This window comes from Tetrao urogallus, assembly GCF_951394365.1.
Source record: "Tetrao urogallus genome assembly, chromosome: 3".
Taxonomy (NCBI): domain Eukaryota; kingdom Metazoa; phylum Chordata; class Aves; order Galliformes; family Phasianidae; genus Tetrao; species Tetrao urogallus.
Window position 1 is genome coordinate 32,020,204 of NC_136815.1, and position 144,179 is coordinate 32,164,382.

Sequence of the window (144,179 nt, forward strand, 5' to 3'; positions counted from 1 at the left end):
AGTGACTGATAATAGAAATGTTACTTTCTGCTTCTCTTGGGCTAGGGTTTTGCTTTTTTCTTTTGGACAGCATTTCATCTTCTGGGTGTAGCTAACACAAAACCCTTTCTAAAGTCACTTCTGCTCCTACATACAAATTCAGAACATAACCCTGCATGTGTCAGTGGCATTTCTGCTTAGTGCTGAGCAGTGACTTAGTAGTGACTTTCTGGACACTATATATAAAGGCCAGGGCTGAAATGCCTCCTGCAGCTTTGTTTGCCCTCTCCAGTGGTTTTATACAGCTCCATTGAATTCACACTTTTTCTTTCAGCCTTCTTTTCAGCTCTTTCCCTTTATTTATATGAAGTTTGACTGTTGTCTCTATGTAAATGTATGTGCCTAAGAGCATGCTGGTGTGCACATCGGTAATAATAGTTTTTACCACACTTCTCTTTTGCTTTGTTGAGTAACCCTTGTACTTCCAGTAAAAATTTTAATACTTAAAGAAGTTTGCTGCCACTGCCCTTGAAGATTTGCTTGCTTTGCCTTGCCCTTGTGCTGGGAGCAGCTCTTCCTTTAGATGACAGATAGGAAGCCCGTTTTTTGACATTTCACATCCAGCAGTGTCATGGCATGAACAGCAAAACAATAGCTTCAGGGACAATAGGGACAGGCTAAAGAAGTCTGAGTAAAAATCTGCATTATGAGCACTGTTCTAGGCAGGATTTTCATTTAAAAACGATTAGAGCTTGCTTTAATACAACCTTTATTTATTTATTTATTTATTTATTAAGCAAACTCATTTAATTGTATTCATTGCAGGTCAAAAATGTATGTTAAAAGTTGATGCATAGCAACATTTCTTGTACAAACACATCCTCTGTCCCTGTTGACCAGAGTGGTTTCTGAGTAGTAACAAAGGCAATCAGAAATTCAAGGTTTGCATCTGCTCACAAGGAGAGCAGCAGTCCCAGCAATGCCATACCTTACTGTAAGAGCCATGAGGTCATACTGCAGTGTGCCCTTTAGCATTGTGCAGCAGGAAAACTGTGACATAGTCACCATCACTGAAACATGGTACAACCACTCTCATGACTGCAGGGCTGCAGTCAGGGGCTCAGGGCCAGTCAGCATGTGTTTGTGAAAGGCAGGTCCTTCCTGACTAACCTGATCTCCTTCTGTAACCAGGTGACCCACCTGAGGGAAAGGCTGTGGATGTAGTCTGCCTAGACTTTAAATGAAGCCTTTGACTCTGTCTCCAACAGTATTCTGCTGGAGAACCTGGCAGCCCACAGCTTTGGCAGCTGGCTAGATGGCCAGGCCCAGAGAGAGGGAGTGAATGGAGTTAAATCCATCTAATAACCAGTCATATTTGGTGTTCCCATGGGTCAGTTCTGGGGACCATCCTGTTTAATATCTTTGTTGATGATCTGGATGAGGGGAATGAATGCAAGTGCACCCTCAGTAAGTTTGCAGATGACACCAAGTTGGGAGAAAGTGTTGATCTGCTTGAGGAAGGCTCCAAGGAGAGATCTGGATAGGCTTCTCAATGGGCTGAGGCCAATTGTATGAGCTTTAATAAGACCAAGTGTCTAGTCCTGTATTTTGGTTACAAAGATGAACATATATCACTATAGGCTTGGAGCAGAATAGCTGGAAAGCTGTGTGGAGGGAAAGGATCTAGGGCTATTAGTTGACAGAGAGCTAACATGAGTCAGCATTGTGCCCAGATGGCCAAGAGGTTTACTGGAATCTTGGCTTGTATCAGAAATAGCATAGTAAGCAGGAGCAGGTAAGTAATTTTCCCTCTGTACTCAGCACTGGTTAGGCTGCATCTCAAAGTGCTCTGTTCAGTTTTGGGCCTCTCACTACAAGAGAGATCAGAGAATGTCCAGAGAAGAGCAATGAAGCTGTGAGAGATCTGGAGCACAGGCCTCATGGGGAATGGTTGAGTCAACCGGGATTGTTTAGTCTGGAGAAGAGGAGGCTCAGGGAAGATGTAATTGCTCTCCACAATTACCTGAAAGGAGGGCGTGGTGAGGTGGGGGCTGATCTCTCATCTACCAGGTAACAGTGATAGGACAAGAGGTAATGGCCTCAAGTTCCACCAGTTGGATATTAGGAAAAAATTATTCTCAGAAAGAGTGCTGAGACATTGCAACAGGCTGCCCAGGAAGGTGGTGAAGTCATTGTCCCTGGAGGTGTTCAAGCAACATGTTCAAGATGTGGCACTGAGGGACATGGTGAGTGTGCATGGTGATGATGTGTTTGTGGTTGGACTAGATGATCTTAATGGTCTTTTCCAGCCTTAATAATTCTATGATTCTATGATTACACAGCACCTTGGTCTTAATGATCCCTACTGACATCTAGGATTAAGTCAACAATTAATACAAATAAATTTTTATTTTATTTTATTTTATTTTATTTTATTTTATTTTATTTTATTTTATTTTATTTTATTTTATTTTATTTTATTTTATTTTTTAAGAGAAGAAAAGATTACCATCTGGGTAAAGGAGGGATTTCAGCTGAGGTGAATTATGTCTTGGGCCATCCTTGAGTCAATAGCCTTCACATTGAGACCCTCAGCTTTTTGCAGATGGCATTACTGGTCAGAACAGCATTATTAATGACATTATTGCAGATATAACAGATCGAATTTACTCAGTAACCGAGCCAGGATCCAATTGTCAGCTGGTGTGAGTGAAGGATGGGAGCAGCTGGAACTTCCTTCCACAACAGTATGGAAACTGTGTTTGCAAAAGACTGACTTGTGGTCCCTCAGCCCCTCTTGCAGTTCCCCTTCTGACAATGTCTGGTCTAGTCAATATTTCTGCTGAGCATATCCCATCTTCCTTACAAGATTTAACCTGTTGACTAATGCTAATGTGAGAACAGACCTTCTCCAGAATGTCATGACAGTATGTTTCTGATAGGTATCTGTGACCTTCGGCAGAAGAGCTGTACAGGGATTCTCCTGCTTATCTGATACAGAATGTTATCACTCAAGGAAGCACTGGCACAGTCACATTCCTCTTCTTGACAGCAAGATCGCTGGATCACACTGGAGGCAGCAGGAAAGCCTGAAGTAGGAGATGAGGGCAGAAGAAAAAAATGGGTCTGTATTTTTTCCTCTGGGAAGGTGTCCTCTCAGTCTGACATCTCTCCATCTGGCTTTCTTGACACCAGCCCTGCTAAGGCAGGACCCATCAGCTCAGCACCTCTGCTCTGCTGTCTCTCACTTCAGCTCCAGTGCTACAGTTTCCCCAGTTCCTACCCAATCCTTACTGCCAGATTAAAGTTAGTGTTCAATACAAATGAAGCTGTGTGAAACTGAAAATGAACCTGAACTGTGTTGCTCTTACCTTTGCCAGTGCATTGCAGCATAATTGGCCACAAATGACTTGTCTTTTGCTTTTGTCCTTCTGGCTTGGTGTGAGGACAAGGTGATTCTGGCCCTTCTCTCACCCTAGGGGAGAACAGATATCTCTATCTACATAGTATCTCCTTATCTCAGGGACCTTGGGGCTCTGGTGCATTCCCTTTAAGTGCTAATAGAAAGCAGCATCTCATGCAATCAAGGTTTTTTTAAGGCAGAAGAGCTGTGCAACTCACAGTGCTAGTGCATAGTCTGTATTTTACCCCTTTAGAGAGCTATTGCACATCACCAAATACTTTACATCCTCCTGCACAGATGAGTGCCCCACCCTGTGTGTGGTTTCATCTCCTGTAGTAGAGTGGTCTTCAAGAGAGTCTGGGAGGCTGCAGTAGTTTGAATTTCCCATTGGATTTCATGTTAAGACCCCATGACTGCCTTGCCTGAATGCCTTCTTGGGTCACCAGCTGCAAGAGGCTACTGCTTTCTGAAATAAGCATCCAGAGTGCCCACATGAAAAACATGTTTTCAAGGATTAGAAGGTGAATAATGTTTCAGCATATGGTTCCTCTTAGAGCATTTCCTTTGTCTCTTTTTTCAGCCTTATAATAATAAATACATAACTTTGGGATAATTTTGCATGCATTCTTCTAAGAGGCCTGTGAGTTTTATTTGCATAGAGACCCTTAGGCTGTAAAATATGCCCTGCTGGGCAAAACATCCTTTCTATAAAAACAACAAAAACCTGCTCTTATATCTGGCCCAAATCTGTTTTGAACATTGGTACATATTCACCAGATGCTGTCCTGGCTTCTTTTTCTATCTCAGCTTTCTACACTGTCTCACTGCAGACTCTGTATTTGCCAATAGCCCACTGCATTCTTTTCTGGTTTTCATATTCTGGGTAGAAGTGCGGAAGCTGTACAGTAGTCCCAGGGCTTTAAATGGGCTTTGCAATTCCAGATGTTGGGAGTAGAATCCTTATGGATTTTCTTGGGAGGAAATGTTTCACACAGAGGTGGTGACGCACTGGAACAGGTTGTCCAAGGAGGTTGTGGATGCTCCATCCCTGGAGGCATTCAAGGCCAGGCTGGATGTGGCTCTGGGCAGCCTGGGCTGATGGTTGGTGACCCTGCCCATGGCAAGGGGTTGAAGTTAGATGATCATTGTGGTCCTTTTCAACCCAGGCCATTCTATGATTCTATGATTATCTCAGATTATGGTTTTCCTTGTTTCAGTAGTTTTCTCTCTTTTCAGATTTGCTAAAAGAGAAGGAAGCTAACTTCTAACTTCTGTACTCGTAATTGAAGGACACTTTTAATGTTCTTAGATTTAACAAATCACTGATGTGAAATCCCAGTTTAGAGAGAAATGTGTTTCATGTGAGTGTATTCTCATCACTCCTTCTCCTAGCAAATCCTGCATTACCCTTATTTTTGCTACCTTTTACTATACCCAGCTGCTTTCAATTCCTTTATTGCTACTCAGAAATCAAACTAGTCTATGATTTTTAAAGGCACTGCTTTGCACAAATGTTCTTTCCCTTTGTGTCAAGGCACAAGCACTGATTCCAGGCAGCAAATTCAGAGACCTGCATGGTCCATAAAAATGAACCTGATGTGCCTGTGGACACACTGTGGATTAATTTAGATATTGGCAATGGAATCGATTTCTTTCTTTCTCTCTGTTTAATGGTGCATTATAGATTTAGGTTTAAGGCCCCCAAGTTTCTCACAGGATGAGTTCTGCGGTTGGTGATGCTGGTGTTTAGGGAGTGCTGTGGTCACACCAGACTGAGAAGGATCCTGCTGTGGATCCTTTCAAGGGGAAGGGGAGGTGATCCAGGAGCTCCCAGACTTGTTTATGTTCCTGCACACTGACTTGGGGAGAGGATATTTTTACTTAGTGGCATTCTTCCATGTTTCTTCTATTGTCATGCTGATATTCTGTGATTTTGCCAGTGCAATTCCCCCGAGAGAAGCTAATGATCATGCAGGGGACAAAAACAATGAGCAAATGTTCTATTTTAATATGGAATTATGAATTTGGATATGGACAAAGAATTCAAGCAGATTCAAACTTTAATTTTGTCTTTGTCACCATCTAAAACCAGCACGCATAAAGGCATGTAAGTGTGGAAAGGAAAATAATGTTTAAGGATAGCTAAGGTCATAACACATACATTAACTGAATATAAATACATCAGGTTATACGTGAACACAGAATTATTGCCAAGAGGCTGTGGAAAGGTGACATTGAAATAAAGCAGCAGACACCGAAAAGCAAGATCCTGGTGAATGAGAGTAAGGAGGAAACCTGCTTCAGTCTTTGCTCGTGGCTTTGATCCTGGGCTCAAAGAGCACTTGCCATAATTTCAAATGAATGTTTGCACCACTTTAAAAGCAGGATGTAGTAAAGGAGCTTTCAGAGAGAAAATGTGAACACCAGGAGTGAAATAGAGTAGAAAGGCTGCATATAACTCCCTTTGCCTCTCCCATTTATATTGTCTATCCCATGCCTGATACTACTGTTGCAGTAGGACAAAAAGGCTTAAGACTAGGGTTTCTAGGAAATAACAGTAAGCACTAAATGTGCCTTTACATTCAAGGCACGTATCACTGCACATCTTATTTGTGCTAGGGTACCACAGCAGTGTATATTTTTTAATCAGAGTATCCTAGTGTTTAATAACAAAGGTCAGAGGGAAGGCCCTCTCCCCTCCCTAGTCTCAGACCACTGAGGCTCTTCCCTTACTCTGTAACTCCCTGCATCCCCCCCTGGCTTCTGCCCACTGCACACCTCCTGGTACAGTCAGACATTGCAGCACTGGGAATTACAGCCCTTCACTCCTCGTTTGTCACTTATCATTCATCAGGATGCTCTCCAGAGGTTCACAGCATGTAGAAAAATAAAATGCGCATAGTTTCTTTCTTCTGCACTTTCCCTTCTTGCTTTTTTTTTTTTTAATTATAATTGTTTCACTTTATTATTTAAGCTCCTTATGTTTAACGAACACCTGAGACTTTCTACATTCAAATTTGTTTTTCTTCTTTGTGTACACATATAGAACATGGACACAAAGATTTGATGCTTTTGGTCCCATTTTCACAATGATTAAGAAAGCCCAAGACAGTGAACTTCCAGAGAGAGTCCAGCAGAGAGCCACAGAGATATTAGTGTCTTGGAGCATCTCCCATATGAGGGAAGGATGAGAGAACTGGGACTGCTCAGCCTGGAGAAGTCAAGTTTGAGGAGGAGTCTTATCAGTGCTATAAATATAAAACCTGCAGGAGTCAAATGGATGGGGCCAGGCTCTTTTCAGTACTGTGTAGCAACAGAAGAAGGCTCAGTGGGCACAAACTGGAACACAGGAAGCTCCATACAAACGTGAGGAATAACTTGTTACCTTGAGGATGACAGAGCACTGGAACAAGCTGCAGAGAGAGTTTTTGCTGGAGCTATTCAAAACCCATCTGGACACTTTCCTGTGCAATCTGAGTGTGGCTAAGCTCATTTCTCATACTAAACAAGCTCTTTAGTTTAGATCTGCTGCCCGAAGTCTCAAACAAAATTGGAGCTGCTCTCAGAGCTGCCCTCAGGGGCTTGTTAGGACATAGTCTTGCTGAGGTTCCCTGAGGAGCTCTCACTTGTCCTCTCACTTTACACTCCCAGTGCTTGCGTTCCAGGAGGACCCACAACCCATTAGCCTCCTAATGCACATCCTGTTTTGCTTATTGCTTTATTAATATTGGGCTGGGAATGAAGAGCAGATGTTGCCCAAAAATGGCAGCAGTGTTAGCGAAACAGGGAAAGAAGAAAAGCTGATTTATTTGCATTTGTGGTATAGTGGCTGCGTACATGAAATTCTGAAGGAGAAGCAGACCCATTGGCCCCCAGAACCTTCAGCAGGGCTCTTTACTCCCCTCATGGCCTGGGACAGACCAGGGTCCAACACTTCACCAGGCATCAACAGCTCCCTGTGCCAGCAGAAGCATGTGATTCCCAAATCCATCACAGCCATAGCATGTGGCCTTTGGTCAGCCCACATCATTAACCTCACAAATGGAAACTATGTAGGTCACTCCAAAAGTAAGTTCTCCTATTTATTTCCATGATAACAACAATAGATACAAAGAGCAAAATAACACTATACGATAGAGCAAATTCTCAGCTACAAAACTATTTCTCATAGTCACCACCACTAGCTGTACATTTTTCCCAGTGATGAATAAGAGCCTGCATGCTGAGCTCATAAAAAAGCGCACCAGTGGAAGTGGCCCACTGTCACTGTGGTCACTACTGAAATGCAGCACCCACCGCCTCACTGTGCTTACATCCACTGTTTGATCTCCAGAAATGAATCTCAATTAAATCAGTGGGTGTGATTTTTTTCCACGTGGAATATAATTCAGTGACTCACCTTTGCTTCACAAGCACTTTCATGTCAGATGCCATTCTGTTGGACTGCCTCTCTGCAGCCATCTGTCACACAGCAACAAAATGTAATGGCATAGTGGCAGGAAGGTTCAATCTCTACTGCCATACCACCAACATCCACCACTGGTATTGCGGGCAACATAATAAAATAGGAGGCATTACTCTCGGAGCAGACTCTGTATATGCATGTGTCAATGATGGGTCAGGGACCTTGTGTAGAATGAAGCACTGAGATGCAATGGATCCTTGAAAAAACCAGCATAAAAGGCCCAACAACCACTGGACTCGGGGTACCCTATAAACAGTAGAAGCGGGGTGAGAGCCTGGAAGGGAAAAGCATGGCTTGGGCTGTGCTGCATTTGAGGTGGCTAAGTGCTATGTGGGCAGAAACATCTACTGAGAACCAATCTAAAATAGACAATAGAATCTTATGGTCCTATTGACCGGGATTATGTGTAAGTAAATCAATCTGATGACTTAAACACTGCTTTTGTTCAGAGGAGAAACAAACCAAACTGAGATCCTGCAGCACATCCGAAAAGCACCAGGTGTTATCTCTTCAGAAATGCATAGGATATGATTTTCGCGCATTCTTTAGGATTATTTTATGGTAACGCTTAGGTCACAAAGAGGAATGTCTCAGTCAGTGCGTCCTCTGTCAGAGCACAACGCACGCCACAGCGTGCAGGAGCTTTTAAACCAGAGGAACTGGAGAGGAAACGAAAGCGTGACTGAGGACACGGCACATACCGGCAGGAGGGCACGAAGGGGAAGCTCCCTGACGAGCGCACCCTGAACTGCGTTCCCCAGATGTGCGTGTATCCCACTTTCGGGCTCACGCTGCAGACAGGACCCTGCACAGCGCGGGCCGTCGGGTGCTTCTTTATTTCCCCTACGGAATCCCTTTGTTCTTTCCTCTCACTTCGCAACACACGCAGTAGTTAGTGTATCGCCCTCCGCAGATTTCACCTCCCTTACAAAGCACAGCGGAGCGCCCTCGGTGCCGCCCGGCGCTGCCAGAGGTGCCTTTTTGGCGGCGGGCCCGTCTCGCTCTCGGAACGGGACGCGAAGCGGCAGCGGGGCGGAGGTAGCCGGGCACCAGCCGGCGTCGCGGCTCCGAGCCGGGCTGCGCTCGCGCCTGCGCTGCCCGGAGGCGGAGGCGGCCGGGGGGCACCGGGCTTCAGGCGCCGGCGGCGAGGGGCCGCGTTCCTCCCCGCCCGCCCCGAGTCGGAGACAAAGCGGACAAAGGAGCTCCCGCGCCCCACGCTCGGGTAGGCAGCGCCGGGCGGGCTCCGGGGGGGCACGGCTCCCGCCTGGCTTTGTTCCCCTTACCCCCGCCCGTGCCGCTCTCCCCCCCTCGCCGGGTGTTTATTTCTGCGCGGTTATTTTTAGGCTCGAAAATAAAAAGCGTGGCACGGCGACCTTTGGCGTAGGGTCGCGCTCCGCGGACACGCCTGTGCCTTATGTAAACCCGTGGAGGCGGTGGGCGCTCCCGGTGCGCGGAGGGGGGGGAGGGTGCAAAGCGCCGGGAGGTGCGCTGCTGACCGCCGCGTTGCTTTCCGTCCCGCAGCTCGGCGGTCCCCAGAGCTCCGTCAGCGGCGGCGCGGAGAGAGAGAGAGAGAGATCTCGAGAGCCAGAGCGAGCGAGGAGGATGCGGGCGGCGGAGCGGCGGGCGGATGCCGAGCGCGGCCGCGCGGCGGAGGGAGTCGGGAGCCGCCGGCAGCGGGGCCGTCCCGGAGGGCGGGTGGCCCCTTGAGCGCGACAGAGGGAGGATGGAGCCAGAAGTGGCTCGGGCTGACACGTGCGGCCGCGGCTAGGGCCACCCCTGTCCCCTCCCTCCCTCCTCCCCTCCCCGCGATGCTGCACTCCCGCCGGCTCTTTCAGCGCGTTCGACGCGCGGCGGCGATGGAGCCGAGCGGGCGGCTGTGAGGCGCAGCGCGCAGCATGGCCTCGGCGGACGGCGCGGCGCAGCAGCGTTGCCCCGGGGCGGAGCGGGCGGCGGCGGCGCGGTGCCGCAGCCTGCCGGCAATCGGCGGGGCGGCGCCCCTGGGCCGCGGGGCCGCGCTCGGCTCCCCCCTGGCGGCCGGGGGCGGCGGCGATGCCTCGCCGAGCGCCGGCGTCCCGGCGGCTCCCGAGAACGGGTCGGGCGCCGCCGGGACTGCCGGCACCCCGCCTGTCGCCGCCGCCGCCGCCGCCATCGGGAGCTTCCCCCGGAGGACGGAGCCGGCGGCGGCCGGGAGAGGGGTGTCCCCCGGAGCCCCCCCGCCGCCTCCGCCGCCGCTGCTGCTGGCGGGGCCGCCGGGCAGAGCGTGCCTCCGGGCAGTGTTGGCGGACTCGCGCTTCTTCCTGGTGTGCATGTGCTTCCTGACCTTCATCCAGTCCCTCATGGTCTCCGGCTACCTGAGCAGCGTCATCACCACCATCGAGCGGAGATACAGCCTGAAGAGCTCGGAGTCGGGGCTGCTGGTCAGCTGCTTCGACATCGGGAGCCTGGTGGTGGTGGTGTTCATCAGCTACTTCGGGGGGCGCGGGCGCAGGCCGCTCTGGCTGGCCGTCGGGGGCTTCTTCATCGCCCTGGGGGCCGCTCTCTTCTCCCTACCTCACTTCATCTCCCCGCCGTACCAGATCCAGGAGCTGAACTCCTCCGTCAGCAACGAGGGCTTGTGCGTGACCGGCAACGGCACCGCCAAGGAGCAGTGGGACTCGCCGGCCTGCATCAAGGATTCCGGTGGGAACGATCACTCCCTCTATGTAGCTTTATTCATTTGTGCCCAAATTCTCATCGGCATGGGCTCCACACCCATCTATACCTTGGGACCAACCTACCTGGATGACAATGTCAAGAAAGAGAACGCCTCGCTTTACCTAGGTAAGGCATCTCTGGCTGAGCTCTGTGCCTTCTGAACAGCATCAGGTTGCCTTCCAAAGGAAACTTTCCAAATAAATTTGCTGTGCTTTCCTGTGATAAAATGCCCTCCCCCTCCGTCCCTTTTCTTGTGGGATGGTGACCAGCAGTGACAGGTGAAGCTCAGGCAGTGTGTAACAGTGTGGAGCAGGACATCAGAGAAGGTCGCCTTCCCCATCATAAGCAGGTGACTTCTGCAATTAGTGCTACAGTTAGCTCAGCCCCTTCAACAGTGTTCTTTTTGCTAATGCAGAAAAAATGCATTTCTAAATTTTGGCCAGCGTGCCATTCATCTGGAGTATTTATAATTCTGATGTTTTATCAATACTTTGACAGATTTTTACATGTTTTGTTTGTTTTACTTTCCCAGAAGTTATTTAGCAATGAATTTTGGCAGGCATCAATAAGTCATGTGGGAACTCAGTTGGAAAGAACTTGGATATAACAGTAAGTGACACCTTCAGGGTTAGAGCTCAGTTATGGGAGCTCGAGGAACACCCCAAAGTTACAGCCCTCTGCACTGGAGTTTGGCAGGTACAGGAGGTGTTCCTATCATGCGAGAAAGGATTTTCTTGGTTAACTATGTACTGAACTTATTTGGGGATTGGAGATGATAGGGAACACTGTACATTGTTGATAGTGTGCGTAGTATGAAGGAGGATTAGTTGTTCCCTGTGCTCTGCTGGTATCTTATGTGATTCTGTGAGAAATGAATCTCGGCGCTTCAAATCATTCTCAGATTAAGGGAGGCACTGATGGTGCTGGGAGAGCTGCTTAAGTGGTTGCTCAGCATTCCCATTGCCAGTTAATTTGCTGCATCTTTGCAATAACCTTGGAGGTAATCATTCCCTGTAAAATAGACATTTATGACAGGAACGCACATGGTGTGTGTGTAATTACTTTGTTAAGAGAAAGTTAATGATCCATATCTGTGTTTCTTATTCCCTGTGACCTATTCATCAGCAACACGACTGCTCTGTGAACCATTTTAAAGTCAGTTCTATGTGTAGTGTCTTGAGAAAGCCCCTAATGTTTTTGGGCTTCACAAGGAAGTGTAGGTATTAGCTGTGTTTTCTCTGCTGTTCTCGCAGCACTGCTGATCAGCCTGGTGAAATATTTTACACAGCATTTTCCTGCGCTCCCCAGCCTCTGAGAAAAGTGTGCTGGGATGGAAATCTAGCTTAGCCTGGAAGAACAAAGTGTCTCGTTGCTGAGGTCCATAACTGTAGTTTGGAGCAGTAGAGAGTGGGCTGAAGATTTTGGCAACAGGTAATTTCATACCACTCTTAAAAACAAGGGAAAAAGAGAGGGAATTGGCTGCAGGTGAGACATGAAGGGCAAAGGAGAGGAGTGGAGTGAGAGGGAGAGAGCCCTAGTGAGGGGGAGGTAAGGTTATTGGAAATCCTCAGTGCAGGAGAAGCTGTGCTGCTGTGAGTTTCTGCTGCCACAGGAAGTCATGGCAAAATGACTCAGGCAGCTTTTAATTGCTGCAGAGATCAGCCTCAAAGCCTTAGCAAAGGTAAAAGACACCAGCAACTGCTGGAAGGCTGTGGGTGAGCCGGGAGCCAGGTGATGAGTGCTGCTTTGATCTATACTGGGAATGTCCACATAGATGGGATGCTTGTGTGTAGTGAATGAGAAAAGTGAAGGTGAGATACTCAGCTGAAGTGTGAATGTGGGTTTTGTGCCAGCCATCTGATCTATCCGCTGGGAAATGAGAGTTAACATGAACACAAAGCACATTTAAAAGATTCACTAGTTGCTTCCTGTCAGTTTTTAAGCTATATAGTGTTTAAGTGCAGGAGTAGAATCTGAGTTCTGTGGAAAGAAAAAAAATAGTTGGTCATGTTGGCGTGAGCAACCTGTGCTTGGTGCTTCTCTGTGGTTTGGAATGTTTCAGTTCTTGAAGAGAGACCTTCATAGGCAGTGGGCAGCCTGGCCAGGCACACTGTGGGACCATAGAGGCAAGTGTGCTGATTGCCAGGGCTCCATCTAACACAGCTTTGAATGCTGTGGATGTATGTAGCCAAAAGCTAACCAAAAATCTTGGGCTGGAATGTTTAGAGGTTTTGAAAAGAAGAGAAAGCCTGGTGAAAGCATTCCTTTCACACAAGGATGCTTCTCAGTGAAGATGGCTAATTTCAAACTAGAGGTATCCTCCAGTGCAGAGTGTAAAGTCACCAATGTGTTTGTTGGAAATCAGGCTGGTACTGCGTGCTGTGCTTTTTAATTAAAACAGATTTAAATACGTGTTCAACTGAAAAACATTTGTTAGGAAGCATGCACAAGAGAAAAGTTCTATGGATCTGCACAACTTCGGAGCACTTCAGCCCTTCCAGTTTGCCTGCTGACTGATGGATGGTGAAGCCCCCTCAGCATCACTAATCCTGATGCTGCAAAAGCTCACCTTATGTGGATGTGGAGGCTATTTTATTTATTTTTCAAGTTAATCCAGCTCAGGGCTCGAGTGGCAATAGCATATCCTCTTAAGTGTAGGCATGCAAGCTCAATGCGGACAGCTGTTTTAACATTCCTGGCTGGAAGTCCTCCTCTCAAAAACATATTTGGTGCTTATACGTAGTCTCTTGGCTGCCTGCACTCCAGTCCATCTGTTGGGGTGGCCAGGTGCCAGTTCGCAAGGTGGTGTGTTGCTTTTAGTAGGACAAAGGTGCCAAGGGGACGAGTGTCCGGGCGCTTGCACGGCAGTGTGTGAGCTCACTCCTATGGGATGTTTCTCCCTTGTGAAGCTCGGGGTGCTCAGCCCCTTGGCCTGGCGGGGCTTTGATGCTACAGGGCTGACCTGGAGAAAATGCGTGGCATCAGGCTTGGAAGCAAGCCAGGATTATAGCAGGTGCCTGGGAAATGCAAGGACTGACTCCCTTAAACATAGATAATCCGAAATGGAAGGTACACATCTTCTGTAGAAACTGCTGAATCACTAAGTTGTAGAATCACAGAATATCCCAAATTGGAAGGGGCTCATGAGGGTCATCGAGTCCAACTCCTCCTGGCTCCACACAGGACAGCCCAAAAATCAGACCACAAAGTTGTCATTGTCTGCGCCTCAAATCTTGTCCTCTGGTGCTTGGCTGTAGGGTAGAGTACCCCAGGCATGCAGCTTGTTCTTGGAGGTACATCAGGGTGAAAACTCTTCCAGTTCACATTCAGAGTCAGATTGGACTTCTAAAGGCTTTTTGTACCTTGCTGTCAAATTCTGAAACTTAAACACAGTGGAGTTGTTTCTTTTTTTTTTTTTTTTTTTTTAGGGATCTGATAGTTTGTCTTGACTGTGAGGTCATTCTGCACTTGCATTATGAACTATAGGAGCTGTTCCTGGAATTAGCTGTGGTACTTGGAAGGTTTTGTAGTTGCATTATGGTGCCTGAATAATTTTAAAATGTTTTACTTCTTTTGCAAGTGCCTATTTTAATAACAAAAGAATTTACTTAGAAAATTCATACATAAGAGGACAGTATGGGAATTTACAGAAGTATTGCACTGATGAGAATATTTCAGCATTCAGAAATATCTGGCTTTCACTAGTAACCTCCAGAAAGGACTTGTAGATGGATTAGTTGTTATGCTAAGGATGCTTTATCGTCTTATTCAAGAATGCTGTTAGCTGGTGATGATGGGTTATTAGCAAATGGCCTATGCAGATTTAGCAGAAGGTAGGCTTTCAGTAGTTTAGAGAAGAAACAATAGTTATGAAATGCAAGGATAAAGCTTTTATGAGAAAACAGCAGAAAAAACGTATAGATGTATGTAACTGAGGTTGGTGCAGATAATGGCATGAGAACTAGGGAAGTAAAATCCTTTCCTGCCCTGGAAGAAGAATAAATATTTAGACGTGTTTCTAAAATACTTGGACTCCGTCTTTGTTTTCAGGAGGACCATTTGTGGATTGCTATTTCTAACATTAGCAGAAGAGTATCAAAGCTGAAATTGGCAAAAATGCTCACCAGCGTTTTTTATTGCTCACTGGATTTCCTGTTTAAAAGAGCAGTGAGCTCAGGTTGTTCTCAGCTGTGGGATCGGTTTATCTGAGTGAAAACTACACCTTAGTTCATCCGTGGGCTGATGCTCAGAGCTGCCCATGAGCAGCTGTTTGCTTTCTGGGAGCAGGGCAGGCTGCAGCTGGGCACTGTGCTCTCAGACCATTACAGCCTCCCAGGGTGCAGCTGAGGGGGCTGCGCGTACACATGGATCGGATTGAGCTCTGTTCCCACGCAGATGATTTATTACTCGGAACATTGAGTATTGTGCTCCTCTGGCATTTCTGTAACCTCCTTTATGTTAAAATGCTGATCAGGCAGCAGACACAGTTTGTAATAATTACTTGAAGTTCAGCTATGCAGTTTTATTGCCTTATTCTGCAGCTGAGGTGGGGCCCGAAGCTCCTGGAAGTACCAGCCTCATTGGCTGCATTTGCTTAGACCTTCTGGGCCTGGGAGTGCCCCTTCTTCTTGCTGGTGCTCAGGAATGCTGCTTGCTTAGAGCACGGCTCCTCTCCTCCCAGGAGAGCTCTGCCGCCGACCTGATTCTGGCAGACAAGTGTCTGGGCTTGCAGAGCTCCCCAGAGAAGCCTGGAAACTTAGACATGAAAGCAGCCTTTGAGCACTGGCTTGTCTGTACCTTCTCCCAGGGACTGAATGGTTGGGATCCAGTGTCTAGTTACCTTGTGGCTGGAAACTTCAGCCCCGTACACTGATTGTTTTGTAAAGAGTCCCTGTAATTGCTGCTGCTGCTGCAGGTGGGTTCGATTCCAAGTTGCCAGGGATACTAAATGTGTTTCCTTTAACTCTTATGCAGTAGCCCCTGCACCTTGCCAACCTTTGTTTGTGGGTGTGTAAGCTGTATGAGTTCTTATGCAGTCAAAGGAGAGGAGAATCTCATATAGGTGGGCAGACAGAGTTGCTCCGTCCCATCACACAGAGCTAAATAGCTTTCTGATTTGGCTGCATAAGGAGTGCAGGTGGGGTTGTAAACCAGGCTTAAGCTGCCAGCATCTCCAATTTTTAAATCATTTAAATCATCCATTTTTAAAGCAGTTGAATGGATTTCATCTACAGATTTTAAAGGAGCAGGAAAGTGACTCTGTCATGTGAGAATCTTTCTTTGGTTTCATACTTTGCTTTTAAACCTGTTCTAAATCTTTCATCCTGATAACATTTTTAAAACTTTTATTAAACATAGAAGGCATGAACTCAGTTTTGATCTTCGCTTTTAAATTATTTTTACATTCCTTTTGAAAGTACTCAAGAAGTAACCATGCGGAACCAGCTCCTGCTCCAGTCAGTTCCTCTGGCACTGCTGCCTTTACTGACTGGGGGTGCTCAAGGCCAGGTTGGATGGGGCCCTGGACAGCCTGATCTGGCAGGTGGTATTCCTGCCCACGGCAGGGAGTTGGGACTGTGTCATCTTTAAGGTCCCTTCCAACCCATCTCATTCTGTGAGTCTATGAATCTGCAGTGGTTGGGATGAGCTCAGCCTGTGGCTGCTGAGGGAACAAGCCACAAGCAATTGATGCTGTGTGTGCTGAGGGCAGGGCAGGCTGGTGGCCTTTCTCCCAGTGAATCTCCCCTGGAGTTTGTCAGTTTCAGCTCCCAGCCCAAGGGTGCCTCTGCAAACCACATCCACAGAGGGGCCAGGACTGGGCTCTGTAGCCTCGATGCAGCATGGAGATTATCAGCCAGCCAGACCCATGCCCCAGCCCCTCCTGAGTGCCCAGGAATAAAAAGGACATTTCCCATGATGGGAAAGAATATGTCAGCGTGCTGCAGCACAGAGAGGTATGTGCTATGTCTTGCTTTGTTGCTGAGTTTGTGCATCTGTTGTACTGTCACAGGGCCAGAAATCCATGCACGCTGCACAGTGCTAGTGAGAGAGCTTGTGGATATGGGTTTTTCTTCCTCCCTTCAGCCTCTCCACAAGCTGAGAGGTGTGAGCACAAAACTCTGGTGCTGCTATGTGCTGCTCCTGCACTTGGCAGTCTGATCCCAAGCACCAGCTCTCACCTCCTGATTGGCACCAAGACGCATAACATGGTGGAAAACATTGTGCTCCAGTGGGAATTCCATTGTGACTTGTCTGCTGGGGAATCTGGAGGAGATGCCATTAGGGAAAAAAAAACACAACCATGGGTACTTATACTGTGATTTGAACAAGCTGATATGAAAATTACTGAAGGAAGATAAACGCTCCTATGCTGTTCCACTACGCTTCTCCTCTCCATTTTCCTGTACACCTTGCTTTGCTGGGACATTTTTTGATCTCTTCCATTTTCCCTCTGCCTGTATTTATTGATTTTAAGGCTTGCTTCACCTTGCAGCATGCACAGGACCTCAGCTACAGATAGTTCTGCTCCTGGGGTCTGCACCCATCAGTACTTGCAAGTCTGGAGTGACACCTTTGGGAGTCTCAGCATTTTCTTAACATCCAGTGCTGCTCTGGAACCAGCTCCCAGCTCTCCACTTGTTTGAATTTAGTCAGCTCTTTGTTAGGCTGGTGACTACTTTCTATATCTATGTGTCTGTTTTCAGTGAATTTATTCTAATAGATAAAGGTATATCCCATAGGGATTCTCCTTGTTGCATCCTATCCTTTTTGGATTTGTTAAACTGTATTCTCTGGAGTCAGAATATTTCATATAATCCATATAATAGCTGAGCATATCCTCTGGTGGATATTGGGGCAGGTCTTGGTGTTTGCTGCTATAGTTTATCACTATGTTTTTCCCAGATCTACTTGGTGTTTTCCCTTGGGTTTCATGCAGGCACTTGGAGGTGCCAGAGTGCTCCTGAAGCCAAGGGCTCTGAATAATACCTAGCTTCCCACTTCTCCTTTTTCTGTTTTTCAGTCCCAGGTTGAAGTTTGAATGCTGGACCTCCTCAGCAGTCCTTTAAAGAAATGTGCGTGTGTGTAGATAAAGCACAGTAGATAGTGAAAGAGTTGTGAGCACTCTGTGGAGGTTGCTTGACCTGTGATTACTCGCACAGAATGTGCTAAGCAAGCCTTGTTTGTGTCCAAAGCATATCTCTGGAGGAAATACTCTGTAAGATATTATCTGAGGTTGCTGTATAGCAAACTTTCCTTGTCCTTAAAGAGAAATTGCTCTGTTCAGCTGAGCTGTTGTCTGGGTAGGTTTTGCTATATATCGGGCAGCTCAAAACAGTGCCTCTTCCATCAGAAGTCCCAAAGGAATGAGCTCAGAGCCTCACAGGTCAAATACAAGAGAAATTCGTGAGGATGCTCTTTAGACTGCAGAGAAACCAGGAAATGTTAAGGAGAAGGGAGGGTTTCATGTTTGTGGCACAGCACTCTGCTCAGAAAATGCCCCCAGCGATTCAGGTGGAGACGGTCAGAGAGCTTCTCCTCCATCTGGACTGTCACAAGTCCATGGGACTGGATGGGCTGCACCCTCGGGTGCTGAGGGAGCTGGCAGAGGTGATTGCTGAGCCGCTCTTGGCCATCTATCAGCGCTCCTGGTTAACTGGTGAGGTCCCAGAGGATTGGAGGCTTGCTGATGTGACTCCTATCTTCAAGAGGGGCTGTAAGGAGGATCCGGGGAACTATAGGCCTGTCAGCCTGACCTCAGTACCAGGGAAAGTTATGGAGCAAATCATCTTGGATGAGACTGCACGGCATGTGCGTGGTGTCCAGGGGATCAGGCCCAGCCAGCACGGGTTCGTGAAAGGCAGGTCGTGTTTAACCAACCTCATCTCCTCCTATGCTGGGTGACCAGTCTGATAGATGAGGGAAGGGCTGTTGATGTAGTCTGCCTAGACTTCAGCAAAGCCTTTGACATGGTCCCTCACAGGCTTCTTCTGGGGAAACTGGCTGCCCGTGGTCTGAACAGATATACACTTCTTTGGGTAAGGAGCTGGCTACAGGGCCGTGCCCAGCGGGTCGTGGTGAATGGAGTGAAGTCCAGCTGGCGACCCGTTTCAAGTGGTGTCCCCCAGGGGTCAGTACTGGAGCCCATCTTGTTTAATATCTTTATTGATGACCTAGATGAGGGGATTGAGTGCACCCTCAGTAAGTTTGCAGATGACACCAAGCTGGGAGGTGGTGTCGATCTGCCTGAGGGTAGGGCGGCCCTTCGGAGGGATTTAGACAGGTTGGATCACTGGGCTGAGGTGAATGGGGTGAGGTTCAACAAGGCCAAGTGTCGGGTCCTGCACTTTGGGCACAACAACCAATATGCAGCGCTATAGGCTTGGGGATGAGCAGCTGGATGATTGTGAAGAAGAGAAGGACCTGGGGGTGTTGGTTGATGCTTGGCTGAACATGAGCCGACAGTGTGCCCAGGTGGCCAAGAGGGCCAACGGCATCCTGGCCTGCATCAGAAATAGTGTGGCCAGCAGGAGCAGGGAGGTGATCATCCCCCTCTACTCAGCACTGGTGAGGCCGCACCTCGAGTACTGTGTTCAGTTTTGGGCTCCTCACTGCAGGAAAGATGTTGAGGTCCTGGAGCGTGTTCAGAGAAGGGCAACAAAACTGGTGAGGGGTTTGGAGCACAAGTCTTATGAGGAGCGGCTGAGGGAGCTGGGATTGTTTAGTCTGGAGAAGAGGAGGCTCAGGGGAGACCTCATTGCACTCTACAACTTCCTGAAGGGAGGTTGTGGTGAAGAGGGATTTGGCCTCTTCTCCCAGGCAATGAGCAGGACAAGGGGCAATGGCCAGAAGTTGTATCAGAGGAGGTTTAGGTTGAACATAAGGAAGAACTTTTTTTCTCTGAGAGTGTTCAGGCACTGGAATGGCTGCCCAGGGAGGTGGTGGAGTCGCTGTCCCTGGCAGTGCTCAAGAGGTGTCTGGATGATGTGCTGCATGATATGGTTTAGTACTAGTGGTAGCAATGGGGATGAGGAGACGGCTGGACTGGATGATCTTACAGGTTGTTTCCAACCTTGTGATTCTATGGTTCTATGACTCACCATGCTACGGTGGGAAGAGCTGGAGGTGATGCTGCCAGTGAGTCCCAGAACGTGGCTTATCCTCCCCTGGTACCTCAATATCAAAAGAATAATCAGGAAAGTTTGCCATTTTCTGATTTTAATCTATCTTTATGTTTCTGCTCCTTACTTTATTCGAGCGAGGGAAAAAGAAGTTTAGTAGTGATGCTGAAGTCAGTTGCAAGAAGACCACCAATTCCCATTTTAAGAGGTAAAAAAAAAAATCGCCTACTGTAGAAGATGGCAACATAATTTTGCAGATTCTAAATTTTGTAAAACTGATGGGCAATTTGCATCAACTTGATTTAATGCAGCTGCTGAGTGGTAAAAATAGTGAGGGTATCCCTAGAGAAATTGTATAGTCATAGGGGAATAGAGATAGCACATGAGGTTTTGAGTCTGCAGTATGATAGTGCTGATGCACACAGGCTGAGATATTTATCTATGAGATTGTGTAATTGGCCTAAAAATAGGAATTTCAGAAAATTAAGTTTCTTATCTTAATGCATTACTGAGCACAGAATGTGAGCTTTTGGGGTTGTCCACACACCAATGGGTGTTGCTTTGTTACCCATCTGAAACCGAAACCCTCTCTCCTTGAGAGGAATATTAGTTCTGTTCTGCACCTACTGAGCCCATGCAGAATTTCAAATAAAGACTTTTCTTCATTAGCATTGGCTTCTTTCTGTACCTGATATGTATTAGCAATTGATCTGTGGCACTGAGGTATGTGGTTTAGTAGACATGGTAGTGATGGTTAGGCTAGACGATCTTGGTGGTCTTTTCCAAACCTCAGTGATTCTATGATTTTTGCTTAGATTTGGATGTTTTTTGTTTTTATTGAGTTTATGGGTAAGAGTTTCAGGTTTGGGCATTCAGAAGCAAGTAGGACACAGCAAGCAGGGAGTCATTCCACCTTGAGTGGGGGAAAAAAAACAAGACCAAAAAAAGACTGGATAAAGGAACTGCACCCATGCACTTGAGCTCAGCCTTTTGTGAGAAATGAGGTGAAAGTAATTGTCTGGTATTTGCCCACCCACCTAACATGAAAGGAGTTGAAAAAAGCCTTCACACTTGTGCGAGAGGGATTCTGTATATTTGTGCCTTTTCAGCCTGTGGTAAGGTAGGAGATTCAGTGTACAAGAAAAAAACAGAAGAATATATGAAGTAATGTATTTGAAAGAGTTTCTGCCCTGATTTAGTTAGAGCAGCTATTACTCCTTTAGTTAAATAGCACTATTTTCACTGGAAAATGGACTATTTGGATAGGGTGAAAATGAACTGTTTGTGATCTGTATTTAACTTCCCTTTATCTTTATTCCTCTTTTCATCCTTCCCTGCACCTCCGTTTTCTGAACTTAAAACCTGCAGAAGAAGAGCATTCTGTGGACTGAAGCAGTGCAATGCTTTCAAGAAAACCCCATATTTTGTCTCTCAGAGTTATACGCTATTTGTATACATCTCTGGAGGAAAAAATCAGGAAGAAATGTTTCGGGTTGACATTCTCTCAGTATGTGAGAAATAACATTTCACTGTTTGCCCAGGTCAGCATACTGAAATGTTTTGCTATCTGTGGGGTCAGAGCTGACAAGTTCCTCATAGGAGGAGAAGACATAACTGGCACAGCCAGTGGGAGGACTGATGGATGGTCATGGTAGAGAAGTTTGATAGCCGTGAGGTTTACATTAGCAGATAGACATCCTACACTGTGAGCCAGCTGCCCTTTGTTTGAATTGTGTCTGAGAGGAGAAAAAAAAAAAAAAAAAGGTGTAGTAATTAGGAATGTAGTGAATTTCCTATGTTTACTCTAATAAGATGCTCAGATGGGCTTCTTTGTGGTCTGATTATAAAGATTTCTCTGAAGTATGACTTTGGGGCTAAGCAACTCTTCTGGAGCTGGATTAATGCCTGCCGCGTAGCCTGTCCAGGGATATTTGAAGAATTAGTAGCGTGGCATTAGAAGAGATGGTAGCAACACGGCTCTTGTGACTGTCAGAGTCCCTGGCTGCTTTTCAGATTGCTTTCTGCTGCTTTGGTACTGAATAGAAGGTGGACCACGAGGGGCAGAGTGGTTATTTTTGTATGCAGAGGACTGCAAAATAATACAGTTCTGCCCTTAATTTTGGCTATATTGCATTCCCACTGAATTAAACCCCAAAGGCTTGTTGACTTCTTTGCTTCCCCTTCCCCCATTTCTTTGGATCTTGGGGAGTGGACAGCTGGTTGCTTTGTGCTGTGGGAGCTGTGCCTTAGAGACTGTGTGTGTGGGAGTGATGTTACGAGGCACTCTCTTAGCACAGCCCCTTGGTTATGTGCTATATATTCTTGTCATACACAGTGCTAAAATAGACAGTAATCCTCTTACGTGGGATTGTGAAGCAAGTAATAATAGAGCACAAGTCAGTGTCATCAGTTCAGGGCTCGTTTTTTGGCAAACACATTTGTCATTTGTATCTCCCAGATTCCTTGTTACTTCTTAATCTTTATATTAACTAAAGTCCTCTCTCCAGCTGAAAATATTAATGTTTCACAGTAGTAATGTCAGTTGCAATAAAGACCTCTCTATTCATGTTTCTAATTGATGTGCTTGCTTTAAAAAGGCCACAGAGATTTTCATTTTTGTAATTCAGCTTATTTCCTAATGTAAGAAATTCAGCTGGAGAAAAACTAGATCATTTAGGTTGCACAAAACACTTCAGCTGCCTTCGGAGGCACCCTGAAAAGCCCTGAACACTCTGGATTCCTGTCTCTGAGCTGCTCGTCTGATTTAGAACACATGAGGCTGGCTGCTCTGCAGCAGGGCCCAGGAGAAGTGTATACTGGGGGGAGAAGCAATTAGCTGTGCACCAAGGGGATTCAGAGCAGAAAGGAAGGGCTGGAGGCATTTAGTTAATATTAATGCTTTCGTGCTTCTGAAGGCCAGAGCCATGGTGAGTTCCTGCTGTCTTGGCCCCGTGGTTCTGAAGATTGGCATCCAATGAACATTAGATTTAGAGAAGCTTTTGAGAAGAGTTAATAAATCACTGCTAACTGTAGACACGTGCATCTTCCCTCTGAAGATAATGAGGCACACCTGAGGCTGAGTGAGAGCAGGAGCAGACCTGTAAAGCTTTTTCATTCTTAAGCAGATAGTGTATCGTCTTTGGAATTTTTGTACAAAATTTAATAAATCTAAAATAATGAAAATGCACATGGTCTATTAAAAATTTCTCAACTCACCAAGTCAGCTAGGAGAAAATAAAACAGGTGTCTTTTTCTGTTGTGAAAACAATTTGGGAATTCATGACAATTTTCTTTATCTGAATTTGATGGCAGAAGAACTTTAGATGGAAAAATGTTGAGCTTTCATTTTGAAATGTATTTTTACTGCTCAATTCTTGTTACTCATTTCAGATTTCTTTTGCTCTTGATGTAAAATAGTCATGTCCCTATCTGTCCCTGAGGAACACTGCTTTCCTCCTGTTTTCATCTAGTACCTTGTTAATGATATTTAGACATTTGGATTAGGCTAGAGAGAAAGAAATTTTCCATTTGCTCTCAGTGGGAATGGCCTGTGACTTCAGGCTTCCCTATTTTGGCATTTTGTAATTATTTCCCTGATGGGTTTCAGAAGTGTGTGCTAATAAAAGACGATCTGTGTTGAGTTGCTGTCTGTGCAGTAGCACTGACACAATCCATTCTGTGTTGAATTCAGAATCACAGAGAATTTGTATAACTGTATGGAGTTATCCACAGCCTTCTCAGGGCTTTTCTGAGAGATTGCCCATGTTTAGGTAACTCTGTGTCACCTCTTCTACTGATAAGCACTTATCTGTACAAACAGCTTTCTTGTTCAGTTTTGGGAGCAAGCTTTTACATAAAATTGCTGTATTGTGCTAATTGTCTGTTGCTGAATATATTCTGGTTCTGCATGTATTGTGATTAAAGTGCTCCTACTGCACTTTACTGAACGGTCAAAGATTAACATGTCAAAACAGTTCATCTATACTTTCACCGGGGAATAAATCAAAGTTCTGGATTAGAGTCACAATGTTTAATGATAACGTCGCAAGAAAAAAAAGCTGAACAAAAACATTTGGATTTTCCTATTATGAATGGATTTTTAAGTGCATAGCACTTCATTTCCTTTGTCCTTGGGGACTCTCCATCTAATGTTGTTAATACCGTGGTAATGGCTTACAGGTCTGGCCAATGAACATCAATGGTTGAATTCTGAATTATGGGCCCATCAGCCTTGTGCTAAATATTCCAAAGATAGGAGCCTGATGTGGTATCTCTGAATTGTTTCTCCTGTGGAGAAGGAAAGGCAAGCTGTTGGAATTTTCTGCACAGTTGAATGTGTGTGAAACTAAGAAGTAATATTTTTGTTTGGCTATTCAGCTGTATTTGCTGAAAACAAATGTCTGGTTCGGCTGTCATCTCTCTGCTATTTTTTCACTGCAGTGTTTTGATCTTTCAGTTGCTAAGCTTTTCCCAGCACTTTTAGTGTTTTAAAACCATGGTACTGTGTTACTCTCAGTTTTCTGTTTTGAAAGAAACAGTTGCCTGAGTGGTTTGTTACATGAGTTAGCAGATGGTGATTTAACTACATTTGATCCAAAAAGAGTTTTGGTTCTGTACGTCTGTCTCAGGCTCAGCAAAATCTCAGCAGAGCGCTTGCAAAGTGAGCAAAATAGTGCTAGCTGTAGTTGTGCTGCTCAGGGAGCATGAAAATAGCAGCTGTGATGTGTTTGACAACAAATTCTGCAGATTAGGAGGTTAGAATTGAACCCTAGGTTGTGTGTTCCTTCGGTGTGCCATACGTCAGTGCTGCCACATCAGTGTGTCTGGTGTCACGAGTTACTCCAGTGATGGGAAGGGGCCACTTTGTGGTGGAGAAGAGGAAACCCCTACAGGAGGCATCTCTAAATTCAGGTGTATTCCTTGAACTTACTGCGCCATTTGTGACTCTGCCTTGGTGTGAGTGTTGCTGAGATGTGCTATATGAAATAGCTGAGGAGCTTCACCTGTGTCAGAGGCAGCAGTAGGCTGAAGGTCTACGTGTCTCAGAAGTTTTTTTGACTTGTGTTGTTAGGCCTGATCTGTTAGTGCTCTTTCAGTGCACTGGCAGCAGTGATGGCAAAAGTAGACTTGTGATCTTTGAGTAATTTTAAAAATTTATTATAAATATACAAATTAGCTGATAGAAAGGAATGTGTTAAATAGAATCATAGTATCATGAAGGTTGGAAAAAACCAATAATATCATCAGTCCTGCCACTGGCCCATCCCCACCATGCCCACTAAACCACACTGGTAATTGGTGATGTTTTGTTATTGGATTATTTTACTTTTACATTATACATTTTACATTATACAGTATACCTTTACTTTACATTATGCCTATAGAAGCAAAATAAATACATCTTAATAAATATTGGGAGTGCTGCGTTGAGTTGATACTGAATTTATACTGTTATAAAAAGATCTGATTACAATATAGTTTATTAAAATTGGACAGGGGATTACAGTTACGGTTAGATATTACATAAGCATAGAAATGTATTACATCTTTTGTATTTGCTCTTTGAAGGAGTACTAGATGCTGATTTTTTTGGTCATTATTTTTACTCTTTTCCCCCTACCTGTAAATGCAATGAATTTCATGGGATTTAGGGCTCACATTTAATCTTCCGTGCAAACTTAAGCCTAACTTGTCTGTGCTAAGCTGATTAAAGGTTGTGATAGTTGCAGATTGCACGTGTGAGGGTAATCATCTTCCAGTAGGATCTTCCTGATGTAAATAACTCATGCAGCCTGGAGAGCTACAGCTGGTCTCGAGCCCACCCATTGTGAGGCTTCTTCTAAAAGCTGAACTGATGGGCAGGGGTACTATGTAATGAGCATGGGGCCAGCTCTGCTCCTTCTCTTACCTGGAGAAGGGCTTTGGAGATTTCTGGGGGTGGTTTGGTGAGAATGGTAAAGAAGTTTATTGGCTCTTGGAATCGTTCTGTCCTAAAGATGATGAGTGTGTCTGTAAAGTCCACTGTGATAGAGCTGAAAGGAGAGTATGTGGGGTAATTTCATGCTTTATTGGGCCAGAAAGGACTATCACATTCAGTTGCTCTGACATCTGTTGAATTAGATTTCATTACAGTGCTAACCCTATGCAAAGCTCTGTACCCATAAAACCATTTAACTTAAAATGAACCTCTCACAGTTACAGACAGCCTGCCTCCTCCATAGGAATATTGCTCTAACAGTTAATTATCCTCTTAAAAAAGTTACTGCTACAGAAAAGTGCCTAAAGTTGGCTGAAAGTCATTTGTCCGTAGCCTCTAGCCACTATGATTTTCACGTCTGTTTGCTAAGTGTGAGAGCATCTTTTACTAATGAAAAATAACGTGCTTAATAATCTACTGATCTAAGTAACTGAGAAACAAAACTGCCATTCTTTATTCTACTCACAAAAAGAAGAAATAAACAGAATAATCAGATTTTATTAAAAAATTACAGCTAAAATAAAAGCATATTGGCCAATTTTCCTCAAAACGTGTCAGCTGAGTAGTATCTAAACAGTGAAAATAATTACTGCTAATTATGAATTTTTCATTTTTCCATCTATGGGCTTTTGAAACATCTTGGAAGGATTCATGTGCTATATGTCATTTTTTCTTGGAAATGCTAACTCTGCAAGTTAGTAACACTTCTGTCTTTTATTAACGTATTAACATATCTTACTGTGACAGAGAATGAGCTCCAAATGGAGTCCTAAATCACAGTTATAGTTTATATCTTAAAAAGGAAGGCAGATGTAATTATAATAGTATCATTAAGGAGAACCTCTGTAACAGCAATTACTTTTTCAGTGCTGTACTCAGTGTTTAAACGATGACATTTGGTTGAACCAATTAAAGTATTCTGATGCCTTTTTTTTTTTTTCTGGCAAATTGTTACTCATTTAAATCTGATTTTTGGAATATATTGATTCAGTCATTTTTTTTTCATCTAGATACAATGATTTATGTTTGAAAAGGGTGAAATGTTTAACTTATGCTGTATTAACTTTTGATCCTTATGTGGGAATATAAGCTAGCATTAAAAAAAAAAAAAAAAAAATTGACACACAAATTCAAACCACCCCAAAATATGTAGAACATGTTACCTAGTAATAAAAAACCCAAATATTTTTATTTTTTAAAATTTGATTGTTGACTTTACATGTCGATATCTACTTTTCCCCATGAGATGAATATTCATTTCTTTCAGGATCCCAACTGAGCTGTGAGCAGTCTCATTTATTTATAGAATCAGTTAGAAACAAATTATGTTTCTGGTGGCCTTCTATCTAGAGTAAAAAATATAAATTAATTTTCTTCCTTTCAGTTTCTTGCAAGATCATATTCCTCCTTTCCCTCTATGATTCTGTAGAGACTCCCATCTCTTTTTCCCTTCATTTCTTTCAGATCTCTGGCTATTTACGTTCTTTGATCTATCCAAGTTGACCATAGCCTTGTCAAAGGCAACAACTTCTTGTTTCAGTGTCCAGTGTTATGGGACTGTCTCAAGCATGTGAGGGCACTTTGGGAACAGTTCATTTCTATGTGGGGCATCCATTAACTCACTGTGGGGCAGTTTTTGTAGGCATCTCTCCATAGGCTGGGATGTCTGCACAAGGATGAAGATAATCCGTTTGTCAACTAAGGATTATTTCCTGAGGCTTTTCAGCAAGGAGAGGAATGACTTTTTCACTCTGGCCGAGACTAAGGTTAAGGCTCCTGTGCAGGTTTTTAAAGTAAATCTTCAATATCACCCATTGAGTGGGACGTAACAGCACGTGTTTGTGTCACAAATATTGTTAAAGTGATTCTTCATTAATTAAGGGTATTAGATCATGATCTGGAGCAACTCTTTTCACTGAATCAGTGTCAGGGCCTGAGAAACTCACAGCAGTTCCAGTAGTTGATGTTGCTGTGTGGGTATATGGAATTTTCTTCTGTTTTGCTGTGATAAGGCCATGTGGTCCACACTCAGGCTTGGTACAGACTGGGTTCCTGCAAAACCTGTTATTTAGATCGTATTAGACCTGCAAGACCTGTTAGTTGGCTCTGTGTTCTAGGCTCTGAATATCTGCCTTTGGCTATTGTGGTGGTTGAAGATCTGGCTAAGCACCACCTCTTTGTAGGTGGTTTTAATTCTCTTACCTGAATTCTATTAGAAATTGTGGTTAGAGCCATAAGAAGATTCTACTGTTGTGTGAAAGCCAACAGCTTTTTGTTGTGGTAGAGCTTTTTTAGTGGTAGAGAAGACAACCTGAGATCTTCGTCATCCATGTGCTGTTGATGTGGAGACTGCTTGAATGGGGAAGAAATTGGTTTTGCTTCTTGCTCTTCTTAGTGCTGCTGTGAAAAACTCAGCTGTCCAAGCAGAATAGAGATGTGAAAGAAGTCTCACTTCTGTCTTGAGATCCCTCTGTGGAATCATGGGGATGGAGAGGGGCACGTATCCAGAAACCAAAACTCAGGTTTTGTTCCAGAAACAAATACTTCAGTGTAATTGAGGTTTTGTGATAATAATTAAACAATGCTGCTTAGGAGAATAAAGGGTAATTTTTGATACTTGGTAGATTTTCATGAAACGGTGATGTTGTCCTTTAGCCAAAATAAATAGCTTCCAGTATTTATAACACACATACGGATGACAACCTTTTTTTTTTTCAGAGTCTTCATCCTGTTATAATATTCCCAGCATGGTTTAAATATGAGTATAGGGCTGTGCATTGCACTTTCCCAATTGTTATTTAATACTATTTTATTCAGGCTATTGCAGATTTAGTCCTTTTGTGAATGCAGAAAAATAACTTCTTTAGCAACACAATGAACATTAATAAAGCTAACAAGGTCATCTGCAAATTACTGGAATAATATGCTTTTGCTTACAGGCAGATTTTCAGTCAGATATGAGTAATGAACTGTAATTCCTGTTGTTTCGGTTGAAAGATGAAAATGTAAGTACAATTTGCAAGGAAAACAAGAAGAAATGTTATTTGACTTGCCCTTCTTTGCTATCTATTAGGTAGAAGTAGCAGAGGGAAAAGCAATCACGAGGATTTTCAGTAATTAACCTGTGCCTCCTAGGCGTAAACCAATTTTTGAAAGGAAATTAATTGTGAGAGAAAATGATTGAAATAATTTCCTTCTTTGTTCCAATGTCTTGCTGGTAGGACCAAGACAAAATAAATGTATATAGAAATTCTGTGACTATCAACAGATAGTCAAATATTCTTTTCAGGGACTATTTAGTCCTTGTCACTTTCTTTCTTTTTCAGTTTATTTCCTAGGCACAAGGGATCTGGTTTTTGCGCAGTTTACAGAATGTGTGTCCTATGCAAATCTCAAACTTGTGTGTCCTTATCTGATTTGTACACAAAAACCAGTAAAACCCTTATCTCTTGACATTAAGTACTTAAGGTGCATAGATTTTGCTAAGAAATTGGCAAGTATTCCTTGTGCTTCCTGGATGCATGATGTCATCTTCTCAAATCTGGTCCCATGCCTGAAAAAATCTAACCAGCCTTTTCTCCTCTGTTCCCACTGGGAATGTGTGTACCCTACCTGTCCAAAACAGGAAGACTTGAATGATATATTTGTGTCTGCTCACTCTGCCTGAACGTGAAGTAGAACTGTGACAAGTGCAAGTATTCTGAAATACTCCTCTGAGGTTCTAGTGATGTGGTGGCTGTGCGCCCAAGTTTTCTCGCTGCAATTTGAAGATCACGTAATTTGGAAATACTTCAATCTCTTACATTTACTTATTGGTGATGTACATGGTAAAAGTCTGCTTGCAGAGGTCAAATTTCAGCCCTCACAGTTTGTTCTTTTACAGTTACGATAATCCAAAGAAGAGGAGGTGAGATGCAAATGAACAAACCAGCCTCTCTCCACTTCAGTTAGAAGTGTTGTTAAAGAAGGAAACTTTGAAGAGAGTGGGATCAGCAGAGTCCATAAGCATGTACTTAAAGTTACTCTTGGGAATAGTCCTCAATGAAAATTAAGTGTATGTGCATGCATACTCAGCTGCCAAACAATTAAAGAAACAAAGCCAAGCAATTAAAAGGCAGAGATGAGATATTCCCACTTGATGTGGCTTAACGGAAACTATAACTATTAGTCAAGGAGCAGCGCCAGTATCTCTTAAAGGCAGCTGACAGCTTCAGCGTCATTCCTGTTATTAGGAATGTAGCTGAGTAATACGGCAGAAGCTCCTGCCTGCCTCATGAGAGTAGCCCACTAATTTACAGAATCCTGCTTGAGTGAATAATGCTTTTACTAGCTTTCAGTATTTGAATGAATGAGAAATAAGGCAAATTATTTAAGAAGTTATTACTTGGATTTTGGAGATCAGAGTTTTAAAATGATTTACAGCAGTAGGTTGGTTAGAATTTAGGCTAGTAACTAAATATATGGTAGATCATTTTCTGTATGGAAATGTATGTTACTTTTATGACATTTCTTTGAAGGTAATTTTGGGATGCTGAGAGGTCCAGAATTTGGAAGGGACTTAAGGGCACTCAGTAGGTATATGCAGAGCGGTTGATATCTTTGCCTAGTTTCACTGGTTAAAAATATTCAAAGAAGAAAACATCTCAAGTAATGTGCTTTTTTGAAATGTTGGAGTCTGGGAGCTCAAAGGTGGTGGTCATCTTGGGAGTCATTATCTTATGTTTATGACTCAGCATACTGACAGAGACTTGAAAAATTTGAAGGTGAGATGTGGAGGTTTCTGGTAACTGATTTCCATGAGAAAAACAGCTAAGAGCAAAGTTTTACATTTTGGTTCATCTTGTGAAATTCTGGTTGCATCCAGCACAAGTAGTCTGTGTATTTGTCTGAGAGCTAAATTTCAATAAAAGTGCATTTCCACGTCAATATTTCCTACACATGGAAAGATACCTCAGAAGTTTAAGGAAGACCGTTTTGATTTTTTTCTTATTTATGCATTCAAGTAGTTGTTGACACTTCTGTTTTTTAAAAACATTTCTTTAGGGAACATAAAGCGCCTAATACCTCTTAATCTGTGGAAAGAATGTCAGAGCATCTTTGTTTTCAATCTTGGTTCTGATCATGCAAGTAGAGACAAGCTCATCTTTGGTCACGCAAACCGTGTACATCTGTGGGGCTTTCCATATGCTTAGAATCAGAGATAGCAGTGTGTGCTTTTGTAGTGCTGTCAACTGAAAAATTCTTCCCTTAAAATTTGTTTAAAATCTGATAATGCTTGCTATGGTTAATTATCTGATCCAAGATTTTTCTTGTGCATGATGTCTAAATTTGGTTAACCACATTGATTTTGAAACTGCACATGAAATTTCAGCTGTTTCCACTAAGCTCTTGCAGCAGATTTATCTTTTCAGTGTTTACTTAATAACACAAGTTGTGCTTGGTAATGTACCAGCAAATGTTTGCTTATAGGTGAATATAAAGACAGAAAAGTCGGATTTTGCAGAAAAAAAGAAAAGGTGTAGTATTTGTGTTTCTAAATGAAACAGAGTTATCTCAAAGAACGGGAGTCTGCGGGTGACTCTTGAAGTTCTACTTAATAGAATTTCGAAGTCATTAGAAATAAGGAATTAAAGAACACATTTTAAGCACTGGAGTAGTTTTTGTTGGGGCAATCTTTTCTCAAGCCAGGCTTCTTTACTGCTGAAATAGCATGGCACAAATACAAGCCTTTATTCTTTGGTATTTTCAGTTTTTTAAAATTTTGCATTGGATGCACATAACCAGTAGTGTAATCTAGTGAGTGATGTGCTCTGTAGCACAGTGTGTGACATGGAGCAGTGCTGCAGGGGTGGCATGTGTGAGAGGTACGCACAGGGAGAGGCAGCTGATATTTGTGTGTTTAGATTGGGCTTACCTCGCTGTTTTTTTGTGACACTGGATTTGGACCCCGTGAAAATGACTGTACTCTTAGAATACAAAGCATAAACAGTATAGAAGTAAGAGCTTTATATGCTTCGTAATGATGCTGTGTTGATACAAGTGATATGTTAGTAACAAATACATGAGAGACAAGTAGAAGTTTAAAGCTTTTCATCTGACATTGGCAAGTCATTGGGCGTATTAGTATTTCATTTAACTTTCAGATTTTTTTAATGAAGTTGTAAGCTGGTCCATTCTTTTAATTTTCTGTGGTAGGTAAAATAGTGCCCTGGCTATGCTGCTCTAAAAAGAGGTTTCTTCGATCTGTTGCATCTGCTTGCAAAAATGTTAGCAAACATTTTCTATATAAAGATCAAGTCAAGCTAGTGGAACAGCTTTCTTGCTCTGTTTATTATTTTGTGGAACCCTGGATCTGATAGACTTAAAGTTGTGGTAACGCTAATACGTTTTGAAAGGAAATGATTTAAAGATTTGAACTTTACTTTGTTAGCTGATACACAACAATGCTTTGAGCATTGTTTTTTTCCTGAGCAGACAACCACATAAAAGAAAAAAATCCTAAAGCATGTGTAGGTAGGATTGGCTGTGTTTTCATGAAGAAAAGAAGGAAGTGAACTGTGTGATTTCCTGACTTCAAGGCTTTTGTGAAGCATTCTTGGGTTCTGCTCGTATGTACTCTCTGTTTTCTTTCTTCAGGCTCAAAAGAGTGGTTAAAAATTACGTTTTTTGGGTAACTTGTCTGTTCTACACTCACCCACAGTGGAAATAAATGTGCATTTTGACTGTGAGCGGTGTTTCTTTGGAAGCTTTCCACTTGTTCCATGCTTCTTCATTGCTGCTACTGGGACAAAAGAGGTGGAGTAGTGCTGGGCTGAGGTTTGGATGTGTTCTCCATCCTGGCCTCTGTCTGCCAGCATTGTGCTGGGGCTGAATTAGGACCTGCTCCCTACTGTGAAGGAATATCCTGCTGTTTATTTCTTCAGTGACAGCACAGCTCTTGTAGGAAACACGCTGGCAGTAGGAATGGAGAGGATGCTATTGTACCATGACACTGCTTCTTTTGCTTATACAATCATAGAATCCTTAAGGTTGGGAAAGACCACTAAGATAATCTAGTCTAACTGTCAGCCCTTTCCCACTGTGCCCACTAACCATGTTCCTCAGTACCACATCTACACATTTCTTGGACACCTCAGGGGCAGTGACTTCACTTCCCTGGGCAGCCTGTTCCAGTGCCTCACCACTTGTTCTGAGGAATTTTTCCTAATATCCCATCTGAACGTTGCCTGGCACAACTTAAGGCCATTACCAAAATCCCAGACTGGAACAGATATCCCCTTGTAGTTCCAAGATATGGAACTACATACATGTAAATATTTAGCCCTCTAAATCTCCCAACATATAGATAATTCAGTCATATAAAGTTATCTTGTCATTTCTATTAAAGCTCATTCCTTTGCCTGTAAACAGGTAACCTATAAACACGGGCCTTTACTTAAGAGTGGAATTTGTGAGTGTTTTCTTTTTGAGTCATTTTTATTCTTCCCTTGCTGTTCTTTCAGGATGAATGCTGTTCAGCACGCAGAACACAGTTATTGCTTTGGGGAAGTAAATTGTACTCCTGGCCTTTCCCCTCTGCTACATAACTGTAGGTGATTCATTTTATCCTTTGTATCTCTGTTTTCCAGCTTCGTTTTATGGTGGCAATCTATCGGAGTAAAAATTTGAAATCTACAGATAAAAAAAAGATTATATCTGTATCTCACTAAAAAAGTATCCTGCAAAATTGCATTACTGTCCTGACAGGAAAAAAAAAAACCACATATGAAAAAAAATAAAAGCAAGCCAAAAACATCCCTCCAGAATGAGCACTGTATATTTTGCAGGATTTTGCGAATTCTAAACTTTAATTGAAAGTAGAATAAAGATCAAATTCTGCTTGCCTTACACATGTATGAAGTGGAAAGTTGTACTGTGGTGATGTGCTGCCAAGGCTGGAACAGTGGGGTCTTTCAGAAATGTTCCTCTCCATCCAGTGCTAAACTTTGTGTGGTGATGTGTGTGCACAGTGCACACAGTGCAGGGGACTGAGCAATATATTACTTTGTTTTTACTTCTTAAACCAAAGTAACTTGTCTAGAACCCAGGAGCCAGATGGCCTGGTGTAGACCACTAATGTGGACTTTCTGTTCATTTAGGCAGAATATGGTGCTTGCTGCTTTTATTGGCGCTAACAATTACTAACATGGAAAGGCAAAGTTGAAGGGGAATGCATTTTATGGTGCCGCAGGGATACGTATCCTCATACTCAGAATGCATATAGGCTGGTTGTCATTTGATGCCATTTTAGGAGGAGAAGGAGGGGACTTTCCAAGTACTTTTATGACCTTTGCTTACATATGTTTTGATTGTGTGAGTAGATTGAAAAAGTACCTTTAGTAACTATGTTGTTTTATGCATGTATTGTAAGAACAGGGATTTTTAGGCCCATAGAGGATTGAATCCATCTTACTGTAATCACAGTGACTTTGCTACAATAGAGTCTCTGTAGATTCTTCTTCTCTGGAAGAAGAAAGTCCTATGATCAGAAGCAGTAAATATTTTTGTTTCGTCAGAATGGAAATATTAATTGGAACAAGTCCTAGGATAAACTTTTCAATGGATAAAAATGATATTTCTTAATTCTCTTTTATTTCGTAGGTAAATTCCGTGTGTAATTCAAAACTGTTGCTTTGACTCCCTTCTTCTCTCATCCAGAGTCTTAGCTGTGATGGATGTTTGGCTAAGCTAGCAATAGCCAGCTGTAAGTGGAAACTGTACACCTAGACTGAGTGGTACGGTGTTGTACAAAAACAAAAAGAAAAAAAGTCAAAGGAATTGAAGTATCCGTGGCTGGGTATTATAGTAGCAAATAAGCATTTAATTAAGTGAATTTGAACTAGGAGTTAGAACTATGTTCTGAAATACCAGGCTTGAGAGGGCTGGGAAAATCTTTCCCTGATCAGACTGAAGAGGAGCTTTACCCAAAGAATGAGGTATGATTGCTGATGTGATCTCCTCCCCAGGACGTTGAGTCTTTGAGAGAAAAAAGAGACTTAAAAAAACATGCAAGATCTTTGCCTTTGAAATGATCTTTCTAAATACAATGTTATTTCAGCAGACTAACCAGTGCTTTGGTTTGAGGACAAAAGATCCTACATGACTGCAGCAGCAAGCAAGCTTTGACAAACTTCTGGAAAAAAAAAACCTTCTTCAAGGTCCAGGTGTAGGTGATTGCATTGAATGTCACGTGTATTTCTCAAGTGGCCGTATTTCAGCTAAGGATGGGTGACCTGCCGGTGCATTGTCACCCACCTTCCCTGAGAAGCATGCTTAGAGACTTGCTAACATTGAGTGTGGAGATGGCTAATACAGTAACTCTGAAAGGTACAATTCTTCACTTTAGAGAAAATCAACCACTAGAGAACTAGATGGCCCTTGTAGCCCAAACGTCTGTATTAACAATAATGTTCCTATTTTATTTTCTTAAGATTACTTGCTCTTTGGAATGGAACTATAGCATGTAACATACACATGATTTCTGTTTTATCATGTGGAAATATTACTGCTACTTTATAGTATAGTTCTTTTCTGACTAAGAAGATTTGAAGATAGTTTGCAAATATAAGAACCTGTGAAGGTTGTAACTCAGGCACATCCAAGGCTTCCTTACATGCAATTAATGTCGTGCAGACTGGCTCAGCACCACGTGTTCCCTTATAAAAATTTTCTTTTTACTTCTGTTAAAATTAAAGAGCTGGGCAGGGTGCTGAGAAGGTGTTCCTACATCACTGCAGTGTTTTAGATCCTTTCCATCCAAAACCTCGAGATGAAAATGGAAAAAAATATGGAACAGTTGTCTGCAGAACTTTTTGTGTTTGTGAACAGAGTTCAGTTTTGATGATGCCCTGGCTGAATCTATTTCCAGTTTAGTTTCCTTTCTGTATCATCTGGTAATATTGGTGGCCTGTTTGGTAATCAATATTCTCAGGCTTTAGGGTGCATTTTCATGCAGTCTGTGACCAGAATTTCAGGGCCCCAGAGCAGTCTGCTAGGCTGACTCCTGGAAACATAGAGCCATTAAGGTTGGTAAAGACAACTAAGATCATATAGTCAAACCATCAACCCATGCCCACCATGCCACCAAACCACATTCCTCAGTGCCATGTCTACCTATTTCTTGTACACCTCCTGGAATGGTTACTCCACAGCCTCCCTGGGCAGCCAGTTCCAATGTTTCCCCACTCTTTCTGAGAAGAAATTTTTCCTAATATACAACCTGAACCTCCCCTGGCTCAACTTAATGCCATACCTTGGAGATAGCTTCATTTTCACAGCAAGGTTTAGCAGTTTCATGCAGATTTTGTCAAGTACCTCATTTTGAAATATCAAAATACTTTTCTTGCCACACTCCATCTTTAGTTCTATTTAGAAATCAGGATCAATTTACTACACCTGGTATCTGGTCTTTGATTGTGACCATTACTGAATAATGAAGAAGTTGTTGCAGTGTGCTAAACTAGTTCCACAGTAATGGAACTCGTGAGCTTACAGTTTCCTTTATGCCCGGAACCAGATGTGGGGTATCCCTGTTTTCTGAAATATTCAGAATTTTGCATGTTATCTGTAAGCTGTATTTAAAAACAAACAAAAAAAAACCCAAGCAACCCAAAACCTGAGCAGCAAACAGCAATTAGAAAAAAACTTATGAAATAGTCGGCAGCATCACCTCCTCTAATGGAACGCAGTGTTCATTTATTTTTATCTTTAGTGCACAGAATTTCTGCTTATAAGGACAGCCTCTGAGGTTACCAGGTGTAACATAGCACAAGTGCTGAGTGGTGCTGCTGAGCCCAAGCAGCTGCTGCATTTTCCGTGTTTCAGTGGTGGACTTGAAGTTGAATAGATGCAGTGTAAGTATTTTTTCTGAATACTGAAATGAATGGATTAGGTCACTCTTTTACTCCCTTTGTGTTTTCTCTCTGTAAACTTCTTAGAGACCTGAGTTTACTGCACTTCTTTGAATCTATTTTCTAAGAAAGTATTCATTGAACATAATTTATTACGATAGGTGTTTTTTTTTTCCCCTCTCCTTATGATGTGAATTATACAAGTGACAGTTACTGTGCAGTTTAACCACTTACTAGTGGTAAGTAGTGGTGTTATAATGTGTGGTGGAGCATTTTACACATGCAAAGAATTGTTTGCAATCAAGGCAGAAGGGAACATGGCTGGAATAAATTTAAGTAGTGAACACAGTTCTGGAAACCATTAGGTAAAAGGGACCTTAGAGAAATCTAATTATTTCAAATTACAGCTTCGTAAAAATTGAAAATGTGATTTAGAAGGAGCAACTTAAAAGTAATAAATAAATTTATAGTTTGAAAAATACTTTTTATGGAGGCAGTTTACCTTTTGTGGTAGCTTTTGCAACTTTTTTTCTGCAGAATAGGTCCTTGATAAACAGCCCCTTTTTACTCTTGAGATTATTCTCATCTTTCTCTTCTTTTAAAACACAACATGAAAATGTATGAGGTATTTTGGTCTAATCAGGTAGATTTCATGATTTCATTTATTTTGTCTTTGAGATATAATTTGCTGTAAGTGCTGTCACAGAAAGGTGGCTTTCTACAGCTCTATTAAGCTCCCTCAGTGGCTGCAGCCCCAGGACTGTGCTTGTCTGATCGAAGGTGGGACCAAACAGGATGGGGTCTACCAGGGAGGCTGACTGCTCCACTGAAACCATGCGGAGGTGGAGATTCCAGAGCCAGGATGATCTTTTTAGATGATTAGATTACCAGGTCTCTTCTGATGTGCCGTGTAGTGAGTCTGCAGCACTTGTGTTGCTGTGCTGCTGGAGCTTGGGGTTTTTGTGGTACCAGACAGGCAAAGATTGTTCCTTATAATCTATTGAGTCTTTCATGCTTTCATGCATGGGATAGAAACATTCTAAAAGGGATGGGTGCTGCAGCATGCATTAAGGAGATAAATAGATCATAGAATCACAGAATTTTCCAAAGGGATCCATAGGGAGCATCAAGTCCAACTCCTGACTCCACACAGGACCACTCTGTGACGACAGATGGAGAATAGGAGAAAGATCTTTGAAAAATACCTAAGGTCATGGTTAGGGTTGTGGTAACTGACCTTGGCTTAGTTCAAAAGTTGACTCGGGTTTTGCAGAAGCAGGAAAGGAAGGAAGCAAAATTGATGGACTTTAAGGGCAAGGCAATTAACGGACTTCAAATTATCCTCCATTAAAAAAATGGAAAAGGGGTTCTAAATTTCAGTGCTTGGTTCTTGTCAGCAAATAACAGATACTCTGTTGTCTCACGGTTCTGTCTGCACTGAGAGATGCAGAAGGGTTTCCTGGTTCCCAGGCCCAGTTGGGTTTCAGCCCAACACCAAGATGAAGCACGTTTGTAGTCTATTCCTGCCTCAGTCTCATTCTTGTTCCTGACTGCACAGGCATGCAGGCAAACAGAAGCTGTGATGCTTTCTCAGAAATGCCCTGTTGTGGGTTTTTGAAGGATGAGGACTGGAGGCTCTCTGCAAAGGGTATCTTATAGAAGGCATAGCAGATAGGAGCCCACTCTGTTATTTCAAGTGATAAAGATTTTGCGTTCATCCAGCACTGAGATGGTGAAGGTGTTGTAAAATAAGCATCTGCATTGTTGCATGTGAGAATTTCTTTTTCATTTAACCAGGTTTTTAAATTAGGAAGTTTCTTTAATAATAACGTTAGAATTTCAAATCTTCTGAACAAGGAAGGAGTCCTGTGGAAATATGGCATATGTGGTCTGTTGCTGTCACTGTGTACAACAGGGCCAAGTTGGTGGCTGCATGAATAAAAATGTCATTCTGCCACTCTCCAAAAATTGGAATATTTGATGTCTAAACTTTGGTTCTTTTAAATCCAGTATTAGTCTGATAGTAACTGTATTGGAATTTTGTACTTTGTGCTTTGCTGTCTTGTATAAGTTTTACCCATTGCTTTTTTGTTTGCTTACTGTTGATTATATTTTATGTTTCAAATTCTGTTTTTAATCAAAGAAAATGTTACAAATGTTAAAAGATATTGTCAAAATCATAGTTGCTTCCCATCTAAAATACCAAAATAGTGTACTTTTCCATCTGTAATTTGAAAATGTGCAGAAAACAGTAATTTCCTTATTAATACTTTGCTTTATGCAAAGCCTTTGAAGATTTTTCTGTTTGTTTTTGTTGTTGTTTCTTTCAAGGAAATTCTGGTTACAAAATTTTCTGCTTGATGAGACATCTTTTACTTTTGGATCCCTAATTTACATGCAAATGAGTAACAAAGTGTTCTTTTTACCGATTTACAACTTGGATCTTTTATTTCCTCAGCCATCATGTATGTCATGGGAGCACTCGGTCCTGCAGCTGGCTACTTACTGGGAGGACTTCTCATTGGTTTCTATGTTGATCCTAGGACAACTGTTTATATTGACCAGAATGATCCCCGATTCATTGGAAACTGGTAAGGGTCAAGCATTTTTCAGGGCTACTCTTGCCAACAGGGAATTGAGGTAGGGTGGGCAACTGTATCCCTTGAGGGCTTATTTAGGTCTACGGAAGGAGGTCAAGGAAGAAGAGATTTGTATTGGTTACTGCATGGTAGGTCTTGACAGAGAGGAAATGCTTGCCACAAAAACATCTGTGCAACATTTAATGGAAAAAATCTCCTGTTTTGGCTGTGTCAGGAGCTGCTCTGACTGACATGGTGGGTACTGACTGACAGCACTCAGCACAGAAATAGCAGGACAGGATACTGCTATGTTTGGGAGACCTTTGAGATCACTGCTGCCTAGGGTTGAGTAGAGGCTGGATACATCCCCTCTGGCTTTCCAGCACATCTTTGATAGGGTTTTTCTGATTCTTGACCCTGGTATGGTATAGAGTACAGTTTCATATCTGGTGCACTGGATAAGTACTTGTCACGATGACATTTCACTCAGACCATATCTGATTCTGTTTAACCTACAGTGATCAATCTTCACAGTTTGATGTGAAAAAATCATTCTTTGGAGTGTTCCTAGACCTTTGAAGATTTATCACTGCTTTATTTGCCATGCTTAGCATAAGAGCATTGATGCACGGGATTGTTTGGATGAATTTTCAGTGAGAGACAGAGAAACCTGAGTGCTTGGTTAACCTGACCCTGGGGTTAGTGGCTCTGTGCTCTCATTTCTATCTCATAGAAAAGATCTGTGATGTGAATGTACTGCAGTGTTAAAGAAGCACTCTGGCTAATTTTGAATAAAAGATTTTAAACCAGAGCAAAAAATTATACATTTTTATTAAAATTCTTATGCTTCACATGTGTTTAAGGATATCAGGTAGCTACTTTCAAGCCATTTACACCAATCTCTTCTGCTTCAGATGGACTGCCACTGTTGTTGGTTTACAGCTGGGTTTGGCTACATTTATAAGAGAGATTAGCCAGAAAAATGCCTGTCCTTCCTCATGGATTACAAGTTCAGCTCCCCTGTCTCAGAAGAGTGACTACCAGAGATGGGTCCCAGATATCCTACAAGAGTGGTTGTAGCCACTGAGCAGGAGTGGTGAGGGGTCATCTCATACAACCTGGCCTGTGCTTAGGCTTTGAGAACATCTACTGTGCCGGATCTTGCAAGTGAGACAGAGTCCTGTTTGCACATTTGGAAGATGTTATGTTAAACCACTAAATGGATTTCATGTATCTCCAAGGCTTAATATCACTTGGTCAAGTATCTTGGTAATTTCAGTTTAGCAGAGGAGTGCCTGTAGAAGTGATACAAATAGGACTGAAGGAAAGGCAGAAAATCAGCTGCCATAGTTGTTGTGTTCTGTCCAGCTCAGAAAAGTCACTCGAAGTTTCCTTTTTCCCTCATGCTTGTTAAATCTGTGGATTGAAGAGTGTTCCAGTATTATTCTTTTGGTTTTGGCTCTCTATATTTTTTCTCTTAACTTTCTTAAGATTGTTGCCTGCTGTCACATCTCTCATAATAAAGTTTCATGATCTGTGGTGGCTTCTAGTGATAGTTCAGTGATTTCAGAGCATCTGTGCTGCTTTTTTTTTTTTTTTTTTTTTTTTTTTTTTTTTTTTTTTTTTTGAAAGCTTTTTCTATTAAAACTGTGACTCTAATGGTGTGCCTGCTGGTCCTTTGTCCCTTGCTACTCAGTGATTGCCTGGTTGCAGAGCGCTCTGGAAGTGTTGATTTTCATTCCATTGAAATTTATTTTCTGGGACTGTGACATTTTCTCCTTGCAGGGAAATGCTGCGTAGCCAAGTTTATTTTTATGTATGCAATCTAAAAGTTTGAAATGTAAGAGTAGTCTAGTGCTGACTTCAGAGAGCTGAAGTGCTTTTCAAAAGTAGGGTGCAGTTGAGATAAGTTAATGGCCAGTCATAATTGAGATTTCTCAGCCATGTCTTCTTTGAAGTGAATTAATGTCTTTGATTTTCATCTTTTCTTTATTACAGCTGCAAGGTTTCTCACTCTACTTATCACAGGGACCAGTGGAAAAATTCCACTATTAAAGCAGGTTATCATTACAGACAAGATAGTTAGTAAAGCAGCTGTGATATATGGCAATAAGAATTGCTCTGAGATCTATTTTTTTTTTTTTACTTAAGCTGTTCCTTTCTAAGAAGTATTTTGCATGTATTCTGGATGGGCAACTTTATCTCATGTCAGACCTGATTAAGTAACTGCTGCTTTTGGGGTTATTTCTGATCTGTTTCTTCCTTGTTTTGCACAGTTTGGGTTTACACACCTGGGTTTTTGTAGGTGCTCTGGACTAAATTATAGGCCAGCTGTCTTTGTCATCATATCAAATATTGAAAACTGCTTTTTATTCAAGTGTGGTAACTGTGGACATCTGTTAGAAATCATTTGTCATGTTGTTGTCTTTAAAAATTGCTAATGTGCTATATAGGGATCTCGTTAGTTGTGGAGTAGCCCTTGGCGGTCTGTCAAGTGCTTTGAATCAACTTTTCTTTTGCTGACACTTTTCTGTTTGCCTAGTTCTGAATCTGTTTAATACTTGGAACTTCTCGTATTGTCTTTCATCATCATTCCACGCAAGAAGTTTAAAGGAATTCCTTCAGCACTGTCTGGTCCTCCCCGAGTTTTAATTGCTTTTATCTGAGGTCTTTGGATTTCTGCAGATGCCTTTGAGGTATTCCACTGCATATTTTCTTTGACTTTAGAACACAGGAAATCAAGGGCTTTTTAATTAATCTGTAGATCCTCCTCTGACCTCTCATTTTCTATCGTAGGTGTCTATTATTTTTTATATATTCTTTTGTCTGTTTTCCAGTTCTTTGATACTTCTCCAGGAAGATGTGAAATGTAGACAGTGCACATAATTACATACAGTGCTGCATTTGTGACATCTCCAGCACTTGGTATGCTTCCATGCAGATCCCTTTGGATTTCAATTTTATCTCACGATACATCACAAGGCCTTGTCTCCTTTGCTGTTTCCCACTGAGTGGCTTCACATTTCTGCATATTATTGCCACAGATTGTTTCTTTGATCAGTGCAGCTTCTGCCTTTGAGATCCTGAAAGAGGTGTTACTGCATTTTTATACAGTCTACCAATTTATTACCCACCTGATAGTGCTGATTGATCCTCCTGAAAGTGTGGTTTCTAGCCTATGTATTCTGTTAGCTAAAATGAGTCAATAGAGGATTTTCTGTTTATGTAATATCAAAACAAGTGAAAACTTTCAGTAACTTAGATTTGCCTCAGAATAGCTCCTTGCATAATCTTTCTAACAAAAATGGTGTTACATGTGAAAGTTTGTTTGGTGTTTAACTTTGCATAACCATTATATATGCATATGAATTGACCTTTATTTAATGGTACAGTTTGTAATATCTTTGCATTACGAAAGTGTTGCCAAACATTTCTGTTTATTGTGCAAGTAATCCTGTCTATCTTGGACTTCTAAATGTTTAAAATTTGCACAAATATTTAATTATTAGCTTCCTGGAGCAGCTTCCTTTTTTAAGTGTAAAAGATGTGCAAAAACATAAGATTTCACCTATGCACTGTGATATGAAATCAGAGAGCTTCAGACTTTTGTTGTTGAGTTTGGATATTAGAGTAAGGTGGCTGAATTCAATGAATGTTCTAGGTACTAGTGCAGAGTAGAATAGTGTCTAATGAAAATCGCACTTTCAGTACATTGGAAGAACTCCAGGGTGACTTCTGAGGAGCTTTTCATTGGAAAGAGAGAGAGCTGAACAGTCAGTGCAGTGAAAAGTAGGCACTGGAAAGCAGAACAGATTTAGCTTTGATATGTCAGTTTGGACATTATATCATGGTTAATGCCAAAGATAAATTTTTGTGTTCTCCAGAGGAATGCTGTATTGCTTTACTGCAAATTATCTAAGAAAGGCAAAGTAAAAGTGAACATCTCCTTCTCTGGATTTAGTACTGAATAATTATCAGAAGTAGAAATATACAGGAATTCGAAGCTGACCCTATTTCATAAACCACTTGGTGGTTGCTAGATAAATACCTTTATCAGTAGAAAAGCCAACAGAAAAGTCTTCTAATTAAGTGTTTTAACACAGTGAAGGATCCTCCCCATTCCATTAATTTACTCTAATTTCAGTGTTGTGTATTTTGCAAAGATGTCCTTCTAGCTAGTACAATCTGTAATAATCACTTTGGTATATTTATTTCATGTAATGTATTGCCTTTCATTTCTGTTCCTATCTTCTGGCATTAGGTGGAGTGGATTTCTTCTTTGTGCCATTGCAATGCTCCTTGTGATATTTCCAATGTTTACCTTTCCAAAAAAGCTTCCTCCTCGACATAAAAAAAAGAAAAAGAAAAAGAAAATGAACTCTGATGATGTTTCAAGTGATGATGAAGTCATGAAAGAGAAAACAAATAGCAAAATACAAGCAGACAGTGCAGTTCCTGCTTCTATGGGATTTGGAAAGAATGTTAAAGGTGAGGTTGTTTTTAAGTTTTAAATGCTTTACATTTTGTGTACAGGTTCATCTTCTAGGGTTGTATGAAGTGTATTTGGAGGCAGAGTTTTTACCTGTTGTATTTAATACTATGTTTTGCTACTGATGGTCTTTTAAAGTTATGAAGTGCAGTTGTGAGGGAAGAAATACATTACTGAAGTGTTTACGTGCACTTGTGACAAATAGGTGCTCTGTTTGCTATAGTTATATGATTTTCCTGTTTGTCATATAAATGTATGGCCTTCATTACCAGGCACTTTTGTATACCTTGCTGTATGCTACTGTCATACTTGCGTAAGCTATTCTTCATACAAGAAAGGCTCTTCTGAAAAAGAAGCAAAACAAGTAAAAAGAACTCTAGTAAGTGAGTTAAATTACCTTCATGTATTTAAGCAAGTTAACTGGAACAGATTATTTTATTTCTCATGCATTTCCCGGCTGTTGTGTGTTGCAGGCTATTTATTTTTTGATGGCTAGGATGAATTAAATCTGTGCTAATTCTGAAATGACACGAGTTGAAAGGGTTGACAAGTAACGTAATTTTTACTTTATTCAAAGTGTAAAACCTTAATGTGAAATTTGACAGCCAGTAATAATGATTGATAAAATGCCATAGGAAGAAATGCACTGTATTAAAAATGAATCGGTACAAAGCAAATAAATTAGAAATTTAGAGTGTCATCTTGAATACTATAGGACAAGAATAAATGAACCTTAATGCCACTGTATTAACAATGTTGTTTTGCCCACCTTCGCTTCCATTATATGAATGCTGCCTGTGCCATCTTTATGACATTCTAATGCAAATGGAACTAAGAGAAATCACAAAATTAATGTATCATTTGACATACGAAATCATTTGTATTCATTTTTATGCATATGTATCATTGTTGCACTGGGGTAGGACAGTGAGATATGTGGAGAAGGACTGGGGGGTTCTGGTAGACAAAAAGCTTGATGTGAGCCAGCAATATGCACTTGCGGCCTGTAAGGACAACAGTATCCTGGGCTGCTTCAAAATAGAAGCAGCCAGCAGGGTGAGGAAAGTGATTGTCCCCCTCTATTCTGCCCTTGTGAGGCTCCATCTGGACTTGTATTGCATCTAAGCCTGGGATCCTGAGCTAATGGAACAGGTCCATAGGAGGTACAGGTCAGAGGGCTGGAGCATCTTTCCTATGAAGAAAAGTTGAGGGAGGTGGGCTTGTTCCTTCTGGAGAAGGTGCTGAGGGGACCTCATTGTGGCCTTCCAGCACTTGAGGAAAACTTATAAACAGTGATAGGACAAGGGGGAATAGTTTTAAACCAGAAGAGGAAAGATTTAGGTTAGGTGTTATGAGAAAATTCTTAGGGAGTGGTAAGGCACTGGAATAGACTACCCAGACAAGTTGTGAATGCCCCATCCCTGAACGTGTTCAAGGCCGGGTTGGATGGGGCCCATCTAGTGGCTGGCAACTCTGCCCACAGCAGTGGAGTTGGAACTAGATGATCTTTAAGGTCCCTTCTAACCCAAACCCTTTTGTGTTTCTATGACTGATAGATATTTCAATGGTGGGTTAATGATCACTCCTTATATTGAATGAACAAATCCTAGCAACACTCAAACTACTGTAATTCTATTGTTTGCCCACACGCATATTGGTTTCCTTTATGTTGCATTTATATATATACTCCCAGGGTAATTGAAGTTACTATTAGCTCCTATAGAAGTAAAAAAGAAACAAGCGTTGAGACTATAATTTACTTATATTATTGTATTAACTTACAAAACAAAATCTTTTTAAGGCACAGAGTGTTTGTCTCTTAGTGTAAGATACTGGTTCCTGGTCCAATAATCTGCATAGAATGGCTCTAAAAGTGATAGAAATGTGAGAAAAGCATGTTATGTACTTCCTTCTTTAAAAATGGTATTCCCACATTATATGTTAGTCCTTGTGTGTAATGTTTTCTCCTAAATCCATGAAGCTAGTTGTGTTTTTATTTTTTTCATTTTTTTTTTCTTTCTTTTTTTCCCTATTCAATCTTAGAGGCTTTTGTATGCAGTTCTGGCTTTTGATGTTCAAGATTTTCTCACTAACCTAGGGAAGTGGGAAATATATCAGTCCCTGATGGGCTTGTTCCTTAACAATTTCAGGTCACACAGCAGAGGGTCTGCTTTAGCCCATAGATGTGCATGGAAGAGATACAGGCTGTCAGTCAAACCCTGCATCTGGATGAGTTTGCTGATGTGGGTTCTCTATCTCTGAACGTAATTTCAACTTGCAGGTCATGTTGTATGTTCCTAAAGTGTGTATCAGCCTAACTGCATACCATACCTTCTACTAACAGTATCCTTGGTTACAATATTAATTATGTTACCAAATTAGAGCTCCTTTATGTACAAAACATTCCATTTTCTCAGAAGAAGAAACTTCAGAGTGTGGAACATTGAAAAACAGCATTGTATTCCACATGTCAGAAGGAGCCAAGTGAGTCAAGATAACACAGAGGAAAGTATTTTCCTATAAGCTGATAATAGCTTTTCCATTAGGTGTCATTTACCTTAGCAAAAAGAGTCTGTGGCAGGAGCGCGCTATCATTTAATTATTTTTCAAGTTTAAGTGGGCTTTATGGAATGACATCATGCCTCAAGCTTCCCAGTTGATGTAATTTCATTTATAATGGGAAGGAGATATAATCACGTGTCGAAGTCATTTAGCATTGCTCCTTCTGAGATGCAGTGTTCAATTTATACTTCCCACTGAATTTCAGGGCTTTCTCTTTTTATAGAATGTTAGGCAAAAACTCCACTTAGGCAGTAGCCGGAAGACTGGTGATTTAGTAGGTCACATCTTCCATTCTGTACTAATAAATATCAGTGATGTCCTAGTCTGTCATGACAGAGGTCAGTGCCATTAACCTGTAAAATCTGTGCATCTTTGCTAGGACATCTCTCATGGAAGAAACTGTAATTTGATATTCTGATCGGACATTGTCTTAACTGGGAAGCTTTGTCCTGCTGTAATTTGTCCTAATTTCATGTAAATTAATTTGTTATGTGAATGAAAAGGAATTAATAAGTTGTGATAGGAGAGGTCTAGGGTTATTTTTCCTGAAGTGGACACCAGGATAGACTGAAGATGTAGGACAGAATTGGTTCCTGTTGCAAGTGTCCTCCAGCTTCAGTGACCTTGGCTTTATTTTGGTCCATAGACCTGGGATCAGATAAAAATCCACCTTTGATTTTCCCATGTCTCAAGACACAAGGAGCAGGAATTCAATCTTTTCTATTTATGTTACAAGTAAGCAATATGAAGGAGAGTGCTTCTGAGGCAAGTATCAAAAGCATTAAATAGGTTGTAAGAGGGGGTTTTGCTTACTGGGAGAAATTGAGGTAGTATGAATAATATGAGACAGAGAAGAGATATGATAAAGAAGCCATAATTCAATCCCATACATGCAGATTAATCATGAACTTAAGTAAACAGAAGCACTGTTTTCACTTATTGAGTGGATACCCTTAGGGTTTTGTACCATGGAAACTCTCTGCAGTCCCTTTTACTTACCACTATAATGAAGCTTACTGTGCAATTGGGTAAAGGAGCAGTTTAAATAAAGCAAATGCGTATATTACTCATCTGAAATATTCTGTTCCAAACTAAGAGGCGTTACTTCCATACATTTTCTACTTTTTAAATTTTATTTTTAATTTTTCCTCCTAATAAGTAAACCCATGTTATCTGCAAGCCCAGCCCACGTGCAATTTCCCTGTCTGTCTTTTGTGTCTCCTAGCTGTTGTATGCCATTCGCAGTCAGTCCCTACCAGGGCTTGAGACAGGATAATAATGCTTGTCAGGATATCACCAAAGGTAAAAGAAATTCCTGGGGATGTAAAGTACTCAAGTGCTCCCCTGAGGAAACCAGCTGAAGTTTCCCCAGTGCACCAAGAGCAGTCAGAGAGAATCAGCACAAGAGGAGGGAATGCTGGGCTGTGTGCCCAAGTGAGCCCTGTAAATGTCAGAGTTCAGGAGACCAAGGGCTGGGTTACCTGCCATGCCACTCACCTTAAGCACGTCACTCCCCCTGCTGCTGGCTTGTGTCATCCTGGAGAACTCAAAAATAGAAAATGTCACAGCCCTGCAGTGATGAACAGCATTAGCCGGAGTTTGAGAAGCTGCTGGAAAGCAAGCAAAGAGTCGCATGTGATTGAAAGTCTTAATTTCCATTCTGTTAAACAAAAAACCATGGATGTTTGTAGCACCAAGAGGATGGTGCTACACAGCTGGATGTTTTATTCCCCTGATTGTATTCACTCTATTATCTCATATATTCACTCTATATCTTTGGCTGGTAAAGGAACCAGGCTAAAATAAAATAAAATAAATTACAAAGGAGCTAAGTCGGAATTAATGCTTTTCTTTAATTAGAATCCATTTCCATTCTTTTAGAGTTTTGTTTAGAGCAACATTTACAAATAATTCTATTGCTTGCAGATTTTTCATAGGCTTATCCATCAATCAAGTAGTGGTCCACCATACCAGTGAAAGAAAATGGATAATGACTGGAGATAACATATTTTCAGAGAGCAGGAGGGGAAGAAAGGTGCTACTAGACTCTCAAATGAGTCCAGCAAGGCAGGTTTCCAATTTATGTTTAGTTACATACTATGTTATTAAAAAAAAAAGAAAAAAAGAAAAAAAGAAAAATGTTAAGATTTGAATTATTGCACAGTAGAGTAAACGTATTTGCAGACATACTAAATGATTGTTTCAGTTTCAGGAATGTAATTGGCAGAGACTTATTTGTTCAAATGACAGAATAAGGTTTGTTTTTACTACACACTTGGAAAAATGATAGATGGTTTTCGAAGGCCTTCTAAAAATCAGAACTTGACAGGTTTAATAATGACCTTGAGATGAAAGAGTAGGCCTACAGCTAGTCACACAAAAATAATGTGACATTGAAATGGTTTAAATGCATGATTGATTATATAGTACAAAGAGTCTTTAAAGATTTTATCTTTCTTGCTTCTTATTGGAATTAATGTGGTTGGAAGATGTGAGATTATTGTGCCTTTTTATCACAAGCTTTTAGATTCAGGAGTTCTGTTGCATAGGATTTTACTGTAATCGTAGGAGGAAAACAGAGAAAACTGAATTCCGTGAAAGTATTTTTATTTGCCAGATTCTTCATGTGTAATAACTTTTCCTTATACGTTCAGGAATCGCAAAGAGCTCCAAGCCTGAGTTGCTGCAGGTGGTCTGTGTTAGTGCTGCATATTCTGTTTTATTTCCTGCCAGAAATTAAAATAATCAGAACTGTTCCCTGGAGAATCTTTCACGTGAGTTTAAGAGAACTTGTGCTTGTTCCAAGGCACTCTAATTTTTATCTATTTAGCAGTACAAATCCATCTTAAATGTACTAATTAGTTTTCAAATTAGAAATGACCTTTAGGCTAGGTGCTTAGTACCCTGAAAAATATAAGTAGGAGTTAACAGAAAGCACAGCTCTACATCAGAATGGCAGAGCAAAATGTTCATTAGCTCTGCAGTTGTTTACCTAATTATTTCTTTAGTATCTTTAGACTGAAAATTCTAAATCATACATTCTTGCAAAGTTCAATTTTTTCAGAAAGAGCTAAACTTTAGCAAGTATTATGATCCTTTGAAATTATGGATTTAGAAAAAATCTTGGACTTTAAGTTCTGGGCTAAAGACTTTCCGTTTCTGCAAAGACCACTAAGTTCATCATCATAATTAAATGACATTTCTCTCTGTAGTGTCCAATCTTCTGAAAGTTGCTATTGTCTTTCTTCTGCATTTATCCAGCACAAGTGAACAGCTCTCTGCTATACAAAGCCTTTTATCAGACTTACTCAAAGTCACTCTTCCACCAACTGCTAAGCTAGGTCGTTATTATGAGGTTGAAACATGAAAGGCTATTTTCTTCCTGAATATTTTTGGGTTGTTTATAACAATTTTATGTTTATACATATATATCATACACCATCCTAATAGTCACAAAGTCCAGACATTGCAGTAGATGCCAGCATGGCTGAAACTAATGCCATTCGCTGTTAGTAAACAGGCACCTTCACTTTTGTAAAAAGTTTTCAGTAGTGTATCTTTTTTAAAATTTTATTTGCTACAACTTTGGCAGAGAAGGTAGAGCTGAAGAAACATTTGCTCTCTGTAACTACCTAATTGCTGGGATCGGCCTCTTCTCTTGCGTAACTGGTGATAGCACTAGAGGGAATGGTTTCAAGCTGCACCAGGGGAGATTTAGGCTGGGCGTTAGGAAATACTACTTTTCTGAAAGAATGGTCAGGCACTGGAATGGGCTGCCCAGGGAGGTGCTGGAGTCACTGACCCTGGAGGTGTTCAAGGAACGTTTGCATTTTGTGATGAGGAACATGGTTTAGTGAGAACTATTGGTGATGGGTGGATGGTTGGACTGGATGATCTTGTAGGTCTTTTCCAACCTTGGTGATTCTGTGATTCTGTGAACAGGGATGTCTCATCTATTTTCTGCATCTGAAAATGGAAAATTTTATTCTTGCTCAGCCAGTGTTGACACACAAAGAAGCTGGTAGGGGCCAACATGGAGTCTTAGAAGATGTTTATTTGGTTTTCCTAAGCAAAGTTTTTACTCTTTTTGTTCTTCATTCCTCTTCATATGAGAGAAAAGACCTCGTAGATGAAGATGTGTTTGTTTACGGCTGGTATCCTGCATTTGTTAGCTCTGGCTCTGCTGTAGTGAACTGCCTCACTTAGCTTGTGGTCTCACTGCCACCATTTCTGTCATCTCACAGTGAGAGCTGAGTGCTGCTGCCCATGTTTCAAAATACTCAGTAGCTCAGTTTTCAGCAAAATCAATCCTGGCACTCTCTTTTGTGATTCCTTTCATCCAGTGGCAACAACACAATTGTAACTACTTGCTGCCGTTTCTTGGGAATGGCAATAAGTCCCATGCCACGTCCCTAGGGAAATGTTGCAGCAGCTGTCCTGTGTCAGCCATTTTCTTAAACTGCATCATCTTGCCCCATGAGAGGCTTTGCAAAAGCATCTTGGCTCTTGTTTCTTTGGTTTCTTTTTGCATCTGTGCCCTCACTGGATAATCCAACGCAATCCAACCCCAAAATAAAAGCAAAATCTGGTGAGATTTGATGACTAATGCTTTTTTACACCTTTGATGTTTTTTCTCTTTCATTTCCTCTTGAATAATGAGATTCATTTTGATCATTTGTATTTTGAATGTGTTATATCTGATAATAAATACTGATAAAGTTTCATTTTGTTCTTGCTACTCTCATGCAGTTTCAGCTGATGTACAGCTGTATCACAAGCTTCCATATATTCACAGTGATATTGTATTGCCACATACTTGTGTTTTCCCTTTTTTTTCTCTTTTATACTATTGTAAACAGTGCTATAATAATTAAAAAAAAACAAAACAGTAAGTGATCAAAAATGTTAAGATTCAAATATATGAGTGCTTCTTAATAAGACTTATTCATTACTTATTTCCACCAAATTTAGTATTTTTCTTCATAGAGGCAGCAAGAGAGCATTTGACTACATTAAAATGATAAACTCTGTTTGCACAATGAAATCAGTATAATTTTTGACAACCGGCATAAGCTAAGTCTGGATGCAATCAGACAACCGCAGTGCTAATTTGCAGTCTAACAAGTTTTGACATGACAGGAGTCTAAACTCTGTTTGCTTTTATATGCATAACCTGCTGAAGTCCATGGAGTAAGTGACACAGATTTGACTTGATGACTTTTAACATCAGTAACATTCTCACACAGCAGTTTTGCTGTTCTGCACTTATTCAGCTGTTTATTTCTAATGAATGGTCATGTCATTGACTTCAGTGGGCTCTGGTTCAGGCAGTGTTCAGTTCTCGTGAAAAGTTAATGAAAAAGCTCAGATCTTATTGGGCTGAATATACATGTCATGGTTGGACACAACATCTGATCTTGGTATTAGCCCCAGGAGAAGAAAACCCAACCATTATTTAAAAATTATGCCATGTAATCTGAAAAAATTAACTCTTAAATAGAGTTATCATCATTTTGTGATGGTAACTTGATATCACTATAGGACTGGATTAAAAGTATTCAAGTGCTTCTTATAATGACAGTTCTGAATTTCATGGGGTTTTGATATTTGATTTGAGGGTAATTACAATAGCTGTGAATGGTTTTTAAATTTAAGCTAACAATATGTGCTCATTTTTAATTGATTATTTTATCTCTTCTGGGAACATCAGAGTTGTGTGAGTTGTAGAGTTGTACATATGTAATGTACATTGAGATTCATTTATATTGACATCATTTTCTCAGTATGCTTTGTCTGCATGCACTGCAACTATTTTTTAATCATGTATAAAAATTTGTAGTCTAAAATCTTTTGTTTTCCTTTTCAAATTGTAGTAATATTATCCCACTTTTCCAATGGTGGTCCTTCAAGCAGAGAGCTGCAGAGGTGTATGGGATTGTTTTTCCTCATGTGGAGTGCAAAATTCAGTATTGTTTCAGTAGCAGGTTGTGTGTTATCTCCTAGAGAACTTCAAAAGAAGACATCAGAATAATTCCTGATTTTCTTCTTACTGTTTTTCTCTTCTCTTTACTGTTACTGCGTAGGTCCTGTTTCTTCAGACAGTGTTGTTAAAACAGACCTCTGTTCTGTTTGTGAAAAATGGGACTGCAGCCCCAGGCAATGCAGTGAGATAGTGTAAGAACAAACAGCAAAGAGTGCAATGCAAAATATGCACTCTCCCTTCCGCTCAGCAAATGGAGCCAGATGCTAGCAAGCCATTATTTACAGTCCATCTCAAAGGAAATCAATTTGTTTTGTTCCAATTTGCTTTTGTTTTTCACTCATTATTTATAACATTCATTTGTCATTTTTGTCATTTTATAGAGCTTCCACGGGCAGCTGTCAGGATCTTAAGCAACATGACATTCCTTTTTGTGAGTTTGTCATACACAGCTGAGAGTGCCATTGTTACAGCTTTTATTACCTTCATTCCCAAGTTCATCGAGTCACAGTTTGGCATCCCAGCATCCAATGCCAGCATCTACACTGGTAAGGCATTGCCAATGAGTGTAACATTGCAAGGGTTGTCGTTCTTTGGCTGATGAAATAAATCAGTATAGGAATTAACTGAAAACATGGCTTTTAGGAAAGGTGATTTGATCCATCTTTGTGTGCTGGTTTGGGTATTCAGGCTGTTTGTTGATGTTTGCTATATTTTTTTTTAGTAATGTGAACCAATTTAAATTGTTTGAAGGCGCTTCAGTGTTTGTGTGTGCAGACACTGACCTTTTATAATACATTAATAGCCTGTAGGGGAAAAAAAAAGCAAGAAAAGCAAACTAGAAAACCCAGGAGCGTTACTGTGATGTGTGTGGCTTAAAAGTCTCTTCCGTGTTGTTATTTGATGTGAATTTTGCTTCCTTTTTGATCTTGAAAATGTGCTAGCCTTTTTTTCTCCCTGGGGACCATCTGTTTATCCACCCTCCCCTTCCCTTCCTCATCTTCCCCCCAGGTGCCTGTGCCCTTCTCCCCATGTCTCTGCCACCACCGAGCACCCAGCAACATGGCCTAATCGGGATGGCTCCCCGGGCCCTGATATTGCTGGGGCCCTGCTCTTGCAGCTGTGCCACTTCCTCTGCTGCTGCAGTGTGCGGCTAAATCCAATGCCTCCTTCAGCTTGGGAGTGTCAGTTCTGTAGCAAAGAGGGATGGCCTTCAGCTGCAGCTTCCCTAGAGCAAGGGGCCAAATTCTTGTTCAGAGTCATATCTATGGCATGCAGATCATCACCCTTCTCTCCTAGCTACATCAGAGGCACTCGTCTCCATCTTTTCTTTTTCTAAGCATCTTTTTGCCTTCTCCTTACTCATAGAATAGCTGTTTATTGCTAATTCTCTGCTCCTCCATTCTTTCAGATAATACGCCTGACAAGGTGCAGTGGGGTGGAGAGTGAGTTGTGGGAGTGAAGGTGAGGTGCAAGGAGAAGAAAAAAGGCAGCAAGAGAAAGGGGGACAAGTCACTAAGACACATGGGAATCATTTGTCACCTACAGTTTGTGGAAAAAATCCAGAGTCTCTCTAGAGTGTGGAGGAGAAGCATTAGAGAAGTACCATAAGTTGACTTCTGTTTGCAAGCTTGCTGGAGTGAGGGCATGAAATCCCTGTGTTCTGTACATCAGGAGAAAATTTGATTGATGGAACCATGGTTCTACTTGAAGTTTAGGCTATCTACAGGCCCATAGGAGTTTGCTGTTTTCTAGGAAAACCTGGAAAAGGAAACTTGGAGATTCTGCATTAAATTATATTAATTAATTTAATAAATAACATAACTAGTTTACAAAATTTTCTGGTTAGCAGAAGGAGGACTTGCAAATTATTCATATATCTGCATCTGTACTTCATATATATATATATATATATATATATATAATCATGCTGAATCCCCTTATATGTGAACAGTAAGAGTTTTGTATTAGTTATTTTGCATGCCACTGCATAAGCAGCAGTTTCTTAACTAAGTTTCAATTTATTTCTATTTTTAAACAAACGCAGCACTGATCAGCAGCAAAAATTCTGTGTGCCAAATTTTACAACTTGAACTTCTGCAGCTTGTGCTAAAATCTTGTATTGTTTGTAGTTGGGTTTAATTTTGACTTGAAGTTGCAGATAGATATTAGATAAATACACAAATACAAAAAATGTTATGTGCTTTGATAGAAGATTTACTTGTGAAAGAGTTACAATTCAAATAACTTGTAATTGGAAGATCTGCTGTATTGCAAAGCCCTGTTCTGGTAACTTCTGCTAAAATGAATACAAATAGGTTGGATCTACCATTAGTTTTAGGAAAGATGTATGGTGTATCTCAAACAGAATCGCTTTGAAAATCTCTAGCTATTCCCTTTGGAAGTACAGCTCTGTTAGCAGATATTGCAGTTTTCTGTTACCAGACTATTAGTAACTGTTAAGATCATCTTTTGCCACTGTGGAAAGCCTCAAGTGCTGCAGCATCCTGACAACAGCAAAAAGGACAAAGCCTGAAAATTGCTGACTGAAAGCTGATACTGCCTTGGAGCACTGTACCCAGGAGATTTTTTGGCACATGCACAATTCCTGGAAGCCAAACTGTCATTATGAAATGAAGGAAAGTGCAGTGCAACGGCTTATATCAGATCTTAAGCTTTATTCTTCTAAATGGCTTTGAAAATGAAGAATGCCTGTCCTGATTAGATGTACATGCTTGGCTTTGCCCTGCAAGCTCTTCTGGAAGTGCACTATAGTAGCAGCGTGCCTTTGACAGTATATCACTTCTGATTTCACATCCCCTGCAGAGGAGGAGAGGAACGCAGGGATGAAGAATTTGAGCTTGGGGCAAAAGAACTTCTCAGGCTTCCTGATACACAGAGAGGAGTGAGTGCTTCTGTCTGCTGCTAAATCTGCTCCTGCCCTTCAAGTTTCTCCCACAGAAAGGTTTTTCCATCCCCTGTGCCAGTTTGCATGGAGGAATATTTCTTTCTATGTCATTTCTGTAGGTTTGGCTTTACTTTTTTGCCTTCCTGAATGAGAGGCAGCCTTGGTGGGCAGTTTGTTCATGCTCATCTCCTCTTATTTATGTTCTGTTCTTCATGGTGTGGCAAAAGATGGCTGCAAACAGAAGCGCAGAATGACTCATAATGGAAGACCCACTAACTTAATTCCTCACAAAATACGTACATGTTTAGTTTCGACAAGGTGCTAGATGCACATGATGTTGGTTCTAATGAAAGGCTTTTCCAGTACATTCAAGAGAATAAGACAGAAAATATAAATTCTGGTCCAAAAGATGTTAAAAACTCAAAGCTATGTAAGGTGGAAGGAAAAATAAAAAAGATTACATTCAGTAAGCCTATACCTGCCTGGCCTTAGTTCATGTAACTGGTATAGCCAAAGTTTGGTCAATGGAATTTGATTCATCTGACACAGATGTTTTAGAAGACATCACAAGCAATCTCAGTCTATGTTTGGTGGGCACATGGGCTTCTTGTAGCATGGCAGGCTTACATGTCTGAGTTCCCACTTTCATCTAAAGAGAAGATTTTCAGAGGCAGCAAAAGGATTGGCATTTCTTTCCCTTGTTCATATTCAGTCATTGAAACTTGGGAGAGGTTACAGCTTTGAACTCTGTGAAAATAATTTAATTCTCCTCAAAGGACTTAGAAATTTAAGTTCTGTTCTTTTGAGAAAGACTTTTTGATTCTGTGAAGGGTTGTTATTAAGAATCTTCCTCATGAAATGACGCTTTATAATGCCATTGGTGATGAAGTATAATTCAGGTGGCAACTATTTTTACCTCTTATTTTTACTTTCACAGTCTCAAAATTTTGATAAATGTAATATCTCCTTTACCTTTAGACAAATTAGCAGAGAATGAGAATGCTTTGCAGTATTATTAAAAATATTTTGAAGTAATAGTTGTAGGCTTCTTTAGAAACAAGGCAAAACTTTAAGAATTTGTATAATTAACGTAGCTCTTTCTCCTTAGACAATGCTGCCAAAAGTTATTCAAATTCTGTATTTATATAGAATGCCTTTATTAACAAAGGCCTTATTTCTCTCGTGTTATTGGGAAGCAAAGCCAAGGAGAAGCTTGAAAGAAATTCTCTCACTTGACTACACCTCTGGCCCTGGGAAGTAAGGACAGCCCTGTGACATAACTGCCAGACAGCCACCATAAAGCAGCAGCAGCAATGACAGAAACTTAATAGACATGTATTTTGTAGCTTAAACTTACAGTGTTTGATTCTGGGATCTCAATTTCTTCATTCACGTTTGATCAGTTGACACATTGAGTGGTTGCGCTGAAATGAATGGGGCTTCTGATGTAGGAAGGCGCTGTTTCACTCGAGCCAAGCTACCACAACGCAGAACTCTCAGCCAGCTGCATGCATGTGCTGCCAGGTGGACAGGCTTCAGGGGTTCTGCCCTAGGCTAGCATCTATGCTTCACTGGACTTAATCATGAGAGTAGGAAGAGGAGGATGAATGTCCAAATTTGGATTTCTTCACATTTTTAGTGATTAGGAGCAATGTGTATCTCCTATCTGCATGCTGAAATAAATACAAAGCAATGTTTCTGCTTGTTAATACAATAGTTCTCTTATAGTGCTTTGGCTGCTGGTAATATCATAAGGAAGCTTTTATTAATTCTTGGACAACGCTCCAGAAAAGTCTGACTCAGTTTGCTAGCTAGCAGAGAATCAGACAATGGAGATCTTAGTGCAACATTTGTAATCATCCAGTTAGGGAACTAAACAACTACTATGTTATTATTTATGCTATTTCTGTAGGTCCTGTTTTAATGTCACTCAAATTTCTTCCTGGCAGGTGTAATAATTGTTCCAAGTGCTGGTGTTGGTATTGTCCTAGGTGGCTACATTATCAAAAAACTGAAACTTGGTGCAAGAGAGTCTGCAAAGCTGGCCATGATCTGCAGTGGTGTGTCTTTGCTGTGTTTTTCAACTCTCTTCATTGTTGGATGTGAAAGCATTAATCTAGGGGGAATAAATATACCTTATACGACTGGGTAAGTACCTTTGAATCACTGGAGTTTTCCAATAAACCTGGTAACAAAATGTAAATGCTGATGGCTGATGTTCTGAAGAATCCGCACAATCAAATTGGGATATGATATTATAGTATGAGCACATACTGTGTGGTCCTTCTTTTTTACATCTAGTTTGTAATGAAGCCTATGCAATAACTCACCTCTCTGATGGATGGGAAAATATGTTAGAATGGACATCAGCAATTTTCAAAGGAAAACACTAATATGCTGTATACGTTGCTCAGAATTTAGTGTTTCGGAATGCTTTCTGTTTATGAAAATTGTGAAAATACTAAAGAGATTGTAATGTTTATTTCTGAATAGGTTTGTTTAATATCTTAGGTCTTCAGTCTTCTTGGGCATATGTCATTGATGTCAGTGGTGTGCATTGCTTCTGAACTTACAAGTTGTACAAACACCATCCATTTCTTGCCAGGGATGCTGACCTGAATATAACCTTTAAAAAAGGCTGTCAGGAAAAATAAGATACGGATGTGGGAAGATAGTGGGAGTGAGGAATTTAGGCTGTGACATCAAGAAAAAAAAAAAAAAAAAAAAAAGGGATATTTGGAAGCAAGAAATTGTAGTAAAATTTGTGAGAATATTGTCTCCCTAGAAAGTAGTTTCAAGGAATCCTGATCATGAATGTTTTTTACTTTCTTATTAAGCACATTAACTTCTTGTTAAAATTCCTTTTTTCATATAGCTTAAAAACAGGAACAAACTAAGAATTTGAAGAGTGCAAACCTATCTGAAGCAGTGTTTTTCACTTTGTTTCTACATCTGAGACAGTGTTTGCCTGTTAAATAAGACTATTTGTTGGGTATCAAAGTCATTTGAATGTCTTGCTTTCAAAGCTCTCTCAGCTTTGCGTGTATAATTTTGAGGATTGGAAGAGACTGGGAGAAATGTAGGGCAGGAAAATAGATGATCAGATGGATGACAAAGAACTAAACTGGGGCAGTGAAGAAACCAAATGAAAAACACAGAAGATGAATGGGAAGCAAGGGAAGGAGAGAATAGGACAGTTTACACAAAGAATATTTTGCATTGCCTGATGTTGTGTGTTACTGAGTTGCTGTCAAATGATAATCATAGGGCAAGGAGCAAGAGAAAGCCATGAGCTGATGGAAAGCTTGTGTGCTCATTAGTTTTCTTAATAACCTAGAGTGAAAGCTTGATGCCAAAGGGCTAGCTCTGGAGTGGAGTAGCATAGATGATGAATCCTGGTCTGAGAATAGGGAAAACAGAGAAAATGGGAATAGAAGGTGGTTAGAACGCCTTGATTGTCCATCGTCTGGTGATGTTTATTGTCAGCCTGGGGGAATAGATGAAGAAAGGAAAATTATTAAGAAATAAAATGTAAATTTTATTGTTCCCCATCTACTCTTCACTCCTGATGCCCAATCTGGAGTACTGTGTCCGGGTCTGGGGTGCGAGCACAACAAAGCTAATGGAACAGGTCCAGAAGAAGCAAAGATCAGAGGGCTAAAGCACCACTCCTGAGAAGGAAGGCAGAGGGAGCTGGGCTTGTGCAGTCTGGAGAGGAGAATGGTCTGGGAAGACTTCATTGTGGCCTTCTAGTACTTACAGGGAGCTTATAGACAGGAGAGAGACCAACTTTGCACAGGAAGATAGTGACAAAACAAGGGGGAATTGTTTTGAACTAAAAGAGAGGAGATTTAGATTAGATACTAGGAGGAATTTTTTACTCAGAGGGTGGTGAGGCACTGGAACAGTTTGTCTGGAGAAGCTGTGGGTGCCCCATCCCTGGAGGCATTCAGAGCCAGGTTGGATGGGGCTCTAGGCAGCTTGAGCTGGTGGGTGGCAGCCCTACTGCAGGAAGGGGTTGTTAACTGTATGGTCTTTAAGGTCCCTTTCAACCCAAACCATTCTGTGATTCTCTGAAATTCTCTGAAATTTTTTGTAACTACTAACTGAACTGTGGAACATGAGAATGTCCCTGTCTGGTTGATGAAAAGGCTGCTGTTTTCTGCCAGTGAAAAGGTTATTTAGTTTAAATCTATTTCTAAATCAAAATCAGGTAAAACTGTTGTTATTGGAACATTCAGATTAGAATTGTAAGTGCATCTAATTCATTTCTGTGGTAATAAATACATGAATTGAAACTGAAGTCTCTTCACAGCTGTTCTGCAAGTATAATCACATTAGTTCTTGACCACCTTCATCTAATTCTTCTTACTGGTACAAAAGATGAGACTTAGTAATTACAGATTTTTGTAAAGTACTGATGTGTGTCAGATCTTTAAAATCAGTATAAAAATCTGTGCTTAGACTAATGTCATCAGAAACTGAGAACTGCTAGCATGTGATAAAGCAGGATTCACGTGTCTGAAGCCTCAGCTCTGTGTAAGTTTTCTAGTGCAGAGATAAAAAGGGGTTAAAGATGGTAGTAAATAAGCAGTACTAATTATAAATTCACTAATTATAAATTCACCTATAAAATCACCTAAATGTGATGTGACAAATATTCTTTTGTTCATTGTGGTCAATCATATAATTTACTTAGTAAGGAAGTCTTCCACTCAAACATCGAAGAAGGTAATTTTTATGTAACAAAAAATCATGCTTTCATTTTGAGGTTTAATAAAACAGATACTTTGTTCTCTAGCTCCAATGCTGTTCAGTGTACAGACATCAAAGCCAGTTCAGCATGCCTAAATGAGAAATGGGAAACACTACAGCTGGTTTGGTTCAGGATAAATCATCGTTCACGATGCTCTGCCTTACCATGACTGTGCCGGGTCTGATGCCTGGGCTACCTGCTGTGGCAGCAGCCTGAGGATCTCAGCTGCATTGGGCAGTATAGACATACCATACAGCACAGACATATCATAGAGTTGTCTTTGGACTAGTATGTTTAGTTCTACTTTCTTCTTGTCTTACATTTAAAAAGGTAGTTTTTTTCCTTTGATGAACTGAGACAAACCAGTGTAGAAGAGATAGATAAGTTGGGTTTTAGTTAACATAGAAATATGTGCAAATCAGTAGTCAGAGATGTAGGCAGTGATATGTCGTAATTCAGAATGTTTCATAACTCAGTATTTTTCTCACTGTACCAGCTCAGGGACCCTGGAGGTGCACACAGATTAGAATACATTTGCAAAAATTCTCTGCTTTTTTATGCTGGAGACAAGCAGTTTTTCTGTTGTTGGTGTCATCAGCAGTTCTGCTATGAGGAAGGTCAAGGGCACCTCTGCTTTATACATCTCAGCATTTCAGAATCTGTTGTTCAGTTCCTCAGCCTTGTCTCTGAGGGTGTGTTTGATATTTGATATAATGAGCCTTGTGCCAAGCTTTGCTGTCTGGCAACCATTCTCTTGCATCATAATAAACATCTGAATGGGAAGTCCTAAATCTGTGAATGGTCTCTATTTGCACAGCGCAGAAGTGCTTGCTGAGGTTCAGATGGAACCTCCTGTGTTCCAGTTTGTGCCTATGAACTCTTGTCCTGGCATTGGTCACCGCTGAAAGGACGCGGACTCCATCCTCTTTGCACCCTCAATTTGGATATATTTATATGCTGTTGTGATCCCCACCGAGTCTTTTCTTCTCTGGAGTGAACAGCCCTAGTTCCCTCAGCCTCTCCTCACTGGAGAGGTGCTCCAGTCCTTTCATCACCTTCAAGACCTTTCACTGGAATCTCTCCAGTACATCCAAGTCTCTCCTGTGCTGTAGAGCCCAGACCTAGACCCAGCACTCCAGGTGTGATCTCGCAATTGCTGGGTAAAGAGGAAATAGCAGAGAACAGCTGCTTTGGAGGTGTGTAGACTTGTTCTTTCCATGTTTTGAGATATTAAGTAACTAAAACAAGCTCCCAGGGAGCTCATAATGACAGATTCCTGGATTATTTCAGTTCCATCTCTCATATTTCTGGCATGTATTGAATCAAAACAGTTCCTTCTGATTGCTTTCTGTCGTTTTAGTACAATTAAAGTTTAATTAAAGCATGTAATTGAGTTACTGAGGCACTTTATGTAACAAAAAAGAGAAATTCTTCCTCTTGTACTCTTAGTTTGTGTTTCTGTTGTATCTCTTTCAGACTTATCAGATCTCTTAATTTAGAATCAGTGACTAATTGGATCAGAACAATGACAACAAAGAAGGAATCCAACTAACGCAGTGAGAGGGTCCCTTGTTTGACAGCTACACAAAATTTGCTTCATTGCTGCAATTTCAGCTGCTTGCCAAGTAGAAGCTGCAGATCTCTGCCTTTCAGAACATCCTAGGCCTTAAATCTTCAATACCAAACCAAAAACATTGCCACCAAGTTAACTCTTTTGGTCATATAGCTCAATTTTAAGGTTAGAGAAATTGTGAGAGATTTTCTTCTTTTGTTTGTATTTCCTTCCTTAGTGTACGATAATGTTGGTTACTGCAGCAGTCCAAATAATATTAATAAAAGCATGTCCAAAGCTCTGTTTTTAGATGTTACCAAAAGATAGTCAGGCATTGGTTTTGTTTATCTTCATTTCATTTAGATTGTAGTTTAATGGATGAGGATCCGCCTTTTTCCAGCATCTGTGCATAAACTGCCAGCATAAATGGGGTCTCAGGACAAGTCTGAATATCTGAAATAACAGGTCACAGCTCTAAAGATTCCAGACAGTATGTCCTGCCTTATTATTTTCCTTTTCTTGCTTTATTCTAAAGCCACAAGCCTTCCACAGAGCAATGGTTGTAGAGGAGAACAGAATTTAGACTATGTTAGGAACGAGAGTTGCTTTTTTCTTTCTTTTTTTTTTTTTTTTTTTTTCAGCCTCATCTAATAAAGGTCTTCTCTTCATTATCTTTACCAATAGTGAGTCATGGAGACACAGAACAGTCTCCCTGAGAAGGGAACAAATGCAAAAATTGAGTTTTATCCTTGCATGTTTAGCAAACCTTAAGTTAAATGAAAAGAGTAGAGTCACTGCCTGTAATTGAAAGAATAGTTCTGGAAATGTGTCTTTTGGGGCTGGTCTCTGTGTGTGTATGCACAATTGCCTTTCCGTGACAGATGCCTCTGGCAGCTCAGATGAAGCAACACTGTGGGTTGACAACATCTGTGCCACTGACACAAGTGGGGCAGGTGTTCCTCATATATCCCATGTATATATTGCAGTGGATGCACTGAAAGTGAGCTGCTTTTTTCATGGCACAGCTCATGAACAGGACTTAATAGCTCTGGTTCAATTTACTTAAGAACCTGCTTTCTCTGACCAGTGCAGGTAAATCTGTGATGTGCTCTGCAGCAATTCAGAGCTCACTGCTCTGTTTTCCTTTGGTGAAAGTAGGCAGCCTCCTAGTGTCAGAAGATGCTGGTTCAGCTTAAGTGATGTGAAAATATGTGCTTCTACTAGTGGGAAAGGTATTCACAGAGATCTGTCATAATGTGTGCTGCTATATAGCAGATGATACATGATGGAAATGGGGTTACATGCATATTTGTCAGTAGAGATTTCAAGTCTTCAGCACATCTTTAGTCCTTCATTAGTTTCCGATCATTAAAAGAGGAATGAACAGTGGATGAAGACTGAAGGTAATAAAGATGAAAAGACTCTTAAAAATGTCTACTAATGAGCTTTTTGAAACAGCTAATGGCTGATTTTTTTTCTATTACACATTCTAGAGAGAATAAAAAAAATCTCTTTTTACACAAGGCATTTGTTTTAAGCAGCAAAAAAAAAGGCAAGCAAATACCCAAAATAAACCATACTGTGATTTATTTGTACAAGAGGTGATGAAAGCTGGGGAGACGCAGCTTGCAGTAACTTGTTAGTAAGTTGAACGTATTTGCTTTGCGTATCTGTAAAGTTAAATCTTCTTTCCAGCAAAATAAAGAAGTCCCTAAGATTAAATTTTCACAGCACTCTCAGTTCAGTTTCTGGGTTCGTGCTTCTAATTTCTTGCATGCCTGATTTCATTCACCTTTATTTTTAAGCTGATTTCCTAACCTGTGTGTCATACTAATATTTAGCAATGCAGCTCAAGTGAGTGGACTATGTTAGTGGAGCCACTGGGAAGCAGCCCAAAAATCATCTACTGCTGAGACAGCTTTAATGAGAAGGGATAAGAGGTCAGAAGAATGCATTTTACGGAGTGAGAAAGGCTGGAGAGGGGAATCTGAGCTGTGCCTTTCCTGGCAGCCTCAGATGCCCTTGGTCCTGTCCACAAGCTGGAAGCCAGGGCATCATCACGAGGGTTTCCTGCACACAGGTTGGGAAGCTCTGCTTACCCCAAATATTTAGGCATCTGGGACACCCAGCTCAGCAGGCTGCCAAGGAGCTTGTCAAAATCCAAAAATGCTGCCTCTCCTGTTTCTGTGATAAAATACTGTCACATCATTGCTGAAGTCAGTATGTTCATGGGAAATATTTTGGCGATTTGGATGTTTTCCACCAGACAAAAAGTTCTGTTGGGAAATTACTGGAAAAATCTGCTTGGTGGTGTATGACATGTTGCTTCATATTGCTTTCTGAAATCCAGCATGATATAATGAGACAGGTTTCAGCTGATAGCTGGGAAGGCAACAGAGACAGTATCAGTCCTGGATATTTAATTTCCTGCTCAAGCTGCAACGTTTCTAAAACTGTACCTTGTTTGTTTATGGACGAGGAAGAAAACACTCAGAAAGGCTTTGGTTAACGTCCAACTAGACCAGAAAGTGCAAAGTAGCTCCAAGAGCTAAATTTGTGGACCTGATTTGTGTAATCAGTAGACAGTCAATAAATATTTAAAAGGTACTTAGCAACATTAGATCAGCTGCAAAAGTGCACAGCTGGAAAGACAAGCATATTCAGCAAGAGCAAATAGTGTTTAAATACATTAGAAACGAATCAGGTGGAAGTTACTAAGCAGCTGTCGTACCACTTAGCATCACTGATGATGGGAGGTGAGGTGACAAATAACATGGATAACAAGCATTATGTGTGGAGTGTTCCTGAGCCAAGCCTCTGATCTATTTGGGTATGGAAGATGGGAGCAGAAGAACATCCCTTATTGTCCACGGTGTTGCTGGGAAACAGTAAGTCTGATGGTAGCTGTTTGCCTTTACAGCTGTTGTAGCTGAGTATTACAGAGCTAAGGTAAGCAAGCAGCAGCCCCCAAAACAGTTCAGATTCTTGTTCAACTCCTGCATGGCTGAGGAGGTGCAAACATCCTCCGGATACCTACTGTTCTGTTTAGAGAAGACACTTGAGCTGGCTTGAAACAGCAGCGGCCTCTCTATGGCATCATTGAGCAATACCAACAGCAGGGCAAACAGGGCAACACAGTTAATCCAATATTGCACTGCAGTGCCTGGTGTCGATGCTATGCATACCAACATAATTCCCAGGGCAAGAGTTTTGCTTACAGCACATATGCTAATACCGTGCCCTAATGGAGCTCAGTATCTACTTTGTGTTTAAAAGGGCCAAACTGCCATTTCTGACAGAAGTTCAGGTCTTCTGGGTTGGATTGCGCTCAGAACACAGGAGAGGGTAGGATGGTACCTGCAGCCCCCTTTACCACTGATGAAGGTATTGTTCTCCTGAAGTTGTAGATTTTCATTAATATATTCTAATGTCTGGGAAAAACCCAGTAAGACAAACTGGACACCTTGCATCCAGCACACTGGAACTCATATATTTACACTGATTCTAATTGTTACAGTCTATTTTTAATTTATGAAGAAACAATGAGTATCCACTTTACCTTTCTTTAACTTTATTTTTTTAAACTTTGTTAGTATATTACCAGGATCTGTATATGAATTTATGTAGGTGTTTTATTATTCTCTTTCAGTGAGGTTGATATATCTGCTAATGTTTTTCCTCATAGAATCACAGAATCCTTAGAATTGGAAGGAACCTTTCAAGGCCATCTAGTCCAACTCCCCCTCCAGTGTACAGGGACATCTACAGCTAGATCAGGTTGCTCAGAGCCCTACCCAGCCTAACTTTGAATGTCTCCAAGAAAGAGCATCTACCACATCTCTGGGCAAGCTGTCTCAGTGCCTCACCATCCTCACTGTAAAAGACTTTCTTGTCCTTTGCTTTGCACTCCAAGCCCTCACCATATACCCAGAAGCATTAAAATTCCCCTGCCACCATGGTCATTGCTTCAGGGCAGGAAGCAGCTGGGTCACTCTCCTAGTAGTTGTTCCGAGAGCTGGCAGTTTGAGAGTGAATTGGGAGTTGTTCTAGGCAGGGCTGGAATGATGTGGTGGACCAGGCAGCAGGTGGAGGAATTGATCACCATCCCACTTTGTGAACTGGAATCAAAAAATCAAAACCTCTGTTAGTGCCATCTGACCATCAGTTGTAAGCAGAGCTGATTTCTTTCTACAAGTAGCAAAAAGTAGCATTTGACCACTGTGCTTTTTAACATCTGATGATGAATCTGATGACGATGAATCTGTGATCTTATGCGTATGGATTCTGCTATTACTGCCTGTGCCACTTCTGGATTGAGCTGCTGCGGTAGCGCTGGTAAAGCAGTGCCACAGTGGGATAGATTTTTTTTGACAGACTCTCCATTCTGAGTGTGAGCTGCACACTGGAACTCACTGGTTCTGAGCTTACAGCTACACTCTTTGTGAGAGAACTCAGAAAGTTGGGCTTTGGCAGTATCTCGGGGAAAAGTCCAGTGAGATGGCATAGTGGCTGTTTTCGAGATGTTTAGTAATAGCATGGGGATCTTCCATATGTAGAAGATCAGGGAGATTGTTGTATTTTTCAACTGTGCATATCAGTAATACAAGCATTACCTTTCTGGAGCAGTTGGTATGTGGGAAGAGATGGCTAATTAGTTCACGTAATGCTCACGTCTCATCACTGGGCTCTTCTCTACTAATCAACAGCAAATTGCTGCAGCTCACCTTGTATAAAATGTCTTAACTCTTAAAAGGAAAAATAAGGAGAATAAAATATAACACTCACACAAATGATGTACAAGGTTTAAACTTTGGAATTACTTCTATATTGTTCTTTCAGTTGTTGGCAGAGATATCTAAGGCTTTCATCTGAGCAAATCATTTTTCAAATCAAGCATATGACCTAGGGTTAATGCAGTCTTTCTGTAATCATCAAGTGTAAGTTCCAGTGTTAATGAGTAGGATGTTTTCTCCTCTGAACAGCAGGATACCTGTGCTTGCTCTACTAGCATGTTCTTTTTCCTTTTTTCAGTCCCACTCTTGCCATGGCCCACAGGAATCTCACTGGGAGCTGTAATGTGAACTGTGGATGTAAAATTCATGAGTATGAGCCTGTCTGTGGATCAGATGGAATAACGTATTTTAATCCTTGCCTGGCTGGCTGCATCAATGGTGGAAACCATAGTACAGGGGTAAGTCCTTCACCCACCTACCTACAAACATGAGTGGCCCATCAGGACTGAAGCAGATTGAAGACTGCTCTGTTTCTAGAGCCAACATCTATCCTTGAAGCATGCAGTCTTTTCACGAGTTCGTCAATGTTATTCTTAATAGTAGTTGTGTATTTTGTTGTTTTTGTCATTTCCTCTTTGAATGGAAGGAAGAACTTTTCTGGTAATTGGAAAATGTTCTAAACTCCTTTGTAAGTTTTATGATGGCCTGCTGAAAGCCACTGTTGTTTGTGCTGGGCTCCTTGTTTCACGTTAGTGGTTGTACCACCTGCACCAGTGCATTGATAGGTCTTTTGTTTGTGTTGGTAAATAAAGACTGCCCATTTATTCTGCTCTTGTAAAGCAGGTTTGCCATCATCCTGTCCCTCTCCAGACCCCTTCATGGTATATAATTACCTTTAAACTCATGTAACCAGAAACTAAAGGATGTTAATAATCCACTTTCTCTCTTGGATATGCATTATCCATTACAGCCCAGTCTTTCAGTTATGCTGGGCTGGGGAGAGGCATCCTGCTGATAAAGTTATACCATGGGAATCTTTCAGTATACTGGACTGAAAGGTACAATTTGACCCTCCAAACAAAAGAGTGGTATTTATATGCTCATTTAATACGAAAGGCAAACCCTTGAATTTTTCTGTTACAGAACTGTGAAAAAAATCATTAAGAAAGACAGGAAGTAATGTAAACATTGATCTTCTGAGGGCTTGATTGTACATTCCAAAAAGCTTATTTATAATGTATCAGTCTGCTGATTTGCAGTTCTGAGCCAGCCTATGAACACGAGCATTTCCCTATCTCAAGTTTGACTGGATAATGTTTCATAAATGCAGGTTCCTGTGTAGATTCCACTTAGAACAAACTTATAACAGTGGGGTTTTTTTTTGTTTGTTTGTTTTTATTTTTGTTTTTATTTTCATTTTGAATGTCTTCCTAGTCTGTAGTAGAAAGTTAATTTGGCCCAGTTGTGTAATCTAGGCTACAATTTACCTGATATCAAACTGATGCCAATAATCATTTAATAGGGAAGTACGTTGGTAATTTGTACTCTTTAACACAGATTTTGAAACACACTGTTTTCTACTATGGTTTAAGAGAAGATCCTTTATCACCTGAAGGTTGACAGTGGAAAAAAGAATTGAGTAGGAAAATACATTTCTTGAGAAAATAATGTTTGATATAGAATGCTTTTAGAAATGTCTACAAGCTTTGGTCGCTCTGTAGCACACAAAATGTTGCTAAGGTATAACATTGGGATTTAAGCTTATAGAATATAATGCTTTCAAAATTAGCCACTTAAAAATTGGAATTAGGCAAAAGGATGCCCATGTGGAATTCAGAACTGGTTTATGTAAACTCCAGAATTTCTCTTGCGTAAGATCTCTGTCTCAGTGCACAAACTTGGTTTCTCTGATGATGAGCGAAGATTGTGTACTAAAGAAGACTGTTGTCTGTAGGAGGCCTATTTGGAAGCAACAAGGAGGTTAAGATGAAGACTGTAGGAAGGAAACAAATACTTGTGATTTTAGACAGTGGAGAGCTACCTTGAAACATCCTTGCTGGATGTTGTGTTGAGGGACATGGTGTAGTGGGAGCTATTGGGAATAGGTGAATGGTTGGACTGGATGATCTTGAAGGTCTTTTCCAACCTTGGTGATTCTATGATTCTATGAAGAACATAAGAAACTGGATTCTGTTATTGCTTCCATTCCTAAGCAATACTGGGCAAGTCACTCAAAAATTTATCCCAGTTGGTGATTAGTTTTTTGTTCTTCATATTCTGGATGATCAGCATGAGCAGTAATTAGAAGTGTCTTCTGCAGAAGCACTGAGTGCCTAAATCTTTATCTGAAGGCAGAAAAAAGTTGTGTTTAGGAAATAGTAAGTTATATATAAGGAAAAATATTCTAGAAGAAAGGGATCTTTGTTCCCTTAAATTTGCCACTCACATTTCTGAAACTTTTTATTTGTTTGAATTACTTAGCTACAAAATAGAGATAAAACCATCAGTGCCTCATCTCAGCTGTTTTGAAGATAAATTACACCTTTTTGAAAATGTTAAGCTATAATGATGAGTTTGATTAAAAAAAAAATCCATATGAAATATGAGCTGCTCTGTAGTAGAGTTCTATTAGCATGAAGAGAAGAATGCTTGGGATCATATTTTCAAAATGTGTAGTAAAATACTGGATAAATTCTCATTAGGATGTTCAGCTAAATCCCATGGAAAAAAATAAAAATAAGGTGCTGCCATAACACAGCTGTGAATAGGAGTATAAATTGAAGTTGACAGGCAACCCTAATTCGGTTATTTCCTGATGTCTGAGTGCTTAAATTTGCAATATTAAGATGGTCTTGTAATGTAGATTCTGTGCATATGTGTTCCTACATTTATGAATATGAACATAAAAATCAAAGCCTCTAGTGTTATGCGTGCACTGATCTGCTTCCCTAACACAGGAATATTCTCAGTCACCACACAAACTTTTGCCATTAAAAAACTGTAGTAGAAAAGATGTAATGAGAGCCTATTTCTGACCTAGCTTTCCCTCATATGGCTCTGATCACACTATCCTTTGCCTCAGAAATGCCAGCTTACTGCACAATCTTTTCATGCTATTTTCAACTCTTGTCCATTCAAGAATCCCTCGTGTCTTCCAATATCACCGTTTAATTCTCTCTGTTCACCTTATTCTCTGTTTTTCCTCTTTTCACATCCCATCCATATCCACACTCCACACTCAGCTGAAAGTTTCTGGGTTCCATGTGTGAAACACAGCTTTCTGCTCTTTATCCAAGTCTAGATAGGTTATACCATAGAGACAGTAGAAGATACCTCCTGCAGATGACAGTGAACAGCCTGCCAAATTCCAGAATATGGTATTGTCAGTACTGCTTAAAGGTTGTTTCCTCATAGTTTTGATAATATACCAGAATTAATCTTTTCCTCCAGCATCCTTGTTAGAAGTGATCGAATTGTTTCTGCAAAGTTCTCAAAAACTCTTATTTTTATAAATGCTTGCCTAACTGTTGCTTGCCTAACGGCTGTTTACAAAGGTGGATAGTGATAGGACAAGGGGGAATGGTTTTAAACTGAGACAGGGGAGGTTTAGGTTAGATATTAGGAGGAAGTTTTTCATACAGAGGCTGATGACACTCTGGAACAGGTTGCCCAAGGAGGTTGTGGATGCCCCATTCCTGGAGGCATTCAAGGCCAGGCTGGATGTGGCTCTGGGCAGCCTGGTCTGGTGGTTGGTGACCCTGTGCATAGCAGGGGGGTTGAAACTGGATGATCATTGTGTCCTTTTCAACCCAGGCCATTCTATGATTCTATGAACTAGTGGAAGTTATGAGCAATGGGAAAGCAGATCTATTATGGGATATTTGGGCCAGCTTTGAAACCTCTCAGAGTGGTAATTTTGACTGTATCTGGGATCATGATGCTGGAGACTGTAGAACCCTGATTGGGAAGTATTTGATGCTTGCTGTGAAGGTTACGTAGGACATACCATGTCTTTCTCACATGAGTTTTCATGTGGAAATGTTCTCTGTTTCCCATTTCCCCTCTCCCCAGGTAAGAAATTACACAGAGTGCGCCTGTGTCCAAAGCCGCCAGGTTATCACCCCGCCGACAGTGGGCCAGCGCAGCCAGCTCCGGCTGGTCATCGTCAAAACCTACCTGAATGAGAACGGCTATGCTGTTTCTGGGAAGTGCGATCGAACCTGCAACACACTTATCCCATTCCTGATATTTCTCTTCATAGTGACCCTTATAACAGCGTGCGCCCAGCCATCAGCAATCATAGTGACACTCAGGTAGGAACAAAGATATAGGCTCACGTACGTATTTTTGCTGTGCTTGCTGTCACCAGTGTCTGTGTCAGAAGAATTTAGAATATTTGCATGATAATGCACTTTGGGAAACAAGAAATGCCCAACAATTTCTAGACCATATATAGAGAGAACAAATAAAAACATACCACCTTGATATTCCACTGTCATTTGGATACCTCAGACTTGTGTTCCTTCTCTGACTTTTCCACTTGCACAGTAAGAACGATAAGAACACATTGTCACTGTACTGCAGTTATGGAAAGGTAAACTGCAACCGGTGAACATTAATACTGCAGAGAGCTTCACTTTAGTGAGATACATAAGGGAAATATTCAGCAGAATTTGTAATGCTCATCGAAGAAGAGAATGCCTCCCTCCCCCTAGTCCACAGAACAGCAATGCCACGTACTGTGCACAGCACGTTGGTCCAAGATTTGTGGCCCAAGTTATTTCTCTGGTTTTTCAGTTTCTGGCTGAGTTCTTGGCTTGAAAAGCTTGACTATCTGACTGCAGTTTTTCTGTTTGTTCTTTGTCTTCTATTCCAGTGTCACTACAAGTTGCCTATCTGAATTTCAGATATTTTGGTTAAGATTTAAAAAATAACTTGTGATTTACTGAAATTGTTGAGGCATTGTGAAATATCACTACTCTGCATACAGTGCTTTGAAAGCTTGACTTTTTTTTTTTTTAACTATTGGAAGGAATCTCATATTGCTTATGTTGAAATGGAAGAATGTTTAGCCAGACTGTTTGGATGTTGACAAAAATTTATTATAGCTCAGAAAAAAAGCCAGGATGTAAAGTCAGAACAGTCCACAGTGACTATGATGACTAGTTTGTAAAGGAGTTTCTTTTTGTCTGCTAGGTCTGTGGAAGATGGGGAACGGCCCTTTGCACTAGGAATGCAGTTTGTTCTATTACGAACTCTTGGTAAGTCATGTAGCCACTAAGCTTTCACAGAAACCGCAGTTTCCAAAAGGTCTGTGATGTTTGCCTTAAATGTAACATTAAAGTACTAAAATTCCATAAATATGCCACTAATGACCTGACTGATTGTATTAGGAACTTAGAATTAATAGCTTCTGAAAATGTTGTCACTGAGAATGTATTTAAAACATTTATTTTTATTATTGACGTTCTGGAATGATATTTTTGTCCCAAAAAGAAGTATTTTAACAGTTTCAAGTTTTATTTAAAAACCCTACCTGACATGATTTGGTTTTTGACAAACTAATATTTTCTTTTGACAACAATTGGTAATTTCTTGATCCAGTTAGATGACATAGTAAGAACAACTTTGGTCTTCTAAACATGTCCATAGCAGGATTGTGTCTGTCTTCAGTCCTTCTCTGCCATAAATAATATTGCGTATTCGAGGACAGAAACTGGAATTACTTGGAAAAGAAGATGAAGTGCCAGTGCTCATCCTCTTGAACTCCTAAAATCCCAACTGGTTCTGGTGTTCAGCTACTACCAAATAGTATATAATGAATGGAGCAAGCAATATAGTAGTGAACAGAACAAGTGGTGATTATTCTATGTGATAACATGAGGAAAAGTACTCGTGGCTGCATCTGGTCAGTAAGGCAACAGTTTTCTTTGAGGAAGGCCCTTTCTGACTCATCTTAAAGGTGTCATATTTCCAGGGAAAACAGAGCATTTAAGGGTCTGGCAATTTTAGATGTTAAATTCGGTTTCTGAGGAAGATACCTTCAAAAGAGAGATTGAAACTCTAGTGGTCTTATTACTTCCGTCCTTCTTCGGTAAGAGAAATGTTTCGCAATTTTCTGTGGCTTTTTCTCCTTAATCTAAAGCAGCAATCTGCTCTTTCCCAGCTTATGGGTAATGGATGTTCAACGAGTAATGCTGTGGAGAGAACATCTCATTTTTTTTTTTCCTGCTGATTTTATTTCCTGAGAGCACTGGAGTTTCTCTGGGGGGACAAATAGTTCATGAAGAGCTGGCTGGGCTCTACAGAGTGGAGCAGTAGCTGTTGTAAGATGTTGCTGCGCTGTCTTTACTTCAACACTGTCACTTATATGGTGTTCCTAAGTGGGATAAGTACTGATGGTGGGAAGAATAGAGCAGTAGAAATCTCGGAACTTCTTGACCTACACCTGTTTGGCTTACATGCATACATAGTTTATTTGGAAGTCTTCCTCTATCTGCTAACACGTATTAATGCTGTTGCTATTTTTATTTCAGCTTACATTCCCACTCCAATTTATTTTGGGGCTGTTATTGATACCACATGCATGCTTTGGCAACAGGATTGTGGCGTACAAGGATCTTGTTGGGAATACGATGTCACCTCATTTCGTTTTGTCTACTTTGGGTTGGCTGCTGCTCTCAAGTTTGTAGGATTCTTTTTTATTTTTCTGGCCTGGTACTCCATTAAGTGTAAAGAAGAGCAACTACAGAGACAAAGATGGAGGGCTTCGCCGGTGAACACTGTGAGTGAGATGGTTGGCCAAGCTGGACTCCAACAAAACTATGCACGGACTAGATCCTGCCCTACCTTCAGTTCTCGAGGAGACATTGGTATGGCACAAGGAATGAATTGCATAGCACAGACATACCCTGGCCCCTTTTCAGAAGCAATAAATTCCTCAAATGAAAATGCATTGGAAGAAGTCACTGCTGAGATATAGACCCCTGGCTTGGTAATGTAATGTTTAATTTTGTTGGTTGACTTAATTATGGCGCCTTGTAAAACACCTGTGCCTTCTATTTTTAATCTAAATGTAACACATGGTAAAACCAACAAAGCTTAATGCATACAACCATAGTATGTTCCTGAGGGCTGGATACCTCAAACCAACCCAAGTTCTTAATTCTCCCTTCCTGACAATGGAGTTTTAAAAATTGCGTTTGTAATTATTTCAGTTGTGTCCATTAAATGTCCATGCCCTATCTAATATCAGTGTAAGGATGGAGAACAACAGAAGTCAGTGGAAGAGTGACAAAAACTCATATTGTTAATGTCTAGATGTCACAAAAATGCTTAAATGTATCATCTTTCACATCTGCAAGTAATATTTTTAAGAGATGAGTAATTACTGTGAGTTCTGCTACAAAGCACAACTAAACTCGTTTAAACTATGCAACTTACTCAGATAATTGTATGTGCAGCAAATTATGTATAAAGTTTGCTTTTAAAGACATTACTGCAAGTCAATTTGAAAGGGGCTATTTTCAGATATACATGTTAAAATAAAAAAGAACATAACATTTAAAGTACTGTTAATAACATGTTAAGCCATACAAAATTTATGCATCAGGTAATGTTTTGCAAATGTGGAGACATAATATCTTTGTTCTGTCAAAATATGCATTAATTTTCATTTGATAGGAAGCAGTCATTCTTCACAAAGTACACAGGCTAGGAGAGTATAATGCTTAGAGTAAAAAAAAGCACTTAAGTATTAATCTGTGATAACATTAAAGTGTAGGAACCATGTACACATACCATGTCAGATGTATATCTGTTATGATACAGGTCACCTGGGTGGCCCTTATTATTACCAGATCCATTTTTTTTTCCTGAAAAAGAAAACAACCAGCTATGGCTTACAGGAAATTCTTGGCTGTGCTTCAGGAGTGCATGCCAGACGAGTTCAGTTTCGGTAAGGGAACCTCTGGGTAGAGCTAATGGTCTCGTTTTGTTTCTTACTGGCTGTTTGGAGCGAGGGTGGCACATCTCTCCACAAGACCTAGCAGAGAAGCCTTCAAGTGGACTGTGAGCACGTGGGCTGCCCCCATGCCCAGCGTGAGGCCTTCTTCCCAACTGCTGGCACCTCTACGGTGCTTCTCCCTGGTGCTCCTGCCCTGGTTCTGCCTCTCCTGTTGCCTGCCTTGGAGCAGGCTGCTGGAACCACCCTGGAAGCTGTAGGTTTATGGATTGTCCTGCACGTGACCAGCCTTCCTCAGCTTCGTTTAAAGCTTTCTGTGAGGACAAAGGGTGAGTTGGCTCTCCTCCACCCATTCAGGGAAGAGCTAAGAATATAAATTGTCTGTGAGCAGGGACCCATGAGATGTGGCCTTTACTTATTCCAAACTACTATGGTGTGTTTTCTCCCCCGCTCTTAGCATTTCATATATTGCTCTGGAGACTTTGTAGTGCCCTTCTTACAATGTACTAATGATGTTTCAAAGGGCAGGGAACAATTTCAGTGGACACCAGGAAATCAAAGCTGTATTTTGCCCTGCAGGGGAAGCCTTACTAGTTTAGGAAATTAGAAGCATTAGAAGAACTCGATGGGTAGACTTGGATTTTGCTATGTGTTTAGCCTGCATGAAATCAAACAAGAGAAAGCAGAACTTTGGGAATGTAAGACGGATTTTCTTTCTAGTTTAATTTTTAATTTACAGTTTGTAAGATGATTAATCATATATGGAACTAAGTCCTCTTCCCCTTGAAATAAAAGGGAATATTCTCTTTGGCATCAGGATTTGCTTCTCCTTTGCTGATTGCCTTCCATCATCTCTTGTCTCTCCTTGACCAGCATGTGGCTTTACCCACTGGCTTGGTTCCCCTGCTAGAAATGTTGACTGCTTATTTCAGAATGTCTCAGTCCATTTATGTGACTTGTTATTAATTCCATTCTCTGTGGCTGCAAAATACAGCATAGAGGAATATCATTATAATCACCTTCTGCTTTTCTGTACATACTAGTATCTTTTTGGATTCAAGCCTCAGAATTTTTTTGTCTTGTGCAGCTACTGGGAACGATATATCTGCAGTCAGTTTGTGCCACCTGGGATTTTAGCTTCTGTACTTCTCATCCCAAGGAATACATTTCCTTGTCTCAGAGGTACTGGGTACAATTTATTTTTTTACACAGGAGATCAGAATAGGTGATAGAAATGTCTCCTCCTCCTACAGTCTTGAGTGCTTCTTGCATCAAGAAATTCATGTCATGACAAAATTTGAGGCAAAGTAGTAGGATGAAGTGTAATTGCACCCATCCACTTTAATCACTCACCCATTTTAATCCGCATGGGATGAGGTGAAAAGAGACAATCTTCAAATACCTCAGAAACAGAGCGTTTAGGGAATCATAAATGATATGATAAAGAGGCTGGAGATGAATCATCTGTCCTGATCTACTCTATTTCATGCCTTGTGTGCACGTCTTTTCCATACAAATATGGAATGAGAGCAGCTTAGGCTTGTAGGATTGTCAGCAGCTAACACTGATCACAAAGAATGAGAGTGATGTAAGTGACACATCTGCAACTGCTGCAGCTTCTGAGCTGAGCGCAAGGGAATTCAGAGCTTGTCAGAATTGAGGATTTCTGTTTTTTAGGAAATCCTGACACCTCAGCTTCTAAAAGCATTTTATTTTTAATGTCTGAGAAACTGGAACATAGAAGGGAAGATATTCATTTCAGAAATACTGAAAAAGCTGTGTTTGTTTATCTTCTTGTAGCTTTTTAATTTTCATTTCAAAATTATATACTTCACAAAAGCAACCTAAATATCCAATAGTTTTTTTTAATCTAGATAATTTTGTCAATGTATTTCTACCAAATCATTTAATTAAATCAACATCCTCCGAGGGAAAGAAGACACAGCCTCTGGCGAACTTTTGATTTATTCCTGAAGAAGACTTTGTTATGATTAGCTGTAACAGTCTAAACTAAGCCAATAAAGGCACTCAGGGTAAAAACAGTAACTCACCAGAGAAGTCAATTCCAGCCTTGTCAACAGTGACAGAAATATGGACTGAAATCTGCTGAGCAAACACTATTTTCTGAGGCTACTATTGTAGAAGGAAGCCGAGTTGCCAGAGAAGGTGTATGCAGTGATCCTAGTCACCATCAGTGTGTGGTGCTAAACTGTTTCACAGAGGAAAAGCTTTACCTATTATCCAGCAAGGGTGATCGTGCTGTTTTCCTGTCATGAAACCATCTGACTATAAAACGTGAAATTCCAAAGTCATCTCGGGTTTAGCTGTTGTAAGTTCTGCCATCCTCCACTCTCCCTGCAAACACGGTAGTTTGGTTAGCGGCAAACACAAAAACACGTAAAGCAGGAGTCCTGCCCTCCTGCTCATCCACACAGTGCTATTGGTAGAATATTGAAGTCTTCTACCTACAGTTAGCCAGCCAGGGAGAGTAGGGAGCAATGACACCTAGAGTTTAACTGCAAGTCTCCAGAGAGCCATGATATCATAAGGAGAGTCCAGTGTCCTCTTGCACAAGTTATGAGGGACATGAGAGAAGTAGTTCTAGTGCATAGACATGACTGAACTGATCGTCGTTTCTTATCTAAGGCTTCTCATTTCTCTGTTTCCTCAAAAAGGGGAAGACTTTAGGAAAAGAGTATCGATAGCCTCAGGCATATAAGCATGGCTTATGAAGCACTTTATTCATATTGAGTGGTTCATATAGATTCCAGTGGATGTAGTCATGGCTGGAATAACTGGAGAGTGATGCTCCGTATTTCCAATACTAGGCAAAGCCCTGCATTCTTTTAGTCCTCTTCCCATAAGCATACTGAACGTAATATGGTATAATTTGGAACTGGTGACATTTTATATATTTTCAGCACAGTATAAGCAACTACAAAAAATAAGTTAAATATTCTGATGCAATTTAATTGAAAGCTTTTGATTCTTTGTCTAGTCACTGTATCTTAAAAAATGCATGTAATAATTTGTTGTTTGTCAGAACATGCAGCTAAGTGAATTAGGGTACAAATCTCCTTGCAGGAGTTAGAAATGTAAGTTTGAAAGCCCTTAAATTAATCAGAAACACTTGAGTGTAGTGTTTTCAAAAATATGTTTGCTTTTTAAAAAATATAGGTCATAAATTCATAACATAACCATTCATTATGGCTCTGATCCAGCAGAACACTTAAATACATGTCTAAATTTATATACTGAAGTGATGCACTTAAAAATAATGTGTGTATATAGGCACTGGACTGAATCCCATGTGCATTCAGAAAGAAGTTCCTTTACCCAAGGAGTAATTTCCATGCTGAGATGTTTTTTACCCATGGATTCAATGATAATCACCAGAAGAGCACAGAATGGCAGGCAAGTACTTCCCCATGGCATTCACATGTGGCTACTTCTGTATCTGGCAATGGAGGTATGCTTTTTTTTTTTTTAAATAAATAACAGTTCCATGTAGCAACGCTTAGCATTACAAACTGTAAAATTTTTACTAGAATTCTTTACTAGAATTCTTAGTTCTGGGTGAAGGTGTGATTGCGTAGTGAGGAACATTACTATTCTGCCTAGAGAAGCAGAGGGCATTCCAAGCAGGTATATAGCAGGCAGTAGTTGTCTAGCTCCAGAACAAGAGTCATCTCATCACCCTGGCTGATGGCACCCAGTATCACCTCATCCAGCCAGAGATGGTGGGTGTCTGATCATCTCAGATAATGGTTGCTTCCATATTGAAAATATTTTGTGAACTTGCTCAAATATATATTCTATATTTAGTTCCTAAAGCACACCATTCACATATTTTACAGATTATCAGCTGAAAATTTAGATATTTTGTGTGGATACAGAATAAATAAGGGCATATTTCTGACCTTAAAGCCAATGAAATCACTTGTAATGCTGTAGGTTTGGATAGTGTCCTTTCACAGGATTTGAACCCAGAGCTTTGAATGACACATTAGAACCTCATTACTGTACGGAACTCCAGTGAGCATGACTGGGGAGAAGGATCAGCACCTTCTGTACTATTCTTGCAGGTTCTTCCCGAATTGCCTGAATTTTTGCTGCCTTACTGTTCTTTCTGTGTGAATAATACCACTGCACTTCATGACATAAAACTGATAAATAGGTCCAAAGTGTCTTATTGCTATTTTGGAGCCAGATTCTCAGCCTCAACATTCTGATAATGAGGCTGAAGAACTGGGCCTGTCCCTTATGTTGGACATTAACATGCTGACACAGTAGTGAGTACAGGTGACATAAAGTGCTTGTTTAGCTTTTATACTCTGGTCACTGGTTAGTATTATTGTTTTCATGGATCAAAGACAAAATATTCCCTTAACAAGTTTATCTTTGTTTTTTTCCCCCCTCAGTAATCTCTCTTTCATAACAGCGTAAGAAATGTCATGCTGCACTATCTGTGTACCACAGCTGAAGCCATCCAGCTGTGACTGCTTTCCAGGGGTTTAAAACACCTAGAAACAGAATTACAGCAGTCTGAATTGGCAGAGCTTTGAACAGTGCTTGCTGGTTGTAAATTAAACCTATGCTAATACATTTCAGGTTCTTCTCATGCTGGACTTGATTTTTGAGATATTTTTATCCTTTAGAGCATTTAGAAGATGGACAGTTGGTGTCATGATGGTAGATTAATTATTTGGTATAGAATTAGGGTTTTTATTTATCTTTTTCTTACACAACTTTTTTATGTCTAATAATTGAAAAAAAGGTTATTATGTAGACATTGTCACTGAGTTGAAATGGGAAGCCTTCAGTGTGGGGATGGGTTATGACCAGAATTCACTTGATTCTTCTTTCTTATTTTGTTATGAATACATATTATTACACTAATATATGCTATTATGTGGCCAAAGCTTTGAAAGTGTACCTGGTCCTCAGGAAGGAAATTTTCCCTATCCTTTCCACACAGTGTGTAATATAAAGTAAGGATGACAGCTAGCAAGATCCATATCCAATATCCATACCCACATGTAGTTAATACCTGTAGTTTTTAGCATAAGTTCACGAGTGTCCTGTCCTTCAGATAAGCTCCTTTTACTTAATCCAGCCATTCAGCACAGGTCTAGTTCTGCAAGTTCAAAGTAAGTAGGCCACTCTAAAAGTCATGCCTCCTATTTGTTTCCATGGAAATTACAACAGATACAAAATGTAAAACACTATTTTCAGCAGTCAGCACCATTAGTTATGCGATTTCATCAGTGATGAGCAAGGACCTTCATGCCATGCTCGTAATAACCTGCACCAGCAGAGACAACCACTGTGGTGGTCAGCAAGGCTGCAATGTACCACCCGCCACTCCACTGTGCTCTCATCATGTGTTTGGTCTCCATAAATGTTCAGTAAGCATTGATCAATGTCAATGGGTGCCATTTTTTCCACATGAATAAGATTTCATACTATTGTTCCATACACACTTCCATGTCAGATACTGCTGTGTCAGACTGCCTCTCTGCTGCCATTTGTCACACAGCAACGACATGTAAAGAAATACTGGTGGCAAGGTTTGACTTCTGCTGCCATACCACCAATATCAACCTCTGACATCAATATAATAAAATAAGAGGCATTACTTTTGAAGCAGCCTTCATAGCTCCAATCTTTGCTTTTTTTTTTTTTTTTTAATTATAAAATAGAATAAATGCTTATTTGCTCACGTTCCATTTTACTCTTCTCCATTTCCTTAAGTTTTCTATTTCAAGTTAGCTGTCACAATGTTATCCTGTAACAGAATTTTATTCATGATATAGAATAGCTGAAAAGCTGTGGAAATTTATGAAGGGCTACAAAAAGCATTCAAGGTATTGTTCAGCTCAAGGAAGAGTAACCTTGATAATCTTTGGACAAAAGGCTAAACAACATTATGGTGCTAATAGCTAGTAAATAGCTATTATGATGTATTCACTATGACTTCAATGACGCATGCCAATGATACAACAGCATGTGTTTTTGTTCTTAAAGTCTGGAGTTCCTCCAGCAAAATTGGTGTTCATAGTTCCTAGTGAGCCAATTCCTGTCTAGCTCTTCTGTCCTTTCAGGAGGGAGTATAGGATTTGGCTCAGCACTAGCAGCTAAAGTACAAGTTATATAGACCATGCAAATCTCCTATAGGATTTATTTATCTTTTTGTAGAATGTTACTTTCTTTGGTGGCTTTGCTTAAGCAGAGACTGAAAATAAATTCTGTAGGAATGGCAGGAAGTGATGGCACCTCTTACCAAGCAACATTAAGAGTTTGAATTAAATTGAGGATTCAGATCTGAGATATTAATGTTCTTTCATGAAATATCAGAAAGAGGGGGGTAGAATCGGAACAAGTTCTAGCTCCAATGAGTGGAAAAAGCCAAATCTCGCCAACTTTCAAGAAAGCTAGAATGCACAACTGAGATTTTTGGTGTTTGAGTCTTTAAAACAGCATTTTGCCTTTCCAGTTGAAATTGAAAGATAATTCTTTTATGTTGTTGTACCTAGACTGCTCACTGAGAGGAGGCATGTGTATCCTACATGACATGATGTGGTACGCCTCAGAAATTTTACCTCTTTAACAAAGGTACATTTGAGAACATGAGGGGAGATGTGGGTGCAAAAAGTTGGACAAAATACTTCAAAACTGTTTCTGTACAAAGAACAACAAAAACGAATGTGAGTCACTGTGATCCATGTGACAGTGAAGGCTTTCCTTCTAACAGTCTTGCTCTGTTCCCCACTTGAGCAAATGGGAGTTTTGCCCTCGGCTGCTGTGCTTACCTCTACCAAATGATTTAAGCAGCAAGAAAATAATCTGGGTAGCGCGGCAGGAGCATGGAGTGGGCACACTGCCTGCAACTGGTCCGTTTTAAAAAAAAAACTCATTATTAAGCAAACGTGTAGAGTGTTAAGGAGATTTGTAGAGTATGTCTGACTGTATGAGTGTGTGGGTGCTGTGCTGTGGTAAAAAGAGACTAATTGGTTTATGCTTTTTTTTTTTTTTTGCGTACTTTAGGGATTTTTAATTGATATTTATTTCTCAGCAGAGCTTAGGATAATTTTGAAGCTGTGTAACACATTGTTTCATGGAATCTATTGTCGGCATCTGTTGTAAACATGTGTTTACAAAACAAACTCTTGAATACTTGATATTGGAAAATAAAAAGTAGCATATCAAGTGTGTTTTATTTCTGATGAGAAAAAAAAAAAGAAGAAAAAAACTCCAAAAGTTCCTGGATCAGTGTGCGGTCAGTCTGGATCAGGTGATGATGTATTGCATTTTTTAATGCTCAGTTAGACGAAACCAAATCTTTCCACTGAATTCGGTGAGCACTGAATCACAGAGAGGTATTGATTGTGTAGAAATAAACTGTAAAATTTCATCATCTCCTCTAGTGGTAAATTTGATTTATATTGGCTACATGCTAAGAAAAACAAATCTGTTCAAAGTTGATATTGGCAGAGTTGGAAAAATACATAGGATACAAGTCTGTGTGCATCCACACACAGCTCAATACGCCAGGGCATGAACCCAAGGGCAGGGATCCTGATGTCTGTGCTGTGCAATGCTTATTTCACTCCATGGCTCCGATTTAGTCCGCACCAAGCCATTTCCATATGCTTTGTGGTGTAGGGATATGCCACAGGGATCTCCCAAAAGGCAGAACTGGCTGAGACAGGGTGAGTTTCCTCATTCCTGCAGCCACTCAGCACTGCAGGCTGTGCGCATCAAGGACCATGTCTTCACACAGCATTACAGGTCTGCAGCACGCACCCCATTGACACACAGCAAAAGCTGCAGTGGGTGCAGCACATCCTTGTAGTATGGTGGACATTTAAAAATGAAAACAAATGGAAATTACATTTTGGGTCTATGAAAACACAGAAGAGCCAAGAGGAGCCCCTGAGCTAAGTGCTGTACAACATGGATACGGCTCACCTGGTTGGTATAGCAGTGTGGCTAGTCAGTCTTGGAGCTCTCTTAGAGTCTGGGCTCACTTCTTTTATGTAAAAGCACAGATATACCCACAGGTGGAAACTCTGTGGAGTGCCCATCACCTTGCAAGTCGGAGCCCTCAGGAGGTTTGGACAGTGCACTATCGTTGAGGAGTGACTCATGGACAGGGGGACAAACCAGGGGGCCTCAGCCCTGTCTGACTGCTGTACTTGCACTAAGAATTCTTAGTTTTCATTCTCCAAAACATACAACCAGATTAAAAAGCATCTGGCAGAATGAAAGTCCCCACTGTCCAACACCAGAGCTGTTAAATGAAGGATAAAGTAGATAAAGTCGCCAATAGTTTTCTGGCACACAGAGGCTGCTGCTGCTGGTTTCAAACCGAACAAATGAGCAAACTGCACGGGAGAGGCTCTGCTGTGCGGCTCTGCACTGACACCTGCTGCCTGAACCCCCGGCAGCTCCAGGTGGCTCAGGCTGTGAGTGCATCTCCCCGGACCGGACATGGTCTTATGGAGACTCCGCAGCTTGTATCCCTCCTACCGCACTTTGGCTCTTACTGCAGACTGCTGGCAGAGCACCCCATCTGGATCGCTTTTGCTGGAACAAAAGGAGGGAATTTTATTATGGGATCACACCCAATGGGCACCAACAGTCCATGGGCACTCGGGCCATGAGAACCATGCTGAGCCAATCCTCTCTGTGAATGGCTCATGGCCTCCCTGCCCAAGTTCTTCCACCACACAAACTCTCTCCTGCTAAGAGGTTCTGAAGATGATGAGGCCTGAGTTCTGAAAAACACTCCGTTCTCACATAAACATAGAGAAATTTATATTTCTTGAGGACTTTAGGTGGTGGGAGGTGTCAGGAAGTGGCTCATGCAGTTCAGGGGTGTGAGGGCATTACTAGCTACCTTCTTTAAGATCCCAGGGGAAACACTTCACCTAACTGACAATTAGAACAGATGTGCAAGCCTTGAAGATATTCCTAATCAGCTCCAGGCCCTTTCTAGAAAGTAGAAAATGACATTATGCCTTTCAGAAAAGACACACCTCCATTATTTTGCAGATCAGACAAAGCCAACCAAGCAGGTCCCTCTCTCAGGCCTCCCCATGCGAGGACCACTCACCCTCAAGATCAGATGAGGGCATTTGTTTTCTTGCCTAGCCCGTCACTCTCCAGAACCTGCAAGGGGTTCCTGACAGTCACACCACGTGTTGCTCAGTGCTTGACTGTCTCAGCTATGGAATAAGAAGTACAGTACAGGAGGAAATGTAGACTTCACTGGGACAGTCACAGGCTGTCTAACAAGTTGCTTAGGACATCTGCGTAGGGATGTGTTAGCTTTTGACACTCTTTCTTTGGGCTGGTTTATAGTTGATCCTTGTTTCCAGAATGCAAGGACCAGAGTACAGTTCTCTCTGTACCTCTAAGCTCCAGGGAGCCTCCTTATTTTTTTTCAGCACATTACTGTAAGAGAGCTGCAAAGAGACTCCCACATAAACTATCTGATAGTTTGGAAGGCAAGGCACTGTTTTGGAAGAAGGAAGGTCGATCACTTTCACACTGAGGAAGGTGCAAACTCACATCTTCCATTTCATGAGTGAGTACTTCAAGCTGTCACATACACAGGAAGGACAAGAGGGGTAAATGGATGGACCACGCTTTTGCACTGTTCCCTTCTATCTCTTTGCCAAAGCTTAAAGAGAGGAGAAAGCACCTTGCTAAGCTCTGTCAAAGAAACACTCTGAGAATGGAGGGCACATATTTGTTATTGGATAATTCCCTACACAAAGACACGAGTAAGATGGATGTATGGGACTGTACTTAAGCTCGCCTTTGTACTTCAAGTTGTCTCTGACTTGCTGGCTCAGCTTCTTTTGAAATGTGCCCTTGGAGCTTCCTGTGTGCCTTCCAGAGGCAGGTATCTTTAAAATTGTCTATCCAGCACTGCCACGATAGATTTTTAAGCACTGAGGCTCTCCGTTGTTCCCCTCATGATTTCCACATACAACCCCTGTAACTTCAAGTCTGCAGGAGCAGAGGTGTCCAAGCACTGTGTAAATGAAAGAAGAGGTCAAGAAGTGCAGCTTCAGAGACAGATTTTAACTTAAGCAGCTAACTGTATTCACATGTCACCAAGGACACACAGGGCATGTGAAAGACAACCTGTACCTTGAAACCTACATTATTCTTCGTAGTCCTCTGTGTGAGGAGACGCTCCTCCTCACAACAGATCTGTGGTCCACTATCAGTGGTCCAGTCCGTGTTGTGCCCAGCCTGTTGCACCTTGCAGCTGCAGGTAGGGATCAGGGGGTGGCATGATGTGACACTGCTTTACTCCCTTGAACCACAGTTCTGCAGTCTTGTGCCATGACTTCAGGGAAGAAAGGATCGGATGAATTGGGATTTAAAAAAATAAATCACAGCGGGTCTTAAACAAAAAAATATATATTATTCACAATCTCCAGGAATAATTTAAAACTAACAGAATGTAGCGTGTTATTTCATTACCCATTGCTTTCAGTGTGGATGGATTCTTAAAGCCAAAAATCTGAACATATTTTTAAAATAAATCTGAATTGCTAGGAAAGCTGGATCATCTGGACTTCTCTGAAGCAGGTAAAGTAAAACACTTTTTATTTCAAGAAATATTGCTTCTAGACTTTCCTGAAGCCAGAATTGTTCTATAAAAGTATCACAGAAATATTATACAAGATTTAAAAACACAGCTGGTATCCTAGTAACTTGAAACCTATGTACAAATAGCTTCATTCATGACCATAAATACGTTTGTTCTATCAATCAGCCCATGACACATACATCAGATAAAGAGCTAGTTAATTTTAACATATGTACAGAGTCCATCAAAAAGACTGCTCTTGAAAATTATTAAAATCCTACTAAGACAATCTTGTTTTTAAAAAATTTCAACTGAAAGTACAATGTGATGAACGTAAGTTTAACCTGCAGTGCTTGCAATAGCCCAAAAACACTCACTACACTAAACAAGACGTAACAGATAGGAAAACACTCCCAAGAATCGGATGCTGTGGAATTACATCTGATTGAGGTAATTCTCTTTTGGTGGCATTGTGCTAATTATTTTGAATTTATTAAAAAAAAAAAAACAACAAAACCAGATACTGAGTTTCTAGTAATACAGATTTTCAAAGTTATTTTTGTGTTATACTTTATAAACTTTAAAGTTTGGTAAAGTTCAAGAAAAAACTTAGAACAATACAACAACAAAAAATATCTAAGCTACTATTTTTTACCCCATGTGCCTTTTGCATCTAGAATAATGTAAATCTAACATGATTTTATCATTCCCTTTAATGACTGTTCAAAACAACAAGAAAAAATAAAGTCTCAAAATGAAAAGAATGCTTTCAAGATAATGTTCAGTCTAATAAAAATCAGATCTTGTGACAAAAGTATATATGAATTGATGTAAACCCTTCTACCAGTATCAGATAAAAAGAAAAGTCAAAAAAAACCTCATGTATTTTTAATACTGACAATATCATATATAGGGAAACAATCCAATTTAAACAAATCCTCCTATACTTAACAAGTATTAGCCATACCTTTCTGAGAGTAAATTTAATTAAATCAAAGTAACAAAACCATGCAATATTTTTGCTGATATTCAAACAGTCTGTTTCCACAATCCATGCTGATTATCTCTTTCCTGTCAATCTATTTATTGGTTTCACAATTACATTAATCAATGAACAAACTAAGAACAGGTAAGCTATTAGATTCATAAATGGTATGGCATACAGATTTTAAAAGTGCAACATTATTTTAGTTAAAAGTGTGGCATTAGGAATTTCCAGTGGTTAAAATAATTTATCAAAAATACATTATGCAGACAGATTGGGTGGACTGAAACATTCATTCATGGTAGGATCATTTGGAAATGGAGAAAGTCACTTGAACATCCTTGTCAAAGAAATTATTTTAGCTTACAGAGAATGTGCTACTGCATTAGAAAGTTAACACTGTTTCTTTCCATTAAAAAGCTGGAAATCTTGCTTTCCAGTTTGGAGAATCACTGTGAAAGTATGTATGGGTGTGTGTGAACAAAATACACACAGACAAATACTGAACTGGTCTTAATTTAGCTGCAAATTTTATCTACAGTGAACATGGAATGTCAGTTGTCATGATGACCTTTATTAGTCTGCTAATAATAAAAAGGAGAATGTATTTAATGATCTGCAACTTGATCTAACCCAAGGAGAGTGAAGATGAGGCACTGCCTTCTATGTTTAGGACTTGGGAAGTTTCCCCTCTAAGACTTTGTTCTGTTTTTTCCAAAAATGTTCCTGTTTTCTGGGTACTGATGGATGAATCCCTAATGGATACATTTAGAGCCTGATGAACAACAGGTTGATCAGACCTCACAGGAAGATACATTTGATCTCCAAATATGTCTCTCATAGCATCAGTGTCCTGATGAGTGTCTTTTTGAGGAATGCTGACGGGTTGTAGCATGAAGCCATGCCGGGACTCCAACTCTATCAAACCATTTCCACTGAAATCCATATCAAAACGGTCCGATTCTTTATCCTCCATCCATTTTTCAGGTTGATTATTTCTCCAGTGTGCATCATTCAAACTACTTTTTTCAGGAATATCATTGTTTAATTCAAGTTTTCTCTCCTGACTTAAATTCATGGTGCTCAAAGCTAGGGCTGCAAAGTCTGTTGGCACAATAAGCTCCAATTCTTCTCCAGTCAGGCCGCTCGCCTCTTCTGCAGAAGATGTTTCCGCTGAGGTTGATGTAGATGATTCGTCTCCATCCCTGTTGCTTTGAGCAGTGTTAGCCTTGTCTGTTTTATTTTGCTGGTAGTAACTGTTCAGCAGTGCAAACATTCTATCTACATCCTTCAAGTAATTAGTCCAGTCAGCCAGACTAAGTCTATAGTTGTATCTGTGTTCATATACACTTTCATTCACTCTGTACAAGTCTTCCAGTCCTTGCCAGTTGACGTCACCAGTGAAATTGGGCAGATTAGCCTTCCCATCCATCCCATAACTGTCCTCTGTTAAAAGAAAGAATACAGCCTAATGGTGAACATCAGCTTAAAGGTGCAAGCAAAGCTGCTGCGTATGTTCCTCCTCCCATTTCCTTGAAAGCACCACTATGCATAGCATATGTATCTCTAACTGGAAGATGCTCCACATCTGCAATCATCTTGCTAATGATTGTGGCCTCAGGTGAGTCACGGCTCCTGCAGAACACATAGTAGTGAAACCCCTGTTTTCTGCTGCATCCTTGGACTGAGTAAAACAGGGCAGAATCTGCCCTAATGAGGCTTTGTGATGGCATTTAACAATAGATCTTCCCTATGGTATTTCAAGGCATAAGACTTGCTTTAGTGCCTGACTAATCCATTTGCCTGTCCTAAACATTCCACCAAACGATGCAATGAACAAACAGTGGTTGAGTATAATAGATGGGACTAATTCTGAAAGCCATTACTGACAAGAACTTCAACAAAGACCATAGGAATTTGATGTATAGCTTGAGATATAAGTTCAGCAAAGCAACTAGCCAAATATTATTTAACAAATTATAGTCTAAGATAGCTTCTATACCTTGCAAGCATTCTCTTTAATTTACACGGAGCACAGAGAAGAAATGAAAACTGTAAAAGTTTGGTGTGAATCAAGTTATAGGACTTTAGCACTCAATAGGATATTGTTAAAATTTATATAGAATATCTCCAAACTTTTTATTTTTTATTAAAATATCTAAGGTTTATCAGACAATATATCTGAATAATGAGCAATGGAACAACTACAGTGACTCAGGTCATCAAATGTACTGTGAAGTCCATTTTATACTGACAAGTTACACTGAATACGATTATTTCATATAATTCACAGCACATCCAAATATTTTCCCTAAAAAATAGCCTACAAAGAAAAAATAATTAGGTAATGCAGAAGGCATTCAGGGAAAGTGGCAGACCCGTCCTCACAAAAGATCTCATAGGCAATATTTAGCAATTAATACACTGGGACAACTTGTTCATTTTCTGAAAATTATACAGGCAAGTAGGCTAGAATAACTAACCTAGAAGTGCAGGAGACTATAGTCCAGCAGTGTGAACTGAGTACACATACTTATCTATATGTCAGATGCCTCAAATCTATAGAAAATTTTTGACAATTCTATTAGTTTATTCATATTTTAACCTGCCTTTCCTAATTCAAGTAAAGCAGGAGATTTGGTGTCTATTATATTTTACAGTCTTTGCTTCTTTACTAGCTTGTGATTTCACAGTGAAAAAAATTCTCCAATATTCAGTCCGTCATATAAAAAGTCATAAAAATAGTGTCATGGTCAGAAAAAAAAAACATGATGAGGGGCCTGATTCTGCTCTCATCAAAGTCAGACCACTTTCCTTACTTGGGAACACCTTAGCCTTTACAAATATTATACAATGTAAAATGTAAATATTTTACTTTTTAAAAGCCAGTACAAAAAAGTAGTCATTCCAACAGCAATGTGTTCCTGTTTTGTATCTTAGGCTGTCTTTGCAAATAGTTGGCAAATTCCCTACCACAGGAAACAACACAAGCTTTTTTGGATCTAGTAGAGTAGCTAAGGAAGAGGGCCTCGCTTGGCATGGCCATGAGCACCATATACATAAGTTAGATTATCAATAATTTGTTGCCTGAAACAACAACAACAAAAAATTAAATTCTACAGAGGATTCAAGAAATAAGTCTTACTGTTCTAGTGTTCAGAAGAATAAAAGACTCTAGGAATGAACACAGGAAAGAATGTACTTTTGAAGAATTTAATTAACTACACTACAAATGCTACAAATCTTTATTAGTTGTACTGATAATTTCATATACCCCTTTCTATCTATCTATCTATCTAATTTGCCAAATATGAGTCCACGTAGGAATACAAACTTCCACAAGAACAGTCAGCGGTTAAAGTGGTTTGATATATTATGGTAGAAACTGAAACTGGAGCAGTGCCATTTGATCAATAACAAGTTTGTGTATGAACCAGGGCAGTGTGGGGCAAATCAGAGGCCAGGATGTTGGCTTTTGGCCCAGAAGAATCTCTGCTGCCAGTTCAAGGGTGGCAGTGTGAACAGTGGGGATATTTTGGGGCTGGTGAGAAGGAGTTGCTGTTCCTCATGAGCCTCATAGCAGGGTGCTGGTGCTGTGCTGCAGAGAAGTTAGATCAGCAAAGAGCTTGCTGCATTTCTACAAAGCAGCTCAAAGACTGAGACCATCATACTGATTCTAATCTTTTCCCCCCTAAACATTGCATTTTTTCTGCTGTCTCAATTTTACCACTGATGACTCAGGAGTTTCACGGCTGAGAAGGCACTGGAAATTGTTCCGTCAACTTCATGTCCATAAGATAAAAATAACTTGTTTAAACACATGGAAAAGAGGTAACTTGTATTCATACATGTTATGCAAGTAGGAAAGCTAAATCTTAAGGTCCTAGAGCTGACTGGTCGACTGTGCAAGTCATCTCACAGCTTAATTCCACAACTTAGCAGTAAGCATGATGTTTCCCACTGAAATCAAAGAATATAGGAAGGAACGAAGAGGAGAGAAAAGGTTTTCTCCTGTAAGAAATCTCATTACAAGAAGGTCTGAAACAGAAAAGTGGAGGTGAGTTGCATTTGAGTAACAACATGTCAGTGGTTTCCTCTATCAATATTTGGGAATCAATCACAGAATCACCTATATCACAGACCCCAATGAAATAAAAAGTGTTGCTAACTGTTCATAATAAAACATCTTCAGATTTTTTTTTTTTTTTTTTTTAATATCAAGTATTATCTAAACTTCACTGACCAATTATTATGCCTCAGAGTCCCATGATGCTATCTGTGGCTGTGTTATCCCCAAACCAATTCAAGATGTGGCTGCATCTCCTTCTAAACTAAAGGCAAGTAGGTACAATCACCTCCATGGTGACTTTGAAAATGGACAAGGAGAAAAGAGGAGATTGCGATTCCTACATCCTGTAATTAATTACATATGCAGAGTCACGTTCTATTTGTTCAAGGACACAGGCAACACACATTTTTCCCTGCAGAAACTTTCTCCCTTTGTATTAAGAAAATGGCACTCTACTGACTGTTTCCATACAGGTCTGTTGTTCCAGTATTGTCCTTGAAAACTTGTAGTGCTGTACTAACTCAGGACATTTTAAACTGGAAACAGATCTAAGTGGAGAACAGAGGTTGATAAATATTTTTTGTTCATTTAAAAGAATCCCACCAGTATAGGGCTTGAACCCAGACATCCTTGTGCACTGAGAAGCTGGCTGTCTGGAACAGAGGAATACTCACAGAGCAATATTACTGGTATCATACTATACTATTTATCCCAGTAGCACAACCTTTATTGGTCTTAGTAGTTAAAGCATTTTCATTAACACACTGCATAATGATATATAACTTAAAGATTAACTGTGGGTGCTCTATTTCATGCAATCCTACAATTAAAATCTCTGTTATATCTGTAGTTAAAATTGGGAATATTTACAAGAACATCTTCTAATGAAAAACTTCAAATCATAATTACAGGGATTACTCTCTATCGTTGCTGTAACCGGTTCCCATCAGGCTGTAATGTGAACCACTGGGATGTGACCAAACAAAAGCTTATCATTTTCTACATCCCCAAACTACACAAGTCAGAAAATACAAAATTGACTGCATGGAAAAAAAAAAAAGCTGATTAATTTGGAGGTCTACAAAATGTTGAAGTCCATTATCTTAATTGTTTCCTGGCTGCTGGGAGCAGTGACAAGGCTCTTCTCAGAAGACTGAAGAAAAGTTTTCCCCAGACTTCTATACTCGTTGGGCCAGTTTACACCTCAGGCATGCTATGTATATTAGGACCAACTCCACCAAAGCAGACGGAGATGAAAATATATAAGACTGATATATAGGGAGGAGATATCAAGTCTAAATATGACAGCCCTCTAAACATTTTCCGCTTAACAAAATCGCTGCTTGCTGAACAGTAGTAAGACCTGAGTCTCAAAAGGCTTTTGCTTTATGACTGGTTTCTCCTCCAGAAGGAGGAGCTAGCTGGACTCAGCATGAGAGATATGTAGGTACTGTAAGTATACTTGTCTTGCAAACCTCAGTTTTGAGCATTAGGAATAAGACATCTCACCCACTGCCCTTCCTGAATTCAAATATTGCAACCTTTTAAGAATACTTGGTCACATGTGTTAGAGCTGGTCTGAAAGCACTGTTCCCTCTGCCCAAAGGCACCTTATCTTTATGCCTTGCTTACAGTGATCTGGATGCTACGCATGTGCTGATCAAAATGAGCACTCTTTTGCTTAAAGCAACATCTGTCAATATTTTCTAAAGCCAGTGAGAAGGTTTTACTTTACTTCTGTAGGTTTGATTAGGCTCCTTGCACACATATATTTCAGGAAGCTTTTTAAGCACAGTTGTTTTTCCATTTAAAAAGCAGCTGTAAAGGTTTCCTAAATAAAAACTGAAAGAAAAAAAAAAAAAAAAAATGCAGCAACAGGAAAACAACCCAAAAGAGGTTATTTTTTGTGTCATTTTTCCTGCATAAATATCTAAGAAATACAAGCATGGAATATGAGCTGTATGAAGTCTTGCTGTGACAATGAGCTACGTTAAATGCAGAATGGTAGGTCTAAAAAACAATGGCCACGTTCAGTGTAGTTAGAAAATGCATGCATCAGAAGATACTTTGTGTGCAAGATGGCAGGATACAGACATTAGTTGAAATGGACTGGAATCATGCAATTATTTGGAAAGAAGCTGCTGAGGAGAATAAAAAAGTGTGGATACCTGTGTGGATCATAGCTTCCTCCATCTTTATTTCCTGATATAGGAAAATACAAGAGTAATTTTTGTTAGTGTTTAGAACTTGTAAAACCATTCACAATGTAGTTTTCCATGCACAGCATCTAATTCCTAAAAAGAAATGTTCTGTGTTAAATAAAGACAGAGCTGCAGTCCAACAAAGATTTCCTGGAAGTTTTATATAAAAGGAATGAAAAACCACAGTTTTTCAAAAATAATAAAACCCCCAAATGATTGAAAAAGAGAAACATTCACAGCTGAAGAAAGAGACACAAAGATGCACAACATAAAATACGTAGAAGGGAATACTCCTGTAAAAAAAAAAATAAAAAAAAAAATCATAAAAAAAAAAAATCACAGTTTCAAACAAATTTAAGTGCAATGAATTCCAGACTTATGAAGTATAAACACCACCTATTCTTGTATTCAGAGACACTTGCAAAGAAATACTGCTTTCCTCATAAAAAATTAAACAAAGGGATAAACAGATGTTTAGTCTCGGTTGTGGTGTAGCGCCTGAGATTGTTCATACAGGTAGACAGCAATCAGAAATAATACAGGATTTAATACCTCATCTGCTACTGTTAGGTAAAACCTAACCAAGCATCCTCTGCAACAGAGAAAGGATCTATGGCTCTGAAAAAAAGATCTGCATATGCTGTAACTGCTTAGTGCAAATAATATGATAGACTTGCCACAGAATTTCTGTCAACTGCTGCTTGTTGTCATTATCTGTCCAGAATAACTTGTGCAAACTTACAAAGAAATTTTCCATCTTATTAAGAGCAACACTTAAGAAAATCACACATTAAAGACACAATTAAGGAGATGACAATAACCTAATAAAATGGAAATAAATACTCTTTTCTATTTTTCTTGTACCTGCTTCAAGTCCCTTAGGCCTCGGATTGCACTGCTTATAACCTTGACAACTTCGCAATTCCATTAACTGTACGTGTAATTGATTTAAAATGCCTCTTTCCACTGTATGTACGGTATTTGTCAGCTGAGAAAAAGACAGACGGAGAGAAAAAATACTTACTAGCAGAAATAATAATAATAATAATACAGCAAAAGGCAACTAGAGGAATTTAATGTGCAATATTTTGAAATAGGGAAAGGGGTTTACCTGATAGGGATCAGTGTTCATATCAAAATATTCCAAGAAGCCAGTTGCAAACTCACAAAAGAGAAAATTGTGGGTGTCATTCACTGTTCGCAAACACCAGTAGGTGTTGTTATTTGAGCTTGTGCAAGCACAGAAAGATCCCACTGTAAGTAATGATAGAAGTCATTAGTTTAGGTGAAAAATCATATGCTTATTCACTTATACTAGTGAAATTTCTATAGGTCTTCATGTACTTATACTTTAGATTATTTAAAAGAATATCTCATATTTGAATAACATTAGATTCTCATTTAAAACAGGTCAAATGCTGCTAACGTGCAAATTTATCATACAAATTTCTCAAATATATAGACAAATAGAGCAGAAGATAGTAAGTAACACAGTTACTGGGCATATTCTGTTCCGATTTACATATAACTTTTGGGATTAAGCAGAATTCAGACCTTAAAAATGACAACATAAACCCTGATCCTTAAGATCCATATGAAGTGAGACTCATTGGAACTGTGTGCTGTTTATAGGCGTACTATTATTGCCATCAGTAGCTAAAATGGTATCATTAGTAGAGCCTCAGAGATGCAAGTACAACAGACAATTACAAAGGAAGGTCAAATAATAAATGACATGCATAGAAATGACACAGCAGTCAAGAAAGGGTGAGGCACTGTATGGGAAGAAGGCAGGTGGGAGATTTGGTAGTTTAGGATTTATGACTTGAGGGAATGGCATGGAGTTGCAGCAGGCTGATGGTCCTTGTGAGTTCCTTCCAACTTGGGCTATTCTACAGTTCTGTGATTGTTCTATGAAGAAATGTTTTAAAAACAGGGAACTTGTCTGGCACTTGAATGCAGGTATAATGGCTGAAGAAAGATGGAAAGGAAGACCAATGCATAAGTCTTATATTAAGTAGTAGTTCTCTCCTACTGGCTTGAGTCTTTCAAATGTAGCTACTTAACAATTATGTATTTCGAACTACACTCCCTCATTTAATTTATTTGGTACATAAATAAGAGAGAAACTGAATCACTCAGTTAAACCTCTGCTCAAAAACAGCTCCAGGTAATGTAACTGGATTACATGTTATCATTTTGCAATCTGGGGAAGCCTAGAACAGAATTCCATTCCTAAACCCAGGTGTCACATATGAGGTAGATGTCATTAGATAAAGTTAAGATCTTGTCAGTATACTCAAATGGAGTCTGGACAGCTCTTCTGCTGACCAAACATAGACATGCATTTTAGGGTTATATTGGAAAAATACAATCATTCAGTCAATACAATCATTGCATATTTTGTGCAATATGAAGATTTAAAATATGGTAGCAGGTGAACTTATTTTGTTTTCTTTTCAATTAACTGAAGTTTAACCAAAAAACTAGCCGGAGTCAACAGGTAGTTTCAAATGTGACTATTAGAAGATTAGTTTTAGTAGGGTATGTTTAACAAAATGGCCAAACCTTTTTCCAAAAACCTAGTATTTTTATGATTGTTTATAATCTCTTCCTGCCAGCAAAAAGAGATACCTCAGAAAGGTCTTAAACTGATAGCAAAGTTTTGCTTTAGAAGAATACCTTTTTAATTCCAATAATAAAATATTAATAATGCATTTGATTTTCATTAAATTAGTTCTGTGACTTTCTGTAATAGTGTCTATGTTTTAAATACACTTCACAAATTTAGTAACAGTATTAGCCCTTTTTATCCATGTAATCAGAATCAAGACTTTGATTTATTTTTGGTTGTGAACTGTGTCAAAGGGACATTCTTTTACCCCATGACTATTACTGGAGCATTGCCATTTGTACAGAAAGATAAGAATGCTTTTCATAACTGTTTGTTACTCCACAGTTAAAAAGCAATACCTCAGTCTAAAAGTTGTTAAAACAAAAATCATGCATATAACTGCTACAGGAACATTTTAAAATGTACAAAACATATTAGCAGAAGTTCTAGTGCTATCAAAGCAAATTACTAAGTAAGAGAGAGCATCTTGAAATGAATATGCCAAATTTTCTGCTTGGAGTTATAAAGTCTGCACAAAAAGTAATGCCTCATATTATTATGTTGGCCCATGTAAGAAGTGGATGTTGGTGTTATAGCAGTAGTGGCCGTCATCACTACTCTCCCATCAGTATTCCATTGCATTTTGTTGCTGTGCGACAGATGGCAGCAGAGGGGCAGCCTGACACAATGGTGTCTGACACTGAAGCGTGTGTGAAGCATAGGTGTGAAACTGAATTCCTCCAGGCAGAAAAAATGGCACCCACTGATACACACTGACACTTGCTGAACATTTATGGAGACCAAAAAGTGGATGTGAGCACAGTGAGGCAGTGGGTGGTGCATTGCAGTAGCTGCAATGTTGCAATGAAATGCAACAGTGGGTACTGCTGGTTCAAATTTTTAGGAGCTTGGCATGGAGACTCTTGTTCCTTGCTGGTGAAAATGCATAGCTAATGATGGTGATTATATTGAAAAATAGTGTTTTGTAGCTGAGAATTTGCTCTATGAATAGTGCTGTTTTGCCATTTGTAGGCAATAAATAAGAGGCATTACTTTTGGAGCGGCCTTAGTATGTTGTAGCATAATCAACATTCGATCTTTAAGTTTTTGAAAGCAAAGTTTTCCTTTTCATAGGAAATTTGGTTTGCTGAGACTTTGGAATGGTAGTGAAAGTCTCAATGCTCAAGTAAACTTCTCAGCAATGTCATGTACATGGCCTTTGAGCTCTAACCTGGTGAAACTAGACCATCCACAGAATTAATTCTGCAGGAACCATCTAATGCTTACACACCAATTCTACCTCCTGCTGTCACAGCTACTTAATTCTGCTGATCCATCTGTGGGTTAGAACGTATAGTTTCATTATATAGGCTTACACAAAATTTACATTGATACAAACAGGGGAAAGTTTTACCCTCCTTGTGCTTTTTCCCACTTCGCAAGGCCACAACTCACTTGGAATCCCTATGAATTATTTGATCATCTGGACTGTCAAGACATGACAGGAACCTCAGTGTCTAGTTATGAATCTCTACAAGCTATAAATCTCTTCAAGAGAGATTTTAACAAGCCAATTCCCCTTTTTGCTTCTGCTGTTTTGCATAGAGCCTCTTGTAACAATTTCATATAAATATGTAACACAGAAATTACAAACATACTCAAGTGACACTCTTCCTAAATACTTCAGAAAAAAGTTCAGTGGCAGCACTGCTAAGTGCTGTTCTTCCACATATGGACTGCATGAGGTGAGAACCCTTGTACATCAGAGGAGAACCTAGTTCACATCTGAGCACAGAAGTAAGACTTACAGTTCCAGAAAGGTGCAGTTTGCCAGTGGTTGTTGTCGTGGGTAAAACATGTCAGTCCAGGAAGGCTACACTCATCCCCTTTCTTCTGGCGCTTTTTCCCCTTCCTTTCCTTCTTCCTTCTGCGATTCTCTTTGAATAGCTGCAGTTTGCTGTCTACCTCCTGTGCTGCTTCTCTGTTCAGAAAGAAAATTGGACATGGCTGATAGAACAGCTTCTGTTTGGTTAACAACAGCAGTTTTTACCTCTATCTGACTTTTTTGAAGACTAGATGATGAGAATATGCCCTTTGGGAAGCTGATCTTTTCAGCTCAGCTTTCACCCCAGCAATTATGACAAAGCGTCTTCTTCAGCATCTATAAGAAATGATGCACGTTAGGTTTAACTAGGTCTCTTTAATGATTACCTGGTCAATCAATTTCTGAAATGATTAATTTCTTCCATTTCTGATTTTTTCCCAATATTACTCATAAACTTTCACATATATGACCAGAAGTACTGAAGGTTTCTTGCTTGAACTTGCCTTATGTGACCTTTTGTTTCCTTCATGTCTTCCCTTCCCTTCCCCCCAAGAACCCAAGCCATTCTTAATGTTTCTTTATCACTAGAATGCTATCTGAGAGAGTGAGATGATAAAAACTTACTTGAAGGGATGAAGATGGCTCTTGATTTTCTCTTGAGCCTTTACACCTTTTTCTTTGTTGTAATAGCTATAAGGAAAATTTTAAAAATTACAATCAGGAAACAATCCATTTTCAAAACAAAATCGAAACAGTAACAAAGCATCTTTGACATTTTCTCCTAACCACACAGAATGACTCATGATTTCCATTTCATTTAAAGAAGTTACATATGTGTGAATGAGCTACAGTAAAACTCTAGCTATGTTTAATACGTTAGCAGAATACAAATGTATTTAATCTTAAAGTTTGTACATGCATCTTCTAAGAGTAGTTTCTACTCTTGAAAGTGAGCTAACTAAAATTTGGATCTGGTAGTCCTCCATTTTCAGCTTCCATTTTCCTGAATTAAGATATGCACTCTGACACTTATATGTGTCTCCAGAAATAGGATAACTTTGAACTTTTTCCCAGGTCAATAGAGAAATAAGTTCCAAGAGAGATAGAGAGCACAAATATTTACACTTCTATTATGAATCAGCTTCCTTCCTTCCCTACTTTGGAGATGACATCTCAATAGGCTAACTCTAGTTATGAGTATCTACAGTAGTTATAAATGTCAGTAGCTCTTATATTCTTTGTTTCCCACCTCAGAAAAAAAGAAGAAAAAAAAAAAAAAGAAAAAAAAAGAAAAAATGACCCACAAAAAAGAACCAAAAACCAACCAACCAAAAATCTCAAATCAAAACAGGAAAACTTGAAAAATATATAAACCTTATCAATCAGTGTAACTGCCAGCACTGAATATCATCTCTCTTACCTCTGTTTAGTACAATCACATTCATCTGGTTTTCTTCTTTTTAGGTGCCCTCTAACTTCCCTCAAATTCTTGATTTTGTCCTGGAGAGCTTCAATCTGCAGAGATCATTGCTCATTCAGATTTATTCTTTGAATAGGTAGCAGTGCAAAAAATACACTCACATTTTAAAGTATCCCTTACCTCCTTATCAATGTAAGCCTTGTGGTCCTTCCAGGCTCTAGCAGATTGGTACAGCTCCCTTTCACAGTGAATAGTGTCATTTGGAAGAATAAAACACCTGTAGATGCAAATTGAAAACAGGTGGTCATTGGTTCCCCAACTGCCTACTCTATTACTCTCTTTTTTCCATCATTTCTAATAATTTCTTTATAAATAACCTCTAGAATATCTTCTCGTGCTGACAACAGTATAATTGACTGCTTAAATCTGTTTTCTCTTCAAAATCCATCAATCCACTCATGCACGACACATGCTCTACACATGCTCTGTGCATGCTAAGCAAAAAAGCTGTGAGATTCTTAATCCAATCAGAAATTAGACCACAATGGAATTAAAATCTATTCAGAATGAAAAGTCTTGTAAACAAAATGTACTCATTTTGCCATCAGCTCTGGGAAATGTATCCCTTTTGTCCCATGAACGAGACCCATCATCTGAGTATGAAAAATAGTTACAAACAGAATACAAATATAATCAGTGAGTAAAGAAGATACATATAATTAATAAGTAGAAGGATAATAAGGAACAAAATTAGAGCAAAAAGATGTGGTAGATTTCAAAGATGTGGTTTAAAAAAAAAAAAAAAAAAGAATGTTCACATAATAAAGTGGTGCAATGACACAAAAATGCATACCAATGTTTGAAAAAATGGTGCTATCAAGAAACAAAATAACTGGAAGACCAAGGATGTGGAATGAGAATCCAACAGACAACAGGCTGGACTTCCAAATTCTCTAAGCTGACAAACAGAACATCCATAAATACGGAAATATTCCTATCTTAGAGACACAATCTTCCCTGGGCCCTGCTCCATCATAACCCTTCTTTAAATTTTTGAGAAAAGCAGAAGGATTTAAATGCTTATCTCTTCTCAACTTCTCCCACTATGGTTGCTTTTTTTTTCATTTGCTTTTTTTTTTGTTGTTGTTTTGTTTGGTTTGGGGTTTTTTTGTTTGTTTTTTTTTTGTTTGGTTTGGGTTTTTTTCACTCATAGAACTGGCACTCTGAAAGCAATATTTATTAGAAGTTAAAATCCACTATAGGGAAATAGTTATTTTTCCAAAAAGACACTTAAGGCTTTATTAATGTCATGGAAATGATAATGTAAAGAAAGGATAATTTTTACATGTTCAAAATTAACATTTATGTTATTCTTCATGTTTCTGGAAAAGAAAAAGATAAATGCTACTTATATTTCAAACACGATAGGGGGGGTTAAAATAAAAGACTTTTTGCCTGTGTTTGCCTGACTTCAGATAAATCGTATGACCACTTTTAAGAGAAAAAGATTTTGAAATTGTTGCCTTTTCATTTAAATTTTGTTAAGATTAAAAATTAAAAATGAATTTAATTAAATTTCCAGGGTGGAAAAATGATGGGTCTCTTCAAGGATATATGATTCTAAAGAAGCTTAGATAATGCTAGCTTTCTGCAAACAACTAAGCCAGAAGAGAGATGGTGTAGCTGATCTAATACGTCCTCACTTGGAGTAGGATTTCAGTCATCTTAAATTTAGGTCTCTGTGCTAAGCTGGTTGCCCAGCCTTTATAATGAACAGCAGGAGTGTCCGCTTCATGGGGTGATTAATCCATTATAAGATACGTATTTTGATATGGAGGACGAGTTCTCCCTCTAGAGTTGCCTGCTTCCCAGAGATAAAAACAAAGCCTGACACTTCTCCCTTCAATGCTCATATTACAATGGCATGATTCCACCTAAAACAAGCACAACTCAAACATATCTAAAATTGTCTGCAACAACAATTCTAAGTTCTTCAATACAGGAACTATAAAACAGCAAAAAACTGAAAGACTGAAATTAGAAAAAGACTTAATCTAAAGGAAATAAGTAGAAAAAGCAATTGTACTTGTGCGTCACTCTGACAGAACTGGGTTGACCTATAGCATCAGTGCCATCAGCAACCATTGTGTCACCAGGAGCACCATCAGTTTCCTCTGCTTTTTTGTCATTTTCAGCATTGTGACGTTTGGTAATACTTTTGGTCTTTAACACCTGCAGTTCTTCCTCTTCCAGGTTTATGTCATATATTTCGCCTTCAAATTCCACAGACAAGGATCGGGTTTGGCGAGTGTGAACAAAACGTGGTTTGTATTCTGCAGAAGAAAGAAACATCCACAGCTGCATATACACATGTACACGACTCCTGCTCTAAACACCTAGCATATTCCAAAGAGCAAGAAGGCTGTTCAATATTAACAGCTTATTTTTCTTCTGTGGCTTTGCAGTATTTCATTATCTTTGGTTAGTTCAGGGCCCACCCTCTCATAAGCAGCATGAAATCCTGAATGCTCTGTGTTCTGCATTTCATGCTAGCCTGGTCTTATGCCACAGTTAGCAACTATACTTCCAAACAAAATAAGTGTCTCAGAAATCAGGTATCTAGAACGCAACACTCAAAAAACCCAGAAACTACAGGGTTAGACCTCCATTAGAAAATTAAGCCATTCTGTGTTGTGAAACAATGTTACCATCTGTAAATTGGTATATGTCATAAATTTGACTTATGCTTCCTAATTATAATTACTTTTTCAAAAGGATCCTTTAAAAAGGCAAGAATCTGTCATATATTAGTGCATACACTTGTGTATGTATATACATATATATATACATACATATATATAAAAACTCTGATACACGCACAGATCATTCATATCTATGAATACAAGTTTTAGTCCTCCAAAACCTTGCTGTGTCATAGAGTTAAAGTGAGCTCTGTTTTCCATTTGTTACATCCATGCTGAGCACACTTTTTGTTACCTAAATGCATTCTGCATAGCAGAATAAAGCAAGAGCTCTGGGAGAGTACTGCCTTTGGCATTTAGGTTAGATTCTATTGCAGTTTTTTTTTCTAGGGCCTTTGAGAGATTCACACTGAGCCAGAAAAGGCAAGAATCTTTTGAAAGGGCAGATAGTGAACCTCATTCAACTTTTTACTCAAACAATCCTATCCTCCTAAACTGTTTCAGAGGTTGCCTGCTGTCAGGTAAAAAAAAAAAAAAGGCTTCCCAGTCAGTGAAAAACTATAGTTCCAAAGTACCTTTCTGCTTTATATAAATCATTAACGAAACAGTGAAGAAAGATTCACAGGATCGGATGGGAGAAATTCTGGCTTTGTAACAGTGTCTGATGATACTGCTTATTAATCAAGTGACTAAAAAATTTTGGAGCACAAAAGCATCTTATTCAAGTGTCATCTAAAGGCCTGAACCAGTCATTCCCTTAACAATGTCTCATCACCATGATACTCTGTTTGCCTCAGATGAACAGTAAGGGAATTTGGAGGAGGAGAATGAGGGGAATTAAAGAGGATTGAAAATGTTGTAAAGGAGAAAAGCATAACAAATTGCTTTTTTTCTGATGTCCCCTTCATATGCTCTGAACAGTTGTTTGCCCCTTTCCCATCTCCCCACATTCTCTCCCCAAGGCGCTGCCCCTAATTGCAATCCCCATCCAACCCTTGCTGCTACCGTAGCAACCCTTCTCTTTCCAAGGTAATGGTAGGAATCTCCCCTTGAAATTATCACTTGGGGGAGTATTGATCAGTTTGAAGATCACTCTGGTAGTTGGTGACGTGGGGACTTCTCAGAGGTCTGCCTGTGCACACTATGAATTTTCTTAAATCATACTGGACAAATGGAATAAATTATATCAAGGCAGCATTTAATCTGAACAATGAGAACTCAGGACAGACAATATTGTGGTTAAATGTACAAAGAATACCAAGGATTCTTGTTCATTTGCAGAGTAGTGTCGATTTTAAATCAGGAAATATTTTGAATTATACTGCCATTTTCTTAGACTGTGCAGCATCTTCTAACTTTTGCATTTCTTATGACTCAACAATCTTCCTGTTTTAGAGGCTAATCTCTACTTATTTCATTCTCCACTCTAGTATTCTGAACAGAGGACAGGAACATATAACCTGTTCTTGAGCAAAGCCCCCAAAATCCAGGTTCACTTTCATTGTGATGGTTACAAAACTTCACTTTCATCATCGGGCAGATAGATTAAAAGACTTGTTCCATTTAAAATAGTGTCTTCTTAAACAGGTTTTTGCAGTATAAATCCTTAGCAGAGACAAGTCCAAGCACTGCTGTCTTAAAGCCTTTTTGTGCATTCCCTTCAGACCACACTCCACTAGAGGACACTGCAATCTAACCTGTTTCCTTGCAGCACTCCCGGTACAGCCTGGAAGCTGCAGCTGTGCAAAAATTCATTCTGCCAGCAGTCATGGCCTCTCAGTGTCTTGCATAGAAGAGGTCTTAGGGATATACCATCAGACAGCATTTGAATTCGGTGTTAACGATGCAAGGAAACACTTGCTTTGACTGTCTTAGCAAATAAAGGCACTGGTTCAACTGCAGATGACACCAGGTTCGTGTCTGACCAGCGCGATAGGTGGCACCAATGCATCACCACCACGGCCAACCTGAGCTGTATTCTTTACTGCTGTGCAGGGCTAACTTCGGTTCTTATCGTTCTTGTTATTACAGAGGCATTTATGTAGAACCCAGCTGCCAATTACATTGTATTCATTGTATGCTGAGGATAAAACCAACACTGTGAGCCTTTCCCCCTGTTCTTTAGCCCAGCATACAGGAGGTCAGAACACTTACTTTGCGCACTGGGGTTTCTCAGAAACTGTCTTTGATTTTTTCTTTGGGTCCTGCTGTTTCGGAAATCAGTGTCTCCACAGTTGCAGTCCTTATTTTTACCGCTGTATCCCCGGGAGTGGATGCTGCGGGTCCTTTTCCTGATAGCCAGCATGTCACTGGATACCTTGCACTTGTGAATTCGAAGCTTGCCAGAAGCATCTTCTGTGCACTGCCACTTCTGCAAGAGAGAGAGAGAGACATGTGAGGATGATTTCCCAGCAGCCTTCCAAACCCCTGCTGCTCTCAGATGGATTGCAAAAGATGACAAGCAAATTTCTTTCAAAACTAAGTGGTCTCTTAAAGAACAAACTGAGGTGGGAAACATTTTAAGGGACTAAATTTGCTCACATCCTTCTCGATATCTCTCTCAAGCTAGGCAAACATAAGCTTGAATGAAATTGCTGTGAATCTGCATAAAGAAAACACAACTCAGCCAAAAATGATGTATAAATCAAGAGTATCTAGACTAAACACATCCATGAAACAAGCAAGTAAAAAGTCTTAATTTACTGAGCCACGGAATACAGCTGTCAGAGCTGTTTTCACCAAGACTCTCTCGCTCTTTGAAAAAACAAACTTTGCTTCTTTGTTCTGCAACTCGGAATTTCTAACATGATTCACAGGAAAATTAAAAATCTCCACAGATGAAGAAGAACTGGTTCAACTGTGGGGTTCCTTGGAAAAGAGAAGGACAAATCATGGATGTGATTTAAACAAAAATACTATGACACTAAGAGCATGTAATTTATTTCCATACCAGAGGCCAGAGTTAGGAACTACACCCTAACACATCCCTACAAACCATGCCACTCAGACCTGAAAATACTGCTGACTATTCATATGAGAAGCCTGAAAGCATAACTTCCCCAGGCCCCTCACTCCCCCCAGCAGGTGGAATCAGTGCAACAAGCACTCCCAGAAAAGAGCAAAGGGAAAAACCTCAGGGACAACAAATAAATAAATCAGCTCGGATAAACTCCTTTGGATCCATAAGTCTTGAGATTTGTATCAGGCTGGTGAGAAAACAGTGCAGTCTGGAAGGAGTACCTGTACAACATTGTACATGTGCTGAATATAAGAGCAAGTAAGGGAGAATGAGAGGAAACAGAGATTTTTCCAGCTTGTCTGCACAATATCTGACTGACTTGATTATCAACATGACTGAATCCAGATGGAAGAAACCAGGTGGATTTTTCCAGTGGATCGCACTGTCTCCACATTTCAAATAAGAAAGTAACAGAGACTTTAATTTCCTCTCCACACTGAACTGTCATAAAAAAGGCTGCGCTTTTTTTTTTCTTTCTTTCTTTCTTTTTTTTTTTTTTTTTTTTTTTTTTTTAATGGATAGGTGGTGACAGATTGGCACTCCTTTGCCCATGTCCATAGCTTGCCATATGTGGCAGCAGGTAAATAGCTGGCATGCATAAAACACTGCACATGCTAGGAAGTCTGTGATTCCAAGCAAGTTGTAGCCCAAATAACAGTAGGAGAACTAGAAATAGCTATAGTTACTTATAATACTACTAGCCAGTGAGCTTTGTTCACTTACAAAGCCACAATAATGAGACTGCATACAAAGTCATTAAGTTTGGCTGGATAGGGTTGCAACAGCCACCTCCACTTGTTCAGATTTTTACAGGCTCTTGTTCTCTGCTGGTGAAACTACATAGGTAGTGGTGGTGATTATGTTGAAAAATAGTGTTTTATAGCTCAAAATTTGCTCAATCAATTTTACTGTGCTCATCATATCTGTTGTAGTTTCCATGGAAATAAATAGGAGGCACTGCTTTCAGAGCAACCTACATACATGTGGCCCAAGACAATTCCTCTTCACTCAGTGTGGCCCATGCAAGCCAAAAGGTTTTACAACCCATGCTATACAGTGTACTTTTTTGGTTCCCATGAATGGACAGCCTTAGGTTTTTCTTTCCTCATTAATAATAGCAAGACAGCTAGATGCTGGTCTTAATGCACTTCCCAACTCAGTTTTTGAAATGAACACTAATATCAGAGCAGACCCATTTCAGTAAGTCTCTTCCATTAGCTAATGACTGCTCTGGACTCTTTTGGTGGTGCTGTCAAGCTGATTGAAGAATGAAGAAAAAAAACAGCCTCAGGTAGATTTACTGACCTGATAACCTGAGGAGTGAGTTGATGTGGTTGCACACAATAGAAAACAACTTCTGACTTACACACAGTCACTTCAAAGAATAGGAAGGAGGAGAGGTAAAATTAATTAACAAGCATATACTTAGAGTACCTCCACTCATATAACTGTTTGGGGCTTTCCGTGGTACTTTTAATGGCAGAAGTATTTCTCAATTAAACACTGAAATATTGGCTCTGACCTACAGCCCTGTGACAGCACACTTTGGCTGAGTGCAGTCTGAGATAAAAGATGGATCCCAAACTGAGAAGGTTTGCTTGTGGTTCAGCGTGCCTTTGATCACAGAACACCAAACCACGTTTAAATGGGCCTGCACCCATCTGACTGCCGTCTGAGGAATTATATTCAGGCCCAGACTTTCAGAATAAACCTACAGCAACAAGTGACAAGGGCACTTTCTACAAACAAAGGTGCCTGAGAGCTGTAACACTTTTCAAGACTTTATTCTGCAACAGCAAGTGCAATCTCCTATATCAAAAAGACAAACTCGCTACAGGATAAGAAGTGAGTGCAGTGTTATAGTTCCTGTGTTTTTTGAGTATGTTACATTTATAAACATACAGCACTAGTTCTTAATGAGTCTCAAAAGCACCATTTGAAAGTAAAATAAGTATTTTCTTTGTCTAACATTAATTATAGCAAGAAGTTCCAAAAGTGGCTTCAATAGCCATTTAGATCATTTTTAGGAGTATTATGACTAACACTGAAACAAGACACTCTGTGTCTAATATGAGCCAATAACAGTTCTCTGTTTAAAACAGGGATTAAATGTGATTCAGTTTTTTTTTTTTTTTTTTTTTTTTTAACTTTTAAATGTGTCATTATAAAGATGCTTCAGAGTTCTGAGATGGAATTTTTAGACTAACTTTCCTGAAACCTAGCCCATGCCAGTGTAATCATGAACTGATCTTGCATTATGCAGTAAGACATAATGATCCTTCTGCTCATCTTTAGATCTATAAAATGCATTAATGCACATAAAAGAAGATCCTGAAAGATGTGCTGCCCCTTTCCAGCCTACCTTCCTTCCTATTGTGAATACCAAACTATTCCTTGAAATCCAGGAATATAAGGTTTGGTTTCTGAATCTCTATTTTTCCTTTGTAAAAACAAAACAAAAGAAAACAAGACTAAACTAAAGCATTGCCACATATAGAAGATAATTATGTCTCCATTAACTTTTAATTTATATATGCTTTCTTATTTTCCCCAAATTTATTTTCCTTCTTGTTTTGATGTTCCACAAAACACCCAAGCTGATCTGGAAATTCACTGCTGCCACAGGAATAAGGGATGGTCGCTGCTTGTAGCTGCATGCTGACTTAGGTTCTATCAGTAAGAGACAAGAGGACTAACTCAGAATTGAAAAACAAAGCAAAAAATCCCCACCCAATTGGGAGAGAAAAAGGAAGACCCTGCCATTTGACTGCAACAAGTTGTTATATCCTTTCAGTCACATTATGAAACTTAACCTGTGTCAGCCCTTTTTCCTGTCACTGACTCATCTTTTCCTTCTTTCTTCTCATTTCATCACCTGCCCCCAAGCAATGATTTTGCTCCTGCTTCATCTGTCCACCTTCAGCTTTCCTTCTGCCTCAATTTATCTTCAGAAGGGAAGTAAAGGTGGAAAAGCAAGTTGCAGCAGCATTTTGGAGGATATAAAGGTACAAAAGGACAGAGCATCACTTTGGGAGCACAAGGTCCTTTTATCTCTGCCCAACCTGAAGTTTGAATGCATAAGGATGGATGTCTGCTGCTTGATGGAAAGGCTCACAATAGGATGGAAAGGCTGCAGTAGGACGGCAATAGGAGCTTTGCCTCGGTTGATGTCATTAGCATGACACATTTTCATCTGGGGCTAGAAATTTGCCCTTATAAGGTCATTTCAAAGACAAAGAGGAGTAAACGGACTGATTAGAAGTGTATTATTTGTACTGGGTCATTTTGCTTTGCACTGCAGCTGGCACAGTTCAATTTGCAACGTAGAGCTACGCGAGAAAGTCAACAGCAAATGATTCAATAGCTACCTTCGGTTGCAACTTCCTGATATCAGTTGGTGCCACAGCCTTAAAGTTAGGTAAATTTACTTCATTACAGAACATACTTCAGGCATAAAAATATAAATTCAGCATGAGTCATTGCGCTGTGCTGCACTATGAATATCCACTTAAACAGGAATTCAAATCAACATTGTTTAGCTAATAGCCTCTCACAATTTTGAGAGAGTTGCTTCATAGAGAGGGGAAATTAATTAGACAATTCATGAAAGGTGTCTTAACAGTAGGCAAGCTAAGGATCTTGATAAAATGTAATTACCCCGTATTTGCAGCATACTCTTCAGTGTAAAATACCTTGTCAGACGATCTCAAAGCTATGAAACCCTGAAAAACGTGATCGGAAACAACACAGAGACAATGTACAGATGCTTTTTCATTTCAGTAACAAATGACTGACCTGAGAATTATTACTCATCATAGGGAAGGAAAAGGAAGACTTCATGAACTTAAACATGCCACCAAGATCAGATTTTTCTTTTTTTTTTCCCTGATTAAAAATGCACAATTTAAGTTGGAAAAGGATTTAGATGAAAACACATGGCTGTTATGCCTGTATGTGTGTACCACTTTTCTCTGTTAGCAATAAGCAGACCTGCCTGAGTGTCAGGGACCTGATGTGACAATATCAGCAAAGGAGTGTGGGTTTGGGTGTGCTGCTGCAACAAGAACTGAATCCTGCTATTGTTTTCTCTGTGACATACAAAAAGTCCTTCTCGTGCAACATGCTGAGAAGCGCCTTGTAGTTTGCTGGCTGTGGTAAATAGTACAGACAAGCAGCAGTTTACTTCTGCTGAACTGGACCTGAGCACTGAGAAATGTTTATGGCGTAAGGCTATGTCCTCTGTGCATACTCGCAGCGTAGCCATAAACCTTGGTTCTGACCTAGGCTCCTAAGTGATCCTGGAAATATGACTGAGTTGTCACATTCAGACAGAGTTTGAATATTGCAAGCAAGTGCAGCTGTTTCACCAGGATAGTGTGCCAGATTTGTTCGGGGTATTTGGAACTGCTGCTTTTTTTGTGGAATAGAAATCTCATTTTAGAAGTGGTCTGACGCCGTCCATTCGGGCAGATCCTGCTATCTTCACCACTCCCTCATCATTGGACTGCTTTTTGTGGAACTCTCAGATCCAGAACACGTTCAAACATAATTTTTTATATATGGGCTTACTCTCTGAGAAAGTCTTCTGGAAAAGTGCAATGTTCAACAGAAAAGCAATTTGTCCTGTAAGAATTGATGTAATACAAGGGGGAGAGTGCAGGATCAACTTAGAAACACGTTCAGTTAAACACACAGAGATAGTACTGGAGGAGACAAGAAGAATGAATAAATTAATCATTGTATAACAGAAATAATGACGTGAAATTTGCCAATTTCCATCGATCTCAGTTTTTCAGAAACAGAAGAATGAGATAATATCTTAGCAGGTTTCCAGATTATACAGTGTTGTATTTGTGATGTCCAGATATGATTGATTTTAAACATCATGGCTCTAGCAGTTTTCAATTTTATAAAAAAATGCATGGAACGCAGTGTCAGATCTAGAAGCGTGGGCATTTAGGTCAAAATATCAAACACATCACCTCCACAGCATTCTCTGCAAAATCCATTATCTTGTCTGTGGCAGCAATTCAACATCAACAGACTTCTGTTGTTATTCAATAAATGTCTACTGCCAGGTGCAAGCGTGTCGATGACACTCAAAGATAAATCTAGCCATTCAACTACAAATAGGAATGTCAATAGCAATGGGTTCTTCCTGGGTCATACACATTTAATTTGCAGAGGACTTAATTTATGCTGTCTTTCACTGGGTACTTCAGTATGAAAACAAAGGAGTACCACATCAATTGTTAAAAAGTATTCCTGAATCACATGGGGCTTTTTTTTGTATAGATGCTTTTGGTACATAAAATTGTTTTTTAGTGTGCCATTCTACCAAGAAGTCCTTCTGTTAGGGAACACTGATAAGATGGCAGCAAAAACATTAAATACTGTTTATGCTGTGAAAGAGATGAAAGGAAAATCTTTCCAGACTGTGATATCTCTGGATTTTATCTGGATAGAACTGGTGCTTCAGATTCCAAATCACTTAGATTTGAAAAACTGTCAAATCTGGAAAGAACAGTCCTCTGTTTACTAGGAAGCTTAAATATTTAGGCTGAAATACAAAATACCATTCTTTGAAGGATTCTCTTTGGAGATAAAGGAACTTATCTTCAGTTTTGGTTCTATGTCGTAAGCAGGATGAGATTTCAATAAGAGACATCATAATTTATGAAATTCCTAAGAATTCTTGAGCAACAAAAGAGCAGACTTATTTCTGTCAACTATGAGAGATGGTTCTGCAGGGTCTAAACTGAGCAATAGTTGAAGAGCTGTTTGTGAAAAGGCTGAAGTATATACTTAGTTTTAAACACATAACTGGTCCCAAACACATATGCTTCCAGTTAAGCTTGAGTGTAGACGGTCTTCTGAATGATGTCAAAATAAGTTGGTACCAGTGTGCAAAGGGGAAAGAAGAGATGGTCTTGAACTGATGTTCTGGTAAAACAAGTTGATGGGATTAGCTGTTGCTGCCTTAAACCCAAACAAACATTGCTCCTATGAATAAAAAGCTATTTTCTTTCTTTTATTAATCTACACTGCCTTGGCTCCTAATATCTTGCTTTAGCAATGCTGTAAGAAGTTCTGTTTGAATAGCTGCAATACGATAGAAAATGGAAAAACAAGATGAGGCAGGAGGCAGCTTATGAAATAGCAATATGTTAATGTACTCCTGTACAATCATGACCAGTGCCTTTCTATTCCTGTAATCGCCAGGAGGTTGTTCTGAAAGCAGGAGGATCAATGAGTGATGTTTATGTGCCATATCATAATTTTAGTTGGGTTTTAGTGGGTGCTTGGGGTCTGGCTGTCAGTTCCTGGCCAGCCATCTGACACTTCTGTCCAGCTCTTACCGGCTTATGTGTTTTTATTCATACTTTGTAGCTGGTCATAAAGCTGACCTTTACAAATGTATGGTCTGTGATATTTATTTTATGAGAACATAGATACTTGAGCCAAACCAGACTACACCTAATAAGCCACATTCTAATTTCCTTTACAATATTATCTGTAAGCTGATTGATGGCATGTATTCCTTCAGTATTACAGACATGTTCATACCAAACATTGATATGACAACATGATAAATATAAATATGAATAATAAAATTCAGTACTTGTGTTAGATTTTTAAATAGTGAAGGATATGTGAAGAATAAGGTCTGTATAGACTATATAACATGTTGTTTGGATCACAGCCAGAAGAATCTTGCACGTTTACCACAGAGCTGATGTTTAGATTCAGCAGCATGTCTCCAGTGACTACCTGTAAAGCCTTAAATGGCTGTAAAATACATTGAGACTTAATCTAACTAAAATTTCATTGTACAGTCTTCAGGCGTATTCTCCAGGCAGAACATTATTTGTTTAGGGCAGCACAGGGATACATTTCCCAGGGAAGACATCCAATATTCCGCATTTCTAATACTGAGGCGAATGAAAAGAAGAGCACACGGAAGGTCAGTGACTGTGGAATAACATCTACAGCTAAGTTTGGGTTCATGGGCATGCACTTCATACAAACATGTGTAGCACATCACATTTTTCCATTCTGCCCAGTGTCAGTGCTCATCTGAGCTGGCAGTAGACTACAGATCTTTACAAGTTTCAGACCTTTGCTGTTTACAAACTGGAAGGTACTGGAGAGCAGATGGTAGGAGATGTATGCTCATAAAACAAACAGACCTGAGTCTTAGTTTGGTTGCTGAGTCATGCAATCTAAGCCGAAATTTTGAACACAAAGCTTCACAGTCTTCATTTTGGGAGGGTGTTTTTTTTTTTTTTCTTTTTTTTTTTTTCTCCCTCTTGGGAAAATTTTACAAGAAAGTTGTGGTTTGTGTAATTTTTACAAGAGGAAAAAAACGTATGTTTGGCTATGGACTCGATACTGATTATAAATAATGGATTGAGTAGTACACTGGAGACTGCAGACCTATCAGCACAAGATCTAAAAAGGCAACTGCTATCCAGGAAACAGTGTTAGGTCCCAAAAGTCAAAATCATACCTGAGGAAAATTCCTATGACTCAGACTGCTGGAGAAAAAGAATAAATACTGATGAATTAATTCAACGTTCTAATTACATGTTTATGTAAGGGAAGAGAGAAAGAAAAAGCATAAATGAAAACACCATTAACATGCTCTTATTTGATATCTGCTAAGTATCCATAAGATTTTGGATCTAAGAAGATGGAGTGAGTTCAACAAAAATAACCTGCCAGAGGATTTAAGAGCAGCTTGCCTCTAACCCTCCTAAACTAACATATATTCTCATCTCAGCTTGTTTCAGTGGAAATTTGAGAGGAGATTTGTGTCACGATAAGGCCACTTTAATCTAGAGAAACCTTTGTTACATGCTATTATTTCTGGTCTCCTGGAAAACTAATAAAATTTTAGTTAAACATTTGCATTAATTGATTCCCATTTTAAAACAATAATGTGGGTAACAATGATGCAGATGAACAAGTATTTCTGTAACGTGTACCTTATAAAAGTAAAGCTGAGAGAGGAAATATGTATTAATATAAAAAAAAGATCTTGCATACCATTTAAGCAACAAAAACCATCAATAGTCACTACTAAAACAACTGAGCTCAATCAGGTGACCTCAGTAAGTCACATCACATAACCTGGTGACAAATCTGGCTTACAAACTAAGACAGAAACCATGGTTGCTATCATAATTTCTTGCAGGGTTCTCTGGGATGTAAAGCAGAGACTGCAAAAGAAACTCTTACCCCAACCCAAGCTCCAGAGCTGAGCAGAGCCCATCCTCCTGCTGCTCCCTGTGCAGTGGGTGTGACTCCGGCCTGTGTGGAACAGGACCAGCTGCGATGTCACTGAGCACAGCTCAACAACTGGGTCGGGGCAGAAGCTAAAAGCCAATTTGTTTCTGAACATGGCAGGTGACCCATATCTCATTGACAAGACAGGCAAAATTTACAGCACTTCCCAGGTTATGAAACTGAGGAGAACAAGGATAACAAAAATCCTCATGCTTAGGAATTAAGCAAGAAAAAAGATCTGGAACACATGCAATCGCTGGAAGGAACATCTGGAGGTCATTTATTCCAACCTCCTCCTCAAAGCAGGAACGACTTCATTAGGTTTTGAAAATATCACTGGATGGACCTTCCACAGCCTTTTGGGCAACCTACTCCGGTGGTTAATCACTCATAGTAACATTTTTTCCCATACACCTACTCAGAATTTCCCTTGCTGCAACTTGACCATTGCTTATAGCCCTTTTGCTGTGCACTTCCAAGAAGTGCCTGGGTCTGTCTTCTCTCTAACTAGCTATTAGTTAGTTGAAGGCAGCAATTAGATCCCCCTTGCCTCTGGAGAAACAAACCACTGCCCCTCCTGACCACCTCCAGGGTCCTCTACTGGATGAAATCCAGATTAACAGAGGTCCCAACCCAAATGCACACAGCATAGAGGCAAGTGATCACTTCCCATGACCCATTAGCTCTATTCCTGCTAATGCAACTCTGTACGCATGGTTCTCCCTTCTGCAAGGAATCACTGTTGGCTCAAGTTAATGACCAGCTGAATATAACTCAAAAGTGAGCATATCTGCGCAGTCATGTACATCACATTTCTGCTATGCTCTTGAGAATGTGACAACTTTTGGGAACTATTCTCCCATAAAGAGGATTACGAAAAATAGCAAGGTGAGGATGGACTACAATGAAAATGAGCCAATCTATGAATCTCTGAAAAAAAAATCACAATAAAAACAGTTTAACTGTATTTTGCATGTGCATTTTATAACCGTATTCTCTTAAAGAAATTAAAACAGTTTCTATTTTGTAAGCAAAAACCTTGCTGATTGGCAGCTAACTGTACTCTGTAGCCTAAATTTCCTCTCTTTTTTAGACATAATTATGAAACAATTACAGAAATTACAAAGATGTTCAGTATTTTCTTTTTTTCCTTTCTGCTTAGCCACACTTGAGTAAACATTGGAAATTGAAAAAAAAATATTGAAATTTTGAAATTTTCCATTTAAAAAGTGTCTTAACTATTCCAGGTTACTTATTTAATAGAAAACAAATTAAAACAATTGTTTTCCTGAAGATGCAATCGTTAGCAGATCTCAGGATCACACCTCATTTTAAAACAAGAAAAACATTTTTTATTTTTCAACTCCCAATTGCATTCTCTATTTCAAATGAACTGGATATTGAATAAAGGTAACATGAAGAACATGCTCTCAATATACTAGACAGTGCATTAATTTGCACTGTTCTTTTAGTTCGTTACAGTTCCAGACATTTACAGCAACTTCCCAGTGACTAATGATTGCATTCTTTAAAAATTTGTCAGCAATCACATACTTTGAAGGTGATTTTAATTTAAATGATTTTAAGTGCAACTGAGTAGTGTAAATGTAGGGAGTACTAGCAACTATCATATGTTAACATTAAGGTATTTTTCTGCATATGCACCCAAGCAATTGAAATTAAAAATACTAACCTCAAAAGACAAACTTAATTAAAATTAAGTTTGACAAACAAATATTACCTCCTTTTCTTTTCCAAGATGTGCAAAACAAGTAGATAAAATCTATTGGAGAAACGTATTAAATGATGATCTCTCAGTATTAAACAATGGAAACCATCTGGGCTAACGTGAAATCATTTGGTCCATTAACTTTTAATTTTCTTCAAGAATTTTTCTAAGTGGAAAAATTTTGCAGACACTCATTTCACACTGCAATGCCTCACTGAAGGTTATGTTATTACACTGCTGCTCCTTAGATTCACATCCAGTTTATTCTTCACTGTTTTGCCCTTGAGTATCGTGCGTAGCCAGTCCCTGCAGGAGAAGCTGCCTATGCTTCACAAGGTTGGAATGTGAGTGAATGCGGCGTGAGATCCACGGGTTGTGCACCATGGATTGAATGAGCCCAGAGGACATCAAGAGGATGTGCTAATGCATCTCAGGACGCTCTGTATGCAGGTGTGTTGAACATCGGTATCCTTGCAGGATGCCTTCAGGATGTTAGACAGATCAGGGACAGCTCTACTGTCTTTGCTTAGGAACATAATTCATATGCACTAAAGGCAAGGACTGAAAGTTTCTCATAAGAAGATCACTTTCACCTTGTCTTTCACTCAGCCATAAGGCCTGGCTGCTGGGCTCTGAGAAGTCAAGGTATCTTCAGCATCTATAAGTCCCATAGGTGGGAAAGCTGGTATCAAGCACCACTGCTCTTGTCAGCTCTTTCTAAGCTCAGTGCCTTCCCCTTCCTCTGCTTTTGGATCAGAGGTGAGTCCCAGCACAGGACATAAAGCCAAGTCTGCCACTGGGGACTGGGAGCTGGGTTAGCGGCAATGCTCCCATCTGCTTCAGTTGTGATACCTCATCAGGACACTTAACCTCATCTATTCACATGTGGAAAAGTTATTACAAACCTGGATTTTGGCATAAGACGTAGTAAATATAAGAAATAATTAAAAAAATATTTTAGTATTTTAAAACTAAACATTTTAGCGTCTAACAGTCTAAATGACTCCACTGATCTACTCTGGTTTTTATAAAAATATTCAGTTTTTCAGATTTAATCTCTGTTTACAATGGCAGTGTTTGAACTCCTGAAAACTTTGCCCTTGGGTGAGACTGCGATATTGTGCACACTCCCTTAAAAGTGGCTGAGTTTTAGGAGCATGTGTGAGGTGGGAACTGTGGCAGAGAAATGGACCACGGATGTGCCAGCCAAAACATACTCCCATCCAACCTGGGATTAACGGAGATTTACCGTAACACTACGCTCTAATGAGTGACAAGAGCAAGGTGAGGAAGGAACATGTCTGTAAGTGCACAAGCTCTCTAGAGTGCCTTTGGGTTTCTTTTACAGGGATCTACCTGCCCTGGGTGAAGCTCCATGGGTGGCTGCAGATGCAAGCACTGCACAGTAAGGCTTTATACTCCCTTCAAAACAGTAGGTCGGTATTTCAGTGCCAGGCCTACAGCTGGCTGCAATGGCCTGAGAAAACATCTGAGGGGAAAGCGTGAGTGCCTGCCTGGGAGAGATCGCCTTGCACTCCTCAGGAGAGGTGTACAGAGATGGGGATGAGGGGGAAGGCAGAAGGGTGTGATGGTGCCCATGGACCCTGCCTGCACTACTCAGAGATGGAGTCAGTGGGAAGGCATCCCATCTAATTCATCCCCAGAAAATTCAGCTTCATACACTGTCATGGATACAGTATTAATTGAGAGTCAGATGAACAAAATTTGGGGTGTGACTCACTTTTTCTTAATTTCATAGAATTATTTAGGTTGGAAAAAACCCTTAAGCTGATCACAACCTGCCATCAACATAGCACCACCAGTTCCACCACTAAAACATGTCCCTTAGCACCATGTCTACACATTCAGGTTGGATACTAGGAAAAATTTCTTCTCAGAAAGAGTGCTGAAGCATTAGAACAGGCTGCCCAGGGAAGTGGTGAAGTCACAGTCTGTGGAGGTGTTCAAGAAATACAGATATGTCACACTGAGGGCCATGGGTTAGTGGGCATAGTGGTGATGGGCTGACAGTTGGACCAGATGATCTTAGTGGTCTTTTCCAACCTTAATGATTCTATGATCTCTTAAATACCACCAGGGTTGGGAATTCCATCATCTCCCTGGGCAGCCTGTCTCAATCATGGTTCCAAGGCTTTCTTCATTCTTTCCATGAAGAAATTATTCCTAATTATACAGTCTAAACCTACCAAGGTGCAACCATGAAGCCATTTCACATCCTATCAATTGTCACCTGAGGAAAAGCACTGACTCCTACCTTGCTACAATCTTCTTTCAGGTAGCTGCAGAGAGCAATGAGGTCTCCCTCTCAGCCTCTTCTGGATTAAACAACCTCAGTTCCCTCTGCTGCTCCTCATATTTCTCGTCTTCTAGTCCCTTCACCAGCTTTGTTGCTCTTCTGTGAACATGTTCCAGCACCTTAATATCTTTCTGGAAGTGAGGGGCCCAAAACTGAATACAGCACTCAAGGTGCAGCCTCACCAGTGCCAAGTACAGGGGCACAACCACTTACCTACTTCTGCTGGCCACAGTTTCTGACACAAGCCAGGATGTCACTGGATTTCTTGGCCACCTGGGCACACTGCTGGATCACATTCAGATGGCCATCAACTAACACACTCAGGTTCTTTTCTGCTGGGCAGCTTTCCAGACACTCTTCTCTGTGCCTATATCATTGCATTAGGTTGTTGTGACCCAAGTACAAGACCAGGCATTTAGCCTTGTTAAACATTATACAGTCGGACTCGGGGCATAGATCCAACCTATCCAGATCCCTCTGTAGGGCCTTTCTATCCTCATGCGGATCAGCGCTCCTTCCCAACTTGTGTCATCTGCAAACTTACTGAGGGTGTACTCAATCTTCTCAGAAAGATTATTGATAAAAATATTAATTAAAACCTACTTCAAACAAAAATGCCCCCTCGCCCTCCCATTTAGTTCACTTCCCATATAAGCACCACAGAGCTGCTGGTATTGGTGGACTACTCAGGCAACAACACCATTTATTTTGTGAGTAGGCATTTATATCTGTGTATCAGCATCAAGCATCATGCTGAAAATATTAAGGCTACAGGAAGAAGAAGTGACATTTGAATATGAATCACTGTCTGATTCTTTACAGTAATCTTATACAGTAAATATTTCCAAGGAAGGGGACCCTTCCATTAAAGGAGCTTAGATAAATAATAAAGCACAATGATTGCTAAGGATCCAAAAGACATATTCCTGAATTTGTTTTGATACGTATTTCCTTGTGGCACACAGAGGACTACAATTGCTGTCGCTTACCTGTCCTGGCTGTTCACAGGCTGTCTGGTATCTTGCTTGTTGGCATAATTCTTTTACCCTCTCATATTTTGGCAGTTGATTAGATTGCTGAGTGTTTTTATTAGCTTCCTCTTTCTTGCGAAGAAATTTGCTTTAAAAAAAAAAATTGAATATTTAATATACATTTTTCCAAACTCTGGAGATGATGAATTTAACTGGAAAAACAAAGCTAATTGGATGCTAAATGTCTCCAAAGGAAGAAAATCCCCACATTTCTGCTGGAGACCTTTAATGACAAAAAGTCATGTTGTGAAAAAAAGGCTCACTTGATTTTCTGGAAGTTACCTAAGGAGAAATAAAGACTACTGAAATATGTTTATCTGATACAGTTCAGCACCATTCACACATAAATGTGTGTTCTTTCACAAAGGACAATACTGTGAAGCAGTAAAATCTAGCTGAAAAGCCCTGATGAAGAGACTATGGGGCTTCCACACTCATTCAGCACAGTGTATCTAATATGCACTGTTTTGTAGTACTCACACAAGATTTTCATAATCTGAAAAACTATAAAATATCACAAGGAAATCGCTAAGAACTTTTTTAAACAGAGAAAATTTTCACAACAGGAATTGTCAAGGTGAGAGAGTAAGGAGGTATTAGAGAAAAGAGTATTATAGTCATAAATCTCATTTACATGTAATTCTTTTCTTAGTTAGAACAAAAATGAAGAATGCTTCTAATCTGTGGTGGAAAATACAAAATCAGTTGATAAAAGGATATTGCACAGCTGGATATGAAACAGAGAATTGGAAAGAAATGAGTCAGATGATGACATAAGTAGTCACAAGTACAATGTTAAAGAAGGAGGAGGTATAGGCTAGGAGAGCTGCCAGAAAAACATGCTTTCAAACTTCTTAGGGGGAAGGGACCTCACAGCACAGCAGTATGCAGAGCCAGTGGTAGGAAATGAAGAAACAAGTCAGGTCTGTAAGTTTGCTTGCAAAATTTACAACTTCTCTGACCATAAAGGGAAAGAAGAGAGGGCAAAAAACGAAAACAAAAGAGTGTTCCCACCAGGCAGGCTCTCCCAAAACTCTCTCACCCCTAATAATTACCCTCTTTCCACCAGGAATGTGTCACGCCAGATTTTGGTCTTCTTGTTTGTTCGAAACCTGAAAGCAAAATAATAATATTTACTGCTGACACCTATATACAGCACTGCTAGTGTTAACCATTAATTTTTTAAAGCACACCCCTCTGCTTATGTATACCTGCAGTTTTATAGATATACTATTTAAGAGGGCTTTCAAATGAGAAAAATGTGGTTGCAAGCTTGACACAGTTTATTTTCATTGAATCTCTTTTCCCACTCTGTTGTTGATTTACTTAGGTGTTTTCTCCTGAACTGGCAAAAAAAACTCAAGTCTGAGACTCACCTATTTCCTGGTCTCTCCAAGTCTAGAAGCTTTAGGACAGATTTGCCATCCATATCTGGAGGTGTGTCAAGTCCTGCAATATCCAGAATTGTTGGTGCAAGATCAATATTCAGAACTATCTGAGGCACTCTGTGAATCAAGAGGAAAGGTCACAGTGTCATATGTTCAATATGGAAGTCTTTGCATATCAGAATTAGAATGAGAAAGGTAATGAATGTTTACCAGGGATTTGAAGACGTAAAGCTTTACACAAGAGCTATGTTTAGAAACCCCTCTTTAAAGGCTACAACTGTGAGAGTAAGGGGTCAATACTGCAGAACATCATTAGAAAGAAAAAGCTAAGTGCAATAAAAGGAAGAGGGGCAATTGTCATGTGATACTTTTCTGCTTGACAAGGAGGGCATATAGCCAGCCATTCTGCTGCAGAAGGTGAACAGTAAAGATAAGCGTCTACTTTTCAAAGGCAAACCCCAAACCTTTACAGTAACCTTCAGGTCAAACCCTTCCTTCTTTACATTAGGGGTGATGGAGCACTAGAACAGGTTGCCCAAAGAGGCTGTGGAGTCTCCTTCTATGGAGATATTCAAGACCTACCTAGACACCTACCTGTGTGACCTATTGTAGGATACCTACAATACCTGGGTACCTGCTTTAGCAGGGGGGTTGGACTTGATGATATCTTGAGGGCCCTTCCCCTGCGATTTGTGAAACCTAGCCTTACAGCAGTTATAGGTTATACAGTTTTCCCCTCTACATTATAACTTATTAATAATATACAAAGTGAAAGACATTACTCTTTTTAGGAGTCATTGTTCTGCAGTCATAGGGCATCCATTATGAAATGAAGCTAGACAGAGTGATAATATTACAAGTACTTAGAAAAAATTTATATTAGGTAACAGATTTACGAAAGACATAAGAGAACATACACTGATCCTGGCTCTACACTTGGCCCACGAATAAAGAAAGGAACTCGAATATCAAAGTCATATGGCATTGACTTCCCCTTGACCAGTCCAAACTGCCCGATATGGTAACCATGGTCAGCAGTGTAAATAATGTAAGTATTCTCCAGCTCTCCCATTTCTGCAAGCATTTGGTATAACTGAAATAGAGCACAGGGAAAACTTTAAACATGGCAAAACATGATTTCTGCATAATCACGTAAAACAATTATTTTACTATTTTAGAATCAAAGAATCAAGCATGGCATCAATGAAATTACTGAAACTGACATTTTGGGAATGGGCATTTTTACATCTTGTCTCTACTGTGCTGATGAAAACATTCACCATAGAAGTTCAGCCTCACATTGCACAGAGGGGAGTTTACTCTGAGGAAAGAGAGGAAACCCAGACAATTATAATACCAAAATATGGTACTGCTAATGTAGTTGCATTAGTGTGTCCGAAGTGAATGTATACTGAAACACAGCTTGGGAAAAAAGCTCAGCTACAGCTTTAGGGTAAATGTTGTTCAGATTTGATTTACTGTGTTAGTCTACAGCTTTCCCATTCCTTACAGTTGTGGGCTGGGGAAAAGGCTGTAAATTTTTATTAAAGTTTGAAGAAATCTCTCTAGGGGAAGAACTTTGGTCATGGTGCTTGAATTTTGAACAAAAAGTCATGCAAACTACACCTAACAGTTCATGTATCACATTACCTATAATTAGCAGTACACTGCATTGTGTAACTTTTGCAAACACGAGCAGACTGTCACCTGAGTTGCTGTGATTTGCCAATTCCCAAATTTCAGATGAAGGACTAACTGTGAAGGGACTGTGTGAAGTTATCATGTGCTAACCTGCATCTATCCATGAGAATACAAAGGAGATGCATCTTTTGTTTATGCAAGTCTTTATATTAGCCCACTGACTTTTCCATTATAAAACAAACAAACAAACAAAAAAATAGCAACAGCTTACTCACTCAACAATTAGAAGATGCAAGGAAGGAGTTTGGCACTACACTGAGAAGAATATAACCAAAATTAATATGGTCTGGGAATATGTAGTGCAATTCTTTGCATCTCAGGAACTTTCCCCTGGCTGTGATTGGTGAAGGTAAGGAAAGAATTTACTTAATTTTGTTACTGACTAGTAAGAATGACGAAATAGGGCCTAAGAAGAAAGCCGGAGAGGAATTTCTTTTTACAGGGCATGCAGTGATAGGATAGGAGATAATAGTTCTAAATTGAAAGAGTGTAGATTTAGATTAGATAGGAGGACATTCTTTAGTATGAAGGTAGTGAGGCAATGGAACAGGTTGCTCAGGGAAGCTGTGGATGCTGCGTCCCTAGAAGTGTTCAAGGCCAGGCTGGATGGAATTTTGGGCAGTATGGCTTAGTAGATGATGTTCCTGCTCATGGCAGAGGTGTTGAAGCTAGCAGGTCTTTAGGTTCTTTCTAACCTAAGCCATTCTATGATTTTGAAGTATTCACAGCAGTTTTTTGAACTCACTCTTTCCATAGAGTCATCAACTGACATCAGGGTCTGAAGTCTCTTGCGTTGCAAGACGTTTGTGAACTCCATGTGGATAGGCAGCATGGGCCCCGTGTACTGCATGATCCAGTGCTTATCCATGTTTGGTGCGTAGTTATAGCTGGGGGTGCTGGGAGAAAGAGAAAGGATCTGAGCACTTGTGCAGTATCATAGCCATCAGGAAAGTAGGAACTTGTTTAATACAGCAACAGTCAACAAATGGTTAAATCACATATTATATGTGGTAGCTAGTATTCCTGATGGAAAATGTCAAACATCACTTCAGTGGCTTCCAGTCCTTTACTTGTCTTCTGAGATTTTTTTCAGGCTGTAAGAATGCTAGCAGATCCACGTTATTATCTGGGATATAGAAAGACATATTTGTCAAAAGAACCTGTAATATTTGTCTGAATGATGCATCCCATAAAGATGAGCAGAAAAATGAAGAGTCAGAAATCCAAGATGACTTCTGCTTAGTACAAACGTAAATTGTCTTGATGCTTCCCATGAGAAAACTACCTTCATATAAGTTAAAAGAAACTCACAAGAATTACAGTTTCCTGTGAGATAAAGAATTTCAGTAGCCAGTGATAAGAACAGCAACACCAGAGTTATCAGTTCTTAAGATGCTGTGAAACCATTAATTTTTTCCTCTCCCATCACCAAAGGCATATACAGGCATGGAAAGGACCCTAAGCATAACCTCACAGAGCTGGCTGCCTGTGTGCAAGGTCAGCTCTGAGACAAGGCAGAGTTGCAGCTGGTTCTTTTGACTTCAGATCCACGTTGAGCCTCCATCACTCGCTCTTGGTTTTCACCTGAGACACATCTCAGTGATGCCCCTTGATATGGCAGGTGTGCAAATTCCACCCACGCCAAAATGATGTACAAAACAGAGTGCATTGCCAGAGTAACATCAACTAACAAGACTGAACTAATACTGCTGCCAATACTAGTGCTGAGGAGGAGTATGGCACAGAGTTCTACTCAATCAAATAATACTGCTTTAAGAGTTTGCACCAACATTAAACGGAAGGTTTAAGAGGGGTGTTCTAACCACAAACTTTTGGATTGTTAAAAAAGAGCAAATAAGAGTTAGGAATATCTTCCTATAAATACCACCTCTGAAGAAAAGGTACATCAAAAACCATGTGAAAAAAATTGCTACACAAATGTAAATGGTACAGGAGTTTTCCATCAATCCTCTTTTCATTTTTAGTATACAAGACAACTAAAAGGTGAACTGAAACTAAACAAAATCTGTATCCTGTAATTTTTTGACCTACGTATGACTGTTTTCCTCCTCTACCATTTGCAGAATCTAGACTTTGCTTTTTTTGATGAAGTTTCTCAGTTTTAATTTTTCTGCATTTCTAATAATATGCTGCAGTATTTAATGCATAAATTGTAGCATTACCTTTGAAAAATAAATGTAAATTGCGAATGAAAAAATGCTGTTTTATTATTAGCTTAAATTGATTCCTATGGTTCTAATTTCACTTTATAGTAGAAGCGTTGTTAATAAGTCTTCACATTGTGATAATTTTACAATGTGCATTACATAAAGCTATTTTTTTTTCCTACAGAAATATTTATGTGCAGCTTGCTGAGGTAGCATTGACCAATATCAGAAGATTGTGTATTGACAACCAAAGCCTTCCATCACACCTTCATTTAGCTTTCACTTTTTTTTGTGTTGTACACAGACATGGAATGGTGGATGCAATTATCTTTCGATATATGTAAGTAAATAATATATATATATAATTACAACATTAAAAAAAAAAAAAAAAGAGCAACTAAACCATAAACATAGGGAGTTGGACACCAGTGGTTTAGTGGGCATGGTAGTGATAGATTGATGATTGGACTTGATCTTAGAGGTCTTTTCCATCCTTAACAATTCTATGATTCTATAATCTTACTGTTTTTGCTATAGTATATTTAACATACAACCAGGTATTCTGAGTATAAAAATTGACTGCACAGCATAATGCACTGATAATCAAGCACAGTAAAAAATGGACTCCATGCTTTAAATGGAGACCACTTTGAGAATTTAGGTGGCATCTGAGTAATACATAAGTAGCACGACCAGCTGATTTTGAGTGACCTACTTAGCCACCAGCATCAAGTGAGAACAGGAATGAGGCGATGGTATCACAGGATTTGTGAAAACTTCCTTGAGACTAGGAAGTATGGAGAACTGAACAAACACAGTTGTAAACTGGAACTCCTTTTCTTCTGGAAATTCTTATAACTCAAGGTTGAAAGTCAAAATCTTGGCATTTCTCATTGAAATCTCATTTTTAAAAGGAATGTTTATACTACTGCAAAATTAATGAACTTGAGCCCAAGGGTACAGCCCTCTAGGTTGTCAGCTAGCCCCTAACAGTAGCAGAGGGAGCCTTAAACCTTGAAGAAACAAGTCTTAGGAGCTCTGTTCACCTATCAGGTATTAAGAAGACAGAAAGTAAGAGTGTTTCCAGTGCAGTTTTCTCTGTTTCTTTGGAAGTTTGTCAAATGAGATATTTTCCCATTAAAGTGCTCAGTCCTGATTAATCAGCATTTTCCAGCAAAATGAAGCTTTTTTTCTTTTCTTTCTCTCTTTTTTCCTCAGCAGACTCCCGTCCTGAGTGCTCCTGCTGAGGAAGGATGAGGTGGCTGTGAGCCGCGCTCAGCCTTCTGCTGTGCCAGGAAGGAGAGCCAGCTGCTGAAGCAGGATCAAGTCTCATGTTCCCAGCCCACTGTCAGAAGCCTACTCCACTTAATGGATAGTCTTTAAAAGCAGCACTCAGGGGTTTAGCAGGGCAGTTAAAACCTTTCACAGACACTTTCCAAATGCATTCTGAATTTTCTGGGTGAGAAATGCAGTAGGCAGAAAGCGAACACAATTTTCCTCCCAAACAATTCTTGCAACAGGGCATTCTGCAGATTATTTAACTCTGGGAACCAATGGGGAGAGGTGAGACAGAGGTCCTAAATGGAGGGGAAAGTGTAATAAGGAAGATGCAGAAAGGAACTCAGAAGCCCCATAACCAGTCTGCGTTCCTTATACATCCTTGGATTTTGTACCATACAAAAGTCCATGTGAAAGGCACTTCTTGACAGGTGTCCGATCTGACACCCTCTGATTTGTCTACCTTTTTTTTTTTTTTCCCCTAAAACAAACAGAAATGAATTCTGGTGAGAACACTGCTTGTCTGAGAACATTTCCAAACAGACAGACCCCTTCTGTGTCAGTGATAACTGTTTATCATAACATTTTTTTCCTGAAGCAGCTGGTGATATCAGCTAAAAGTTTGGCTGTTAGAAGCCTTTGAAAGTGATCATGGGAAACTTTCTACTCTTCCATTTTTGGGAAAGGCTTTGCTCTGTACTGATAAGTACTGCTGTAAAGTAGCACATTCATCTACATTTATTTGAGACTCTTCATTACTGGGAAAATCTGGTTGAAAGCATCTGCCATGTCTTCTACAGCCTTTTGTTGGTCATGGAGGCTATCTTATCTTGAGCCCATTTGTTGATCCATGGCCAGAAGACTGTGCTAGGTACCTTCATTATTTTCAGCTTCTCCATGGCCTCCAAGTCTGTCAAGGAGCTGCCACTCATCTGCCTGTCAGCCTTTGGTGCTACACTGCTTTGGTGCAGTGTCTGATTTCAAGGTCATTCTTGCCAGCAGATCAGCAAATAGAAAAGCACTTCTTTAACTTTTGATTGTGTGCTCAAGAAATGCATGAGAGTTTATTTTACATGTCACAAAAATATATAACTTGAAAAAGTGCACCCCTTCATGTAAGTCAGTTCAAAATGACCTACAATACACTACATGAACATTAAATCCATAGAAAGGGTAAAGATTGAATAAGCAGATTACTGAATTAGAAAGGTACAGTATTTGCCCCTCACATGGGCTATAGTAGCCTGGGCTAATCTAGACAGCTCACTTACGTTCACCCATACCACACAACTTACTACACACAGACTTTTTGGCTCTCCATGACAGATCTGTTCTGGCAGTGTGCAGAACAGTGGAAGATGTCAGATTCGTAAGATTTCAAATTTAAACTGCTAATGTAACCAACAAAAAAATCCCCAAAGCTTAACAGAAACAAATATTGAAACCAGTCAGGTTCCTTCTCATAAGGACTTTCTCAGAATGAGAAAAATAATTCACCCTGAGACCTCATGATCATTTACTTATGTGAATAAATAAACAGAGAAATCATTCCATTTGATGTATACATCTGCAAAAAAGCAAAATCGTAAACTAGTATTAGCCTTCTCTAGCATTAGTTTACCATCTCTTCAGAAAAGGGATGACTTCTGTCATTTGAGTTCTGTAAGCACTTCATATTTCTGCATGGATGTATATTGTTTTATTAACATCATGGTAACTGCATTCAGCCTCTATCTACTACCTGTTAGACTGCAGTAGGATGCAAAGGGTGATAACACCATGTTCTGCACGTGATGGAAGGAATGAATATTTATAAGCACTAGTGCACTTCTTTATTTGAAGAAAGATGCATTATGAAATCTACCATTTATTTATCTATAAGCATCAGTTCAAGTAGATATCTGAAGTTATGTTGAGAGAAAAATAATTACATTGACATTCACTTTTATGGTCTGAATCCCAGAAGTCTGAAAAACATTCAGTTTCATGAACAATCAGAATTTTCTTTCACACCTCTGAATTACTCTTACTGACAACCCATTTACTATGCTTGTATATTTAAATTTGAAATTCAAAATAGAAAAAATAGTCATTTCAAGGGTACCTCAATAACTTCAGGTTATGCAAGAAATAAAGTAGTGGATGCTTGCATATGAGGACATATTAAAATGGGATCCTGGCACAGCAAATCATTCAGAAATGAATCACGCTAACTTCTGCTAGTAAATGAATGGCCTTTTGTGTGATTTTCAACAAAACAAATGCAAGAAAGGCCTTCTGAAAATTGTTAGTACCAAAAAGCTGTTTTACATGTTTAGAAAAGAATGGAAGATTCAGCTTGGCTAATGCTGTTTATACAGTTGTGGTGCCTACGTGGAAAAGAAACACAGTTCAGTACAGCACGTTTTAGTACCTCCCAGAATCGAGTGGAACTACAAATTAAGATTTTTTTTTTTTTTTTAAGTCACGTTTATATATATACTTCTACTACAGGTGGATTAATATGGGAAGAAACAAAAATATCTGGAAACATTTGTTCAAAATCACTCATACTAAAAATCGGTGTTTGCTTCTATTTACAACCTCCTAATTCCCTCTTGTTTTTATTCAACAAAAGAAAATTATGTCCACAAAAATACTGCCCAAAAATGCTGCTTGTGAATACTTCCGCAGAGTTCTCAGGGGTCTGTATCCCAAAAGTGCCTGGCTAATTTTCTGTTTGGATTGGGAGCCCTCCAGTTAGAGAAAATAGTACAGTACTTATGTGCCTCGGGACCATTTTGCATTTAATAAAAATAGAAGTAAACACCATTTTAAAATAATACCTATGGTAAAACTGATGGCAAAAAATGAGTAGCTTCTGTACAAAATTAGCACCTACATTACTCTTTAAAATGTGACTTACAAACATTGCATAAACAGTCCTGCTCCTTCAGAAGAAAACAGTAAGCAATCAAAGGAAGCAAATATTTTATTTGCAGTGAATGCAGACTTCCTGAAGAAGCCCAAACCTGAAAAACAGGTCTAGACATTGTTCTTGGAAAGCAGGAAGTCTAGGTTCTGTCAAAATTAGACCACAAACTACAAACAGTGGCATAGTTGATATTAACATGGAGTTGAAATTCCCCATTCTGAGTGCATTTTAAAAGGGGAATCTTTTAAAACTAAGAATATTTCTATACATGGGGATGGGAATTGAGAAAGTTTCATTCCTAAAGTGTAACATACTGCTGAATTTCAGAATAAAGTAGAAAAAGATGTTACTCATTCAACATAACACCTTTTTATTTTAGGAAGCATCACTTAGAGATACTGTTAATTGTGCATTTAGAATCTTTCTGCATCTCTAAATCACAATGTTTCTTCTGATAGGACAAGGGGGAATGGTTTTAAACTGAGACAGGAGAGGTTTAGGTTAGATATTAGGAGAAAGTTTTTCACACAGAGGGTGGTGACGCACTGAAACAAATTGCCCAAGGAGGTTGTGGATGCCCCATCCCTGCAGGCATTCAAGGCCAGGCTGGATGTGGCTCTGGGCAGCCTGGTCTGGTGGTAGGTGAAACTAGCAGGTTGAAACTAGATGATCATTGTGGTCCTTTTCAACCCAGGCCGTTCCATGATTCTATGATTCTAGTCATGTTTAAAGTCACACTTCCAGTGACGTTTGAGATGATTCTGATTGCTTATCTCTAAGTCAGCAGTCCAAGCAGGCTGAAGGCTATCACTGACAATAGACACTGACAAGTCAAAATTTATTACTGCTGCAAATGTATGAGGCCACTCTGGTGGGTGTCCATATCACAAGAAAAAATGTCATAGCTAGCAGATGTTTGAGATTCATCCCTGGCAGCAGGAGGGCAACCTGAATGTGTGCCCATTTTATACTCCAAATTCACAATTAAGATTGTTTTGAGGATCAAGAAGTTCAACAGCATTGCTGTTTATACTTCACTGCTGCAAATGTACTGTTATGACTAGGCTTGTGTGTTCAGCACCTTTCATATTACATATATTTGAACAGTGAAAGCCTGTCCATTTGCCTTTTCTCACATTGTCTTGGGAAGCTTTCTAGTCTCATCCCAGATAGCATCTCAAGCTGCTTTTCCTAAGGCCTTTAGCCTGCCAATAGGATTACTTCCAGGTAATCATAAAATTATGATTGTCAGTCCTTCTGCCAGCTCGCAAGCAGTGCTTCAGATTTCCATTTTTTACATTCTTCAGTAAATCTGTCTCCTGCAGACTTCTGCTTCTAATGTTTGTTTACTTCACAGCTTATAAATGGCTTAGGTTGGCTTCACAGTTCCCCTAAGACTGGTGCACCCTGGAAGATAAAGGGAAGTTAAAGTGCCACAGGCCCTGAGCATAACAGAGAAATTCAGACTTTCATTAGAGCATCCTTTGAGCCAGAGCTTTCCCGCTCACTTGTGTGATGAAACAAGAATGCCCTGTAATAGCAGCCAGAGACACCTGGAGAGCCAACTCCTGTGCCATAGCATCATATCTAATAACAGTATTTCCAAGGTCTAGCAACTTTGCTACACAACAGATGATGTTCATTACCACAGAAAAAATCTATACACTGCTTTCATCTTACACACCTTCTCCAGTACCAGTTGTTTCCACCTCAATCATTTCTGTGCATAGTTACAGTATATGTGTTAGTATGGATTCTTTTCAGAAAACGTACTCATTATGGTAGACAGCAGCCAGCAACGAAACTTTTAGAAACATTTTTAACTGTCAGAAATAGGAGGTGAGTACAGCCAGGATATTTGGGGTGATGAGAGATGCTTAAAAGCAATAGAAAGTTCCTGTTGCTTTCAGTATAATAAAGTGTATGTTTCATCTTAAAGTGGAGCCAATGAGAATTAACAGGGAACACCTAAAATTAATGTTTAAACAGTGCACACATCATTACTTTTTTTGTTCTTGTAAGGCTTTGTATGCCACTCTATTGAGCAGCTCTTATACTGCAGGAGATAGGACTATAAGGTAATGATGGTATGTAAGCCTTTCCCTTTGGCTTTGATTTTTTTTTCATACATATTACTTCTGTTCATAGCATTATTCTTTGCTGCACATACTTGATTTTCTTTTCTCAGTGCTGTTGTATGGGCAAAAGAGACCAACAGACGCCAGCATTAAGGGCAGAACTCTCCCTGAACTGGAATATTTCCTGCCATAGCCACTCCCCTCTGCATATGTGCAAATGGAAAACATTTTCTAACCAAACTTTTTTCTTTTGTTTGTTTGGTTTGGTTTTAATTTATAAAGGCAATAGTTCAATCAAATGATAGGCCCTTCACGAACAAAGAAATGTCAAATAATATAAGGGCCTACTTCAGTTACTGTTCTTTTAAGAAAAACTTCCTCTCACATGTGGTTGTCAGGCTATCTTAATTCTTGGTTTGTAGGTATAACCTTCCATCTCAGTTTGTAAAGCCAGCAAGCAGCTTTTGACCTGGTTTCCCTTCTTTGTTGGAGGTAGGCGTTACAGTAACATGATATAGCAACTACATTTTTAAAAACAAAATCCAAGGTCAGATGGCTGTCACCCAAGGTCAGGAAAAAAAAAAAAAAAAAAAAAAAAAAAGATGCAAATGGTACTTGACCACCAAGGAAGAAAACCTAAGGGTTAAACGTTCAAATTACACAAACCTTGGCAGGAAGGATTTTATTGTTCTCCTGTTGTTTTCATAGGGAGCACTGAGTACGTCTGTGTGAACTCCTTATATCTTTTAGAGCATATTGCTAATGTTTTTGGCAGAAAAAAAACAATTATTTGGTATCTTTAGCCACCCAAATTAACCTTTTACCTTTGATTTGTCTCCTTTTTTGGGCTGCAGACTGAATTCTAACACGCTGCCAGTCAGTACAATAAAAAACAAAAAGCAACCCAGCAAGTCTCTCTTGAGGTTGCTAGAAAAGAAATTATTTGCAAGAAGGCTGCCAAGAAACCAGCAACAACAGAAGATAACAAGAAGCACAGCTGATTCTCATATTTTGGGCTGTTTCACAAATAGCCCAGCAGAACAACATATCTAGCCTCCAGGAGTCCACGCAAATAAAAAGCAATTTAAACAGGTACTCGGATGAGACTAAGTCTGAGAAAACACAGCTAGGACCTTTAGTTCATCTTTTGAGGTGATGTGTGACTTCTAATAAAGTGGAAGTGGTCGCTAAACTTTTGGAGACTGGGAGAAGCTATAAAAAAGCAGGCTGAAAACACCAAGCAACAGAGAGTTCCAAGAGCATGATAAACTGATGCAAGTTTATACAAGCACTCTTTTATCAGAAGACAGCTACCACAGAGTCTAAAATGAGCTGCATGACCTCAGGAGATGTAGGGTGAGATACAATGATGTGCTTTTCTTCCAGCCCTGGTCCCCACTGCTAAGTGGAAACAGTTTGAATCCAACTCTTCTTTATGATGGATTGTCTCCCAGCAAAGAGGATGGCTTGCCTGAGGGCAGCAATCTGTGCCATGAAATGGCCAACAATCTGTTGAACAGAACAAGAACAAATAGATTATAATTCTCTTGCTATGAAAAGAGGTGACTGAAAGAAGACATGGGAGGACTCTTTTAAATTTGAGATAGTGAATATTCATTATGCCTCATAGGATGCAGGGAACACATAGAGGCATGAACAAGCCCCAGGTTTGAAAGAGCTGAAAAGGCACTGCTTTGTCCCTGCAGCATGGGGTGGAACCGCAGAACTGGCCACCAGACGATGGTGGAGCTGCCACCATAGATCAAACAGAGATCAGACTGGTACAAAGAGGATGGGAAGCAGTGATCTGGATGCTTCACCTCATGGATGGTTTTCAGAAGCTGCAAAAATAGGAAGAAAGAATCTCATTTTTCTTTTTTTTCCTAAGCATTCCCTGCTGCCTTCGGCTGGAGCACTTAATACGGTATACTGAAAAAGTTCTTTCATACAACCCAATATGACAGTTTTCATGTTTTTAAGTCCTGCTTTATCTTTAGAACATTACAGATTGATAATAATTTTATGGATTGATTACTAAAGAACCAGCTGCCCTTTCAAGCAAATATTTACAAACGAAAGTATCAATCTTATCACTTCTATACACAGGTATGAATTACACCGATTATCAAAGTAACTCCAAAACATGACTGGCTGCTTTGCACTACCTGCAGAATCTACTCTCAGGAATGTGGTAATACTGAGAACATAGGATCAGGAAAGTAGAGCTAAGAAAGTAAGATCAGGGAAAGTGGCATCTCTAGACAGCAGCGGACAGTTAAGAGGTCAAAAAATCCCCCAAATTGTCTTTTTGACCTCAACAGTGACCAGTTTATGAACGCAGCTTATGCAGTAACTCCTACTCCTTGCAATTTTAAACCAGTTAATGTAACAACAAACAACATCCTTGCATGTGAGCCACTTCAGCATTCAAAATACAATGTATGAACTAATGGGCTTTGCCACCATGAGATAAAGCTGATTCCTCTTCATTTTCAGAGGTTAGATCAATGCATCGTCTGGCTAAAATATTTATTTTCTTTGGTTTCTGTGTTGAAAGAGCACAAACACTGCGTTTAATCATGAATAATAAGGGCAGTCCACATGCTCACAGTAGACAGAAAAGGTTCTCCAACACCTCACTGTGAGAAAAAGGACCCGGAATACTGACAATATAAAGTAAGTTGTGGAATTGAACATTAGCCTCAGCTTTTTACCTGGAGTTGACCTTAGTTCTGGAAACAAAGCAAAGAAGGCTTTTTACTATTATTATTATTATAGTATAATCACCAGGAAAGATTAAACATGTTATTTAAAAATCCAGTCTGATAGGCTGTTTTGGGAACCTGCCAGTAGCTAGTCTATAAACAAATCTGGTGCACTTGAAAACTACAAAAGCGTGTTTTTACTCTCAGTGCATTCAGCAAGTTTGAGCCCAGGAAGCGCATATCTTAGAGGAATGCTAAGGAAGTAATATCTTTCCAACAGATCCTGACCTGTGTCTACATATTTTCAGGGTATTGTAAGAAGCTGCCCTTACAAAGCCAAATACTGACCTTTTAATCTCTCACAACTTCCCAGGAGGAAAAGAGCTTCTCTCTGTTTTAATAATGGTCAGAGCTGTCAGTCTCCTTCCCAGAAGGCGCAGACATGGCCAAAGCAACAAGCAAACATCTGCTGCTTGCTGCAGGTTTCCTATACTTTCATTCTCTGTTCATGCAATGTCTCCATACCCAGGCAGGCAGCCTGTGACTGTCACTTACATATGCTGCGAAGCGTTGGGGTACAGCTCTGAGAACTGCGGGGCTGAATCCTCGGGGCCATGAGGCGCAGCGTGGCTGATGACCATCATTATGGGCCTATGAGGATATATCCTCTTGGACATTCTGAAGTAATTAATGCTCTCATTAGTGATTAGGTCTGTGAAGTAGTCCTGTAACACATGATTAATGTAAAGCAAAAGTTACAAAGTGAATGATCAATTAGATCCCATACTGTCACGTTATTATTTTATTTTCAAGTCCTCATTAAAGGGCAGATCAGGAAGCAAAAACATCCCGTCACAGAGATGTGTGACTCTAAGAGCATAGGGGAGACTGAGCAGTAATTACTTTCTTAAGTAGGCAATACCACGTAAAATGAGACTGTATTTTGCAAATCAGATACAATAGAATGCATTCAATATGACAAACAGATTTTGTAATATAATGCTAAGCCACCTTTAAAATGACAGACTATACAGACAAAAGTATGTTTCTTGACTTTGATAAACAAAATAGTTTCACAAAGTAGTAGCTCCCAACTGCATGAAATCATTCACCCTTTCATTGGTTTTCTACTCACACCTAAATTTCTTGCGTGCTCCTTGTTTAGAGTACACTTTTGTGTATGTACAAACTGGGACAAGCTACAATAAGCAACATATTACAAAAACCTTTATCAGAGAAAGTGCAAACACAAATGCAGGGAGCAGTTGAATTCCTGCAGGCTCTGCTCTTTTAATTGTATAACTTAAGCAGCACAGCTGCTGAGATTAAGGTTGTGACTTGCTAATAAACTGGCTTAACCCACAGCCAAGGTGGCAAATGGAAGCATACAAGGGGAAGGGAGGAAATGGAAGTAAGAAAAAAAGATGAAAACTTAAATTAAACCACCTGCCACCTTGAAGCATTCATTGTTGGCCTGGAGGTCTAGTGTGAGCTTCATTGAGAAAGTGCTGAGACAATGTTTGTAATTTCAAGCACTTCCAGGCATGACTAATCATATGTTGTGGATTCACGGCCCCAAACAGCTGCAAAAGCAGAGCCCGAGGGACAAGGTCTGTGTCGCATGTCGGTGCTCGGACAAGGCAGCCAGCTGTGACCTCCCTGCTCGCCTGCTCCCTGCCCCCTGATCCTCTCCTGGGGCACACTTGGAGCAAAGGCTCTGGCCCTGGCTGTTACAGTCCCTGCAAGGGCATGGAAGTGGCAGCCAGTGACCGGTTTTGGTTTTGGTTTGCAAAATAGGTAATGATAGCAGGGCTCTGGGGTTCTGATAATTTTTGGTTTTGTGGCCTGCTGGAATGAAATGTCTGTATGACTTCTCTCCCAAAGCATCCTCTCCCCTCCTATTTCCCTGTTTATTCTAGCTACATACACAGGGTGTGTAAGGAATGCCTAACTAACCAATACTCTTCCTTTTTTTTTTTTTCTTTTAACTCTATATAAATATGTAATCAGTATCATGTAATTTCTATGGGTGGGGAAATCAGAAACAGGCATCGCAAGCTTCCAATAAAATCTCATTACATGGGTCAGAAACCACAGCTGCAACATCTGTATCATCTTCCGTGAGCCTACAGTCTGAGGAAATTCCAATTGCTTTCTGCAGGCTGGAAAGTCTGCGCCCTCAGCCTCAGCCTTTTCGAGACACTTCATGGCAGCAGGCAGGTCACCTTGGCATACTTTCCAAACTTTGTCAAGAGCACAAACAAGCTCCCAAGTTTTCCAACGGCTGTGCTCTTGCGCTTATCTATTCTCCTAGTCGTATCCGGAGTCGGACACCACAGACACACAACGTATCTTTTTTACACTGTATAATGGGAAACAGCATTAACTAAGGTTTCTGATGTGGGTAATAGCTGACAATGCACAGTTAACTTTAAAGTTCAGTCATGCAAAGCACAAAGTTATTTTCAAAAAAGTTCTTTCTTTACTATTTGCTTCTACCAGAGAATCAGCGGTTTCTAGCAGAGAGAGAGGGAGGAAGGAATCAACTGCACTGAAAAGCCCTTGGAAATTTTCTCCCATCCTGTAGTTAAAATCCTCACACAGAAATTAATAAAAATGCCCTGGAGAGAAAAATGACATCTCAATTTCTTGGTTGCAGACGTTTAATTAATTAATTATCAGGTTAATTAATTATCTGAAAGATGATTTTTATATGGATTAATGACGTGACATTTATAGGTCTGGAAAATACCTTTGCATAATCAAATCCATGCTTCTCTTTGTTACCATTGCGAGAAATCGTGTAATTATAGAAGCGAGAGTTCTTCACTAATCCAACCCACTCTCTCCACCCAGGAGGGATGTAGCTGCCATTGTATTCATTGAGGTATTTCCCAAAAAAAGCTGTGAAGGTAAAAAAAAAAAAAAGAAGAAAAGAACACACACAAACACATGAGGCTTTGCAATCCGAGTCTTTTAGCCTGAGTCCAAAGCGTGCATGAATGAAGACAAAATGTGTTAGAATGAGTCAGAGTCACTCTATCAAAAAAATGTTGCTTTTATATCTAAGAGGGCTTTGAAATTAAAATAAATTATTTCCAGAATTTTTATAATTCTACCATTTATCTGCCATTCTTGGAATCTAGCACTGATGTTTTTTTCTTTTCTCTTTTAGAATGTATATGGTTTCCACTTGAAATCAGAATAAAAATTCAGTCCCCACAGGAAACATCTGAGAAACATATCTTTTGGTTTTAAGCAAATCCTGTGATGTTTCAACTTTTGAAAGTCTGGGTTTGGCATCCTGGCTGCATGTTCTGGTCTGATGAAAGCTCTGGGAAGCCTGGATCTCCATCCTGCTGGGCCCTGCCTGGGTAGAGCAAGAGGGAATCCCTGCCCTGCTTTGCTGCCCAAACTTCTCTAAGGCAGAAATAACAGGCAGTGTCTTGGAGAGGTCAGCTATCTTTGCCTGGTCTGCAAAACTTAGGTGTATTTCCATTAGATAAAGGTGACAAGGCACAACCCTCTCAGACGAAAGCTTTCGGAAACTGTCATCTGTCATCACACCCAGCAAGTGCTCTCACAAACTCTTCCTGAAGAAGACTCTACCACGACAGAAATAAAAAGAAAAACAGTCTCACAATGCAGTAAACTTCCAACTATTGCTTGCACCAATGATATGCAGGCATCAAGAACTGGCCAACTGGCCTTGGAAGCATGGATTAACCCTGGGACCCTGCCAAAAGAAGCTCTATAGCTGCTTTTCAGTTGCGTATGTATTGTCCTTGCCCAAGAGGGCACTGTAGTGACAAATCATCTGACTCTACCTGCAAATTTGTTTATGGGGACTTTGTTTGCTCCATTTCAGCTACAGCAATGCTGGACACAGTGGGGTGACTGACTAACCTTGCTGCTTGCAATTTTAATTTTCTTAAGGTGTCCAAGCCCTTGGAAGGTCTTACCCGAAGAGAAATGAATGACAGAAATCAATCCCTTTGCAGGGACAGAGCTGTGTGTCAGACCCCATCCTGCTGCAGCCCCGGCCATCCCAGCCTGCCTGGCCCTGCTGCCAGGCTGCCCACAGACAGCTCCTGCCCAGCGTCACTTCCTTGGCTGGGATCCGAGACACACGTCAGACACCCTTACATGTTTCCTACTTAGGAAATGAAGTCACTTTGGAAAACCTCGCGTTCAACCTAGACGCATTCAATCTAACCAAGAAAAGCACATTTGCGGAAGGGCTTCAATAATTCAGATCTGATTGATGTGGGCATGGTGAACTCCTTCCTGGGAAAACTGGTGGAAAAATGAAGATATTCATAATTAAAAGTTTCTTGAGGAAATATAACTATGGGGCAATCGAATCTTTTAACTGCCAAATGTCACTAACCAGAGGTTATAGTCATATATAAGGTTTCTTTCCTATACCACGTGGAATGTGACATATAAACAAGTCCTGCAGACACTAACCCAGACTTTCAGTTCATCCTCCCACAGCCTTGTAAGAAAGCAACCTAGCCTCTATCCTTTTTTCCTCTGGGGCCAATCAGAAGTCAAGAAGCTTGAGGTGAAGAGGGTAACTGTGGGGAGGGAATATATGCCCGGTCCATTGCCTCCCGGAATGGAAACCATTCCTTTCCTTTAAGGCAGCCAAACTGTGTCAAACTCTCAGGGAGTTGGATGTTCAGGGAATGTGTAAGGGTAAAGGCTGAAATATTGTGGGAAAAGAAGCCACAGAAAGAGTAGAAGGGGAAGAGAAGTTAAAGACAGACAACAGTAAAGAATAATAGAGTGAGCATACTGAGCCAAACAAAATCAAGGACAGTCTGTGGTTCAGGGGAGATTTGAGGCCAATCTTCCTGAATGCCATCCCAGATCCACCACCTCCATGATCTTGAGGAGGTTCTATGTGCTGCATTCATCCATAAAGATCTCTGCCAACGTGCCTCCCACAAAGATCAGAGCCTCTCAAGCTGTAAAATGAAAGTTGTGGCAATTTATCATGTAGAATGGTTTGATAGCCCCACCTATAACTAACACTGACTAATACTGAGACCTGAACACTGTTATTTACAGGTTTGCTAAACTTCAGTCAGTAGTGATGATAGTTTCCGTGCTGAGTCAGGCTGGATTTTGCTACATGGAACATTTTAGCCAAACAGTCCAGAAATTTCCAAGAAAAAGGCTAGTGAAAGATAAATGAGTTCATCCATTTAAAACTCTTTGGCAAGCATTTTTTTGAGAAGCTCTAGTGTCTCTCGGTTTCGAGGTAGCGCCTTTGTAAATAACAGAGGTGGCAATGAAAAAGTGTCCCAAAATGGCCAGGCTCTAAAAAAGCTATAGCATACAGATGTGATCAAGAAAGACATAGCTTTCAGCTTAATGTCACCATGGGTTGTTCCTTTATGGACTTGAGAAAGTCCTTAGAGTTTAAATTTCGACCCTAAAACAATCAGCTTCTTTCTTTCCTGCTCTTCTGATATTCAGGCATTACTCGAGAGAAAGCCACCAGCATAAAATGCAGAGATGAAAAGTCCCGGAGTTTAGGGATGGGAAAAGATAAATTGAATTTAGAAAGGGAAGGGAGGCTTGGAGCTGCTAGGGGGCAATTCATCTTGGAATTTCCTTACTTTAGATTACTTAATTTTGAAACTTTAACAATGTTTTGTTAGCTCCCCCTTGGCCTCCTGAACCCCATATTTTCGGCATGTTATGAGACTTCAGACTGACAGACTGAACCATTCACCTCTCTGTTGGCAATGATTTAGCATTTAATCATCAAAATAATCTGAGAAATGTCAAGTTTTAAGCAGCTCCTTGAGTGACAGTTTGCAGAAATAGATGTTTCGCTCTGTTGTGGAATAAAGCAGTTCCCACGTCAAACACATAGTAAAGCCCCGAATACTTGTAGAAGCAGCAGTAGCTGTGATAATGGATCACATTTGCCAAATTGCTTTAACCAAGGGAGGTTTGCTGGTCAAAAGCTCAGGAGGATATGAGTAATTACACTTATGATGGGAAAAGCCAGGTTTTTACTAAAACACAAGAGTTCAGTCATTTCACCCTGGCGTTTTCTAAGTACCACTGAGAACTGGATAGTGCAAGCAAGTCAGAGCTGGAGCTTAGTGACAGTGGTTAGTGCCTGGGTCTTCACACTTTGAATGAAGACAAGTGCCTGAGTAAAAGGGAAAGCACAGTAGTATCCAAGAGGACAAAGAGTAATCAGAAGTAATCACTATGGGTGTCTTCCAGGTTTTTTTTGTTAGCCAGAGGGTTGCAAACAATTAGAGGGATATGGAATGTGTCATGGGACTGCTCAGGAGCTTACACTGTGATAAGCAAATGTTCTTTCTGGATCCTCACATGCTTGGCTTATAAAGTGAACCCACATCTTTAACAGAGCTATAGCCTGTCACTTGCTGAACTGCCCAAGTCTGAGTACAGACTGCAAATATTCTGCTTTAGAAGTTACTTATTCTCAGCAGTTCTAGAGTTTAGGAAGCCATTCTTGCTTCCAATTAATAAAACAGAGATTATGACTCAATAGGTAAAAGCCTCATTAAAAAGCAATGCTATTTCCAGGGACATCTTTTCATTATTGAGTGTAATGGCCCCCACAGGGATAACAGGAAAGATAAATGCCAATTTTTGCATTTTAATTAGACTGATTTTGTCTGTATTCTGGCAGTTTTGCTAACTGTTCCCAGGACACATAGTTATTTTTTAATCACATGTAGAGTAACTTTGTATATCAAAATAATTGCATTCTGTGTGAACATGTTCAATTAAGTTTATGCAAATGATGCATGGCATGGGGAACAGTTGTACGGGCATCTATGTGTCTCAGGAATGGCTGCAGAATATATATGTCTGGTAGCTAATTTGAATAGATTCCTTAATACAGTTTTTTGTTTTCCTTTTAGTAATTAGCTAATGAGTCCTGAACTGGACTGAGATCGTCAGGGGGCTGCAATTGGCAACAAGAATTTGACCCAGGGGATCTCTAGAATTTGAAGCCAGGATTCTTACAGCTTAATGTGATGCAAATTCTCACAATTCCCAGCAGTTAATCTCCCAGCACTTAATACAAGCATTTATGACTAATGTTTACAGCATTACACAACAGAAGTAGGCCCCTACCTCCTGTCAATTAGTGAATTAGCATACAGGTGAACTGGGCTGTGACTGCAGGAGGCACATCTCTGCACTTCCATGGATCAAAGGACATATATTGTGCTCCTATACTGCTGTTATTTGTTTAAGTTTATGGGAATGTTTCTGATTTAAAACAAAACCAAGCTTTTAGAAAGGCATACTGCTGTACGGTTTAGTCACCATGACCCAGACGAGAGCTTTAAGCAGACAGCCCACTTCCTTTAACAAAGTCAGGAAACCATTTACAAGAGTTACAAAGCACTGTTTACATGACATTTCAGTGCTGACACACGGTGACTGTGTGCTTTTGGGGACAGAGCCCAACAAAACTTCAGCTTCCGGATTATTCCAGTAAATTTCTCCTTGCTTTTTTTCCCATTATGCAAATGATAGCTTCAAGACTGGGAAGTTTGATTTTTCCCATCTGCTGAATGATTGTAAAGCATTCGGATATCACATCATTAAACTGAAGAAAGTCAGCTCAGTATTCCAGTCCCCCTCAGGGAACGAAAAAAGAACAGTCTCAACAATTGTGCGAGGAAACTGAGGCACCAAGAGGTTAACCTCCAGCTAAGCCTAAGTCATGCAGGCAGCCTGTGGCATTGCCAAGAATATTATTCAGATCTCTCAGTTCCCTGTCTTGTAAATTAACCACAGCAGAAAACCTCAGGTTTTCTACTCGTTCTCCGGCTTTGTGGGTCTTTCCCAGTTGCTGTCAGGTTTACCCTTGTAACCAGAAAGAGCATTAAAGGTTTTATAACTCAGCAGTTGCAAAAGGCATTAGGCTATAACTTGATATACCAATCGTTAGCCTGGGTGACGTCTTTAACAAAGCTTGTATTATGGCCAACTTGGTAGCACTTTCCAATACTGATGTTGTCTGACACTTCTCATTATAAGAACCTGTTTCTAGTTGCTTATAAGTCTCTCATACTTGGACAGAAATTTTCCACACTGGATGTCTGCCTCAGGCTGAATTTTTTGAAACTTCTTAGCCTGAACAGTAGCCACCTTTGAGAACCACAGCAATGGAATTACATCTAACATCTGAAAAAAATTATGCGGGATTTCATTTGATAGTACTTCCACACTCTGCAATGAGAGCACGAATTCTGTCAAAGACATGATGGACTTTTTGTCAAGGAGGAATCTTTTATCGTCTTAGTTAACCCTATCCATATTTTTGCTCAGTTTTGAAAAGAACACTGCAGTTTGCACAGGAACCTTGGGGCATTCCCTGTCCACCTGCGACTGTTGTCAGCGGGCGGGAGAAAGTTGATTGAAATGCAGAGGGCAGGAGGTGAGCAGATAAGGATATGCAGTTTGGGGAAGGGCCCCAGGGGTGCTAGCAAAGGAACTGAGAGAGGGGAAAAGGCAGGGGAGGCTCAGGGGCCCCGGACAGGGGATGTCAAGCAAGAAACTAGAAAATGAGTGGAGAAAGGGAAAAGAAGGTGACTGAGAAGGAAAGGGGGTGGAAAAAAACTGATTTGCTGAGTGAACTGGGAAAGGAGATTGCTAATGACAAGTGGTGGGAACAAGATGTGTCTGTCAAGATTGAGTAGACGCCAGGCGGAGAAAGAGGGTGGAACAACTTGTTGACAGATAGGCTGGGGGACAAGGCTCAGAGAGGGGCTCAGGAGGCACCGAAGGGCCTGCAGGCCTGAGCATGTGCATGGCGGGAAGAGAGATTAAATGTTTGGACATTGGGAGTACACAACAGTGCCTGGAAAGGTCTCCTGAGTATCACTGGAGTCTTCAGTAGCACTGAAACCGTCTCACCATATATGTGAACAAACCTCACCCTGCTTACTCAGCAAAAACACAGCAGAGTTTTGCTGAGAGGATCTGAGAACTCCATCCTTACCAATCTGGATGTTAGCATCTCACCTCCTGCTAGAGGTCTATCTTTATCAACAGAGAAAAATTAACCTTTCAAAAATGACATGTTATAATACATTTCTGCCATTTGGCCAAATGAATAGGACAGATGGATTAGGTGCACGCACAATGTTCTACCCAGATCTTCTGAAAGGAAGAACTTGAATGTCTAGCCTTGCTGAAAATCTTTTATTGTATGGTTTTCTGCACAAGATCTAGTAGCACAGAGTTCTGTTTTAAGTGTGAGTAGGCAAATATGCTGTAGCTTTTGATGAAATCCTGAACCAAAAAATGTTTCACTTCAAACTTGCTCATTATCCTCTTCAGCTTTTTCTCTCATTCATATTTCACTTTCTGTGGACTATTTGAATATATTTGGCACATTTCACTTTTATTTGAACATTTCTCAACTTGACTGAAAGTGTAATTTTATTCTGAGATGTATAAGCATATTTTAAGTTATTTCAATTATTAACAATTTAAATGATGCTTGATGCTTCCCAGCCTCTTTTATACCAATTAAAGAACAACCTAAAGTATGGGATTCTCTCTCCCTTTCTTTATTTTTACTTTAGAAATAAATAAAAATTAACTCCCTGTATACTCATTCCCACCTGTGTACCACATCCTGACATCCTCTCTGTTTTGCAGTGGTGTATGAGGCAGGATATAAATTAGGCCACTAAAATGATGCAAATTAAAAATAGCGTGTGCTGGCAATCAATTGTACTGTAAGGCTACAAACAGTTTCCTGTTTCCACACACGCTTTGCCTCCAGAAGAAATGTATCATCTTCAAAAGGCATCATTTCTGCACCTTTTTCAAAGACTTACTTGTCTGGTGTGTCAAAGTGGAACGATGTACAGTTTAAATACTCCTTCTTCAAACTGCTTGGCCTTCAATCTCATCACCACAGCATTTTATTAGTTATTTGACCATTACACTAAGAAAGGTGTAATAGTTGACAGATGTCAGCTGACATAAAACAGACGTTGATACAAACTGTTGAAAATATTATCTAGATGTCAAGTAAAGGACCATTTCTGTTCATCATGACACAGCATTCTGTGACCAATGTCAGCAATATCTTGTCCAGCCACTTCTTGAGTTTTGAGTTTTACAAACATGAGCATTTAGAAACTAGCATTCATGTTGCTTAACTTTGATATTTTGTCATTTCTGTCTTATAAAAGGCTGAGAATGCCATCAGGACAGTTGCATACATGACCCCTAAATCTTACGCTGATCAGTTGACCCTTTTGAGCAAAAATAAAATATTGGGAAATATGTCCTCATAAAGACAATTAAACAAATTAGTAAGCAAATAATTGCCTTATTTGGTGATCTTTGGTCTTTCAAGTGGAATTGTGTAAGAGAAGAGCCTGATCCTGAGTTTGGCCTGTTGAGGCAGTGATTGTGGAACCAGAGCAGACTCCTTATCTGCCCAGCATGACTACACTGGCTACGAAGAGTTAAGAGGAGAGAGGGTTAGAAGGTAATCAGCTTTTAAAGTAACGCTTAGCAGAGGGTTCTGAATGCATATTTATGTTAAATCAGGAAGGAAAATTTAAAGGTATATTTCTCTTCAGATATTCAAGGGACAAAACTTCAGCTGATAAAAATCAGCTGATAAAATCCTACAGCATACAAAGGATTGACACGCTTCCTAGCAATAAAATAATGGTTACATTTATGTCTCCTAGATAATGGCCACCACTGGAAAGGCCTAAACAAAACTTCTAACTCCTGCATCTAATAATCTTGAAAATAAAATTTCTGAATCTAAATAGCTGATGGGATGTTTCCTGACCTTAAAACTACAAGATGACAGAAAACGTGTCAAGTTTTTCTGACAATTTCTATGAGATTTGAAAGTAATTACAGTGACCTTCTTTCCTCCTATATGTGAACAGCTGAAGTGTATCTAATAATAACAAGTGTTTCATCTCTGAAGTTCTCCAGAGTTGCTTTGTTTTCTCTTTCTACCTATTCTCTGTGTCTTTCCCTTCTATTTTCTATGTTAGTCAGCATTCCACAAGTTCTAGTTTAATTTCACCAATTTTGTGGACTTTCAAAGTTAAGAAGCTGTGCAGCTGACTCACTTCTGCTTTAGCATAGAGCTTGTGACTAAAGAAAATGATAAAAATTGCAACATCATTAATTGTTTTTGGATTTTTTTAAAGATAATTAGAAGCAAAAGTAATTTTGGTTTGGCAGTGATGTTACTGAAAATTGTCTGCCCTGTTCCCACACAGCACAGTTCCTGCCCGTGATTTAGCACTGATGTTTTAAACAAAGGATGTTCCCAGGAAATGTAACATCTCCATTAGGTCACTTCAGAGTAGAACAGAAGTAGAACAGTAGAAGAGAAAAAGGAAAGAAAAAATATCTGTTTTTTGTCAGGTTTTCCCAGTGGGTTCTAATTATGACTGCAGTTTATTACAGCACATTTCAGACCTCTCTTTAAATGGACTGCTGTGCCTGCTTGGAGTCCTCGTGGCTTTAGCAGGACTCTCCTCATAAGCAGCCTGCCCTTGGGTGATCAATTGCAGCATAGAGGGTTTAGTTAAGGCTGAGGCAGGTTTAGACAGCGAATGCTTTATAGATGTTGGAAACTATCTGGTGTGAACAGAAGTAAGAACATTATATAAACAATCTGCCACCCCCTTATTTCCACTGGCTTATATAATTATTTGACCCCGTGCAAAACATGAGAGCTAAATCCTCATCATTTCAAACAGAGAACCAAATTCAAGGTATAGCATGTTGTCTCAACTGCTGTATCGCACTGGAGTTCTCCAAACTTGTTCCTTTTAAGGTTGGCCACCAAACAGCAAGTGGCATTTGGCCCTCTGAGGTGGATACTGATTTACTGGTTTACCTGCAGCTTCAGCACAGAGTTACAATGAGCCCATGTGTCGTGTAGTCAATCTTTCTCCCTAGCTACCTCTTTCCTACTCCCAATTATTTTTGACTTCCAGGTATTCTTGAATCATTACAGTTTTATTAAACCTTCTAGCTGTGAAATGTAAATTATTAGTTGGTTAGTGGACTTTTGATGACTCTTTAATGAGGTAACACTGTCCTTGAGAAATGTATCATAAGTTCAGCTGTTAATTAAGCTGCCACTTCAAAAAATAGTTGAGAGGTAATTGGAAAGTGGGCTCATCTTACAAGGAGTTAATTAATAAGTTCTTTAGGGCTGCATTACTACAGGGTCAAACAACATACTATAGTCAGAAACAGAGTTTCATAAATGTATTTTCATTTGCTTCCATGTTCTTTTTCTCTGTCCTGCCCTTTGTTAAAACTCAATTGTCCTGCTTGTTCTATTTGTGTTCTTGTGTTCCCTCAGTCTGTTTTTGGAAAGGCTTTTTTTTCTTTCTTTTTTTTAAATCACTTTGATCCTTTCCATTTAATAAAATCAATCTTGCATTTAGTAGACATCTTCACATGCCTTCATAATTCACAGCAGCGCATATTTACCCAAGCAGAGCATGTAGCCCCAGAAGGGCAGAGGGCTACTGACAGCAAAGTCAGCCGTAGCTGTCCAGTTTATGCAGGAGGCATTCAATTCTGCAAAGGTTAGATGACAAGTCAGTAAGATACTGAACTTTTTAAAGAGCAAGAAAGGTAGATTCCACATGAAAAGGACACTAAGCAGAAAGGTTTTAGGGTCATTTCAGCACTTTTTCTAGCACTGACTATCAATTTGCTCTCCCCTCTCTTTTTCTCCTCAAAAGCCTTGGTGCTGACCCTTACTCGGGTTTAGCCGTGCTGTATTCTGACAGCAAGTCCACAGAAATCAGCTCTGTAGAGACTGGAATATTATTCAGTGCATGTGTTGGGCTCAGAGAAGATAAATATTTGTTTGTTTTAGCTTTTTAAACAGGATGCAGCTCTCCAGAACTACGGAGAGAGAAAGAAAGAGTGAGTTGTCTTTGCAGTGAAGAAATGATGGCAAACAGGCAGATAAATGTGAGGTGCTGGATATAGCAGCATTAAGAGAATTAGCACAAGCAGACAGTGTGGAGACATTAGCCTGCTATATGT

General features: G+C 40.0%; 2 protein-coding genes across 7 annotated transcripts in view; one reads left to right on the plus strand and one right to left on the minus strand.

The window, feature by feature from the left end:
* Positions 1-9,742: 9,742 nt before the first annotated feature.
* On the plus strand, positions 9,743-73,067 carry SLCO5A1 (solute carrier organic anion transporter family member 5A1; the record flags this gene model as incomplete). The annotated part of the gene is made up of 9 exons (XM_079533654.1): positions 9,743-10,667; positions 38,985-39,117; positions 43,367-43,593; positions 52,520-52,684; positions 56,994-57,192; positions 66,384-66,543; positions 70,157-70,398; positions 71,282-71,346; positions 72,622-73,067. 9 exons carry the CDS (start codon positions 9,743-9,745, stop codon positions 73,065-73,067), a joined length of 2,562 nt encoding a protein of 853 aa, XP_079389780.1.
* Positions 73,068-86,273: 13,206 nt separating this feature from the next.
* The window catches only part of SULF1 (sulfatase 1), a gene marked incomplete at both ends in the record, with an annotated part of 64,952 nt that continues 7,046 nt past the window's right edge, over positions 86,274-144,179 (minus strand). The window contains 17 exons of one of the 6 annotated variants that reach the window (XM_079533792.1): positions 87,061-87,091; positions 91,883-91,916; positions 92,780-92,903; positions 93,027-93,169; positions 96,338-96,510; positions 96,979-97,044; positions 97,775-97,869; positions 97,955-98,051; positions 99,861-100,107; positions 102,631-102,847; positions 116,820-116,949; positions 117,917-117,973; positions 118,238-118,366; positions 119,167-119,342; positions 120,696-120,846; positions 131,649-131,818; positions 133,846-133,997. In XM_079533792.1, the coding sequence (XP_079389918.1) occupies positions 87,061-87,091; positions 91,883-91,916; positions 92,780-92,903; positions 93,027-93,169; positions 96,338-96,510; positions 96,979-97,044; positions 97,775-97,869; positions 97,955-98,051; positions 99,861-100,107; positions 102,631-102,847; positions 116,820-116,949; positions 117,917-117,973; positions 118,238-118,366; positions 119,167-119,342; positions 120,696-120,846; positions 131,649-131,818; positions 133,846-133,997 (2,192 nt within the window). Of the gene's footprint in view, positions 87,092-91,809; positions 91,917-92,779; positions 92,904-93,026; positions 93,170-96,337; positions 96,511-96,978; positions 97,045-97,774; positions 97,870-97,954; positions 98,052-99,860; positions 100,108-102,630; positions 102,848-116,819; positions 116,950-117,916; positions 117,974-118,237; positions 118,367-119,166; positions 119,343-120,695; positions 120,847-131,648; positions 131,819-133,845; positions 133,998-144,179 lie in introns of those variants that run through there. The other 5 variants (XM_079533795.1, XM_079533790.1, XM_079533794.1 and 2 more) reach the window with 5 other exon arrangements.